At 39.7% G+C, this 144179-nt stretch overlaps 2 long non-coding RNA genes across 3 annotated transcripts; one reads left to right on the top strand and one right to left on the bottom strand.

The window, feature by feature from the left end:
- Positions 1–24667: 24667 nt before the first annotated feature.
- Positions 24668–44002, top strand: LOC138752800 (uncharacterized). The gene is made up of 5 exons (XR_011350946.1): positions 24668–24691; positions 26354–26415; positions 28504–28594; positions 43438–43596; positions 43744–44002. It is a non-coding gene; the product is annotated as an uncharacterized lncRNA (long non-coding RNA).
- Positions 42250–131144, bottom strand: LOC138752799 (uncharacterized). Of its 2 annotated transcripts, none has more exons than XR_011350944.1 (3): positions 131025–131144; positions 46493–46603; positions 42250–42720 (listed from the first exon to the last, which is right to left on the bottom strand). It is a non-coding gene; the product is annotated as an uncharacterized lncRNA (long non-coding RNA). The 2 variants fall into 2 exon arrangements; XR_011350945.1 differs by having other exon boundaries at positions 46493–46600.
- Positions 131145–144179: the final 13035 nt, after the last annotated feature.

The following is a 144179-nucleotide window of genomic DNA, read 5'->3' as shown; positions in this document are numbered from 1 at the left end:
GATTGCCCATATCCCTTGAAAACCAAGGTTTCATTTGCCTGTTGATTTTGCCTTTAATCCTAACAGGAACATGCAAACTCTGCACTTTCAACATTTAGCCTCTGAAGGCTGTCAACGAAATGAATATACCCTTGCCAGAATACAATATAACCTAATCCACTCTTCTTCGATCCTTTCTCACATTCAGAAAATTTGCCTTCCTCCAATTTAGACTCCCAACATGACTTATCCTTTTCCATAATTATCTTGAGGCTAATGACATTATGGTCACTGGACCCAAAATGTTCACCCATCCATATATCTGTCACCTGTCCTGTTTTATTCCCTAATAGTAGATCAAGAACTAAATCCTCTCTCATTGGCACCTCTATATATTGATTTAGAAAATTTTCCTGAAGACATTTCACAAACTCCACTGGGCATCTTTTACTTCCTATGAATGCTGCGTGATCTGCTGAGTTTCTCCAGCACATTTGTGTATTGCAGGCTGAGACACGAATTCAGGACAAAATGTTCAAAGGGAAGATAATCTTTACAAAGAGATGAGACTGAGATTGAGGTTGGTAGCTAGAACCATGTGAGGAGGGAGATAATTGTCAAAAGCAGTGAGATGGAGAGGGGAAGGTGTGGAATCAGGAGTGAGGCTGGTGGCTGCTATGTAAAGGAAGACAATGAAACAAAATCTACCTTTTTCCTCTTTCCTTATTTGTTTCTACCAAACACCCAGTCTCCTGATTTTCCTGCCTGGATCTATCTTCTCACCATTTTCTTCTGTACGTGGTTTCACTCTCATCTGCTTATTCCACCCCGCCCCCCCCCCCCATCTCACCTTTTGTCTATTGGCTATCTTACCTCTTCACTCTCAGCCCTAATGCTGGGTCTCAATACAAAATGACAATTATCCTTTTGCCTCCACAGGCACTGCTTAGAACAGCGCACAAACAGGCCCCTCAATCCATCTGGTCCATGCCAAACTAATTTTTCTTCCTAGTCACATCAACATGCACCCAGACCATAATTTTGAAATTGGACCCTCATTCATTGAATCATCAGAGTGATGACGACCTCTAATATTCCCCTTGAATACTTCACCTTTCACCCTTAATCTATGACCTCCCTCTCTTGTATCACCTGACCTCGGTGGAAAAATCTCACTTGCATTTACCCCACCTATACCCCTCATAACTTTCTGTACCTTTATCAAATCTCCTCTCATCCTCTGAATAAAGTCTCAGCCTATTTAACCTTCCCCTATAACTCTGTTCCTTGATTCTCAACAACATCCTTGTAAATTATCGCTTCACTCTTTCAATCTTATTGATGTCTTTCCTGGATAGACCAATACTTCATATTTGATGTCATCAATGACTTTCTTACATGGCATCAACATAACATCCCAACTTCTGTTCTCAAAACTTTAATTTATAAAAGCCAATGTGCCAAAAAGCTCTTTTTACAACCCTATTTACCTGCAGTGTCGTTTTCCAGGAATTATGCATGCGTATTCCCAAATCCCTCTACTCTATCACATTCTATAGTACACGATCTTTGGCTAATGAATTCTTCCAGTATTTCGTTCCTCCTATTTGTTCTCTCTTACCCTCCATCTTGTCTGTAACTTAAAGCAAATTTGATTTCAAGGTGGCATATGAATCTTCAAGCTTCTGATTCAGAGATCAAATGTGAAACAGTCCTTCCAAGTAAAACAACACTTTACTTGTGAATCTGCAGGGGTCATCTACTGCATTAGGTACTCCCATTTTGGTCTCCTCTACACTGGGGAGATGGGATGCTGACTGAGATATTGTTTCGTTGAGCACATCAGCTCTGTCTGCTGTTACAGGCCCAGACCCCAAAACCCAGCACCATTAGAAATTCACCAAGACAAATGGTTATTTAAACAAAAGTTACTTTTAATGTTCCTTAATCATAAAAAGAGGGTCAGACTTTAACTTATTACTATTAACTCAACCTAACTTAACCCCCTTCTAATTCTAAGCACACATGTATGTAATGTGTATAAGTTCAGAAAGGTTCTTTGATACACAGTTCAATCTCACTTCTCACTCCTCCAAGTTTGCCAGTATCAGGCAATTCTTATACTGCACACAGAATTTAACATTTATGAACTTTCACCAAGCTCTGGTGTTTAAAAGTAATTGATTACCACTTAAGAAAGTTCTTGCTGATTTCAGAGGGAGATTTTTTGCTCTTTGAACACACATAAACTGATTCCCTCCAATCAGCCACTTCAGTGTCTAGCCGAAAAAAAATGTCTCATCAGGTTTTTCCTCTTCTTCTGCAGATCACCACAGAGTTCCTTTTGGTTTCCCTTATTTCAGATGAAATAAGCCAGCCATTTCCTCTTGTATGGACTACAAGGATTTTGAACAGGCTGAACTCACAATGCACAATGCACAACCCATCTTCTCTCTCTCTCTCGCTCTGCTTGCAAAATCACACGATCTTCTTAGAACAGCAAACTGCATTCAGGCAGACTGCAACACCGGAACCAACCTCTGAGTCTGTTCATCTATTGCTTTCAAAACAATAATCCATTCCTCCACATCATGTCCAATTAACACCTACTTGTGAAGCCTCTATAGGCATTCTTCAAAGTTTTTGCAAAAGCACTCGGAACCTGAACTGTCTGGCTTGAGCAGAGCTCTGGCATTTAAAATGAGATCTGTTTTGTGATGTGTTTGTGTTTGTTTGTGACCGACACCATTCCCACAATTTATCTCCTTCAAAAACATATCTGTATATGATATAAAATATTATATAATCTGTCACACTGCCCCAAATAGCATGGATCTTCCAGTGGCCACCCATTTTTAATTTCCTGCCCTATCCCCTTGTTGATACATCTGTTCATGGACTTATGCGCTGCCAGACTAAGACTACAGGCATATTGGAGGAACAACACGTCATAACCTATCTGGGCACTCTCCAAACAGATGGCATTAACATCAACTACTCTGGTTACCATTGCAACACTCCCTCACCTCAATATTTCTCCATCTCTCCTTTCACAGAGCCAAAATCAATTCTCTCTCCTCTCAACTGTCCTCTTATAATATTCAATTATCCCATATTTCCTGTTTGTCAGTGCTCCTCCCCTCATATTCGTCCCCATTTTTCCCCAGCTTTTTAACTGTTCTTTTTAGCTCATATCCTGAGGAAGGCTCAGGCCCAAAACATCGGTACAGTAATATATCTTTACTCCTATGGAGCTATGAGACTTGCTGAGTTTCTCCAGCATCTCTGTGTTTTGTCTCTCACCTGATGCTCACTGACATTAAGAAGCACAACTCTTCTCTTATGCAAATAGTGCAGAGATCAACATCTGAATAGATCCCAAATAATTGATCAGTTTATTCCTGTGTAGAAGCAAACCACAATTAATAATGAGAACTTCAGTCACATTATTACCCTTTCAGCTCGCTTAGATATGCTTGAGTTGCTGCACTTTATCTGCATAAGACAGCCAGTAATGCTGTACAAATTCATTTATGTAATACTTTTTTACACATGAGATGTTTGTTAGGATAACCAATATTAGGACACAAAATTCCCAGTGGAGCCAGTTAGCATACTGCTGCATGAACAATGACTGCAGTTATTATCCTGTTATGGACACTTTGCCTTGCAGTTTTAAAGTCTTGAGCTGTCAAATGTAATTGTGTGGGATATGTGAAACGCATACAATTTCCCATCCCTGCATTTCAAGGGGTTTTATTGATTAAACTGCAACAATGCTTTAGATCATTTGCACTCAATTTTAAAACATTGATTTTGTTTAAGTTTTAACAAGGTTTGCGTCTATGGAATGTTTTACATCTTCCCTCAATTTTGCTCAGGTGATGCACATCAACAGCATACTGTCCTTTATTTTAGGTTCCTTTAGGCCCTTAACTACAGTTATTCAGTGCAGAATGTCTTCTCATTATTTCTCAATGCATGATATTACTTTGCTCATTGCTTCCTGAGGACACAGTGCAAGTACATTTGATATTGCTCACGAGGCCACAAAATGTCAACATAATTTTTCCAAATCAATCATGAGTTGATCAATAAGTCTGTTGTTTGACATTTTTTTTATCTCAAAAGAATGCCAATCCCAGATGGGTTTGCCCCAGAAAATTTTCTCCAAATTCATGGATTCTGTCAACCTTGAGAAAGCAGTTGCCTGAAATCTATCTCACCATTGCTGGAAAGGAATTAATACACAAGCAGGGAAATGTTAAATATTCAGATAAGGCCTGAGGATCAAATTCAAGTCCAAAATTGTTAGTTATATGTGCCTATCAGGCTGTCAAGTTCAAGAATTAATTTGTTCCTTGCCCAGCACCCTAATGATTCAGCACAGGATTCGATCAGATTCTGAGAGTCATAAATGAGGTAGACAGCCAGCACCTATTTCCGAGGGCAGGAGAACCAGACACCAGAGAACATTTGTACAAATTGAAGGAAGAAAAGTTTAGGGGAGGCATCGGGGGTACATTTTATTCACAGAGAGTTGTGGGTTCATGGAATGCTTTGCCAGGGATGGTGGTGGAGGCTAAAACATTTGGGGTGTTAAAGAGAGTCTTAAGCCCCTTTCAGACTTGCATCCCAGTAAATCGGCTGGGATAGGAATGGGATTTGGCCTTTCACACTAGACCACTCCTAACTGGGGAACTTTCACACTTGCAAGGGTTTATCCCTGGTGTTTGGTCTGTTCTTCCTTTAATTGGAAGTGCCTACATGACACATCACGCAAAAGAGAGATGTGATTGCCCATTCCACACTTGCCTGATCTCAACACCAGCATCTGCAGATGGCGAGGATTGTACTAGGGATCAAGGCCGGCAATCCCCAGTGTGAGATGACGTCATCTGATGCCGGCATTGAGCAGATTTTGCTTTCACACTTGTCACCTTAAAGGCCGATTCCCATTCGATTCCTGGGATCACTGGCAAGTGTGAAAGGGGCTTTAGACAGGCACGTGGATGAAAGAAAATTAGAGGGTTACAAGGGTTTCCTTTTTTTAAAATTTTGGTAGGAATATATATAGGTCAGTACAACAATGAGGGCCAGAGGGTCTGTACAGTGCTGTAGTGTTCTATGTTCTAATATGGTGAGAATGTGAAAATATGCCCCTGAAAAATATTTTAGCTACAGCAAGGCAGTGTTCATTTCCCAGTAGAGGTAATGGCTTAATGTCATGGAAGAAAATGTTGTTAAATGCTGTTAAGGGTTGATAGCCCTTAACAACACTTCACGTCCAGCACTTCCTTTTATCTTCCTTCTGTTTGTATTCCAATTACTTTGAAGTAGTAAGGAGACAAACAGGAAAATAAATCATTGTTATCAAGTTCAAGTTTATTCACAATTGATTGTACATATACAACCTGATGAAACAGCATATCTCTGGATCATAGTGTGTACACACAGACCCTACATACAAACAACATATATACAATTTGATCCAAAATAAATGTATATAAAAATAATGTAGAGGTTTCTAGGACTATTTAACAGTCTATACATAACAAATATGATTTGTTGGCTTTCATTAACTATGGGATTGAGTTCAAGAGCCATGAGGTACTGTTGTAGCTATAAAACCTTGATTAGACCCCACTTGAAAATTGTGTTCAGCTCTGATTATCTCACTACAGGATGGATGTGGATGCTATAGAGAGGAAGCTGAAGAGATGCACAAGGGTGTTGCCTGCAGTGGAGAACATGCCTTATGAAGATAGGTTGAGTGAACTTGTTTTTTTTTCTCCTTGGAGCAACAGAGGATGAGGAGTGACCTGATAGAGGGATACAAGATGATGAGGTGCATTGATCACGTGGATGGCCAAGGGCTTTTTCCCAGAGTTGAAATGGTTGCACAAGTTTTAAGGTGCCTGGGAGTAAGTACATGGGCGATTTAAGAGGTACATTTTTCACACAGAGAGTGGTGGATGAATGGAAAGCACTGACAGCAATGGTGGTGGAGGCAAGTACAATAGGATCTTTTAAGAGACTATTAGATAGGGACATGGAAGTGCAAAAAAATGGAGGTTTATGCAGTAGGAAAATTCTAGGCACCTGTTAGAGAAGATTATTAAGTTGGCACTAACTATGGGCGAAAGACCTGTATGGTTTTGTATATTCCTATGAAAATCAATGTAAAAAAAAAACTCTCATTCATAGCTAGAGGAATTGGATTTAATAGCAGGGTTGTGGTGTTAAGGCTTTATAAGGCACTAGTGAGGCCTCAGTTGGACTATTGGGTACAGTTTGGGGATCCTTATTTAAGAAAGGATGTGCTGGCATTGGAGAGATTTCAGAGAAAATTCACAAGAATGGTTCCTGGAATGAAGGGATTAGCATATGAGCAATATTTGACGGCTCCTGGACTGTGCTCCTTGAGTTCAGTAGAATGAAGGGGCACCTCATATTCGAATGTTGAAAGACCTGGAGAGAGCAGATGTGGTAAAAGTTGTTTCCTATGGTAGGGGACTCAAGGACAAGAGGCCACAGCAGGATTGAAGGGCAACCATTTAAAGCAGAGAGGCAGAGGAATTTCTTGAGCCTGAGAGTAGTGAACCTCTGGAGTTTGGCTTTGGAGGCCAGGTCATTGGGTGTATCTAAGGAAGAGATTGATAGGTATCTGAATAGTCAGGGCATCAAAGGTTATGGGGAGAAGGCAGGGAAGTGAGTTGAGTGGGAGAATGGAAATGCTATAACCTGTTACAAAAGCAAATCCAGTAAAGAAGCAGATGGCAAAGCTCTCCCAAGGAACTTAATGCCATCTACACCCTATTTGATGACACTAACAGCAAACAACTACCCCTCTCCACTCCCACGGTTCCCTGATGATCCCATCCTGTCTAAATCTGAGGATGATGTGCATGCTCCCTTAAGGAGAATGAATCCAAGGAAAGCAGCTGGTCCAGATGGAATACCTGGCCGAGTATTAAAAATCTGTGCTGACGGATATCTTCAGTATATCACTCCAGCAGGGTGTGGTACCCACCTGTTTCAAACAGGTGTAAATCATACTGGTGTCCAAGAAAAGTGTAGCAACCTGCCTTAATGATTATCGACCAGTAGCACTTACATCAATAGTGATGAAGTGTTTTGAAAGGTTAGTGATGAAGCAGATCAGCTCCTGTCTGAGCGGTGACATGAATCCATTCCAGTTCGCCTATCATAGCATAGGACTATGGCAGATGCCATCTCACTGGCCTTACGTAAAGCCCTGAAATTCCTGGACAGCAAAGATGCCTACATCAAGAAGCTCCTTACCAACTACATTTCAGCATTTAACACCATCATACCCTCAAAACTGATAAGCAAACTCCAAGACCTGGGAGTTAATGCCCCACTGTGTAATTGGATCATGGATTTCCTCACCTCCAGAACACAATCAGTGAAGATTGCTAAGAACATCTCCCCCACAATCTCCATCAGTACTGGAGCACCCCAGGAGTGTGTTCTTAGCCCCCTGCTCTACCCACTTTACACCTACGATTATGTAGCCTGGGACGGAAATAACACCATCTATTAAATTTGCCGATGATACCATGATAGTGGGTTGTATAAAGGAAGGGAATGAATCAGCATGCAGGATGGAGATTGAAAACTTTGCTAGATGGTGCACCAACAACAACCTCATACTCAATGTCACCAAGACTAAGGAGCTGATTGTTGACTTCAGGAAAAGAAAGCCAGAGGTATCTAATCCAGTGATCATTGGGGGATCAGAGGAGGAGAGGGTGAGCAAATTGAAGTTCTTTGGACTAAATATCTCAGAGGATCTTTCATGGATCCAATACACCATGAAAAAGCTTGTCAGCACCTCTACTTTCTCAGGAGTTTGCAGAGGTTTGGTATGACATCATAAACCCTGACAAATTGCTACAGAGGTATGGTGGAAGGTGTGCTGATCAGCTGCATCATGTTCTGGAATGGGGACCACAATATTCTTCAGCATAAAGCCCTCCAAAAGATAGTGGATACAGCCTGGCACATCACAGGCAAAACCCTTCCCACTATTGAGTACATCTACAGGAAACACTGCCATTGGAGTGCAGCATCAATTATCAAAGGCCCACACCACCCAGCACATGATATGTTCTCACTGCTGCCATCAGGAAAGAGGTATAGGTGCCATGAGACTCGCATTATCAGGTTCAGGAACAGTTATTCCACTATCAGACTTCTCAACAGCAAATTCAATCAGAGACTCATTTAAGGACTTATTTAATTACTCTTTATTGATTTTCTTTTTGTTCTCCCAATATTGCAATCAGTTTGTTTACATTTTTTGTCTGTTTACATGTTTCCTCTGTGTATTGTTTACTTTTTGCACTATTAATTAGTGGTAATTCTGCCACGAAAAGAGATCTCAAGCTTGTATGTGATGTCATGCATGTACTCAGACAATAAATCTGAAATCTGATCAGCTGGTGATAGAATGACGGAGTGGACTCGATAGGCCCAATGGCCAATCTCTTTGCCTATATCTTATGGTCTTATAAGAGAATGAAGAGGAACAAGCTTGACAAGACTAAAGACCTGAAATGTCAACCGACCATTTCTCTTCATGGATGCTACCTGATCTTCTGAGTCCTGTTAGGTCTGCTTTGTTCGAGAATGAGTGAGTCAGACACCAGACTGAGTCGAAATCAAGGTTCTTTATTACCGGATTGTAACACTTGCAACTAACAGTGTTAGTTGGAGAAGGCGCATTCTCCCGATATCAGCAAGTGTGTTTTTTTTATACCTCAGGACACGCACTTAGTAAATTATCATACCATTATATTGTCCAATGAATAAGCTGTTGCTACCTTTCTCTGTTAGTCTGCTGCACATCATCTTGTTATTGCCACACTTATCTTGAGCGTACAAGGGTACTCCTTAGTACTCCTTAGTACTGGGTGACTCCTTCTCCAGTCCCAACTCATGATGTTTTTACCTTACAGTCCCTGAAATCTTTCATTGGCTGAGAGGATTGAAAAGAGAGTTGATGTAGGATATGAGTTAGATGTTTGCAACGTTGCCAAGTTCATTGAATAAATGCTGTATTTTCATTCTCATCCAATTCCAACTCTTGCCAGTAACATGACACTTTTCTGTGAATTCATGATGCTCCCATAAGAGCCAATAATTTAAATAAATGTTGGATGGTGTTAACAGAATATTTCCTACAGCATTTGAGAACACCTGTAGTGAATGAACAGAGCAGTTATGCTGGCAGCTGCCTGTTCAGTATGAACATAAGGTGAGTTAATGGCCGAACAAGAAATAATAGATTACAGGGAAATAAATTATGGAATGGAGTTATGGGAGTGCTCTGAAAATTGGTATAGTTTTCTGATGAATGTCTACTGCATTGCAAAAAAATATGAGAAATATGGCATAGGCCAATTTCTCTATCTTTTGGTGACAATATATTGAGTTCATATTGTCCGTGCAATATTAAACCATTGCATAAATCAATCCCCATCCTTCCAGATTGTTTCATAGGAGAACCCTGAGGAGAGTATCATATCAAAGAATTTGTAATTTAATTTAGAGATACAGCACAGTAACAGGACCTACTGGGCCATGAGCTCAAGCTGCACAAATTTACCCATGTGACTAATTAACCTTCTAACCCCATATCCCTTTAGAAAGCAGGAGGAAATCCACGCAGACATGGGGAGAACCTACAAACTCCTTACAGATGGCGGAAGATTGGATCCCAATTCACTGGTGTTGTGATAGCATTGTGCTAACCACTGAGGAACTGGACCTGTCAACCTATTCCTATTCCAATACCATTTGGGACTGTCTCCTTTCCCAAGCAGACATACTTAACAGTATACACATTTTCTATCTTCAACTCTGTAAGTGTATCAGAAATTGTAAGTCACTGTTGTTAATTTCATTTTTAAGTTGGAACAGTAATTGTAGGAGCAGAAATTTCATTTTCATTGAAATTCTAGATAATCTCAGTTTATAATATTAGAGAACAGTGGGTATCTGGAATTTAAGCAGCCAGTAACCCAAGCGGATGGCAAAAAAAAAATCGAGGAAATAAATAAATAAACACATACATATTAATTAAGATAAATAACATTTTAAATAAAAGTTTAAAATTGTAAAAGTAAATGTTCTCCGCAGCACCACACAACCCCTTGGTGAAGATGGGGGCAAACTTACAACCAGCAGAGCGCCCCGGTCGTGCCCCATCCACACCAGCTGTTTGAATAAAATGGCAGCGCTCAGGTTGATACCGCTCACCGCTATGGCAACTCTCCCATAGTGTCTTCCTATCCCTGCCTAGTTGGAGGCTTGATCATTATTAATATATTGTTAAGTACATTAGTAAGGCCTTATCTTTAAACTTGGGGGAGAGGGTTCAATTATATGATGGTTAGTCTAGCGGGTTAGCGCAATGCTGTTACAGCATCACCAATATTTTAAGTCATAGGAATTACCTGATTAAAGTGAACTTTACACAATTCAGGACTGCAATACAGATTTTTTTTTAATTACATTTTTCACTATCTTTTAATAATTAGGCATTGTAAGAGTTTGTCTCAGGCAACCAGAAAATTAACAAATCTGGCATCCACGATCCCTGTAGGTGCCAGATACCAGAGATTTTACTATACTTTTCAAGGAGAACTATACAGCCAGATATATCATCTTTTGGTTACAAAACTGTACCACTAATGGATGTGAAAACTAAAAAAAACTTTTGGATTAGAATTTTAAGAGCAGCTTGGTCAAAATTTATTGCTTAGCCTAAAAACAACATAACTATGTAGATTGTAGCACCTGTGGCAAAACCAAGGCAAATTTTCTGACATAAGCACTTGAAATTTGATTGGCTTTTACATGCATACTGAGATTATGAAAGAAGATATTAAAGTCTATGAGTTTTACCCGAAGATCACGTAAGATCCTCACTAATCATCAATACAGGCCAACCCCAAGGAGGCGTGTTTAGCCCACTGCTCTACTCGTTATGACTGTGCGGCAAGGCACAATTCCAATGCTATCTCCAAGTTTGCCAATGACACCGTAGTTGTTGGCAGAATCACAAATAGCAATGAGGAAGCATTCGGGAGGGAGATAGATCAGATCATTGAATGGTGTAACAGCAACAACAACCTTGCGCTCAATCTCAGAAAAACCAAGGAGATAATTGTGGACTTCAGGAGGAAGTCAGGGATACTTGACTCAGTTCTCATCGACGGCTCAGTAGTGGAGAGGGACAAGAACTTGAAATTCCTGAGTGTCAACATTTCTGAGGATCTGTCCTGGAGCCTCCATGTTGATGCAAACTCAAAGAAGGCTCACCAGCAGCTATACTTTCTGAGGAGTCTGAGGGGAATTGGTATGTCACCTCGTAAACGTCTACAGGCGTACCGTGGAGAGCATTCTGAATAGTTACATCACTGCCTGGTATGGAGCCGCCAACTCTTAGGACAAGAATAAACTCCACCTCGGCCTGTGACATCTCAAGCACCAGACTTCACTTCATCAAGGATATCTACATGTGGTGGTGTTTTAAAAAAGCAGTCTCTATCCTTAAAGACCCCCACCACCCAGGCTCTGCGCTCCACTCTGTTACCATTGAGGAAAAGGTACAGGAGCCTAAAGACGAGCACTCAGCAGCATAAGGACAGCTTCTTCCCCGCTGCCATCAGATTCCTGAATAATCAGTGAACCAAGACACTGACTTTTTGTGGACTATTATTTTTATTTTTTAAGGTAATGTTGTAAGACGGTGTAAAGCTCATCAAAAGAATCAAAGACTTGTTGATCCAAACCAAGACTTTTATTAGCAAAAGACAGGAGCTCTTCACAGGTGGCCGACCAGTCTGGAATGATCTGACCTGGCTAGGGACACAACCCTTTAAGGCCCAGACAATAGGCGTGGCTTAGCTCTCAGCCAATCGCTGTAAGCACAGTCTAGATACTGTAACTATATACACTATATACATTGGTGATAGATCTGTACTATCTCAGATGGCCATAATATGAACGTTTACACTATGATCCTGCTCCAAAACACTGAATTTCATGACTTGTTCATGACAATAATATTCTGATTCTCTTCCTAATTCATGAATGGCATTTGATCTTTCATGTTTCATGGCAGAGAGAGTACAACTCAGCAAATGGTCCATGGACTGTTGAATGAATTTTTTATGGAGATTTCTAAGATATGACAGGATCAGGAGTGAGAATTGGTGCTAAATTTTGTCAAATCCATTGAGTGAGCTGATTTTCAATCTTTCTGTCAGGGCTTATTGGCTGTAAAGCATGGATTTGTTTACATTAGGCCATTTCAGATAGTCCAAAGGTTGAGATGTAAAGGCAGAGAAACTCCACCAAAGTGCATAATCACCTACCTTTCTGAATGTGCGGAGGTGGTCTCTGAACCGTATATTCCAACCCCTCCAGCCCTCCGCCGATCAATCTGAATGGACAGCCGTGCTAAGTGACTGTTTAGGGATGGGCTGATTATTCTGTCAGCCCGCAACCCATCTCCCCACTCACCGCTCTTCTTCCAAGTCAGGGGTGGTGGGAAGCCCTCAGGGCAGTCGAGGCAGCGGGGGCCATCAGCAGGAACCATCAGGGCAGCAGGGACCATCGGGGCAGCTGGAGCAGTCAGGGCAGTAGTGACTGGCGGGGCAACGGGAGCAGTCAGGGCAGTGGGGACTGGCGGGGCAGTGGGAGCCATCAGGGGGCAGCCGGTGTGGGCTGGGGCAGCCACACCGGTCTGCTTCAGCCTTCAAGGCTGCTCTCTGTGGCTCGAAACGGGGCAGAACTATGGCCAGCTTCCCTACTCATAATCCCCCATGCAGCTATTGCTCTGCCACGTATTGATGACGGGTGGCGCTACAACACCTTCGTTGGATCCGGAGGGCAATACGAGGCACCTTTGGATGTGAATGGGCTGCTGTCTGAAAGGTAAGTTGCCATTTTCTATTTACTCCGTAGCCAGTCTCAAGCCAGAGGCCCGACATGGCATGGCCTATTGAAAGCATGTGAAAGTGTTTGTCAAAGGAGACTTGGCAAAGAAATTGGTCTCAGAGCAGCATTACTTAGATGTTGTGTTGCATACTGAGTCCTTACTGTCCCTCAAACACCTATTTACACCATCTCAATACTAATCTCATTTTATTCTCCACCACATTGCCATCAACTCTATCTTCAGTCCTGGTCAGGATACAATTTACATAGCCAATTAATGCACAATTCTGCATGTCTCATAGAAATGGGAGGAAATGAGAGGACCAGAAATAAATCCATGCATCACATGGAATAAAACACAATGCTAGATAAACTCAATGGGTCAAACAGAGTACTTTATATAGCAAAGACCAATGTTTCGGGCTTGAGCTCTTCATCAATGTATGACAAAATGTAGGCAGTCGCTCAAACAAGATGGTGGGAGAATGGGCCAAAAAATGGCAGAAGGAGTTTAATGAGGACTAGGGTGAAGTGTTGCGTTTTGGAAGGGCAAACCAAGGTAGGACATACACAGTAAATGGTAGGGCACTGAGAAGTGTGGAAGAGCAAAGAGATCTGGGAGTACATATACATTGTTCCCTGAAGGTGGTGTTGCAGGTGGACAGGGTTGCAAAGAAAGCTTTTTGGCATCTCAGCCTTTATAAATCAAAGTATTGACTATAGGAGTTGGGATGATATGTTGAAGTTGCTTAAGACATTGGTGCAGCCAAATTTTGAATATTGTGTACTGTTCTGATCATCTAACTATGGGAAGGTTATTAACAAGATTGAACGAGTCAGAGAATATTTTACGAGGATGTTACCATCTAGAATATTAGCTATAGAATATCTAGTTATGGAAATTATGATGAAGAAACCATCACAGTAAGCTGGGAGAGAGAGAGAGAGTAACCAAGGACATTCCAGACAGGAATCAATTCTTAACTCTTCTACTGAGCCATATCCTAATGCCTGCCTGATCTCTTTAACACAATGGTGCTAACTGACTACTATCTGTTAGATGCGATCTAAAGGCTGCAATAAGCGTCCAGCACCACTCAGTCCCTGAATGACATTGCTTCAGTGATGAAATTTTGATTATCATTGTCCACTTCAAGAATTTAAGATGACTGAAACTAGCCATTTCCATGTATAGGAAACCAGAAATCAGGCAGGCAGAGAGTAGATACTGATGTGTACTGTGAGCAACCCTTCCAGATTTCTGTTGATTGTTTGATACCAGAAGGATGTTCTTAATTATAACTGGTGCGTGAGATTAAATGACCAACAAATCATCTCCCTGTCTTTAGGAAAGAGGATATGCAAAATGTAAAACATAAGCTGTAGCAATACCTTCAAAGTAATGTTATCCAATTTGTAGGCAGGAAAATACCTTAAGTATTGTACCCTGTAACGGTTTTCTTTGAATGAAACCAAACAGTCTTGTCTACCAGACCTTCTTTACCCAACACTACAGACTGCTCATTCCCGTTAGCGTTATTCGAATAAAGTCTGTTTGAATTGTACTGCATGGCTAGGTTGTACTTTTTGTATCGTGACAGGAGCTCAACTTTATCATTGGTATAGTCGGCAATCTCAAGCTCATATTTAACAGCCACGTCTTCAGGAGTCGAGTTACAGGGAGAGATTAAAGAGGTTAAGACTTTTTTTTCCTTGAAGAGAAGAAGAATGAGGGAAGATTTGATAGAGGTTTACAAGATAATGAAAGGAATAAACAGAATGGATGCGAGTAGGCTTTTTCTACTTAGATTGGGCAAGATAAATGCAAGAGGTCATAGTTTTAAGCTGAAAGTGGAAAGGTTGGCCTTTCTGCTGACGACCTGATGCTGTGAAGAGGTGTGGTTGTGAGCTCTCACTAATTTGTTTATATTTCCCACCTTTCTACTTGCTTTTAATTAACCAAAACTAGTTAGTTTATTTTTAAGGTCATCAATTACTACTAGAAAACCTCTCATGCCAAAGAGAAGAGCCAAAGTTCCTAAATTCAAAACCATGAAAGGAAGAGAGGAGGAGAAAGAAATGGAGGAAAGAACTGAGATGGAACAGGATTCTCCTCTGACTTTTGGAATTGCTACCAAAATGATTGGAAAACATTCAAAGGATATTAACAAAGCTTTAAAAATGTTGGCCAAGGAAATTGAAAAAATACTTGATACAGTTTTGGACTCACTACCACAAATAGAAGAACATCTGACTGCAATGGAAGCCAACGGCAACATGATGAAATATTAGGCTGGTAAACTTGAACAAAAAAATTAAGCTTTGATTGTTGATAACAAAAAGTTAAAAGCTCGAGTATTGACATTAGAAGGACAGAGTCATCAAAATAATCTTCATATTTTAGGTCTGAAGGAGAATATTGAAAAGCATAAATCACCGATAAAGTTTTTTTTATAGTGTTACTTACTGAATGGTTTGGAGTCAAAGTGGTTGGAAATTATTTAGAGCTGGAAAGAGCCCAACACTCCTTATCTTTAAAGAATGTTTCAGAGTATCCTAGAACAGTTATATTATGCTTTTATCATTATTTTAAAAATGAGCTAATTTGAGATATCTGCTCTAAAAAATATCTAATTTTTCAAGGCCTATGTATTAGACTTGTAGAGGATTACTGCCCAAATGTAGTTGCTCTGAGCAAGGTCTACAACAAGGTATATGCAGAGGTGTACAAAAACAATTTCAAACCCGTCTTATTCTACCCAGCGAGACTGAGGATTACCCAAGGAGATCACAAGATATTTCTACATTCACCCAAAGAGGCTTGGAAATTTGTGAAACGAGAGACTGCCATGGTACAGTCAACTTCACCGTCTGGATGAGTGTACTTTTGATACTTGGAACTGATCAATTTCAATTAAAAAAGGGAGGATATTTATTTTCTCTCTTTTTCTTTACCAAAGTAACATGAAGTAACATGTTTGTATAAGGGAAATTATGATATCTGGGAAATACTATTGATTTATATATTTAATCTTTCTTTGGCTTGGCTTCGCGGACGAAGATTTATGGAGGGGGTAAAAAGTCCACGTCAGCTGCAGGCTCGTTTGTGGCTGACAAGTCCGATGCGGGACAGGCAGACACGATTGCAGCGGTTGCAAGGGAAAATTGGTTGGTTGGGGTTGGGTGTTGGGTTTTTCCTCCTTTGCCTTTTGTCAGTGAGGTGGGCTCTGCGGTCTTCTTCAAAGGAGGTTGCTGCCCGCCAAACTGTGAGGCGCCAAGATGCACGGTTTGAGGCGATATCAGCCCACTGGCGGTGGTCAATGTGGCAGGCACCAAGAGATTTCTTTAGGCAGTCCTTGTACCTTTTCTTTGGGGCACCTCTGTCACGGTGGCCAGTGGAGAGCTCGCCATATAATACGATCTTGGGAAGGCGATGGTCCTCCATAATATATAATCAATTATATTTAATCAATTATATATTAATATATCAATTATATATAATTATATATATGACCCCCCCCGACCTTGTTGGTTTTCGTGCAGTTGGATAATCATGTTGAGGAACTTTGGGGGACATCCGATGCGCTCTAGTATTTGCCAAAGCCCTTTCCTGCTCACGGTGTCGAAGGCTTTGGTGAGGTCAACAAAGGTGATGTAGAGTCCTTTGTTTTGTTCTCTGCACTTTTCTTGGAGCTGTCTGAGGGCAAAGACCATGTCAGTGGTTCCTCTGTTTGCACGAAAGCCGCACTGTGGTTCTGGGAGAATATTCTCAGCGACACTAGGTATTATTCTATTTAGTAGAATCCTAGCGAAGATTTTGCCTGCAATGGAGAGCAACGTGATTCCCCTGTAGTTTGAGCAGTCTGATTTCTCGCCTTTGTTTTTGTACAGGGTCAGATACAGCAATGAGCTCTCTGAACCCTTCTCCATTAACAATGGCGTGAAGCAAGGCTGTGTTCTCGCACCAACCCTCTTTTCAATCTTCTTCAGCATGATGCTGAACCAAGCCATGAAAGACCCCAACAATGAAGACGCTGTTTACATCCGGTACCGCACGGATGGCAGTCTCTTCAATCTGAGGCGCCTGCAAGCTCACACCAAGACACAAGAGAAACTTGTCCGTGAACTACTCTTTGCAGATGATGCCGCTTTAGTTGCCCATTCAGAGCCAGCTCTTCAGCGCTTGACGTCCTGCTTTGCGGAAACTGCCAAAATGTTTGGCCTGGAAGTCAGCCTGAAGAAAACTGAGGTCCTCCATCAGCCAGCTCCCCACCATGACTACCAGCCCCCCCACATCTCCATCGGGCACACAAAACTCAAAACGGTCAACCAGTTTACCTATCTCGGCTGCACCATTTCATCAGATGCAAGGATCGACAATGAGATAGACAACAGACTCGCCAAGGCAAATAGCGCCTTTGGAAGACTACACAAAAGAGTCTGGAAAAACAACCAACTGAAAAACCTCACAAAGATAAGCGTATACAGAGCCGTTGTCATACCCACACTCCTGTTCGGCTCCGAATCATGGGTCCTCTACCGGCACCACCTACGGCTCCTAGAACGCTTCCACCAGCGTTGTCTCCGCTCCATCCTCAACATCCATTGGAGCGCTCACACCCCTAACGTCGAGGTACTCGAGATGGCAGAGGTCGACAGCATCGAGTCCACGCTGCTGAAGATCCAGCTGCGCTGGATGGGTCACGTCTCCAGAATGGAGGACCATCGCCTTCCCAAGATCGTATTATATGGCGAGCTCTCCACTGGCCACCGTGACAGAGGTGCACCAAAGAAAAGGTACAAGGACTGCCTAAAGAAATCTCTTGGTGCCTGCCACATTGACCACCGCCAGTGGGCTGATAACGCCTCAAACCGTGCATCTTGGCGCCTCACAGTTTGGCGGGCAGCAGCCTCCTTTGAAGAAGACCGCAGAGCCCACCTCACTGACAAAAGGCAAAGGAGGAAAAACCCAACACCCAACCCCAACCAACCAATTTTCCCTTGCAACCGCTGCAATCGTGCCTGCCTGTCCCGCATCGGACTGGTCAGCCACAAACGAGCCTGCAGCTGACGTGGACTTTTTTACCCCCTCCATAAATCTTCGTCCGCGAAGCCAAGCCAAAGAGAATTATATATATATATATCAATTATATATATATCAATTATATATAATCAATATAATCAATATATTTATTGATTCAATATATCAATATATCAATATATAATCAATATATTTAATCAATTATACATTAATAGCAGTAAAAAGATATCTTTTGGTGCTCTGAATGTTATTATTTCTGTGCTGGTTTCAACAATCATTGATTTCTCTGGTCACATGTGCTCAGTACTTCTTTGTTTTACTTTTGGGGATATATTGGCTTGTGTTTAAAAGTAATATGAAACCATTTGATATGGAGTGTTCACTCGCAATAGATGATTTGGTTGTTCAATTTTTGTTTTCTTTTGAAAATATTTATATATCTTAAGAATGAATGTTAAATGTTAAAGGTGATATTTTACGGACCAACTGTTGCTTAATGAGTGGACATATGCAAAGGAAAATTTGTAATTTTTTTTCAGACACGAGCAGGTTGTTATCAGTGTTTTGATATCTTTGGTCTTATTATAGGGAAGAAATAAAATTCACTACATTTAATTAAGTGCAGTAACAACAACAGATTTTGCATCAAATTTTTTTTGAGCTGGTCACATTTTTTTTTCAGTGACCTTCAAGGAGGGGAGGGCAGGAAGGGAGGGATTTGTTTGGTTTTTCAAGGTACAAGGTTGTTATTAACAACTTACTTTTTCATCTTCTGTTTTGCACCAATGATTCGCAGTTGCGGCCTCTGGAGTAAAGATGAAACATGTCCCAAATGCATCCATTCACTTCGTTCTAAGCTATAAATTATTTGAATGATGGCACCTATTAAAATTATATCATGGAATATGAATGGGCTTAATGGACAAATAAAAAGGAAAAGGGTACTTGCTCGCATTAAATATTTAAAGCCAGATATTACTTTATTTCAAGAAACACACATTAAAATGGCAGATAGACTAATGTTTAAATGGGAGGGCAATGTTATCATTCATCTTCAGAAGTTAAAATCAGTGGTGTCTCCATTTTAATTCAACAAAATGTCTCATTTCTACTCCATAATAACAACATAGATAAAATAAAGTGCTAGATCATCCTCATTGGGACAATACATACTAAATTCATTGTTTTAGCTAATATTTATGCTCTGAATGTTGATGAACTAGTTTCTTTTTTCAAACGTTTTTGCCCTATTACCATATTTATCTAAATATTCACTAATTTTAGGTGGGGATTTTAACTTTTGTCAAAACACAGTGTTAAGTTATTCTTCAAATAGAAAGGTTAATCCCTCCAAATCAGCTTTGGCAATACAATCTTTCTTTTCCAATATGGGAGTGTCTGATATTTGGAGATTTTTAAATCCCACATTAATTTTTTTTTATATATCAAGTGTGCCCCATGCTTATACCAGGATAAACAATTTTTTTTAATTGATAATCAATTGATTGATATGATTGAATCATGTAAATATCAAGGCATGGTTATATCAGACCATGCTGCAGTAATTTTAAATTTGGAGTTCCCAAGTATATCCAATACTAAAAAACAGTGGTGATTTAATATCATATTACTTAAGTGCAAAGAGTTTTTAACTTGTTTTAGAAAATCAGATTCAATTTTTTCTTGATATTAATTCAACCCCAGAGATTTCTGATTCAATAATCTGGGACAAAATGAAAGTCTACTTATGTTGTCAAATTATTTCATATACAGCTAGTACAAACAAAAAGACGAGAATAGAAAGAATGGATTTGATCAATCAGATTAAACAAATGACCTACAATTTGCCCAAAGCAGAAACCCGGAGTTATTTATGAAGAGAACTGAACTCAAATCCAAATTTGATCTACTTTCCACTAGTACCATTGAACAACAGATATTGAGAACTAAGAGTCAAGAGAGAAATCTTGCAAATTACTAACCAATCAATTGAAAGCTATTTCAATTGAAAACAAATTAATAGGATTTCTCTCCCTGATGGTACAATAACCATTGATCATTCTAAAATAAATGACGTCTTTAGAAATTTCTATTTTAAACTTTACACTTCTGAATTTAACAATGAATATGATCTGATGAACAATTTTTTAGATCATTTGGATATACTGATGATATTCCAGGAAAACTAACAAAGTATGGACATTCCAATTTCACAAGAAGAACTGGATAAAGCAATATCCTCTCGACAATCAGGCAAATCTCTGGGTCCGCAACTAAACCTAGTACTGAATGATTCATTTTGAGAAGAGAAATTATCTCTTTCTTTTAGCGAGGCTGTCATTTCTGTGATTTTAATAAAAGGGAAATATCCTCATAATTGTGTGTCCTACAGTCTGAATTCTTTATTCAATGTGGACATGAAGATTCTATCAAACATTTTCACACATAGATTAGAGAATATTTTACCAGGAATAATAAATTTTGACCTAACAGGATTTATTAAAAATAGATATTCATATCATAATATTCATAGATTAATGAATATTTTTATATATTCTCCTCCTATTCACCCTAATGATATGTGAGGGGGAAAGGAAGGTTGAGAATCACCACTCTAAACCCAATTGTTGCTGAAATATTTTGCTTGAGAAAAATTGTAATTGGCCCATTTCCTTTGGAGTTATGAAACCATGCACATAATGTGTCAATTAGGTACGATTAAAACAGTGGTTTTCAAACATTTTCTTTCCACCCACATAAAACCTTAAACAATCCTTTACTAATCACAGACCACCTATGGCATAGGGAATTCTTAAAGTGCTATGTGAGTGGAAAGAAAAAGGTTGAGAACCACTGGACTAAAACAATATTCTCTGGATGGTCAACACTTGGTCTGACAATGATTTGCTGTATTAATTCAATTAAAATAAATATTTCATCAAATTTTTACAGTTATTTCAATCATTACCCATTTTTCTTTCTAAGTCTTTATTTGGCACATTGAAATCATCTATTATGTCATATATAGAGCAAGGAAAGAAACCAAGAATAAAAAAAAGTTATTTTCAAAACATGAGGAATGATGGAGGACTGTCATCTAATTTTAACTTTGATTATTGGGCAATGAACATAAGGAATATGTTATTGTCCTTACGGTTTGCTAATGGAGATGACTGCCACAATTGGTTGAAAACAGAATTGAGATCCCTGAAGAATACTTACTTAAGAGTGATATTGGGTTCACCTTTACTTCTCTCTGTTCCAAAACTAACAAAGAATTTAATAATGACACATAGTTTGAAGATTTGGAGTTATTTTGGGAAATCTTTTTAGAATTATGGGATTTATATTTACTAGTCCTATTCTACCCAATCATTTATTCAAACTCACCATTCTAGAAGCAAACTATGAAGAATGGAATCGTCTAGGAATTAAAACTTTTAATGATCTTTGTATCTAACAAAATTTTACATCTTTACAACAATTGATGATGGCATTTGATTTATATTTACTAGTCCTATTCTACCCAATCATTTATTCAAACTCACCATTCTAGAAGCAAACTATGAAGAATGGAATCGTCTAGGAATTAAAACTTTTAATGATCTTTGTATCTAACAAAATTTTACATCTTTACAACAATTGATGATGGCATTTAATCTGCCAAACAGACATTTTTTAGATATTATCAAATTAAACATTTTGTTCATTCAAAACTTTCAGAATTTCCATATCTTCCTGATCCGAATTTTATAGACAAACTTTTTGAATTACAATTTTTACATAAAGGTATAACCTCTGCCTTATCTTATAAAGTAGGGAATTTTCAAAAAAAATATCTTTAATTAGGATCATAACTGAATGGGAGAATTACCTTAATATGTCTATTGAGCATGAGAACTCCACACAGACAGTAATTGGATCCCAAGATTTACAAATTCACATTGAAATATAAAACATATTTTCACCATGCTAAGTTCATCCCGGAAGTCCCCATGAAATGCGAATGCCCAAACTTATGCTGGAATAAAATGTATTCATCAACCCTTTAACATTACTGATAAGCTCAAAACTTTTCCCATCACCAAACCTTCAAGACATAATGGTCAAAGTACCAAAATATCAAACAGAATGACATTCCTGTTGGAGAACAAAAACTAATTTATTGATGCAGGAATGTGAAGGAGCCATTTTATAAATTTACAGGAATATGCATGAGTCAGATAGTAATAGTACAGAGTTTGACTGGTTATGTTGGATGTGTTAATCAAATTATCACGGAAGGAGAATTCACCACAAACTTTGGCAACTTGCAAGGCAACTGTGGGCACTGGAATGATCGCTTGAACAGATAGGAACAAACTTGCTGGGTGTGACTCAATGAGCTAATGGAAGAACTCAGCAAGTCACACAGGTAGTAGGAGACTTTAATTGAGTTTCAATACATGATCCTGACTCAAACCATGAAAATTGCTTTTCGTTGGTGCAAAAAGTGGCATGGTTAATGTAGCAGTTAGCAAAACACTTTACAGTGCCAACGATCAGGACCAGAGTTTGAATCCCACATTGTCTGCAAGAAGTTTGTTCCTTCTCCCCATGTCTGTATGGTTTTTTCCCAGGAGCTCCAGTTTTCCCCCACCATTCAAAATGTACTGGGGACTGTAGGTTAATTGGGTATAATTGGGCAGCACTGGCTCATTAGCCGATAGGGCCTGTTACTGCGCTGTATGTCTTAAAAAAAAATTTAAATAACTAAAAAGCTTCCAGCATCTGCAGTTTTTGTGCTTCACTGGAAGTAACTATTGTTTGGATTGAAGTAGAGCTTAAAGTTAAAGAAAACAGTATGTTAATGGTGATACCATTCAAGTGTTTGTACAATATGTTTTAGTACAATAAATTATTGAAGAAACATCAATCTTACACTGTGGAAAGAACATTGCTTTGTGGGTCTTACTTAGTTTTTCCTTATCTGGAATATGTCAGGTCAAATTCAAGATGAATGAATGGTAGTTACAGAGAGGAGTTTAGGATCACCCACCTCCAACCCTGATTGAAAAACAAATACTACCTGTAGCAAACCTTACCGTACCTAATAAAAAAGATAAAATTAAATCATGTAAAACGGTGTTGACTATAGTAAATAGAAATTCAATAATCAGATATTAATTGAAACAGTAAATAAAACTTCAAATCCTTTCATTGATTGTGGAAGATTGCATCTCTCCCGCACTGCCTCTGAATGCCAATGTGACAGGAGGATATGTTATTTCCACTGATTGCTCTGTTGTAAGCAATAAATCTGATAGATGAACCCACCAATATGAGTTTGAACCTCATATAGGTGATCAGATGTACTCCAAAAGAACTTGCAAGCGTTAAAATGAGTTGACGGTCAAGGTGCAAGCTGGGAGAAAATACATAATCCGTTCTTGGTCATTGGTGCTGAACAAGCAATATTGCAGCAGTCATACGTTCTTGCCTGATTCCAAAATACATTTCTTTTGAAGCCTGTGCAATTGATTTTCAATAGGGTAGTACAGAGTTATCTCAAGATGCAGTAATTAGGTGAAACTATGAAGAGAATTTTAAACATGTTAGCTATAAAAGGAATGGAAGAATGTGGAACTTCAACATTACCTAAAAAATAGCACATGAAGTATAAATAATCATACAAATGAAAGCACTCCATTTATCTCAATGCATTTTTCCTAATGAAGTACTACAGTTGTATAATTACATTTGTGATGTAAGGATGTAGAATGAGATCATACGTAGATAATACTGGGTCAGAAACTCATGGAAAATGCCATTGTACCTATATGAATAGTACCTTTTGATCTTTCAGATGCATCCAGAAGACAAAAGGGGGCCCAACATTTCATCTGGAAAGTGGTGTGCTTCACTGAAGAGACTGTCCAAATTATCTGCTGATCCACTCAGGTGATGATTGAGCCCATAAACTTGTCACTCACGGGGGAGTTGTGCCTTTATCTGCCAAGGTTGCAAGCTCCAGAGTTCTTTGCCCAAGCACTTTTTAAAAATACATTTTTAATAAAACTTGGCTTTTTGACCTCGGCTTCCAGATATGATTTAGTGCCTAATTTATTTTGATAATTTGAACAATCTAAATGTGCCAAAGATGCTTCATAGATCCAGATTGATACTCTTGTAATATGTCGGGTAAAAAGAGGCATATTTTGTGAAGAGAAACATGGGATGTGATCATGATGTGGAATCATTGGTAACCCCCGGAGAACAGACAAAGAATTACTGGAATGTATAGGACTTTTTGACTCTTCCAATTATTTTTAAAAATCTAAAAATAGGCCTCATAACTTCATAAATTGAAACTTTCTATCTTTAATATTATATCTGATTTTCTCCAAACTTAAATAGGACATGTTACAGAGTTTTGTGTTGTGTATTGACCTATGTGTTGTGTGGTTTTATGTTAAAAAGTGACAGTTTGCCTTAGAGAACCAAGGTGAAGATGGACTGCTGAGAGAGTGGGAGATGGACTGAGCATGTGCAGAAAATTATCTAAAAATTTCTGGACTTGGATGATAAACCACCACTGGGGGTGCTGTGGTGTGGAAGGAGGCCCAGAGCGTGAGTCATGGTCTGGAGGAGAGTTTAGAATGTTGGGATTTCAAAAAGGATGAACATTCCGAAGGCAGCCAGAAGGATCCAGTTCAAGTCAGTGGTTCCTCTCTCTGCAAGTAACACAAAACAACTTTGAATCTTTCTCTCTCTCTCTCTCTCTCTCTCTCTCTCTCTCTCTCTCTCTCTCTCTCTCTCTCTCTCTCTCTCTCTCTCTCTCTCTCTCTCTCTCAAAGATCTTTTGGCGTCCGTTTACCAAACAAACTGAATTTTGTTTATGATCTTTGCTCCGGTTGAGATCGAAGTTTTGTGAGTCTTTTGTGTGTTAGTGTGTGTTTTGTGTCTAAGTTTTTCTGTGGGCTGGTTGGAAATATAACTTAGACTTTAATTACATATGTTATATTTAGGCTGGAGAATTTATTAGTTTGACACTGTTATAGGAATTTGCATAGGAACCAGTGGGCATTGTTATAGAAGGGGGGATTTAAAATTAAAGTTTGAAGATGAATTTTTTTGTTAATAAAGTAATTGTTCATCTTTACCCCTGTGTGAGATGCCTTCTTTGTGGTTGCTGGTTTGATCTTGTAACAGACATTACATCATATAATTTCTCATCTAAACGAATGAACCAACCTCTCTGTGACCTGTTCCTAACCTTTGTCAGTTTTATAAAATTCAGGTTTGAATTATTTCAAGATTCAAGTTTCAATTTATTGTCATTGTAATAAAACAGTGTCATATTACAAAAATTGCTTTTGTCTGCTGTAAGGCAGACTGATTCGCCATCATCAGAAATTGCCTGAAGCGCCTCTTATAGTCGGAAAAAAAGAAGCAAAGGGGAGTCCCCCCAGATTCATTGAGTGTCCATAGATTTGCCTCCAGCACTTTCACAGCCTCCACAGTTACACAGCATCTAGTCCAAACTATTGGCATCCTGAGCTCCAGATTCAAACCTCCGAACCCCTCAGCACGCCCTCTCCAATAACTAGTACCGCTTCGGCCATTTCAAGCCAGTCTTCAGCAGTCCGCAGCCTGGCGCAAGTCTCCTGGCTGCATTCTCCAGCAGCCCCCAGCCTCTGTGGGTTCCTCGCCTCGAGTCGCCAGCAGCCCGCTGCATGCGTGGGTCTTTCAGGGGCAGGGCCCCCTCACTGGTCCGCCTTCGTGGTCACCATCCCATGGGCCATCTCCTCTACTTCTTCTCAGACGGGTGATGGTCTCACATTTTCTGGTGCCCTGTGCCAGTCCTCTGCTCCCCTGGAGTCTGCAACCCTTCATGGCTGCTGCCGATCATAGGCCCCGCCATCTTAGGTGCATACACAGCGTCACAGGATTTTAAATAAAACTACCGTTGGCTCCTTTAATGAGCCATTCAAAGCCTATGCAGAGCTGAGGGGAGTTGGCTGGTGGTTGAACCCACTGTATCTCCTCCATTCTTCTACCATCATTAAAGAAACCCACCACCCTGGTGTATTATGATGGGTTGTGGCTGCCATTTAGCAACACTGCCCCCTACCTAGTGGGATGATACACCAACTGCCAATCAAGGTTTGGTTCCACTCTACCCGTTAGTGCACACTTTGGTGTTGGTGCCAAGTAAATTACCTGGACTGGACCCTCCAGCCTGCCTGTATGTGGCCTTGGGCCATTGTCTATTGTAATTGGATTAACCCTCCAGGCTCTGAGCCATTGGCCCCTGCTAATGAGCTGGAAGCTCCAGGACTATAAGGTGTCATGTGTTCTTTGTTCTCTTTTTGCCAGCTTGGGACCATCCTGCTTCACTCCAGGGCTAGAAATGTGGAAAGGTGCTGGAGAAACTGTTGGTAAGATGTGCACTGTTAAAAGGGTTGGGAGTGTTTAATTAGTGTCCCTTGTAGCATAGAGCTGTGCCTGCACTGAATCAAAGAATGGTGGGGCATTGTATGTACCAGTTCATTGTATGTGTGTGTATTTTGTTCCCATGCTATTTTCCCAAGTTTGTTATTAATTGTCCACTATTTCTTTCCCATGTCTGCTATAAACTGTGTGTGTATGTTGCATCAGTTACCATTTCTGAAATCACAAAAGGATTGCCTGCACTCCTGCAAATCCACCCCACCCCATCAGCTCCCTATTAGCTAGTTCCTTTCTTATTTCCCACCTCTGTACCACCTATACATTCCTCTTATCCTATTCTGTCTCCCACTCTTCCTGTCTGTCATGATCTAATGGACCAATAGAGTTCCCTGAAGGGCTGAATATCCATTTAATATTTTAATTGTCCATTTTTCTTTGAAAAATACATTGTGTCGACCCATTTCACGCCAAAAATAAGTGAAACTAGATTCAATCTTTGGGAGCATAACTTACTCAAACCTTTATTTTTAGGTACAAACATTCCCAGTCATATATTGTGCCATTTTTTGATTATATATCAAGTAGTTCTGATGCATTGAATCACAGTTTTTACTTGGGAATTCTCTGGGAGATTTTTAATTTATGTGCATTGATGCAAAAGACATCCTACGGGAGATGGGAACTTTCCTCCTTAAGGGGGTATTTTTTTAAATGGAAATCAAGCAGTTTTTTGGACATCATTACAGATAACCAGCCGTTCTTCCAATTTTTAAAATTAATTTAAATTCCACAGTAGTCCTGATGGGTTTAGAAGACTAGTATCTTGACTGTCTGTCCCAGACCTCTGAAATACTAGACCAGCATCTTAACTGCTGAAACACCATAATATTTTATACAATTAGGTTTCGATGTATTAATTATTTCAAATATGTGAATGCATTTTTAACTTGAAATTTTTAAATAATTGTAACTTTTTAACTATATTTTTTAAATGTTTAAAAGTTCTGATAGAGTTGAATATTTGAGGATGTAGCCAGGTTTGAAGGCAGTGAGGTGGGGAGGGGTTGGGAAAGGGGATAACCACAGTGCCCCCCCATCATTGTTGAGACCTCTTTGGCACTACAACTGGTCACATGTGTCAGACGAACACCTGCATTGCCTTGTATTTAATAGATAAACTCCTCCCTTTCAGCACAGGACTGCAAACTGAACCATGCTTGAAGAATCAACATATTTTTGCTTGATTTTTGTCTCTTCTTAAGAACTGCCGGCTAAGACCTGGTGTATACTCCGGGGAGAGGAGGATCCGTGTCATTGTTTTGTGGAAAGAATTAGCAAACATCAGAGGCTTTGAGTCAGAGGTTGCCCGTAAACCCATAGGCAAGTGCAAAAGAGGAAAAGAGTGAGAGTGAGACTAATTAGCAGATTCAAAGTGCATCACAGGTCATCGTGACCTAAGTAACTGCATTTTCATTTGTATTATTCTGAACAAGCAATTTGGCACCTTCCTTAACATGCATCATTATTTTTTTCGCTCTGTTCCCAGGTCTTACTACTAATTTACACATGTTCATCCCGGGCAACCATCACCTATCATTCATGCTGGCCTGAGCAAACATCCGAGAGTAGAAACCCCTCTTCAGTCTGTCAGAGTTTACAACATGAATGCTGTTGCGGTTTATTAAGTGGAAGATAAATGATAAACTTAAATCAACAAGCATTACATGCATTTATCAAGCATTATGCACACATCTTGCAAAGATGCCAAACTAAAAGAGTTAAAAGTTTGGCTGACAAAAAATATAAAACACCCTTAGTTCTGTGAGGAAAAAGAGTGGTACAACTACTGCTTGGGTCACAGTTGTCACATCCTTAAGGCAGATTTACACTTAATAGTTGAATATTTTTGAAAAGCAAAGTTACTCTCAGCATTTTAAATATCTATGTAATTTTGTGCATAGATTGAAATACAATCGTTGGAAATCATTGAGGCTTTTAAATTGTTTCACAAAAATCTATGTTCTTCAAAATCTAAAACAAATTGAAAATTTGAGCAGCTTTGTTTTAATTTCCAGTCTCAGCAAAAGAAAAACATTAATCTGAAAATCCATGATCTCTTCTGGAACTGCAAACCTTAAGTGTAATGAAGGAAAGAAGGTGATCATGGTAAGGATTTTACAAATGCTTCTTTCATGAAGAGAAGCCAATTGTATGGAAACTAGTTTAAGTCATCAATTATCCAAATCTTTACATCTGACCAAAGAAATTCTCTCTTTGGCTGTTGAGTCTGTATCACAGTGGCCAATCCTTCTGACACTGAGAACTGGATGCAACATTTTCAGAAATTTAAGAATCTCAAAGCACATAACGTCTGTACATCTATTTTTTAATTATAATCTCCACCATACAAAAAGAGCAACATTGAATCCACCTTTGTTTCCTTAAATCAGCCCCCTTGCTTTCTCTGATCTTTCTGGCCCCATTCCTCTCTTTTGCCTTCTTTCCCCTCTCCTCCCCTCTCTACCTGCCTAACAACAATGCCTTCCTTTCTCGAGGTTCCAAACCCCTTCCCTTCAATGTCCTCCTATCAGAGTAGATCTTGTTTACTTGTTTGTACCTTTGCTTCTTCCTCCGATAACCTTGTTTCTTTTTTCCCACTTTTCCCCCGTCCCACCTGTATTTGTCTATTAACAGACAGCTAGTGGTTCTCTCCCCTTTCATCCAGGCCACTCTCTTGCTATTCCTGGTGAAGGATTACAGCCCAAAACATTGACAGTCTATCATCTTCCATGGATTCTGCCTGAACTGCTGCTTCTTTTAAATTTAGGGATACAGCACAACAGGCCCTTCCATCCACAAGCCTGTGAAGCTCAAATACACCCATGTAACCAATTGACCTACTAACTCCGAATATATCTTTGGAACTTGGGATGAAATTGGTGCAACCAGAGGAAATGAGGAGAATCTGCAAACTCCTCACAGGCAGTGACAAATTTGAACCCGGGTTGCTGGTACTGTCATGGCATTGAGCTAACCTCTGTGCAGCCCTTTGTGAATTGCTTCAGTTCACGAGAAACTCCAATCTTTCCTGTTTGCCTCTCAGTCTGTGTTGGCCATTCTCTTTAAAGATCTATTTGCTATGTATCCAAACAGAGGAGATTGTTCAGTTTGAAGGGGCTTCATAAAGCTTCAATTTTTTTTCTCTAACTTTATCAGACAAGAGCAGTAAAACTCACTAGATAGTTTTTTTTTAATGTTTGAATATCTTAAAGTTTTATTATGATAGACAACTTCAAGCTAAACAAATATAATTTCAGATTTTTTGTATCACGTAGGAAGTTCTTTCTTTGGCTTGGCTTCGCGGACGAAGATTTATGGAGGGGGTAAAAAGTCCACGTCAGCTGCAGGCTCGTTTGTGGCTGACAAGTCCGATGCGGGACAGGCAGACACGATTGCAGCGGTTGCAGGGGAAAATTGGTTGGTTGGGGTTGGGTGTTGGGTTTTTCCTCCTTTGCATTTTGTCAGTGAGGTGGGCTCTGCAGTCTTCTTCAAAGGAGGTTGCTGCCCGCCAAACTGTGAGGCGCCAAGATGCACGGTTTGAGGCGTTTTCAGCCCACTGGCGGTGGTCAATGTGGCAGGCACCAAGAGATTTCTTTAGGCAGTCCTTGTGTACCTTTTCTTTGGTGCACCTCTGTCACGGTGCCCAGTGGAGAGCTCGCCATATAACACGATCTTGGGAAGGCGATGGTCCTCCATTCTGGAGACGTGACCCATCCAGCGCAGCTGGATCTTCAGCAGCGTGGACCCGATGTCCACGAAGTTAGAGAAACATTAAACACTCTAAATTCACTAAAAGTTAATTTAAAGCTAATGCATTGGCTTAGTTCAACTGACCTAAAAATCTTTAGCCACTGATTTTCATTTGTACTCGGCATCTGATGTCTCTCATATCAGTGTTCAACAATAGTAAATCAAGTACTGATGAATTTGAGCTGCCCTGATACTGCTTTTCCATTCTCGCAATGTCCTGGTGAAACCTTTCACCATATTTATCACTGACTCCACTAAAGACCAGCAGGGAAGACGTCCAGTGCGAATGCAGGAAATTAATTTTAAATGACTTGTTCCACTTCATGGTTTTGAAGACTTGAAGCATATTAAAAATATGACAGGAAATCAAAAATAGGTTATATCTAAAAAAAAATGTGATAGGAAACTTAAGTTTTTTTTGGGTGATCAGCAACCCCAAATTCATAAAACACACCCACGGGTTCAGGATGCAAAATCTTTGTTGTCCAGTGCAATCCAAGTTAATAATTTGTGACAGTGCCTGAGAAGCAGATTTTCTGGACTAATGGACTTTATTCTTATTAATACTTGAACATAATTTTTAATTCATTTTTTACATGTTAAATGTTAATAATGAAGTTCTTAATATGCTTTGATGAATTTGAAAGCAGTGCGGGATGAAAGAACCATGATCAATTTAAATGGAGAATGGAAAAGGGGCTCTGGTGTGTCGTAAAAGAGCACAAGCATTGGGAACAATAGGCAAATGTAACCAGCTTGTGTGGGGATTTGCTTCATTCGTGTTTAAATTTAGCATTATTTCAATGAAAAGTTGCATATATCCTCAAAGACAAATTCACTATCAAACTATGAATCTTTGATGTGAAAGATATTCCATTAAATCATAAAGCCATCTTGTTTTGCTCTATTAACTTTCTTTCTGAATGCAACGCTAATTTTGGCTCTTTACAGAATACTTGTATTTATATTCTGATTTATTATTAGTGTACCAACACATGGTGAGGTTGCTTTCTTTATCCTGAATTCTGAGCCAGGAGGATAGTCAGATGCCACCTTTAACATCTTCCCATTGCAGTTCAAAATTTCTAGTTTCTTCATATCTACATTTCTTGCAATGAATGATGCAGACAAGTCATGACACAGTTGTATTATATTGGTCTTTATTGTGCAGAAATAGGCTGCAGGGTTATTGGGAATGTACCACATGTATTCTGCACTATGATTGGGGTGGGGCAGTTAGTGTAGCCGCTATTTCAATGCCAGCAACTTGGGTTCAAATCCCCCGCTGTCTGGAAGAGTTTGTACCTTCTCTCCATGACCTGCATGGGTTTTCCCAGATGTCCAGTTTCCTCCCACTCTCAAAAACAATCAACAGGATTGGTAGATTAATTGGGTGGCACTGGTTTCAATGTTCAGAATTGGCTTCTGTATTGTAAATAAATAGATCAATAAATAAATTAATAACTGGATAAAAGGTAGGTAGATTCACTCCAGCCATGTGACATGACCCATGACACCACAGGAAATGTGAGTTGAATGGCTATTCTGCCAAAGTATCCTACAGTGGATATCACAGCAGTCTCCCAATGGGAGACTGCCCCCCCCACCCCCGTGCCTCACCATCCCCAACAATTTGCAAAGATATATTCTGGATGTCTCAGCCATGATGACCCACTTCCTCAATATGTATACACATAGGTTAAAAGGCAATGTGCACTCACCTCTCCAATGCCTGTTTACCAAGATGAGCAAAGAGAACATCATCGTCCTCCCTGTGAAGATTAGAGAGTGCCGTGTAATATGTCTGTTGAGGTTATCAGTAACAATTGGGTCTAGAGCAGTGGTTTACAACCTTCCCTTCCCACTCACATACCATCTTAACCAGTCCCTTACTAATCACAGAGCACTTGTGGCATAGAGAGTGGTATGTGAGTGGGAACGAAAAGTTGAGAACTACTGCAATAGACAGTCAACTTTTAGGGGTTGAATCTTTTTTTTAAATGCAATACATGAGGTTTACACGTCCACGTTGGCTACTCACAATGTGAAATCTCCAACCCACTGCATACTGTCTACGATCTGGTAACACTCATCAAAATAAGAAAAACAATCTTGATGTTTAAATTAGCAGATCGGATCAGTAAGATTCAGTGGTTTTAACCTATTTAAGGAACACAGACTGCAGCGGAATGTGGAGCGGATTACAGAAGACACATGGGAGGCCATCAGAAGCATTGCTGGAGAAGTCAGACGTGTTGAAAACGGGCCAGCATTGGTGATAGGCTGCGATTTAACACCTTGGCGCCCATACTCTCAAATGTAAGAATGCTGGAGAAGAAAAGGGATTACCTGAGGCTTCATTATTAACCAGAGAGAATTGCAGGGCTGCTGTGCTCTGGTGAAACATGGTTCCAGGACATCATTTCAAACTCAGCGATCCAGCTGGATGGCCTTATTTCCTTCAGGGCAAACAGAGACACTGCTAATTCTGGCAAGACTTGAGAGGGACTGTATTTACATCAACAATAGCTGGTGCACATGTCTCTGTTCAGTAGAGATAGAGTACCTAATGGTGGAATGCAAACCTTTCTACTTGCCCAGGGAATTTTCAGCCATGCTGATTGCCCACAGACTACATCCCACCTTCAGCTAATAAAAGATGTTTGTGGTGACATCTGCAAACCCCAGATGTCCCATCCTCATTGTTGTTAGTGATTTCAAACATGCCAACCTGAAAACAGTCTTACCACGGTTTCAAAAGCATGTGAGCTTTGCTGCCAGAAGAGAGAGCAGATGTACACCAACATCTACAAGGCTGCATCTCGTCCCCATCTTGGATACTTGGATCACATATCCATCCTGCTAACCCTGGCATAGAAACTGCTGGCTGAACTAACTAGGTCAGTTTGTAGAAAGAACACAATGTTGTCAGGGATGAGAGAGGAGGGATTGTGGAAGGTCATGACTGTCATGTGACAACAATACCCATCACCTGGTCAGAAAACACCACTTGCCAATCAAGTTTTGGCTCTGCCTAACCCATCAAGACATGCCTAACCATTGGCCCCTCTAAGTATCTTTGTACTGGCTTTGGGCCATTAGCCTTTATAATCAAATAGACCCTGCTGGCACCAAGCCAAGGGAACCCTGTAAATTTCCTGGGCTGCTCTCCCCAGCCTTCCAGAAAAACAAATGCTTGCCTCTCTCTTTTTTCATCTCCAAGGGACTACTCTGCTTCACTCTGTTATGAGGACTCCAAAACCCTGCAGCAATAGATATTCACCAAGACAAATGGTTACTTAAACAAAAGTTGCTTTTATCTTTAAACATGAAAACAGAATCACACTTTAACTTATCACGATTGACTTAACTAACCTCACTTAACCCCCTTCTAATTCTAAGCACACGTGTATGTAATGTGTGTGTAAGTTCAGAAAATTTCTTTAATTTACAATCCAATCTCATTTCTCATTGCTCTAATTTCACTGATTTCAGGCAATTCTTATACTGTGCACGGAATTTAACATTTATGAAGTTCACCAGGCTTTGGTGTTTGAAAGATAAATGGTTATTGCTAAGGAAGGTTCTTGTCACTTTTCAGAGAGAGATTTGTTGTTTCTCAACACATACTGATCCCTTTTAATCAGCCACATCAGTGTCTTGCTGAAGAAACCTGCCCCCTCAGGGTTTTCCAGATGATGACCTCTTTCTTTCAGGTCACCACAAATTTCCTTTTTGTTTCTCTTATTCCAAGTGAAACATTAGACAGTCAGTCCTCTCCTCTTGCATGAACCACAAGGGTTTTGACCAGGCTGAACAAAGCACTTACAACCAGTCTTACAAATGGGTTTTTCCACAAGCTTGCCACCTTGTCCTGTTCCAGTCCCAGCTGCAGTTGCTAGCTGAAACACTGTAGAAGTGATCTCTCTCACCCTCTCACCCTCTCACCCTCTCACCCTCTCACCCTCTCACCCTCTCACTCTCTCACTCTCTCACCCTCTCACCCTCTCACCCTCTCACTCTCTCACTCTCTCACTCTCTCACTCTCTCACTCTCTCACTCTCTCACTCTCTCACTCTCAGAGAGAAAGCCTGTTTGACTCTCCCTGCTTGTAAAACCACATGACCCTCTTAGAACTGCTGGTTCCACTGAAGACTTTCTGCAGCTCTGACAAGCTCTTTCATCTGTTGCCTTTAAACAACAATTCATGTGAAATCTATTGGGAACTCTCCAAAGCTCTTGCAAAGGCTGTGGGGCCGATATGTCTAGCATGAGCAGAGCTCCAGTATTTCAAATAAGATCTGTTTTAAAATGTTTGTATGTGACCTACTCTAACAAACCTTTCCCAATTTATCTCCCAAAAACATATCTATATACTCCATGCCGACACTGGAAAAATTACTTGGTAAGGTGTACACTTGTAAAGGTTTGGGAGCATCTTAGTTAATGTCCCGGAGAGCATAAAGCTGTGGCTGCCCTGAGCCAAGGGGTGGCGGGTATCATATTGTTTCTTTTTAATTGTATGTAATAGCACTGTGTACTATCATTGGTGTGTGTATTATCCCTGTAATGATCTTCCCACACACATCTTCTGTAAATAAATATTTTCTCCAAGACTGTGTTCATTGTCCTTGCTTTTGAGACCTATAAAATCTGTTCCCTCACTCAACAATGGCCAAGCAGCACTACAAGACTGTTTTGAGACCATGGACTTGAACTGTTTCAAGGAGGCAACCATCTAAAATGGTCATGTAAACATCAAGAAATGCACAAGCTCAGTAATAGCAAATGCACTGAAGATGTCAGTGAGATCAAATGCTTCACAATCAGGGCTAACCAGAAACCATAGTTGGATGCAGAGGTTTGGGCACTTCTCTCGCTCATGATGCTGCCTTCAGGACAGGGGATATGATGGCACTAAGATCAGCCAGGTCTGAACGCTCCCATGAAATCTGGAGGCTAAACTGTGGGTACGGAGAGAAGATCTGTTGACAGTTGTGTGAAACCAGTGACCTGCAGCGTATGTGGCAAGGGATCAAGACTACAGTATAATGGATCACAAGTCAACCTTGCAAATTAAAAACAGCGACGCCTCCCTTCCAGACAGACTGAACGTCTTCTATGCATGGATTGATGAGAATAATATAATGATGCTAAAGAAAGCTCCATGTCCCCTTGATGAATGGGTACCCGCCATACCTGTGGTGAGGAGAATGCAATACAAGGTGAACATTTACAAGGCGGTGGTACTAAAGGACTGCACGGCCCAATTGACAGAGGTCTTCGTGGACATGTTCAATACCTTCGTGGACATGTTCAACACCTTACTGCAGCTGTCCATTGTTCAAGCAGTGTTGAATACAGGCACCATCATCCTGGTGCACAAGATCGTGATAATAACAGGCCTCAATGACTACCACCCTATGCCATTGACCTTGACCATAATGAAATGCTTCGAGAGCCTGTTGATGGAATGCATCAAAGCATACCTGAGACACTGGATCCATTTCAATTCACCTATAGAAGAAACCATTCCGTAGACAACGTGATAGCCTTGTCCCTTCTCCCTGACCTGGCCCACCTGGAGAATGATGCCTCATACGCCAAGCTGTTGTTCATCGACTTGAACAATCATTTACCCACAGGCTGCTGGAGAAGCTGTTCTCGTTAAGCTTTTACACCCCTTTTCGTAGCTGAATTCTGGACTTCAAAACAAAATGACCACAGTCTGTCTTCTTCGTTGGAAGATCGGCTAGCACCATCGTTGGTGCATCTCGGGGCTGTGTGCTCAGCACGCTCCTGTTCGTGCTACTGACCCATAGCTACATCACCAGATGCAGCTCCAACATTGTTATAAAGTTTGCAAATTATACAATGGAATTTGGCCTCGTGCTACAGAGGTGGAAAATCTCATGATATGGTCCGAGAGTAACAATTTTGACAAGTTGAAGGAGATGTTTGTGGACTTCAGGGGGACCAGGAATGACCATCCTCCATTACACGTCAAGAACTCTGTAGCGGAGAGCACTATTTCCCTTGGCATTCACTTAACTAATGACCTATCATGGGCACACATCTCCTAACTTGTCATGAAGGTGGAACAGCAATTGCACTTCCTGAGAAGATTGAAGTGGACTAGGCTACCAGCCAGCATTATATCAAGCTTCTACAGGATCTCTTTCAAGAGCGTCCTGGCCAACTGCATCACAGTGCAGTTCGATTGCTAGAGAGAAATGGATGGGAAGTCAATCCACAAGAGTGGCAGAGAGGATCATTGGATTTTTCCTCCTCCCCCACCCAATCTACTGGGATTGTTGCCTGAAGGTGGTGTGCAAAATCATCGAGGACCCCTTCCACTCCGCGCACAGCAGCTTTCAGCTGCTCCTGTTGGGAAAAAGAGAATCAGTAAACAGACTAAAATGCTGGAGGAACTCAGCTGGTCTTTTTAGCATTTATAGGAGACAAAGATGTATCCCTGATATTTCGGGTCTGAGCCCTTAAAGGAAATATCACTGCCAGAACCATCAGACTGATTCCCATGGGCAGTGAGAATGCAGAACAACTAAAGGAACTGCTCACACTAACCATCCGGAACTTACATATATACAAAATGATTATCTATTTATTTATTTCGTGTCATATATATGTGGGTGTATTTGTGTAATAGAAAGAGAGAGATATAAAAGAAGGGTTCAGGCCAGAAACATCAGCAGTATATTTTTGTCTCTTATAGACGCTGAAAAGACCGGCTGAGTTCCTCTAGCATTTTGGTGTGTTTTTTTTTACTACAATCACTACACCTGCAGACTTTTATGTTTCACTCCCTGCATAATTTTTTTTTGTCTGTATGTGTATTATGACTGTGTGTGTGCATGTGTCACACGAAGGACTGGAGAAGGTTATTTTGTCAGGCTTTACTTGCGCAATCAGATGACAATAAACTTGACTTCACAGAAGTCCTTCAGCTCAAGACGTGGACTGTCCATTGCCTTCAAGGGACAGTGTTTGATCTGCTGAGTTCCATCTGCAGTTTGTGCGTTGATAGAGCAGCGACACCAGTCGTTTGGGGTAAATGGTACTTGTTGTGAGCTAACAGAAGAGAATCAGAACCTAGATAAATTTAAGTTTCCAAACAGTGAAAGAATTGGAATCCAGTAGGAAGGTCACTTAGGGATGTGGAAATACCAGAATAGAGAGAGGAATTCAGTCATCAGTAATGTTCAGCTTTCATTTCTCAAACAAGACAACAGAAAAAATAAATTGTTCACCTCAGAGGACAAATGAGACCTCAGTTTACTGTTTCGGAAGATGATTCCTCCAACACCTGGGTATCAATTGGATGCCATTTTGCATGTTTGGGGTACTCCACCCATTAGACATTCAACAGAGAAACACAAAATCAAAAAAAAATTGCTCTCTTGGCAGTTCTCACTGCTAGCCCCCAACTTTAGTTCACATTTCATTTTTGAAAGAAATTGGATCCTGTAAAACACAAAAACTTCATGTTACTTGATCGGACTTTCTCATCATTATGCCATGGCTCAGAATATTATGGTTTTATGATTCTCTTTCCAGTAATTGTGTGAATAATTTTAAGGAGAACAGATCCCATAGTATGAATTATTTATTGATGGTGGCAGCTCAGAGGTGCCTTTTTTCCCTGAAAAAGTCAAAAGGTTAATTCTTTTTACATCATGTACAGAAAAAAAACCTGTTTAATTTTATTGCCCTTGTAATTTTTTTTTTAATTATTGATCTTTTATTTCTCAAATCAGAAGGGATTGGGCAGTAAATTGAATTTTGACAAGTTGTGAGCTTTTGGGTTTAAGCAATTACTTTGACATGTTGAACTGCAACACTTGCATTCAATGCCTCCATCTTATTGTCCATTTTTTAGAACTGCACATGATAGGCCCTGCTTTTAATATAGGTGGAGCATGAAAGTCATAGAAGAAAATGGCATGGAAAGAGCCCCTTTGGCTTACCCATTCTGTGCTGATCATTGAGCTACCGTTTGCACTTATCTCACACAAATCCAATATTCTTCTTCTTACAAGCCCATCACTGCCCCCAGATTCTAGCATTCATCTACATACCCATGGCAACTTCCTGTGTCCAATTAAGCTATCAACCTGCACACCTTTGGGATGTAGGAAGAAACTGACAAATCTGGAGGAACCTACATGATCACAGGCAGCAGAGCATGTGGAAAATTCCACTCAACCAGCTCAGGAAGATGGGGCTGAACCCAAATCATTGGAACTATGAGAGAGAAACTCTACCAGCTCCACCTCAGTGCTACCTGAAACATGATGATCTTCACTTTTCTTCCCAGCCTCCTCTTTGTAAATGTTTCATCTTTGCTTATCTATATAATCTGAATCATTATCCACAGACCTGAAATTCATAATTACTGAAATGAGGCTCAGATCTAACTTTTCACCACTCTTTGACTACTACAAATAGGTTGCAAATGTACCCAAAATGTAGGAAGGGCAAGCAACATAGTGAAGGATGCATCACACCCGGTCACATTCTCTTCTCCCTCCACCGATCAAGGAGAAGGCTTCAGAGTGCAAAAGCATGTGACAGCAAGCTTAAAGACGGTTTCTGCCCCATTGCCATCAGCTTCCTGAATGAACCACGTGACTATGCTGGTCTGGGTGCTAACCTTTCTTTTCATTGTGTTTCTATACTCTGTAAGCATGCACTTTACACGGCTGCATGAATGTTAGAGCTCATTTGTCATGCTACTCGCAGAAGGAAACTTCTCACAAAACAAGATATTTTTTGACAAATTTAAACTTAAATGTGTTCAAAGGTGGGAGATGTTGTAACCTTCTACAGAAAAGTTGTCGTTGGTTACAATAGGATATAGAGAGGATGTAGAGTTTGGTAGACAGCTGGCAGATGGTGTTCAAACTGGATAAAAGTGAAGTGATGCAATTTGGAAGGTTGAACTCGAGGCAGAGTATGTGATTAATGGCAGGATTTTTAATTGTGAAGACACAGGGTGACCTTGAGGACCAGATCCATAGATCCCTCAAGGCTGCCACACAAGTTGATAGGGTGGCAAAGAAGGCTTATGGTGTGCTGGGCTACATTGGTCAGGGGATTGAGTTCAAGAGCCATGAAGTAATGATGCAGTTCTATAAAACTGAGATAAGGTCACTCCTGGAGTATTACATTCGCCTCTGCTTACCTCATGACAGGAAGGCTGCCAATGCTACAGAGACAGGGCAGAGGAGATGTACCAGGATATTGCCTAGATTGGAGAACACATTTTATGAAGCATGGCTGATGGAGCTAGGGCTTTTCTGATTGGAGCAATGAAGGATGAGAAGTGACTTAGAGGTATATAAGACTAAGAAGGGTTTAAATAGCCAACACTTTTTTTCTGAGACGATAATAGAAAATACCAGAGCACATCTGTTTGAGGTGAGTGGGGGACAGTTTGAAGGAAATGTAAGAAGTGAGTTTATTTACACAGTGTGGTGGTTGCCTGGAATGCATTGCTGGGGTGGAGGCTGGTACAATGGGACATTCTAAAGACCCTTGTATAGGCTCATGGATATCAGAAAAATAGAGGGTTATGTGTGTGAGGAAGGGAAGGATTAGATTGCTGTGGAATAAATTTACATAGGTCAGCACAACATCATTGACTGAAGGGACTGTAATGTTTTGTTATCAACTTAAATGATGGATGCTGGGCATTTCATTGGTGATCTTAGTGCAACATGTTTTAAGTTTTTCTGTGGGTTAACAACAAAGTTCATAAGTTGCACCCGTAAATTCCAATTTATGTTTGTAAGGGAGGAAATTGAATTTTGGAATCTTTCTCTGGAGTGTACAATCCCTTGAGTCCAATTCTGAACATCAACTTAAAATAAATATGGTTCCATAACCCTAACTAACTACAACATATAGATACCTTTTTATTGAATTTAACAATGGTGGTCTTCAATGTGTTGACAATGGCAGGCTCAGTGATGATAATACCCCAGACTGTTGAGAAGAAGTGGATAGACTCTCTTTAGTTGGACACTACTGACATTTAAGTCACACAGATAACATTTGTCTCTTATTGTTGCAAGCTTGCATGTTGTCCATAGCTACACCAATGGCTCAAGTCTGAAATATTGGTTATATATCTTTATCTTTGCTCTATAAAGAACACTGTTTGTCCTGTTGAGTTTCTCCAGCATTGTATTTTTTTCTACTGCCAGTCCCACATGTCAAGAAATAGAGGCCAATGGTCCAAAGGTTTGAAGCCTTCATTCCTGCACCATCTCCTTTGTCACCTATTGTTGAATTATCCTATTTCTGCCCCACCAGCATGTGGTATGGGTAGTAATCTTGATATCATTTTCGGCGACACTAGGTATTATTCTATTTAGGAGAATCCTAGCGAAGATTTTGTCTGCAATGGAGAGCAGCGTGATTCCCCTGTAGTTTGACCAGTCTGATTTCTCGCCTTTGTTTTTGTACAGGGTGATGATGATGGCATCACCAAGGTCCTGAGGCAGCTTTCCTTGGTCCCAGCAGAGCTTGAAAAACTCATGCAGTTTGGCATGCAGAGTTTTGCCGCCAGTCTTCCAGACCTCTGGGGGGGATTCCATCCATACCTGCTACTTTGCCACTTTTCAGTTGTTCAATCGCCTTATATGTCTCTTCCTGGGTGAGGACTTCATCCAGCTCTAGCCTTAAGGGCTGTTGAGGGAGCTGGAGCAGGGCGGATTCTTGGACTGAGCGGTTGACACTGAAAAGAGATTGGAAGTGTTCTGACCATCGGTTGAGGATGGAGATCTTGTCGATGAGGGGGACTTTGCCATCTGAGCTGAGCAACGGGCTTTGGACTTGGGGTGAGGGGCCGTACACAGCCTTTAGAGCCTCGTAAAAACCCCTGAAATCGCCAATGTCCGCGCTGGGCTTGGTTTGTTTGGCGAGGCTAGTCCACCACTCATTTTGAAAGTGTGTAGAGCAGGAAGGTCTTCCAGACTGATATTGACCTCTTCCAACTGTAGTAATTCCAGGATATACTGAGCAACAGGTGGCACTACATTCAGTAAATAGTCCTCAAGTGATATCCAACAACAGGGACCAGTCATGCCGGGGACTCGCTTCTGGGGTGTTGTATCTAAGATCCAATCGATTTCAGAGAAAACTCTAAATCTGCAGATGAGGAGGCAAAGAGGAAGCTCAGCTACTTCATTTAGAGCCAGCACCACCAGGCTGAGGAACAGATTCTTCCCACAGGCAGTGAGAAAGGTGAAGAGCCAAATGAACTGCTCACATTAATCGTCCAAGACTCTCATATTCACAAAACAATATTTATTTGTATATATGCATATTTGTTTTACATATTGTTTGTCTGTGTGCTATGTCTGACTGTGTATCTGTGTGTTTTGCATCGAGGACTGGAGATCACAGTTTCATCAGGTTGAACTTGTACAATCAGATGACAAAAAACTGGACTAGACTTCACTTAATTATTTTGCCTTGATTTAAGATGGTAACACTGCTTAATTAATTACTTCAGCTTTGCCTTCTGTCAAAAACTGCAAGGGATAATCCACACATATAATTTCTGTCCTATGTCACCAAAGCCCTTGTTGCCCACCTCAAGCGAGAAAGAAGGTCAGCAAAATTGACCCTCCGCATCTGACCCATGTAAGTCAAGTGGAATTTATTGTCATCTGATTGTACAAGTACAACCTGATGAACCAGAGTTCTCTGGTCCTTGGTGCCAAAACAGGCAAACTCACAACCAGAGATATGATTAGAAACAAATAATACATATGCAGGACAAGTATTATATCTATGGAAAAAAAAGAAATAAATATAAATAACCAAGTTCAGGCATGCTACAGCAGCATACCTAGATCAAGCAAGATTCCAGCCACTGGAACTCACTTTGCCATGTATCACTCTTCCCTAACCGTGCATGGCGGAACATACTTTTGGCCCCTACTCTATTTGAGGCAGCAACAAACTATTTATAGATTGGTTGATATTGATTTATTTCAGCTACTGGTGCAGTTCAAAAAGAACTAAATGATTTACAGTTCTTTCGTGTTGTAAAGATCTACAGCGAGTGCTACAGTAGATTTATTTGCCCATTTCAAGGATTCTCCACAAAGCAGATCCTCCCAAGAATAGATGCATTTCTAGGCATTTCTCTTGTAACCTGGCATAACAGCGATTGCAAGGAGAGGATAGCAGTATGAGCAAACTATACAGATACTGTCAACAAACATTTCAGGAAAAGCAAAGACTCTTTTACTGCTCTCTCATTTCTGATTCCTGGACAACACGGTCCGAGCTTATTTGTGAGTGAACATGCATTGTTGCTCCAACATCCTCATATTTCTCCCAACAATGGCTTTTATTAGCCATGCTTTGATGCCAGCAAGTGTTGGATGAATTAAGGTAAATTCAACAGAGAAATTCTGGTTTCTTCTTCTCAATGAGCACGTTTTCACCTAGAGGCAATCAGTAACATAGTGTATCAGTTAAACATCGTGGAATTAAGGCCTTTATGCCCACTATGTTTTTGGTGCCCTTGAGCAATCACCTTGACTAATCCCATTTTTTTACACATCCCCATTCCACTCTCATTCCAACCCTTAACAACTCTTCCACCCCTGCCCCCCACAACCCACACCCATCCCGAATCCCTCTCTTTCTCCAGCTATCGATCTGTTCTTGGAGAAATTTACAGTCACCAATTAAGAGGTCTGGCACATCTTTGGCAAGTAAAAGAAAATTGGGGGAAGTCAATGGGGTCGCAGGGAGAATGTTCGCACTCTGCATAGACTGCACCCAAAATCCAAATTGAACCCAGGTTACTGGAGCTGTGAAGGAGCTGCATTAGCCATTGCACCACCATGGGACCTCTAAGGGCAACACTACTTCTATTTGCTGTTTAAATAATTTTAAAATTGCCTAAATGGGCCTGATTTTTATTTGCTATGTTCAGGAATCAAGCTTCCCAACTGAATCTCAGCAACAAATTGTGTGCGAGGGACATCGACTTTCATAGAATTATTGAAATTTGCAAAGTAGAAGTCGGCCATTTTAACCATTATGTCCATACCAGCCAAACAAGAACTTTGAGACTAATTGCACTTCCCAGAACTTAGTGCTTAGCCTATTAGGTTGCTGTGATTTAAATTGCTAATATGAGTACTTTGTAATAGGGTTCTTCATATCCAAGTTTCAACCAGTGAATTTCGGACACTACCATTTCTCGCATGAAAGCTATCCTCAAATCCCCTCTAATATTTGTGCCAAGTACCATAAATCTATGACCCCTTCATCATTGACCTCTGTTTGGAGAACTACATCCTTCATGCTTGGTATGTATCATTTTATATTCTTTAAAGATGGTCTCCCTGAAATAAGATACCTATCTGCCCTCATGATCGCAGTATCAGAGAAACAAGGTGATTGTATCTATCACATTGGTTTCAGCATTGAACTTTTCAAAAACTTTTATCTTCCAGGTTATTTTTTCATCATGCCTAAAATACAACTTGCAATTTGCTCTCAATTGTTCCCAGAGAACTAATTGCAATTCATCCAATGTAGACCACCAGCTTTGTGTCCTCCACACAGTGAAGTTCCTCATTGATGCCAGATAACTGGCTGCTTCCTGTATAACTTCACTATGATGAGAAGATCATCCTTTTCCACCAACATTTTGAGAAGAAGAAATACTAAGGGATGCATTAAGGTAAATAGTTGATTTTATGTGCAAAATGGGATGGGTACATTTGTAAATTTTTGTTTGAGCTATTTAACTTGCTATGATTTTGATTGTTGCACAGTGAAAAATTGAATGACATTTCAGTCTGTGACGAAGGAAAAATAAGGTTTGGGAACCCTTAGCTTAAGTTTGTTGTCACATCTATAGAAGTACAGTAAAACAGTATTATATTTTTTTTAATTTAAATTTAGACATAACAGCTAATTCCACCCATTTCACCTACAACCTCTGGTACATTTTGGACGGTGGAAGGAAACTAGACCCCCCTGGGGAAACAATCCAACTATCCAACAAGTATCACCTTGACTAATCCAATTTTTTTCACACATCCCCATTCCTCTCTCATTCCCACCTTTAACAACCCACACCCATCCCAAATCCCTCTCTTTCTATACAGGTATAGAAAGCAAAATACAGTGCAGACTACTATTACAGAGGGAGATCAATTAGAATGGTATTGGGAAATGGATTCGCTTTCACTGGTGTTACATATGCGAGTATCTCATGGGCAGCCCCTTCCCAAAAATTACTATTATGTACCTTTTCCAATTTCATTCTCTCCCTTATTACTTCTCTCTACAGAAAAGAAAATATTTTTCTCATGTTCTCCTGTATCTTTTAACATATTGGAGTTTGAGGATGTAGGTTAATGGGGTGTAAAATTGACTTGGAAGTTTGAACTGGAGGGCTTACAACTTCCCCATTTTAAGAATTATTGTAAAGCTGCTCAAGTGATATTTATTAATATGTTGTTTAGATCAGATAAAATTCCTACTTGGGTTAATATAGAACATAGTAAAATAGAAATAAAGTTACAGGATTTTATCTATAAATGGAATTGAAAATTGTTGGTACCAAGTAGGGAAACACCTATTTTGAAACATTTGATTGAAATATGGAATAATATTGATGGTGAAATAGGTAATGAAAGGTTTAGTTTCAGGAAAGATGCACCTTTGCATAACAGACATTCATTTTCTATGTATAATCAATTTTTGAGGACTTGGATGGGTTGAGAGGATAGAGGATTATTTTGAAGCTGGAAGATTTATAATATTTCAAAGAATGAAGAGTAAATGTAATATGCCAAATAATACTTTCTTTTACTATTATAAAGGCATTTTTGATGAATAAAATACGCCTGAGTTTGATACCTAGCTGGAGTGAACTGGAATTATTGAACTGTAATGTGTAATTTATTTCAAATGAAGGCCCTCAAAACAGGGGTGCAAAAATTGAGATTAAGATGGGAAGTGGATTTAAACAGGCAAATAAATGAGAAAGATTGGATGGAATTGTGCAAGAATAACATGATAAAAATTACAGATGTTAGATATAGGTTAGTTCAATATAATTTTTGCTTTAGTTATATTTGACTAAATATGCAAAGATTAAATAGATTGAATCCGACTATTTGAGATTTATGCTTTAGGTGTGGACATGAGATTGGATCTTTTTACATTCTACTTGGCTGTGCCCTAAAGATAAATATTTTTGGCTGGAAGTCGGTAACATTTTGGAATGGATTAAAAGTGTCAAGTTCCCACAGGATCTGATGTTATTTTTTTTGAGTAATATTAAGGTTATAAGGCCTAAATTAAAATTAACTATGAATCAAATTTAATTTGTACAAATTGCTTTAGTAGTTTCTTGGAAAGGTATAGTAATATCATGGAAGTCACTTACAGATTTGGGTATGGAAAGATGGCATGCAGAACTTTGCAGCTGTATAACCACTTGAGAAGATTACTTACAGTTTACAAAATAAATATCATGCATTTTGGGAAATATGGCACCCATATTTACAAAATCTGGGTTTGTATGCTTAATAGACTCTCTGAAGACCTCAGTAGCCTCCAATATTAGACTTTATGGTATAAATGCTCTATTTCCTTGGTATTCTCTGGTCCTTCTTTCTTTATGCTTTCCTTTCATTTTTTCTTTCTGGGGTTTTGGAAGGGAGGGTGGGAAGGGTTTATTTAAATACTGCGTGTATAACTATTGAAACACCCCCTTTGTTTTCTTGAGCTAACTGTAACTGTGAATAATTATTTATTTTTATTTTTATCTCTTTCCATAGTGGGGCAATTTAATGAATACTCTTAGAGGGTTTTTTTCTGAAGTACATGTGTGTTAATGCATATGTAAATGAGAATAAACTTATGAACATCATTATAACACTCCCTCCACCCCCAATCTGTTTCCACCAATCAGTAGATCTCTACCCACCTCTCTCTTTCTCTGCCAATCTTATCTCTACTCTCTCAGCCCTGACTCAGGGTTTCAACCTGAAATATCAACTTAGACCTACTGCCTCCACAGATAATGCTTGGTCAGTTGAGTTCTTCCAACGTTCTGGTTTTTTGTTCTAAATAAATTATTTTGTTACTCAGAAATTATTCATTTATCTTTAAAAGATAAGATTTACACTCGACTAGTTTTTCATTCTTGGTCTTCATTTAAAATGTAGTGTTCATTTCACATGCCTGACAATTGTTGTTTTTATAAATGAGAGCTAAGACTCTCAGGATTTCCAATTAAACAATGGTAAGTCTTCAGAGAAGCAAAGAAATACAGAGATCATTGTCGATATCCTGCTGGAAGATGAAACAGCGTGATAAATATATTCAAATAGGTAGTTATGTCTAATTATAGTTCTAAAAATGCTGTAACCACAATTAATATTTTAATATCAGTATTATAATTAATTACAATTAATATCAGTATTACAATTAATATCAGTATTACAATTAATTACAATTAATATCAGTATTACAATTAATATTGGTATTACAATTAATTACAATTAATATCAGTATTGCAATTAATTACAATTAATATCGGTATTACAATTAATATCAGTATTACAATTAATTACAATTAATATCAGTATTACAATTAATTAAATATCAATTAATATTTTAATATCAGTATTACAAGAGTCAGTGATTTATATTTTTTTATTTAATAGAAAATAGTGTTTGGAAGCCTTTAAAATAAATAATAGAATGAAATTTTAAAGTCAAAATAAGATAATTTTATTAAGTGCAATTTGTATTTACAGTATATATTGAAGTTGTGAATCTGGGACATAGCTGTCACAATTCAAAATTGATGACCTTGAAATATGGGTTCTTGGAGGGACAAATAATAATTAAAAATCTTGCCAGTTTTCTAAAGGGAAAGACCTACCTCAGCAGAAGAAGAAAAAAACCCAGAAATAAAAGAAATTTTCTGCAATGACCAATCCCAAAAGGTTCCCTGGTTGGTGGATTCAGGGTAGTGAAGAGTTCAGCTGCCAGATATAATCTGCAGCCTGTGATGTGGGATCAGAAGGAATCATAGTCCATGTCTAAGGTTGAGAGGGGTCCAGCTTGGAAGTTGGATGTGAGAAAGGTGGTCGATAACTAAGGAGATGGGGTCTTAAGGTGATGGAAAGGTAAGGTAACATTTCCATAATTGTCATGTAATACTACATTTAGAATATAACATACATTAAATTCTTTAATTGTCGACTGTAAGAAAGACAAAGAGTTACTAAAGATTTAGTCAAGCAACCCTCACAGAAATAAGGCCCCAGCGAAGAATCAACTCACGACCCCTGGTTTTCAAGGCCAGTGCTCTAAGCATGAGCTATCTGAATGGGTAGATCTTTTCATTTGGAAGAATGTTCCTGTAGACTGCACAACTGGTTAGGTTACTGCTTCTTGGGTGTCCATGAATCCATAAGTAATGGCTTTGGAATAATTTTCTTGGCAAATTATAGATCCATAGAGACATAGAAAAAGCTTTTTGGCTGATTTGTCCATGGCAACCATGATGTTCTTTTGAGCAAGTCCTATTTGCCTGCATTTGGTCCATATCCTTCAGAAACCTTTCATTCTGGGCATGTACTTTTTGACCATTGTGACAGTTTTTGTTATATTGTATATAGATATGTTTTAAAAGAAGACTGAGGTCCTCCATCAGCCAGCTCCCCACCATGACCACCAGCCCCCCCACATCTCCATCGGGCACACTGAACTCAAAACGGTCAACCAGTTTACCTACCTCGGCTGCACCATTTCATCTGATGCAAGGATCAACAAAGGGATAGACAACAGACTCGCCAAGGCAAATAGCGCTTTTGGAAGACTACACAAAAGAGTCTGGAAAAACAACCACCTGAAGAAACACACAAAGATCAGTGTGTACAGAGCCATTGTCATACCCACGCTCCTGTTCAGCTCTGAATCATGGGTCCTCTACCGGCATCACCTACGGCTCCTAGAACGCTTCCATCAGCGCTGTCTCCGCTCCATCCTCAACATTCATTGGAATGACTTCATCACCAACATCGAAGTACTTGAGCTGGCAGTGTCTGCAAGCATCGAATCCATGCTGCTGAAGACCCAACTGCGCTGGGTGGGTCACGTCTCCAGAATGGAGGACCATCGCCTTCCCAAGATCGTGTTCTATGGCGAGCTCTCCACTGGCCACCGAGACAGAGGTGCACCAAAGAAAAGGTACAAGGACTGCTTAAAGAAATCTCTTGGTGCCTGCCACATTGACCACCGCCAGTGGGCTGATATCGCCTCCAGCCGTGCAGTTCACAGTTAGGCGGGCAGCAACCTCCTTTGAAGAAGACCGCAGAGCCCACCTCACTGACAAAAGACAAAGGAGGAAAAACCCAACACCCAACCCCAACCCACCCATTTTCCCTTGCAACCGCTGCAACCGTGCCTGCCTGTCCCACATCGGACTTGTCAGTCACCAACGAGCCTGCAGCAGACGTGGACATACCCCTCCATAAATCTTCATCCACAAAGTCAAGCACTTCATTGTTAATGCTGTGAAAGAAATTGTCCCTCAGATTCTTTCTAAGTCTCTCCCCCTCACATTAAACCTACACCTCTAGATTCTAGAAGTATCTACCTTGGCAAAAGGATTGTAAGCATTGATTTTGTCCGCACCTTTTATACTTTTATACATATCTATAAAATCATCCATCTGTATCCTATGCTCTAGGAAATAAAGACCCAGTCTATCGAACCTCTTCCTGTAACTCAAATCTTTCAGTCCTGTCAATTTCTTGGTGAATCAACTCTGCACACTTTATAATTTATTGATATGCTATATGGATGACCAAAAATGCAAACAGTACCCCATATGTGCTCTCAACCAATGGCTTGTATAGCTGTATCATGAGTTCCTAACTTTTGAACTCACTGAAGCAAATGTTTCATCCCTGCATCCTCAGGAGTTGCCACTTTCAGGGAACTATGCACTGCAGTCACTCTGTTCTACAGCCCTCTCCAAGGCTTTGCCAGTCATTGTGTTCTTTCTATCCTGGTTTGACTTAACGAAGAGGAGTTCAGTTCTATTTGCCAGTGCCCACCTATTATAATTATCCACCCAATCCCTTACAGACATGTCTGTCCATAGTCTCATGCACTGTAAAATTGTGACTACCCGCAAATTGGAGGAACATCACCTCAATGTTGCATCTGGTCACCCTCCAACTGGGTGGCATTAAATTGACTTCTCCAATTTCTGTTAAGCCCCACCCCAATCTTCGTCCCCCTGTCTCCTTTCCTCTTGTTCTGTCTCTCTCTCTCTCTCTCTTCCCTTTTTTGTCATTTCCTCTCATTCTCTCTTTTCCCTTCTCTCTCTCCTTTGAGAGCCAAAATCAATTCTCGCCTTTCCCCTTACCATGGTCAATTAACACATTTTGTCTGTTAGTCTGTACACCTCCCCCTCCCATTAGTTTTTCATTTGGATATACAGTACTGCAACGGGCCCTTTTGGCCAATGAGCCCATGCTGTCCAATTGACCTACAACCCCATTACATTTTTAAGCGTGGGAGGAAACCAGAGTGCCTGGGTAAAACCCATGCAGATGTACAAACTCCTTATAGACAGCACGGGATTTGATCCCCAGTCCTGATCGCTGGGACTGCAACAGTGTTGTGCTATCAGCCAGGCTAATTGTACCACCCTAACATTCTTTCCACAGTCTTTAATTGAGACACTTGTCTCTTTTTTCACTCATACCTTGAGGAAGAGCTCAAGCCTGAAACGTCGGTAATATATATTTACCTTCTATGGATGTTGTTAGACCAGCTGACCTCCTACAACATTTGTGTTTTTATGACAATCCCAGCGTGTGCAGTCTTTAGTTATCTACGCTATCTTCCCAACGAATCTAGATCCAGTTTTAAACTTAAAAATCTAAGGTCAGTTCATAGAATCAATTGCATTGGAAAGTAAGAAGCAAATGTAGTAGACCATTCAGCACCTTCCACCTCTTCTTCCCTTCAGGTCATCGATGGTTTTTTTTTCCAGCAGCATCAATTTTTGCAACAGAGCACAATGTCCTCCCTAATTACCTACCCTTGTTCCACCAAAGGTCCATCCTCAATTCTTTTCCATCTCCAGTCTCTTCATTTTCCCTGCAATCTTCCCCTCCAAGCACTCCAAAGCAATCAATGGATGGATCTCTGATTTAATATGTATTCAAAATCAGGAAGCTTTGAAGTGAAAAGAAATCCTTTCCAGTGGGGGGAGGGGGGGTGGGTGGTGGGGGTGGCATTCGGTAACTAAAGGGCAGAGGGTCAAAATAAAGAGATGGCCATTCTTCATACATAATCTTATTATAATCTGGAAAGCATTGTTTTAAAAGCTGCTGCAAGCAAATTCAGTGGTGATTGAGGAAAAGGAAAATGGTTTGAAATGGAGGAAATTTATAGGCAATAGGGAAAGAGATAAAAACCTTGAATATTTGTACCTTCCCTTTCAAAGATCTATCACAGTTCAACTCCTTCCATACTGTAAGATAAGACTCCCCCAATAATGAATGAATTGGAGTTAGATGAGGTTAAAGTTATAAAATCTCAATCTTATCACCCAACTACCTCCAAACTGTCTGTGTTCAGATTTAGTAATGGCTGAGGCTCCAGGGTCAGGCAAAAGGCAGAAAAGCAATTTTGGTATTTGCTGAGGCTGGCAAACAATATTAATCTTGGTTTGCTCATGTTCAAGGGAAACAGGAAATCCTCCTCTCCTCATCAGATTCTGTTCCATTCTTTGAGGGCCTTTGGAGGATGAGAGATTGGACCTTCCCACCCTTGAGAAATATGGAGAAGTCATCACATTCTGAGTGTCTGAAATCAGAGACTCACCACACCCCACTTCTCATGCTTCTAATACCAGGTGCAGCCTCTGTGTTTGCAACAGTAGCCTGCTCCAGAATGCTTTACTAAAATGTCAATTGCCAGGAAAGCCCATCTCTGGGTAAGGGTCCAATCACAGTTCACATACACATGCAATGGACTTCCCATCTAATACTAAAACTACTGCATATCGTACCCTACCTAACAATCTACAAAACCAGATTTTTTTCATATTTGGATACATGGTTTGAATGTGGTAAATGGAATACTGGGAATTTTGACAATGGGGGTCAACAAAAGCCCTCAATTCAATCCCCCTGTGATTTCATGGGTAGTCACTGCTATGTGCCTCCACCTGCTTCGCTCTGCCGAGGCCGGGGCCACTGCCACCCCCGCGCTTCTGTCCGGACCGGGGCCTCCGCCTGCCTCACTCGACCGAGGCCAGGGCCACTGCCTCCCCCTCGCTTCTGCCCGGAGCGGGCCTCCGCCTGCCTCACTCGTCCGAGGCCGGGGCCGCCGCCTCCCCCTCGCTTTTTCCCGGATCGGGGCCTCCGCCTGCCTCACTCGACCGAGGCCGGGGGCGCCGCCTCCCCCTCGCTTCTGCCCGGACCGGGGCCTCCGCCTGCCTCACTCGACCGAGGCCAGAGGTGCACCAAAGAAGAGGTACAAGGACTGCCTAAAGAAATCTCTTGGTGCCTGCCCCATTGACCACCGCCAGTGGGCTGATATCGCCTCAAACCGTGCATCTTGGCACCTCACAGTTCGGCGGGCAGCAACCTCCTTTGAAGAAGACCGCAGAGCCCACCTCACTGACAAAAGACAAAGGAGGAAAAACCCAACACCCAACCTCAACCAACCAATTTTCCCCTGCAACCGCTGCAACCATGTCTGCCTGTCCTGCATCGGACTTGTCAGCCACAAACGACCCTGCAGCTGACGTGGACATCACCCCTCCATAAATCTTCGTCCGCGAAGCCAAGCCAAAGAAAAAAAAGAGAAAAATACTGCTATGTGAAGTTGGCTGAGCCATGGATTTCAGCAACATCTCTTGATTGATTTGTGATTTGTTCTGTCATCTGATCAGAGATGGGGGTGGGGGTGGTGGGCACCAGAGGAATGTGCTAGCAAACTGGGGAAGTACAATGGATGAGTAATCAAGAGAAGTGTTTACCTTTCACCAGAGAAAATTCAGATAATATATATTTGAAATTAAAAAGCTAGCATCATGAATAATGACCTCTAGAATAGCTGATTTAAGGAAATAATCTGGTTCCTCACCTATCCTAACCTATGCATGAGTCCAAGGACAGATGTCACTTAAATACCCACTGAAGTGGGCATTAACATCCTGGTAACCGTATCTTCTAAATTAAAAGCCAGAAGAGTCTTAATTTACTTTAGTGATTCTAGGCGCAATAGGGGAAAATGAATCTTGTTTCTCCATTATCTGATGCCCCATTCTTCAAAGTATGCACAGGGTTTGCAGTGAAGCCGACAATTATTGCCAAAGAATTCACAAATAGCATTGTAATTTAAGTGAACTAATGGAGGGCAATCAAGGATTATAACTCTACATGTGAAAATATACCTCAACTAATGGATCAAAGGAAATTAGATGGGGCAATAGTGACTTGAAATTATTTTCAGTCTTCTCACTGACAGCTGTCAATTATTCTATTTGAGTGAATAATTTATCTTGATAACAGATCAGGTCAAAAACGGAATGTGTCATTGAGTGAGGAGATAGAGATTATTTTCTTCTCACTTGATGAGGAATTGATAAACTAACTAAAAGCTTGTGAGGAAAGAGACCACAATTGACTGAAGTAAATGGTTATCATTCTGCAGCAATTTAATTAAAATTAACTGCTCTTCTCTCTCTTCATGCAGGAAGGCTAATGCCAAATGCATACTTTGTGGAGAAAACAATTTTTGGGGAGATATTTGAAGGGTAACAAGCAGATTACATTTCATAAAGTGACGCCATGGTTAATGTGCTTGTGGGAAATTACAACCACTGGTTAATTTCAACAACATTAAGGACATGAAATCAAATTCACATCTTTATTTTGCTCTTGTTTACAGTTTTTCATAAAGTTTATCCAATCAGAAATTTGCAGCACAATCCAAAGAAGGTTCTGGTTGATAATTAATTTGAGCTGAATTGGCTAATCTCTGGGTAAGAGGGGAATTGCAGATGGCTTTAAGCAATTTAAGAAGAGAAAGGTCAACCTGATATCGTACTTCCAATCATCTAGCCTTGTATTACACAGCACTGACTTCTGTTTAAAAAAAAATCGCTTAGCAAAAAAGGAATTGGGTGTAAAGCACATTTAGATAGTTTTTGATTGTGAAGATTCTTTAAAAACTCCAAACTGAAGTTGTTTTCATTTCTGCAAACTTTGTTGGAAATAAAACTGTGATGCATCTCCACATAAGCTCCTGCACACGGCTGTTCATCTTCCCTAAGGTTAAGGTACCAGAGAAGGCAAAGGAGCTCAAATTGGGTTCTGGCAGTGATAAGAAACTCAATCCTGAAACGTTGGTTATATATCTATCTTTGCTATATAAAGAACAGTGTTTTATCTGCTGAGTTTCTCTACCATTGTGTTTTTACTTCAAATGCGGTGCCTGCAGACTTCCATGTTTTACTTCTGACTGATAATTTGGCTTTCTTTGGTGGTTTCTTGTGTACCATCAAAACATCCACTATCTTTTGATTAGTGAGTGCCCTCTAAGCTCCTATAAATTTGAAAAAAAAACATAATTAACTGAACCAGAAATAATTTCTAGTCTGGGTAAATAGGTTTTCACCAGTTTTGCTCGAGGGCCAACCTGAGCTTATGAAAGAAAAATAAAATGCTGGAGATACTCAGCAGGTCCAGAGAGAAACAGATTCATCGTTTTAGTAAATGGTCCTCCACAGAGGCTGGAGGCCATTAAGTTATGATTAAGGTTATGGTGAACTGGCAGTCTAGAGGATTTGAAGCCAGCTCAAATCATCCAGGAATTAAAGGGCTGTGCATGGTGGGAAAAATTTTCTCAGGTGTGCCTATTTCAATGCAAGGAGTGTTGTTGGAAAGGCAGACAAGCTTAGGGCATGGATTGGCACATGCAATATTAATATGCAAGTTTATCAAAATTTGATGGAGGTGGGGAAGTAATGGCAGCTCAATGTTCCAGGATTCCTTTGATTCACGTGTGATAGAGAGGGTGAAATGAAAAGGAGAGGGTGTTCAGAGAAAATGTCACAGTGGTGACAGACTAGAGGCCATGTCTACTGAAGCTATATGGGTGCATCTGAAAAATGGGAAATGATTGATCACATTAATGGGATTTTATTATAAACCACCCTATAGTCCGCAAAAATCGGAGGAGCATTTCTGGAGAGAGAGAGCAGACACCAGCAGGAAGCTTATAATTTCCATACAATGACTGGGTTTCCCACACTGTAAAATGGATGGGTTAGTGTTTGTCAAATATTCAGGAATCATTTCTAAATCAATATGTAGAGGTACCAACTAGAGAGAGTGAAATACTGGATCTCCTATGAGGGGACAGGACAGATGATAGAGGTGTGTAGGAAACAATTGGGTCCAGTGATCATAATGCCATTCACTTCAAGATAATTATGGATAGGAGGAGTCACATGATGGAGTAGTAGTGATGGAAAATACCAGCCCTCTCCAGAAAAGAAGGAAAAAAGTGAAGAAAAAGCAAAGTCCCAGATACACAAAACACAACAAATAAAAAATAAAGGTGTGGAGAAAATGGCACCTAAGAAAGAAAAGCCAAAAACAATGGGAAGAAAAGGAGAACGAAGCCGTAAGAGAAAGGTGAAGGCCTTACCTGCACGAAAAAGCAGGGACCCACAGTGGAAAGAGGAGCCCACTCCCCGAGGTTAGTGGAGACCCCACAGGGTCACGATCCACTAACTGCAGGACTGCAAAAATGGCTCACGGAGCCAAACGGGTGTTCAACTGCGCATGCGCGATGCATATGACACAGCATGAACAGCTGAGAGAGACCTGACAGCAGAGCTCCAAGCTGGAAGATAAAGAAAATAACAGGAACGGGAGGGGTGAGAATGAAAAAAAGGAAACTAGAGACACAACAGATAACCAGTGCAGAAGAAGACACCATGGAAATAAAAAACCCAACAAACTAGACAAGCAGCTCAACAAGAAAGTCAGAAGAGATACAGATACAGGGAAGAGAAATAGAAGACAGAAACCCAAGAGCAGACACAGAAGAAGAAGAGGAACACCAAGCTCCGCACAGAGGAATAGGAGATAAAATGAATTGTCAATACATTGAAATTTTTTTTTCAAGAACAAATGAAAGCATTAAAAGAATGGTTGACACTAGAATTTAGTGAAATTAAAAGAAAAATGAAAAGTGCAGAAGAAAAAGTGAGTAGAATAAAGACAACAGATGTAGGGAAAAGATTAGAAAATGTCGAAGAACGTGTAATGGCAGTAGAAATGGAAGTGAACGACTTAAAAAGAAAATTGAAAGAAAGTGACAAAAATGTTAAAGAAACATAGGAGTTGTTAGATCAGAATATGGATATAATGGAAAACTATAATAGGCAAAACAATATAAAGATAGTGGGCCTTAAGGAAGATGAAGAAGGCAAAGATATGAAGGAATTTATAAAATAATGGATCCTGAAAGTCCTGGGAATGCCAGAAATGCAGAAAGGAATGGAAATAGAAAGGGCACACAGAACGTTAGCCCCGAAACCATAGTCACAACAAAAACCAAGATCCGTTTTAGTAAAATTCCTGAAATACACGACAAGAGAAAATATATTGGAAAAGGCAATGAAAAAAACTGAGAGAAGACAAAAAACCACTGGAATACAAAGGTCAAAAAAAAATTTCTACCCAGACATAAGTTTTGAGCCCCTGAAGAAGAGAAAGGAGTTTAACGCAGCAAAATCGATCCTATGGAAGAAAGGCTATAAATTTATGTTAAGATATCCAGCGGTGCTTAAAATAGTTATCTCGGGGTAGCAAAACAGACTGTTCTCGGATCGGGAGAAAGCACAAGAATTTGCAGAATGCCTGCAAGACAGAAAGAGAGATGAAGAGGTGTAACAAGGAAAAAGAATGATGTCAAACTACATATAAAGTAAAAATAATGTATAAGTATGAACTAAAGGACGGAAGAAAAGGCAAGTAAGGGAGAAAGGGGAAAAAGAAGAGGGGTTAAAAAAATTAATAATAAATAAATAAATAAATAGATAAAAGAAAAAGAGAAGAAACCAGGGGGAGCTTTGTTGTAATGTGAAGATAAGTCTTTTCTGGAGAGGGCTGGGTGAGAGAGGATAACAGTCATTGCGAAATCCGTTGAGACTTGCGAACGGGTTCGCAGTCCGAATGGAGAAGGGAGTTGTTGTTGCCGGACAAGGGGTGACTCAGAAAGGGGGGGGGGGACACTTGGGGTTAAGGGAATTTTAGATGTGGGAATGGTTGAAATATTTTATGTTTTAGAAGTGTTGCCATACAATGCGTTCAAAAAAAGAAAATTGAGAAATGGAAATGGGGAAAAGGGGAAAGGTGGTGGTGAGGAAGCGGAAATAAGATGTAAACAAAGTATGAAATGGCCATGTTGAACTATATGACTATAAATATTAATGGAATACATAACCAAATCCAAAGGAAGAGGCTATTAAATTTACTGAAAAAAGAAAAAAATAGATATAGCATTCGTGCAGCAAATGCATCTAACTGAAGTGGAACATAATAAATTAAAGAGAGACTGGGTAGGGCACGTAATGGCAGCATCGTATAACTCAAAAGCCAGAGGTGTAGCTATATTAATCAATAAAAATGTACCAATCAAAATAGAGGAGGAAATAATAGATCCAGCAGGGAGATATATAATGATAAAATGCCAGATATATTCAGAACCCTGGAATTTGGTCAATATAAGATAATACCTAATACCTAATGAAGAGGATCAAAAGTTTATGCAAGATATTTTTTTAAAGATTGTAACTATGCAGGGGAATATATTGATAGGAGGGGACTTTAACCTTAATTTGGATTCAATAAAGGATAAAAGTGGACAAAAGACTAGCAGAAAGAACAAAGTAGCCAAATTTATGGTTAAATCAATGCAGGAAATGCAACTTTTGGAGATATGGAGGAGACAACACCCAAAGGAGAAGGAATACTCATATTATTTGAGTAGACATAAAACATACTCAAGGATTGGCCTGTTCCTATTGTCAGCCCATATCCAAAGGAGAGTTAAGAAAATGGAATATAAAGCTAGATTGTTATTGGATCATTCACCCCTGTTATTAGCAATAGAGCTGGAAGATATCTCACCAAGAACGTATAGATGGAGATTAAATTCCATGCTACTTCAGACAGGATTTTAGAGAATTCAATGAGTGCCAAATTAAAATGTACTTTGAAATAAATATGGAATCAGTGAAAGTTAAATTTACATTATGGGATGCAATTAAAGCCTTGATCAGAGGGCAGATAATAAGTTATGTAACTAAGATGAAGAAGGACTAAAATCGGGAAATAGTAAGTACAGAAAAAGAACTAGCAAAAAGGGAAGATACAACAAAAAGAAGAGAATTGGCGGACAAAAATATAAAATACGAAACAATACAGAACTTTTAAGGTGGAGAAGAACATAATGAAGATAAAGCAGAAGTATTATGAGCTAGGAGAAAAAAATGCACAAAATACTAGCTTGGCAGCTTAAAAAAGAACACGCTAAAAAAATGGTATTGGCATCAAGGGAAAAGGACAAACAAATTACATATAACCCAACAGAGATTAATGAAAACTTCAAGGAATTCTACGAGCAATTATACCAAACTGAGAATGAAGGGAAAGAAGACAAAATAGATGAGTTTCTAGCTAAAATTGAACTACCGAAATTGCAAGAAGAGGAACAAAACAAATTGATAAAACCATTTGATAGAGGAAATACAGGATATATTAAAAAAAGCTACCAAAACAATAACACACCTGGAGAGGATGGACTCCCAACAGAATTCTATAAAATATTTAAAGACTTATTAATTCCTCCTCTCCTGGAAGTAATGAACCAGAATGAAGAAACACAAAACATCCTAAATTCATGTAAAACAGCAATGATTACAGTAATATCAAAGACGGGGAAAGATCCACCAACACCAGCATCGTATAGACCAATATCTCTACTTAAGTAAAATTATAAGATAATAGCAAAACTATTAGCAAACAGATTGGCCGACTGTGTACCAAAAATAGTAAAACTATATCAAACTAGATTTATTAAGAAAAGACGAACAACAGACAATATCTGAAAGTTCATTAACTTAATCCATGCAGTACAAGGAAATAAGACACCAACAGTGGTGGTTGCTTTAGACGCAGAGAAAGCCTTAGACAGGGTAGAATGGAATTATTTATTCAAAGTACTACAGAGGTTCAACCTACTAGAGAAATATATTAATTGGATTAAAGCATTATATAAGGGACCATTGGCGAAGGTGACAGTAAATGGATATATATCGAACCAATTTAAATTAAGCAGGTCAACTAGGCAGGGATGTCCACTATCTCCCTCACTGTTCGCTTTAACTATAGAACACTTGGCTGAACTGATAAGAACAGAAAATAAAATAAAAGGGATAAAAATAAAAGTGAAGGAATATAAAATGAGTCTATTTGCAGATGACATCATAGTATACTTAACAGAACCAGAATTATCAATAAAAGAATTACATAAGAAATTGAAAGAATATTGAGAAATATCAGGGTACAAGATCAATGCAAGTAAAAGTGAAGCGATGCCAATGAATAATGCGGATTTCACAAAGTTTAAGAAAGAATCACCATTTAGATGGCAAACACAAGCAATCCGATACCTAGGTATTAGACTAGATAATAATCTAGGGCATCTATACAAGTTAAATTATCAGCCATTAATGAAGAAATTACAAGATTACTAGAACATTGGAAAGATTTACCACTAACACTGATAGGAAGGGTAAATTGCATTAAAATGAATATCTTCCCAAGGATACAATACCTATTTCAAATGTTACCAATTCCCTTAACAGAGAAATTCTTCAATGAGCTAAAGATAATAATAAGGAAATTCTTATGGAAAGGGGGGAAACTGAGGATAGTGCTAGATAAATTAACAGAATGGTACAAACAAGGGGGCTTACAGATACCAAACTTTAAAAATTATTATAGAGTAGCACAATTAAGATATCTATCAGAATTTTATCTAATAAGGGAAAAATCAGATTGGACCAGGTTAGAGCTAGATAAAATAGGGGAGAAGGTACCAGAACATTTACTTTATAAGTGGGATGAAAAACTGGTGCAACATAGAAGTTCACCAGTACTGCACCATCTGCTCAACATTTGGAAGAAGATTCATGTAGAAAGGAAAAAAACAAATTACCAACTACCAAAATTATTATTGACGCAAAATCAACTAATCCCTTTCACAATAAATAACCTTTCCTTTAGAGATTGGGAGAGAAAAGGGATCAAAAGTAGAAAATTATTTTTTGTGAAATAATTTATTATTTTTTGAACAAATGAAGTACAAATATGGTATAATTCACGGTACGATGTTTGCGTACCACCAACTGAAAACCTACTTAAAGGACAAAATGGGAAGCAGGCTGAGGTTACCAGAAGGAAGCAGCTTTGAATATGTGATTACAGACACAATGATAATTAAAAGTTTTATAACAAACATGTACATCAAGCTGCAAGAGAAAGAGAATGATGAAATAAGCTGTAAACCCAAACAAAAGTGGGAACAAGATCCAAACATAAAGATAAAAAATAAAAAATGGGAAAAGCTTTGCTCCGGAACTATGAGAAATACAATAAACACGAGGTTACACATGATACAACATAATTGTTCACACAGGCTATATATCACACCCCAAAAGTTCAATAAATGGGACCCAACAGTACCAGATAGATGTTTTCACTGTAAGAAGGAAATGGGAACAACAGTACATGCAATCTAGGCATGTGAGAAAGTGGAAAAGTTTTGGGAAAATCTAAATCAGATATTAAATAAGATCACAAAATGCAACATACCAAAAAATCCAGAGATCTTTCTTCTAAGAAACGTAAGAAGTAAAGAATTAGGCCTCAAACTGGATGAAGCACAAAAAAGATTTATTATGATAGCCTTAGCAATAGCAAAAAAATGTATAATGCCAACTTCAAAATCAGAAGAGAGCCTGAGAATACAGCAATGGTACATAAAAATGAATAAATGTATTCCATTGGAAAAAATAACATATAATTAAAAAAATAAAGTCACAGTATTCGAACAAATTTGGGAACCATACATGGAACACAACAGAGAGGGCCTACCGCCCCTAAAATGATAGAATGAGAAGAAGATGAAATGAACTGACCCAGTGTGTAAAAGTAGATGACACAGTTTTCTTGTTTATTTTCATTGTGTGATGACATTGTTTAATAGGTTTATTGAATTGTATATGTAGGGAGCAGAGTGGGTAGGAGGGAGGAAAGGGAGGGGGAAAAGGGGAGAAAATGACACTGTGTGTATTCAAGAGGGAAATGTTTGTGTGTAATTTGGTTAATATGTTTCATAGTGTGAAAAATTTTAAAAGTTTAAAAAAAAGATAATTATGGATAATGATAGGTCTAGTCCTCAGGTTGAGATTATTAATTAGGGAAATGCCAATTTTGAGGAAACAAGAAATGTTTCAGAAAGTATGGATTGGAACGGGTTGTTTTCTGGCAAGGATGTGGTTGGTAAGTGGGAGGTCTGCAACAGTAACATTTTAAGAGTGCAGAATTTGTATATTCCTGACAGCATTAAAGGCAAAGTTAACAGGTATAGGAATGGATATTGGTGAACTGGTTTAGAACACGTCAACGGTATAGGAATGAGGAGCTAATGAGGTACTTGAGGAACATAAAAATGCAAAAAAATCAAGAAATTACGAAGGCGATAAAAAGACGTGAGATTTCTTTGGCAGTCAAAGTGAGGGAAAATATCATGGGCATGAGAAAGGTGCAGAGCTTGCAGAGGGATCTGAACCAGCTGGAAAATAGGGCTGCATCATTTTTAGATGGAATTTAATGCAGACAAGTGTGAGATGTTGAACTTTGGAACGATAGAAGATTACAGCACAAAACAGGCCTGTTAAGCCCTTCTAGACTGTGCCAAATCTTTTTTTTTTGCCTAGTCCCTCTAACCTGACATACACCTGGTTCATAGCCCTCCATACCTCTCCCATCCATGTACCTATCCAAATTCTTCTAAAATGTTAAAATTGAGTCTGCATTCACCACCTCAGCAGAACCTCATTCCACACCCCAACCACTTTCTGTGTGAAGAAACTCCCCCTAATTTTTTTCCCATTTCACTCTTAACCCATGTCCTCTGGTTTGTATTTCACCTATTCTCAGTGGAAAAACCTATCTACACTTATTCTTTCTGTCCCCCTCATAATTCTAAATACCTTTATCAAATCTCCCTCATTCTTCTACACTCCAGGGAATAAAGTTGAAACATACTTAAACTTTCCCTCGAGCTCAGTTCCTGAAGTCTGGGCAACTTCCGAGTTAATCTTCTCTGCACTCTTTCTATCTTATTGATATCTTTCCTGGTGACCAAAACTGCACAGAATACAGGTAAACCCAGCTTTATAAATACTTGAATTATGAAAATATGTTTATATAAAGAAACCCATGTTTGCTTTTATAAAAAAAAATTATAATGTGTTTTCACTTTTACTAAAATTCCCTCCAATAGTAGTCAATGGGTCTTCGCTTTATGAATTTTCCATTTACGAACAGTTTCTTAGGTATGTTCTATCTTCGTAAAGTGGGGTATTCCGGTCCTCCAATTTGGCCTCACCAATGTCTTGTATAACTTTACCATAACATCCTAACTCCTATATTCAATACATAGATTTATGAAGGCCAGTATACCGAAAGCTCTGTTTACAATCCTATCACCTGTGACTCCACTTTCAGGGAATTGTGTTTCTGGTTTCCCAGATCCCTCTGTTTTATTGCACATCTCAGTGCCATACCATTCAGGTTCTTTCTCGGTTTATCTTTCTTTAATTCAACACCTCACACTTGTCTGCATTAAATTACATCTGCCAGTTTTCCAGCTAGTCTAGATACCTCTGCAACCTTCTACACTGTCCACACTGCCTACAAACTTGGTGTCATCTGCAAACTTGTTAATCCAATTTACCTCATTATCATCCTGTCTAGCCATTGTTGAGTTCAGTTCACTACTTCACCATGAATACCTAGTGTCTGAACCTTCCTGATTAACCTGCTTTGCGGGACCTTGTCAAAGGCCTTACTAAAATCGATATAGACAACATCCATAACCTTTCCTTCATCAACTTTCCTGGTAACCTCCTCGAAAAACTTTACAAGATTAGTTAAGCTCCACCTATCATGCACAAAGCCATGTTGACTATCCCTAATTAGAACACCTTCCAATAATTTACCTACTACTGGCATCAAGCTCATCGGCTTATAATTTCCAGGGTTATTTTTGGAGCCTTCTTTAAACAATGGAACCAAATGAGCTACTCTCTAATCCTGTGGCACCTCACCTGTGGCTGAGGACATTTTAAGTATTTCTGCCAGAGCCCTGGTAATTTCTGCTCTATCCTCCTTCAAGGTCTGATGGGATATCTTGTCAAATCCTAGGGATTTATCCACCCTTATTTGCTTTAGGACAGCCTGCACTTCCTCCTCTTTAATCTGTATAGGTTCCATGACTCACTGCTTGTTTTACATGACTCTGTGCCCATTTCCTGAGTGAAAACTGATGAAGGAAAAAACATTTAAGACCTCTCATATCTCTTTTGGCTTCATACAAAGCCCAGCACTCTGATCTTCAAGGGGACCAATTTGGTCTGTTACTATGCTTTTGCTCTGAATATACTTGTAGAAACCCTTAAGATTTTCATCCATATTATCTGCCAAAGCAACCTCATGCCTTCTTTTAGCCTCTTGCTTTCTTTCTTGAGGTGCTTCTTGTATTTATATACTCCTCAAGTACCTCATTTGTACCATGTTGACTACACCTGCTATACACTCTCTTCTTCTGAACCAGGTCCCAAATATCCCTCGAAAACCAAGGTTCTCTATGTCTGCTAACCTTGTCTTTAATCCTTACACCTACATATAAACTCTGTACTCTCAAAATTTTGCCTCTGAATGTCCTCCACTTACCTTGTGCATCTTTGCTTGAAAACAACTTATCGCAATCCACGCATTCTAGATCCTTTCTCATTTCATCAAAATTGGCCTTTCTCCAATTTAGAATCTCAACCCGAGGCCCAGACCTATCCTTCTCCATGATTAAATTGAAACTAATGGCATTCTGATCACTGGACTCAAAATGTTTCCCTACATATATTTCTGTCTCCTGTCCTGTCTCGGTCCCTTATAGGAGATCAAATATTGCACTCTCTCTAGTTGGTACCTTTGTATTGATTTAGAAAACTTTTTTGAACACATTGTCAAACTCCAAGCCATTCAGCCCTTTTACATTATTGGAATCCCAGTCAATATGTGGGAAAATTAAAATCTCCTACTATCACAACCTTATGTTTCCCACAGCTGTCTCTCTACAGATTATCTCCTCCAATTCTTGTTGACTATTGATTGGTCTATAATACAATGCCATGAGTATAGTCATACCTTTCCTGTTCCTCAGCTCCACCCATATAGACTCAGTAGATGAGTCCTCTGGTCTGTCCTGCATGAGCACAGCTGTAATATTTTCCAGGTTTGGCACCAAGGGAAGGGGAACATGCACAGGCATTGCCCCACCAGATGAGGTGCTGTGCCCCCTGCATATGCCCCCTCCATCTCTGGAAGTCAGACCCGCAGCAAGTAGTGGAAGTGTGGAACGAGCTGCCAGCTGGATTGGTTCTTGTTTTCTGTTTTTCTAAATGTTCCAGCACCTGATTTTCGACCCAAGGCTGATGAGGGTGAAGTTTTTCCTTTGGTTGGTTTGTTTCTTGAGACTTGCCCTTGATCCCCAAGCTCCCCATTCATTCCTGCCAGTACAGTAGATACTTTTTTTTTTCTCATTCTATAATGGCAAACTTTTGCTCTCAGATACAATGAGAGAAAATTTTCTTGCCTCTTAAGATTTGATCACTTCAAATGCCTGGTCCATTGCTATTATGGAAGGCTGACTGAGAACAATTGCTGTATCTTTCCATCCTTTCTGATTTGCTGACTTCATTGCTACATTTCACCTTCTCTGTGGCTTTCTCTGTCTCTTACATCAATGGATGAACAATTGGAACATGTCACAGCATAATTATTCTTCTCAGGCTCAGCTGCCTTGGCCTGTCTCTCACATCCTTGAGCTATGCTCAGTTAAGTGTGCCAACTACATGTATATCTTTGCCTGAACAGCCCTGAATCTTTGTTGGGTGCCTGCTTGCGCACAAGCATTCTTTGTGGTAATCATGGTGTGGTACTGAGGAACATTAAAGCAATGATTTTCTGATTACTGATCACCCACATAATGGTAAAATGCCTCCAGTTTAAAGATCAAAGTGAGTAGCTTCTTCTCAATTTGTATATAATATAGCCCTACCTCTTTTTAAACTCTCGTATGAACTGTCAGCTAACTCTCCTGCAGGATCATTGCTCCAAGGCACTTTTCTGAGATGTTTTTCTTGTTGTTCCAGGTTCTTTTAAATTCTTACTTTTTAAAATGTAGATATACAGACCCATTCCACCCGTGTAAGCCTTATCCCCAAATAACCTACAACCCCCCAGTACATTCTTGAGTGGTGGGAGGAAACTAGAGCACCCAGAGGAAACCCACACAGACACTAGGAGAACTTGCAAGCTCCTTAAAATAGCATGGGATTCAAACCCCTGAAACATCGCTGTGCTAACCACTATATTAACAGTGCATTCCCCTCGTGCTACCCATGCCATCCACAAGGCTAACCATGCCATATCCTACGTTAACTATGCTAACCCTTGTCTTACTATAAATCTATCACAACACAGCTGCTACTGGGGTGTCTCCTTCACTTAGCAGCCAATGAGCTGCTAGAGGAGATCTATGGGTCGCACAACATTCGTGGCCTGAAATGGTCTGCCATTGTTTCAGGTCTGGCACTTTAACCAGACACAACCCGAAACAGTGACTGACTATTTCTGGCCAGGGATACTGCCTGACCCATTGAGTTCCACGGGCAGCTCATTGTTTGCTCAAGGTTCCAGCATCTCCAGTTTTTGGGTGTCTCCTTTATTTTCTTGAAGGTTCTGAAGATGCTGCAATCTGGACCAATAGCAAACTGCTGGAGGAATCAGGCAGAGAGATAGACGGTGTTGTGGGTCAACACCCTGCATCAGGACTCATTTGTTCCTTTCCTTGCTTATTCCGTCCTTCCTGCACCATTTTATTTCTTCCTTGGTCAGCTCTCGCATTTCATCGATTGCTCAAACAGGAAAGAACCATGCTGAGATCAGACCTTGGGTTAGGCATTTCCTTCATCGCCTTATCCTTAGCTGGATCTGACTTCAGACAATTTCTGATCAAATGTCCCATGAAAGAGTTTCTATTCATTTCCAACCTCAATTTTTACTCATTTGCTTCTCCCTTTTTCTCTCATTTTCCAGCCTCTCCCCTTTGCCGTCCACAAAGACAAATGTACTATTTGTTACAGTTTTTCCTTCATTAAGACTTTCAAATGCAGCATTCAACTTTTGCTAAAATTTCTTTAATGCTAGGCTGAATCCAATGTCTGTCTTCTCTAATTATATGTACTGATGGTATGAATTGAATCAAATCATTTATGAGCGAACCGCTTTTATCTGTGTGCTATCCATGCAAGTCAACCCATATTTAACTACAGAAGGTACTAAAATAATAAATGTTACAGCAAGTCAGAAGTGGAGAGTATACTGATACAAAGTATGGGGTTGAGAGAAAAATACAGTTAAAATAGTGCAAGAGTATCATCTTTTACAAATAAGCCAACCATTTAATCACCTGATAGCATCAGGAAAGAAGATATACTTCGTCTGAAGGTTTTCATTATCGAGCTCATGCATCTCCTTCCAGACACAAGTCGAGTGGAGAAGGGAGTGTGAATTGGGTGCTGAAGCACATTAGATATGAACTCTCCTTGTCAGGCTTGGCCTATCAGAATTTATACTTTCCATACATGCTGCTGAAAATTTTTGCTCTATTTCAAGTTCATTATCATCCTATTTTACATATACAACCCGACAAAATAGTATTTCCAGTCTTCCATGCTAAAACATGCAAACACACATCTAGACAATGATCCATGCACAGGACATATATACATATATGAATAAATATTGTTTAATATATAGTAAAGTCTCTGAGGGTTTTTATGAGCTGTTCATTCAGTCATTCAGCATTCTTTCTGATCATCAGAAGTTGTTCCTCAACTTGGTGGTGCTCGCGTTGATACTCCTATATCTCGTTCATGGCAGTGTAGCTGAAAAATGCTGCCTGTGGGCTGGCAGGAGTCAGCAAAACTTTTGTGCATCAAACAATGATCCCAGTAGATCATGTCAACAATGGGGAGCAAAACCCTGCAGATCCCCTTTGCCGCACTTATGGTCCTGTGGATTGACCTTCAATCCAATGCTTTACATCAACTGTATCACACTGTGATGCAGCCAGCCAGGATGCTCTTGATCAGGGCTCTCCAAAGTGGTCAATATTGACCCCCGGGAGTTGATAAATGGCAGGGAGTCAATAAACATCAGAGGAGGGATTGAAATTTGTGGTGGAAAGCAGGAGCGTGTCTACAGAAAATAGCGCCGATGGCAGGGGTGGACAACCTCTCACGAGAGTTGGCCTTAGTAGCCTCCATGTTGAATTTTGGTTTTGGCTTCTTAATAAGTAGAGAGCAAAGGACTGACCGAGTGGAGAAGAAGGGGGTACATGTCAAATGCCCCCGCCACCCCCCCATCCAGCACCACCACCCCAACCCATCCAGCGCTGCCACCAAACCCCACCACCACCCCCCACCACACCCCCAGTCGAGTGCCACCAAGGATTCCATGCCCTGGGGAGTCCATGAGGGATTAAGGATTCCATGAAGGGTCAATGGTCTTAACGGGTTTTGAGAAGCTCCTGTAGAAAGTTGACAGGATGGTGATCAGTAGCCTTGCCCACTTCAGTATTCTCAGGAAATGCATTCCTTACAAGTGACTAGATTGTGTGTCCAGGATAGGTCACTTGTTAAGTGGATTCGGAGGAACTTGGTGCTCTCTACTCTCTAAACTATTAATGGCACTTGTCCTCCCGAAGTCCAGGAACATCTCCTTTGTCTTGTCCACATTGAGACTCAGGTTGCTATTCTCGCACCATATCATGAGATTTTCCACCTTTTCTTTTCATTGTTGTTGATGAGGCCATTTATTCTCATGTCATCTGCAGACTTGAATCTGTATCTGGAGTTTCGGCCTGATGAAACACCTGTCATTATCTCATGGCTGATCTTCAAAGTTCTTTTCAAATCTCTTTTGTCTAAGCTATTGCAGATTGGCTCTCAGTTTCTCAATGCAGGATACCTAGGGTCAGGCATGTTGTATCTTGAGGACAAATTGAACCTACCTGATTGGTTCACTTGATAAAGACTCACTATCCAAAATATTGACTGACCATTTCTACCTATGGATGCTGCATAATCCATTTAGTCCCTCCAGCAATTCATTGTTCACTCAAGATTTCAGCATCTGCAGTTTTTGTGCTTTTGTTTTCTACAACCAACTAAATCAGGGACTCATTTAAAGACTCTTATACTTTTGCACTTTATCGATTTTTTTTCCTTCTCTCTGTATTGCACAGTTTGTTCATATTTCTTTATTTGTTTACATGTGGACATTGAGTACAGTTATTTGCACTGCCCCAATAAGGGTTGATTCTGCCTCGTAGTGAAAAATAATCTCAGGGTTGTATGTGATGCCGTGTGTGTACTCTATACTCCGAAAGTGATCACCCAATGTACTTCAGGATTCTCCAATCCACAGCACACCACATTGAATGATAAATACAAAGCATTGTATCGAAAGACTTGGGCTGCACAGAGATGCAGTTAGAGAGATGGGAGCTTCATAGCTCCGGACCTCTGGTCCAATCTGTGAGGATAGTCATTGCACCCGAGAATGGTTCCCCCTGTGATTGCTTGGCTTTCCTCCAAGTGCTCTGGTTTCCTCCCATGCAGGTTGGTAAGTTAACTGATTGTTCTTAATTGACCCAATTTTATAACTAGAAACATTAACAGTAATTCCTCTTTGAAATGGTGTTGGATTCTGAAGGTCAGACCTCTCCTAAAAAAAATGATGGCATATCCTTCTCTGAAAACCCGGATCCTTGCCAAAATGTTGTATACGGAGCTATTAATTCTCGTAACTTCTCCTGCACCTCTCATTCAAGAGTTTATTCCATGCCCCTTTGCAGAGTTCCCAGCTTCATTCATACCATATTCCTGATTGAGTATTTGAAATTTCTTCAATACAGAGAAATTTCTATTTTATTTTAATCCTTTGCATAAAGCAATTTATTTGTCGTAAGTCCTGAAAGGCTTTTTTTTCCCACATTAGTTGCCATGAATCAGTTACTCGTGATCCACTTCGCACAAGTGATATTCTTTATGTGTGAGCCTAGGCAATGAATACTGTGTATTATTTGGATCTCACAGTTACAGTTGATTTGGTGTTTACCTGACACCCACAAACTTTGTCATCTTAACAGTTGCCTTCTAAACACCAGAAACAACAAAATAAAACAAGAATGTTTATCCTTTCAGTCTCAAAGGCACTGTAGAGCTCGTCGAAAGAACCAAAGACTTGTTGATCCAACCAAGGCTTTTATTAACAAAAGACAGGAGCTCTTCACAGGTGGCTGACCAGTCCGGAATGATCCGACCTGGCTAGGGACACAACCCTTTAAGGTCCAGACAGTAGGCATGGCTAAGCTCTCAGCCAATCGCTGTAAGCACAGTCATTACACTCTAGATACTGTAACTATATACATTGGTGTACTATCACAGGCACCAAAATCAATTATTGTACCATTTCCATTCTGGGGAATGGAAAATATTTCCAGTCAGGGGGGACATCATCAAGGAATCAGTAGTGGAGAGGGTCAAGAACTTCAAATTCCTGGGTGTCAAAATCTCCAAGGATTTGTTCTGGAACTTCCATGTTGATGCAGTCACAAGCAACATACTTTGTGAGGTGTCTGAGGAGGTTTGGTATGTCACCAAAGACTCTCGTAAACTTCTACAGGAGAGCATTCTGGCTGGTTGCATCACTGCCTGGTATGGAGGCACCAACTCTCAGGACAAGATTAAACTCCAGAGGGTTATTAATTCACAGGGTTGGTGCCAAGAGGGGGGAGCATCCATGGGCATTGCTCCCCAAGTGAGGTGCTCTTACCCCCATATGGTTGCAGTTATCGCTCACCATCAGATACACCCCCACCCACATCACTAGCATGCATCAAGCGTCACTAGCATCTAGTATGGCACACGCTAGCAATGCTCCACCTGCCCCAGGCCGTGTCACTAGCGGTTATTGACGCTTGTTGCCATTCAAGCAGCGTTCTCGGCACCTACATCGGAGATGGGCAGATGATGATAACAGCACAGTGGCCACCCCCCATCAGCTGAGCGAGTTCATGAGCTTTACACCGTAACCCTCTCTGACACACTAATGCCCCCCCCCCTCTAACTTTCATTCTGGTGCCGACACCGTTAACTCATCCTGCGACATCACAGGCACCAGACTTCAGTCCATCGAGGACATCTACAAGAGGCAGTCTTAAAAAAGCAGCCTCTATCCTCAAATTATCCCACCCCCCCCCCCCCCCCCACCACACCTCACCCAGGCCCTCTTCTCTCTGCTACCATTGGGAAAAGGGTACAGGAGCCCAAAGATGAGCACTCAACAGCACAAGGAAAGCTTCTTCCCCATTACCATCAGATTCCTGATTAATCAATGAACCAAAGACACTGCCTTACTTTTCATGCAATATTATTTTTATTTTTTTTATAGTGATGTCGTAAGATGGTTCTAATATGAATGCACTATGATCTTGCTGCAAAACATTGAATTTCATGACTTGTTCTTGACAATAGATTCTGATTCTAAAATTAACTGAGTTTAAGAGACCAGAATCCTGTATAGAGGCAGTGTTGGATTTGCATTATAAACAATAGATATCATTATCCTGCAGTTAATGCAGTGGAGAGGAGAACTTCAAAGTGTTGGAAAGCCTTATCTTATGTTTCACTATATTCCTACAAAGCAGAAGACTTCAATCTCACCAATTTAATTGCATTTGGATCAAGATCCCAGAGGTAGAAGAGAATTCTAATATGTATTACCCACCCCTAAACCATCATTCTTTAACCTATCCTGTTCTGAGTCAATCTTGTGCGTATTGAAACATACTCTGGATACACCTGTACTATTTTTAAAATCGATCTCTTAAGCAGAAATGAAGGATTAGTCAAATCTTAGATCAGGAACTCTGAAAAAATTCTCCACACTTTGTCAGGCCCCAGCTCAAGCATCTTAATTGAATGATTGTGGTCAAACGAAAAATCAGGTAAACGAGAAAGACTGCAGATCCTGAAAAACGTCCAGCAATCTTCCAGCACACGATGAACAAAATGCTGGAGGAACTCAGCAGGTCACACAGCAACCAAGGAGAGAAATAGCCCTTCATATCAGTTATCTCCAAATTCTTCATTTACAAAACCCTTTTAAATCTGCTTTAGATGTGCAATAGGTTTTGATTTATGCAGAACACAATGATGATATGAAGATTAGGAAGGTTAATGGATAGTGGATAAAGTTATACAAAGGAAGGGAATGAGTCAGCATACAGATGGAGATTGAAAAGTTGGCTGAATGGTGCACCAACAACAACCTCGCACTCAATGTCACCAAAACCAGGGAGCTGATTGTTCAATTCAGGAAAGCCAGAGATAAACAATCCAGTGATCATTGGGAGATCAGCAGTGGAGAGGGTAAGCAAATTTAGGTTCTTGGGAATCACTATTTTAGAGGACCTACCCTGGGCCCAACACACCAAGGGCATCATTAAGAAACCAAGTCAGTGGTTTGGTATGACACCAGAAACCCTGGCAAATTTCTGCAGAGGTATGGAAAGTGTGCTGACGGGCTGCATTATGGTCTGGTATGGGACCTCTAAATGTAAAGCCGTCCAAAAGGTGGTAGACACAATCCAGGATATCAAAGGCAAAACTCTCCCCACTACTGAGTACATCTGCAGGGAACGCTACAGTCAGAGGGCAGCAGAGATGATCAAAGACCCACACCATCCAGCGCACGCTCTGTTCTGACTGCTGCCATCAGTAAAGAGGTATAGGTGCCACAAGACTCGCACCACCAGGTTCAAGAACAGCTGCTACCCCTCCTCCATCAGACTCCTCAACAACAAACTCAATCAGGGTCTCATTTAAGGACTCCTTCTTATGCACTTTATTGATTTTCTTCTGCAGTCACTTTGTTTACATTAATTATCTACTTACAATTCTTTTATTTGTTTACATGTGTACAGTTTACTTTTTGCACTACCAAGAGGTAATTCTGCTATGCCTGCTGGAAAAAGGAATCTCAGGGCTATATGTGATGATCATGTGTGTACTCAGACCATAAATCTAAAATCTAAAAATAATTCCAAAACGAGCTGGATCATTCAATTCCGCTTTCCCCGGCATGCCAATTTGACAAATTGTTCCGAGCCTGCTTGTGATGGAATTCATTCACCTCATAAATGGCAGTTGGATACTAGTAATGGACTGTAGCAGAAAATGGAACTACAGTTCACATGGAACTGCAATTCAAATGGAACTACAATTCACATTGAACACTCCATTGAACAACTCTTCGGTAATGCTTTTTATCCCCATGAGTGCAGGAGGATAAAGAGCAGCTGATAGATGATTAGAAACTCATGAGAGCCCTTCAGTATCAGACAATCAGAATCTTTTCTACAGTGCATAAATATCACACACACTAGAGAACATTCGCGTAAAGCAAGGAAGAGTAAGTTTGTGGGAGAAGTGTGGAGCGAATGTTTTACGCAAAAAGTTGTGGGTGCCTGGAATAGTCTGCCAGGGGCAGTGGTAGAAGGAGATGATATAACAGCATTTAAGAGCCTCTTGAGCAGTTCTATAGTATGGTACCTGTTTCCACCGCTAGAGACAAATGAATAGGAAAGAGATAGAGGGATATCTACAAGTGCAAGCAGCCGAGATAGGTAAACTGGTTGACCGTTTTGAGTTTTGTGTGCCCGATGGAGATGTGGGGGGGCTGGTAGTTATGGTGGGGAGCTGGCTGATGGAGGACCTCAGTTTTCTTCAGGCTGACTTCCAGGCCAAACATTTTGGCAGTTTCCGCAAAGCAGGACGTCAAGCGCTGAAGAGCTGGCTCTGAATGGGCAACTCAAAACGGTCAACCAGTTTACCTATCTCGGCTGCACCATTTCATCAGATGCAAGGATCGACAATGAGATAGACAACAGACTCGCCAAGGCAAATAGCGCCTTTGGAAGACTACACAAAAGAGTCTGGAAAAACAACCAACTGAAAAACCTCACAAAGATAAGCGTATACAGAGCCGTTGTCATACCCACACTCCTGTTCGGCTCCGAATCATGGGTCCTCTACCGGCACCACCTACGGCTCCTAGAACGCTTCCACCAGCGTTGTCTCCGCTCCATCCTCAACATCCATTGGAGCGCTCACACCCCTAACGTCGAGGTACTCGAGATGGCAGAGGTCGACAGCATCGAGTCCACGCTGCTGAAGATCCAGCTGCGCTGGATGGGTCACGTCTCCAGAATGGAGGACCATCGCCTTCCCAAGATCGTATTATATGGCGAGCTCTCCACTGGCCACCGTGACAGAGGTGCACCAAAGAAAAGGTACAAGGACTGCCTAAAGAAATCTCTTGGTGCCTGCCACATTGACCACCGCCAGTGGGCTGATAACGCCTCAAACCGTGCATCTTGGCGCCTCACAGTTTGGCGGGCAGCAGCCTCCTTTGAAGAAGACCGCAGAGCCCACCTCACTGACAAAAGGCAAAGGAGGAAAAACCCAACACCCAACCCCAACCAACCAATTTTCCCTTGCAACCGCTGCAATCGTGTCTGCCTGTCCCGCATCGGACTGGTCAGCCACAAACGAGCCTGCAGCTGACGTGGACTTTTTACCCCCTCCATAAATCTTCGTCCGCGAAGCCAAGCCAAAGAAAAAGAAGACAAGTGCAAGCAACAGAATTTTTGTTTGATTTGGACATTATGTTCAGCACAGACATACAAGTGGAAGGGCTTGCTCTTATACTAAGTTCGATGTAAAGGATAAGTTCTGCACTTTGGAATGTTTTTTTTGGAAATGTCCTTATCTCTCTCATTTTTATTCCTTTCCTCTTTGACCAAATTTTTAGTCACAGTAATTTTTTTTTGTCTGATAAATTCCAATAATTTTTTTTTGAGATCATTTCCAACATTGTAGCTGTTAGACATACCAAAGCAGTTGTTGGCTTCCATATTTTTAGACCTATAAATGCTTTAATGAGGTATCTGTGCATAAAAAGATATCCGAGGAAGGATATCAAATCTTGTCATGGTTAAGGGTGATACAAATTTGTATCTGCTTGACTAACAACATAATTCACTGAGCAAAAGAGATGAAATCCAGCAGTATAGATTAGTGTAATGCTTTATTAAAGAATGCACATCATAACATTGCTGTGTAATCAGAATTTAAAGGGGCAGTAAAATCTTTTACACAAAACCTAATAATGTCAAAATACCATACACTGACATCCTCAGCTGTCGTGAGAGATAAATGAACCTTTACGTTGAGCAAAGCTGTTTGGTACAGGATGATTCAATGTGTGATTAAATATAATAAAGCAGGCACTAAATTATACAAGAGTCACATTAGCAATGTGGATTTAATTGATACTACTGTTATTAAATACCACATATCCAGGACCATTAAAAGTTACAGCACTCTCCCAGCTTGGGGCATAATTGACGCACATTTCAAATAAAGGGAGAAGGTAAATTATGCTTTCTCCAATAAAATAATGCAAATAAACCCATCAATGTTCCCTCCTAATAATCAATTCAAATCTTTACCTCTAAAATGAGGAATAATTTGTACCTGTCCCCAAATCGTCTGAAACCATTGAAACCACACTAAGGTGATAAAACTCCATAAACAGATTCTGTATCTTATTAGAATATGGCTCCTCATTCGGCCAATTGTGAGTACTGATCCTCAGTAAAATTCTTGAATACAATGAGTCATTTTTATTTTCTCTAGTCCGAATGGTGAGTTAACACAGAAACCGCACAATCCAAAACGCCCTTTCATCTGTTCAATATCATCTGATATCCTGCCTTCCCTTTCTGTAATAATGAAGGACCAGCCTTTGGATGAAATTTTAAACCAGAGGCCTGTTAGACATTAAAAATCTTATGATTATATTCAAATAAAAATGTAAAGCTTTCTCACAGCATGGTTTGCTTAACAGTTAGCATAACACTATTACAGGTATTCCCTGACATATGTCCGTGCTCCGTTCTGTCAGACCGATCAGATCTCGAAATGGACTGAAGTCAGACGTATGTTAACCTCGGATCTCCCACAGTCGGGCGCATGCTATGGTGTCTGGCTGCTGTCATTTTATATATGTTTTCATTATTTTTTTGTTAATATGCACGGATGGCCGTAAGTTGCGTAGGTCGCAAGTCAGGGACTGCCTGTACAGTCCCAGCAACCTGGGCACAAATCTGGCGCTGCCTGAAAGGAATTTGTACATTCTCCCAGTGTCTGCATGTGTTTCCTCTGGGTGCATCAGTTTCCTCTCACCCTTCAAAAATGTACATGGATTTGGGGGGCACAGGTTCGTGGGCTGGAAGGGTCTGTTGCCATGCTTAAAAGTCTAAATTAAAAAGTTTCACTTTAATGTCATCACAGAATGTATCCAGGTCTGTTAAACTTCTGTACATTATAGTTCTGCAAATTATAGTTTATCATGACTTTGAAGAGAGCCATTCATCAACTCTATCCCATCCCCACATTTATTTTCCCTGCAAACTTTGGTCCCGATATTTTCATCAATTTCACCATAATACCTTAAATCAGAATCCGAATCAAAATATATTGTCATGAACAAGTCATGAAATTCATTGTTTTGTGGCAGCATCACGTGTAAACATTCATTTTCTAACCATCTTACAACATTACTATAAAAAATAAAAATAATATTGCATGAAAAGTAAGGCAGTGTCTTTGGTTCATTGGTTATTCAGGAATCTAATGGCAGTGGGGAAGAAGCTCTCCTTGTGCCGTTGAATGTTCATCTTTGGGCTCCTGTACCCTTTTCCCAGTGGTAGCAGAGTGAAGCCTGGATGGTGGGGGTATTTGAGGATAGAGGCTGCTTTTTTAAAGACACCACTTCATGTGGATATCCTTGACAGAGTGAAGTCTGGAGCCTGTGATGTCACAGGCTGAGTTAACAACCCTCTGGAGTTTCTTCTTGTCCTGACATTTGGTGCCTCCACACCAGGCAGTGATGCAACTATAGAATGCTCTCCACAGTAAACCTGTAGAAGTTTACAAGAGTCTTCAGTGACATATCAAATCTCCTCAGACACTTCAAAAAGTATAGCCGCTGGTGAGCCTTCTTCAAGATTGCATCAACATGGAGACTCCAGGACAGATCCTCAGAGATGTTGACATCCAGAAATTTGAAGTTCTTGACCCTTTCCACTCCTAACCTCTCAACAATGACTGGTTTGTATTCTCCTGAAGTTTATAATCATTTCCTTGGTTTTGCTAGTGTTCAGTGCAAGACTGTTGGTGTGACACCACTCAACGAGCTGATCTATCTCCCTCCTGTACACTTCCTCATTGCAGTTCGCAATTCTGCTGACAACTGTGGTGTCATTGGCAAATTTTCAGTTAGCATTTGAATTGTTCCTGGCCATACAGCTATGCTCCATTTCAATAAGTATTGTCTAATCTGCTGTGAATTGCCAAAATGTTCTTTTTACCTCAGGTACATCATCAGCTTCAGTTAACTAGCTTACTTGATCTTGGCTGTGTGTGACTTGTTTGGTTTTTTGTTCCTATTTAATTGATCTTAACCAAATATGACTGGTGGTTATGGAGTCACCTCAAAATTTCAGATTTATTGTCAGAGTACATACATGACATCACATACCACCCTTGCGGGCGAGGCAGAATTACCATTTATTGGCACTACAGGAACAGCCTTTTCTGAAGAACTTCATTTCATATTTATAGTTAGAACATGGACCATATTAGCACAAATAATGGGCTTTTGGCCCACAATGTTGTGCTGAGAGATGAAAACCTGCTCCACAACAATCTAATGTTTCCTGACTTCACACAATTACCCTCAATTTTTCTTACATTCCTGTGCTTGTCTACGAGTCAATGGAATGTCCCTAAAGTACCAGCCTCCACCACCACCCTGGTAATATATTCCCGGCACCATCCACTCTTTGAGTAAAAAGCTGCTGGGTATCCACCCATTATATCTTTTTAAATATTTTTATTGAGTTTAAGCTTTGAATCCTACCTACAAAGTCTAACTATAGCAAAAAAAGCATGTCATATCATATAGATGTCACAAATTAATATAAATGTAATTTAAATTAATACATACTTGTTAATTTAACATGATTTCTTTAAAATAATTCTGGATAGAAACCAATCGAGTAACAGTGCAACTCCAATTATCTGAAATCAGATTCTCCAAAATCCTCATTTATCCAAAAAAAAATTTAAATTTTGGATAAATGTGCATATCTGAAACTATTAGAAATCCTCACTTATCCAAATTTTTTCTGGAATACAACTGACCTCATGGGTCGAACAAAAATTCACTCAACATGAAATTAGAATGATGATTGTCCTCATTTCAGGTAACTCCTCCCTTCTCTCTTTCCATTTCTTCTTGACCTTCTCCTATTGACTTTTCTCTCCAACTCTCCCTTTCAATCTGTGTGCCACTGTCTCCCAGCCACAAGTGGTCAGAAGAATTCCTTGTCCTGGCGTCATCACAGAGAGTGGCCTCCCGGGCAGGAGCTGTACCTTGGGCGCAGTGGCGATCCCTCTCCTCCCTTTTCCTCCCCTTCCTCCTCAGCACAGCGGAGCTCCTGACACCTATTCTGAACCATCCCCTTGGCCTACCATCGCACACACACACACTGGACTCCCCGGGGTGCATGTTCAGTAGGCCTAGGGGAGGATTTGGAGTCGGGGCTCAGGTACCATTGAGTGTACCACCAGCCTGAGAAGCTATCCCGTGGATCGGCAGCAGCAATTGGGAGATTTCAGTGATGGGCGGTGGTGGTTGGGAGGTCTCAGTGATCAGCAGCAGCTCTGGGGACATGTCGGGGATCGGCTGCAGCAAGCAAGTTTTTGGTGAGGATTTTTAATTATTTTAATGCTTAAAAGGCCTTTCCTTGTTGTTTGTTGTTGTTGTTTAAATGTTGATAGAGGTGATTTTCTGTTGCTACTGTGCTGTTTTTAAAAATTGACCAGTTTGCCAAAAGAACGTTTATCTGACATAGGCCTGATCCCAACCAATTCAGATTATCAGAGTTGTACTGTACATTATACCAAGCCTTTGTCATAGTACAGAACAATATGTGATAATATGATCTTGGTCAACCATAATTAAACCTGTATATAATCAGTTAATCAAAAAAAGAAATATAAGAAAAATACTAAAATAAATCTAATCTACCCATCCTTCTAATCAAATATCCACTCATTCTAAGCCCTTCATAATTTTATATACCTCTTTTAAGTTATTATTCATCCTTCCTAGCTCCAAAGACAAAATCACTGGTTCTGTCAACTTTGCTTCATATGGTACATTCTCCAATCCAGGGAATATCCTGGTAAATCTCATCTGCACCCTCTCCAAAGCCACTGTCAAGATGGAAGGAGGCCATTCACACCATTGAGTAAAAGCTGACTTGGAGTGTTCCTGTCAGTTCCAATTCGCTTACTTATCACCCTATAACTTATTGTCAGAGTACATACACAACAGCACATACAACCCTGAGATTCTTTCTCCTGCAGGCATGGCAAAATTACCACTTATTGGTAGTGCAAAAAACAACTGTACACAACGTACACAAGTAAACAAATAAAGAACTGTAAACAGATAACAGATGTAAACAAACTGTGCAATGCAGAAAGAATAAAAATAATCAATAACGTGCACAACTAAATTAGTCCTTGATTGAGTTTGTTGCTGAGAAGTCTGATGGTTTCAGGGTAGCAGCTGTTCCTGAACTTGGTGGTACGAGTGTTGTGGCACCCATACCTCTTTCCTGATGGCAGCAGCAAGAACAGAGCCTGTGCTGGGTGGTGTGGATCCTTTTTTTTTATTTTTTTTTATTTTTAACACTATAAACCATACTGACCAAAATACATACAGACATTTTTCTCTTGAATATAGTGTCATTTTCTCCCCTTTTTCCCCCCTCACTTCCCTCCCTCCTTCACCTCCCTTCCCATTTATTCAAAGTTCAATCTATAAGATACATTAAACCCATTAAACAATGTCGTCACATAATAAAAATAAACAAAACATTTTACTTTTATAAACTGAGTCAGTTCATTTCGTTGTCTTCTCCTTCTGTCATTTTAGGTGGTGGAGGTCCATGGTAGGATTTCTCTATTGTGTTTCATGTATGGTTCCCATATTTGTTCAAATATTGTGATGTTATTTTTTCTAATGGAATACATTTATTTATTTCTATGTACCATTGTTGTATTCTCAAGTTGTCTTCTAATTTCCAGGTTGACATAATACATTTTTTTTGCTACAGCTAGGGCTATCATAATAAATCTTTTTTGTGCTCCATCCAAATCGAGTCCAAATTCTTTATTTCTTATATTACTTAGAAGGAAGATCTCTCGGTTTTTTGGTATATTGCTTTTTGTGATTTTATTTAATATCTGGTTTAGATCTTCCCAAATTTTTTACCCTTTCTCACATGCCCAAATTGCATGTACTGTTGTTCCCATTTCCTTTTTACAGCGAAAACATCTGTCTGATACTGTTGGGTCCCATTTATTTAACTTTTTGGGGTATGATGTATAGCCTGTGTAACCAATTATATTGTATCATGCGTAACCTCGTGTTTATTGCATTTCTCATAGTTCCGGAGCATAGTTTGTCCCATGTTTCATTTTTTATCTTTATGTTTATATCTTGTTCCCATTTTAGTTTAGGTTTACAGTTTGTTTCCTCGTTCTCCTTTTCTTTCAGTTTGATGTACATGTTTGTTATAAATTTGTGGATCCTTGATGATTGCTGCTACTCTCTTATAGCAGTGTTCCCTGTAGATGTTCTTGAATTTTGGAAGGGTTTTGCCTGTGATGTCCTGGGCTGTGTCCACTACCTTATGAAGGGCTTATTACTCAGGGGTAATGTTGACCCTATACCAGACTGTGATGCATCTGGTCAACACACTTTCTACCACACAACTTTGCCATGCCTGCAGGAGAAAGAATCTCAGGGTTGTATGTGCTGTTGTGTATGTACTCTGACACAGAAATTTGCCAGGGTTTCTGGTGTCGTACCAAACCTCCGGATACTCCTGAGGAAATAATGTCGCACATGTGCTTTTTTCATGATGCCATTAGTGTGTTAGGTCCGGAATAGATCTTCTAAAATAGTGATTCCCAAGAACTTAAATTTTCTCAACCTCTCCACCTCTGATTCCCCCAATGAATATATCTGTTCATTTTTTTTTCCTTCCTGAAGTCGACAATTAGGTCCTTGGCTTTGGTGATATTTAATGGAAGTTTGTTGTTGAAGCACCATTCAGCCAAGTTTTCAATCTCTCTCCTGTATACTGACTCATCCCCCTTATATATGCAACCCTCCACCCTGGTATCGTCAGCAAATTTGGAAATGGTGTTATTGTCATACCGAGTCACACAGTCATAGGTGTAAAGTGAGTAGGGCAGGAGGCTAAGAATGCAGTTCGATGGTACTGCTGAACTGATGGAGATTGTGGAGGAGTTGTTCTTACAAGTCTTCACTGATTGTGCTCTGAAGGTGAAAAATAATCCATGTTCTTATTACACCGTGGGATGTTGAGTCCCAGGGCTTGGACTTTGCTGATTAGTTTGGAGGGAAAAAATGGTGTTAAATGCCAAACAGTTATAGATAAACAGCATCCTGATGAATGCATTTTTTCTGTCTAGATATTCCAGGGTTTCGTGTAAAATGCAAAGGTGGTGTGCTTTGGATCTTGGATAGTTTCTTTATGCCACCATTCTTTGCTCTTACCATCACTCCGATACAGGTTAATCTTGGTCTCATTTGTCTACAAGACCTTTTTCCCAGAATTCTACAGGCTCTTTTAAATATTTCTTGGTAAACTATAATCTGCCCATCCTTTCTGTGGCCTTTGTGTTTCTGTTCATGAAGTCTTCTGTGGACAGTATTCATTGATGAATCCACACCTTCCTCCTGAAGAGTGTGACAGTATATAGTTATGTTTTAGGAGATAAATTGGAGCAGGATTTAGTGTAGGTCATATACAAACACTTTAAAACAGATCTTATTTAAAACGCTGGAGCTCTGCTCCATGCTGGACATGTCATGGCCAAGAGACTTTGCAGAAGCTTTGGAGAGTGCCCAAGAGACTTCACTAATAGATTGTTGTTTACAAAAAGGCAACAGATGAAAGCTTGTCGGAGATGCAGATTGTCAGCAGTGGAACCTGCTGTTCTAAGAGGGTCATGTGGTTTTGCAAGCAGAGAGAGTCAAACAGGCTTTCTCTCAGAGAGAGAGAGAGAGAGAGAGAGAGACACACACACACACACACACACACACACACACACACACACACAGATCACTTCTACAGTGTTACAGTCAGCAACAACAGCTGGGACTAGAACAGGACAAGCTAGCAAGCTTGTGGAAAACCCCATTTTGAAAATGGGTTGTGACGGCTTAGTTTAGCCTGGTCAAAGCCATTGTGGTACATGCAAGAGGAGAGGACTGGCTGTCTAATGTTTCACTTGGAATAAGAGAAACAAGAAGGAACTCTGTGGTGACCTGAAAGAAAGAGGTTATCACCTGGAGAACCCTAAGGGGGCATTTCTTTGGCAAGACACTAAAGTGGCTGGGTGTCCATCGTACAACATATCCCTCTCTGAAAACTGACAAAAACCTTCCTGAGCGGTAACCATTTACCTTTCAAGCACCAAAGCCTGGTGAACTTCATAAATGTTAAATTCTGTGCACAGTATATGAATTGCCTGCAACCATTGAACTTGGAGGAATGAGAAGTGAGATTGGATTGTGAACCAAAGAACTTTACTAAACTTACACACACATTACATACAGTGCTTAGAATTAGAAGGGGGTTAAGTTAGGTTAGTTAAGTTAATAGTGATACGTTAAAGTGTGATTCTGTTTTCATGTTTAAAGATAATTAAAAGCAACTTTTATTTAAGTAACCATTTTTCTTTATGAATATCTATTTCTGCTGGGTTTTGGGGTCCTCTGGACTCGTAACAATACGTCTGAAGCATATTATATTCTAATTTCTTGTTCGTGAGAGCTGTATAATGGTCCTCCAAGCCTGATTCATGAAAATCCTTCTCTAATTGGGTAATGTCCTTTTCCAATTCCTCTACTTCCCTCATAATTTTTCTTGACTGTCTTTGTATACCCAATTATCTGGCCCCTCAAGTATGCCTTAAGGTTGTCCCATGGAAGAAATTTATCTGGAGTAGAAGGGCAGTTGTCCTCACAGAACAGGGCTATTTGAGTTCTTACAAAACTCTGGCTTTTTCAACAGCAAAATGTTAAGATGCCACCTGTATGCTGTGTCTTGCTTATCTGGCATATCTATAGTCAAAACCAAGGGGGAATGATCTAAGAGAAGCCTTGGCCTATACTCAGCTTCCATGATCCTACCTTCCAAATGGGTTGAAGCCAGAAATAAAATCTATTCTAGAATAGGAGTCCCTCTCTCTTGGACGCTTTCTCTGCCACACATTTATCAAATTCATATCCCTCACGCAATCAATGGTGGCTTTCACCGCTCTGGTCCTAGTTATCCATTTTGTGGATTTATCCAGCACCGGATCCAGATATATTTTAAAGTTGCCCCAATTAGAATATTTTCATTCCCCTCTACCAATCATAGGGAAATATCCTGTATAAATTTTTTATCATCATATTTGGGGGTGTATTAAGGTCCAGGATTCTGAATATATCTGAGAGTGCGCCATAACGAATCTTCCCATTTTGTCTGTAGTCACCTTCTGCACCTGCACTGAAACACTCTTTCCCACTAGAATTGCCATTCCCCTTGCCTTTGAGCTAAATGAGGAGGATATAACATGTCCCACCCACCCCCTTTCAGCTTTTGATGTTCCTGCTTGGTTAAATGTGTCTCTTGAAGGTAGGCCAGATCTATCCTGTTACGAGCCCAGAGGACCCCAATACCCAGCAGCAATAGATATTCACCAAGACAAGTCATTACTTAAACAAAAGTTTCTTGTAATTATCTTTAAATATGAAAACAGAATCACACATTAACTTATATCAATTGACTTAACTAACCTCACTTAATCCCCTTCTAATTCTATGCACATGTGTATGTAATGTGTACAAATCAAGAAGCACTATCCCCTCCTCAGTACTCAAGATAGAGGACCGATTTATGAGGATTTCAGACACAGGTGCTTGCACATGAACCTGACCCCTCCCTTTCCTCCTCCTAATGGTAACTCACTGCCCCTCTTCCTGTGGCCCTTGTGCAACTACCTACCTGTAGCTCTTGTCTATGATAGTTTCATTCTCCTTAACCAGAGTGAGGTCATCGAGCTGCAGCTCAAGTTTCTTGACTCGGTCCTGTAGGCCATACTTCTTGTCCTTGATGGCCACACTCTCCCTAACAAGGGAGAGGTCATAGAGCTGCAGCTCAAGTTCCCTAACTCGGTCCCTTAGATGCTGCAGCGCAGTACACTTTGTGCACACGTGGATGTCTGGGAGACGTGAAGACTCCATGACTTCCAACATGTGACACTGAGAGCAGAAAACTGCCCTCACACTCATCCTGCCTCCTTCACCTCACATCTTATTAAATTAAATTTGAATGTCTTACCTTTAAACCAGTACACTCGTCCTGCACCAATGAAGCAAATAAGCATACCTGAGTATCACAAACACCTGTGAAGCCAAATGTTCCAAACATTATGCTGCCCTAAAATGGGGGAACTACGTAATTTCTACCTGGTCAAACCAAAATGTATACAAATAACCTTGAATAAAATTTGGAATATGCACTTTAATTACATGTAAATTGTTTGATTACAGATGTAATACTGGGGCAAATAAAGGAAAAAAGTGTCTTTATCCCAAACATTATGGAGGGTGCTATATTGCTGAAGTTTTGGGCCTGAGGCCTTCTTCAATGTATAAGGAAAAAGCAAGCAGGCATTTCGATAAAGACTGAGAGAGAAAGGCGTAAGAATGGTAGGGGGAAGGACTCCACTAACTGATGAAAGGTGTTAATTGGATATGATAAGAGTAAATGTGAGAATAGATTTTGGCTCTGTGGAAGGACACAGAGGGACAAAGATAGGGGAGCGAGTTCAAATGGAAACCAGAGAAATCGATGTTAATGCTATCAGATTGGAGGGTGTCCAGACAGAAGATGAGGTGTTGGTCCTTCAATTTGCAGGTGGTCTCAGTCTGGCAGTGCATGGGACCATGGACTGACATGTTAGCAAGGGAATGGAATGGGGTATTGAAATGAGTGGCCACTGGAAGGTAAGATTGAGCTTTGTTTGACATTCTGTACTCACACAGTTTCCTATTTACAGATCTTCAGTTGACTGGCTGAAATCATTTTAAGATAAACTTTAACATAATCTGTTGCTTGGTTCCACTCCCTTCCTCTACCCAGCTGTGACCACAGTTTATAACCCTGAACACCCAATATAAGTGTAAAACAAGCAGAACAAAACTCATCTGAGCTATCCATGTAAATGAACTGCATTTTTTATGCCATCCATTACCAGAGGACATGAAAGGAAACTTTTATATCTTGCACATTGACCTTAAAAATCTTTGCACAGAAGTCAGGGATTCAATTTATCAAATAGTTAAAGGGTGAGATTGGCTAATTAATTGGTTTCAGGCCAGTTCCTCTTCAAGAAGGCCTGCTTTTTATCTTGCTCATATTTGCATTCAATTGATGAGATAATGCGGTGATACATCAAGGGCTAGTCACATTCTTTCCTCTGCTCCTTGGATCCACAAGCAGAATTAGCACTAAACCAAAGATCCCAAAATTGTATGAGTAGTGTAATAGCCCTGATTTCCCACAGCTTAGAAACAAATAAAAAATACTCTCACTCGTTTCTATCAGCACACTATGAAGTCGACTTTATTTTTCATTCTTCACTAGACCCAACACTGCATTGCTCAACTCCCCAAGCAACACCCATCTAAGCTCCTCTGACCTTCTCATTGGCTCCCTGCCACATGGGCAATCCTGATGCTCCCACTCTCCTCCACCCGATGAAGGTAAGTACGCAACTATGACAGTGCCCTCCCCCACCAAACCACCCCCCCCTCACCAGCTTCCGAGCCATGCATGGAAGCAACTGATTGGAACTGTCCTGCTGCATAATTTTCCGGAAGACTAACAGTTCATCCCGAGCTCATATAATTATGCAAGACAGGTGATAGACAGTCCAACTGGCAAGTGTGCAACTGGTCCTTGGACTCTGGATTCAACACAGAACATGGACCATCGATATCCACCGGCTTCAATCTGTCGTTGGAAACTGTGTCAGCTTTTCCATTCCTTTTGATCACGAAAGTCTTCAGGTGGGGTCATAAAACCTGAAAAGGAGCATCGTAAACCGGTTTAAGTGGTTTGTGAACAGCATCATGTTAAGGGAACACACGAGTACAATATTATAAATCATTCAGCACGTACACTACAGGTGACGCCTGCCCCGTAGGAGTAGGTTGTAGTAATCTCATGTTTTCCCAAAGATGATCAATATAACTAGTGAAGTCATAGAGTGCTGTGCATGGACAAGGATTCACAATCTAACCTGGCAAGGTTAACCTGGCGCCGTATACTAATTTTGCCACTGAACATCCAAGATCTGCCTTAACAGCAGTATACATTCCAAGGAGATCCATGGCAAATGTTCACTCCACATAGATGGATTACCACTTGATGTTAATGCTTCCTTCAATTGTCAATGGAAGCGCTCAATAAGGCCTGTGGATGGTAAGCCACAGTGCGAATACAGATAGTGCCCAGAAGATCAGTGAGAGCTCGGAACAATGCAGACCCAAACTAAGACCCTCGATCCATTGTAATAGTGGGCAGAATACCGAAAAATGGAATACAACAATCCACGAAACCGTCTCTGCAGAGATGTCAGTGACAGGAATGGCTTCCTGCCACCTGGCCTTCACACATGAGCAGTTAAGTATATCCCCAAGATGACAGAAGTGGCCCTACCGAGTCTCAGTGCACGTGCTGGAAACGGGAATCCAGAACAACAAAATCCTCCAGCTTGGATTTTGTGTGTCTGGAGACTTTAGAATGTCAACACGACAAACAGGTCCTTGCCCATAAACCAACATCCCATTTAACATAAGGCAAGGTAAAATGATCTGTAACTCATTTGATTGATGCTTTTCTATCAGGATGTGATAGATTGTGAATGGACTCAAAAATTTCCCGCCTCATAGCCATCAGCACAAAAGGCCAAGGCCTTCCTGTGGAAAATTTGCATACTAACCTTTCAGGGTCACATCTTGAGGATGGAGACTAGAGATGATCCAATGTTACTGGATGCGATCAGGATCGGAAAAGCTTTGCATGAGCCATGGTGGTAAAATCGATGGAAGTAGTTGTATGTCAGGCGTCAATGTCAATCCTAGACAGGGAGTCGGCCATGGCATTCACTTTTCCTCGGCTGTGCTATATGTCCGATTAAAATTGTAGGATGAAGTCCAAGTGCTGAATCTCTCTGGGCAAGTAAAGATTTGAGCATGTTCTTGGATTATGCGCAAGAGGCTGGTGGTCTGTATAAATAGTGAAAGGATAATCTTCCAATAAAAAGCGGATAGGTTTCACTGCAAGATAGATGGCTGAAAGTTCTCGACCAAATATACTATACTTTGCCTGAGCCAGTGACAGCTTGGCTGAAGAAAACACCAAAGGTTCCAATTGCCCATGGACTCATTGTTCTAACACTGCTCCCACAACAGTGACAGATGGATCTGTGGTAAGAGAGAGCAAGGCGTTGGGCTTTTGCTGTGCGAGCATCGTGACATTCACAAACAGCATCATCTCCTAAAGTTAATGGTCTTTTGGACACGGACTTATTGAATCCTTTTAGTAGTTCAATAAGATGCTGCAGCATTTGGCAGGAATAATTATTCATCATCCCTAAAAAATGTTGCAACTTGTCAAACTTAACTGGTGTAGGAAATTCTCAAATCTCTCGCAAAATACCATGTTACATAACTCCATGTCCCAAAAATATAAGATCAGCAACATCAAAATGCATTTACTTGGGTTAAACACAAAGCCAAAATTATAAAGCTTCGGAAACAATGAGTTAAGGTGGCACTTCTGCTTCTCTTCATCCACACTTGCAACCAGATTAACACCGATGTAAACAAACACAAATCAAGGCCAGCAGGTACATGGTCCATAAACCACTGGCATGTCTGAGCTTCATTCCATAGACTGAAGGGCATAAGCAGAAACAGACTTAGCAAAAGGGGTAATTACTGCATCTTGGTGACATCAGAGGACTCCAGTAGAATCTGATAGTAAGCACGTACTAGATCTATTTTCACAAATATATGTTTGCCATGGAGGTTTGCTAAAACATCTTGTAAATTGGGGATGTTGTATTGGTCAGGCATGGTAGAATTGTTCAGGGCCCAATAATCACCACAAGGCCACCCAATCCTCAGGAGATATTTTTGGAATCATAGGCAATGGTGAAGCCCAGCAGAAGTCAGATCTGCAGACTATGCCCAACTCTTGCATATGGTCGAATTCTGATTTCACGACTTTAATACAGTCCCAGGGTAATCTACAAGCCTGCGCTAAAACCAGAGGATTCATATGGTGTGTTACTATATGTTTAATGTCTGTGTGATGATAAAATGGGGTTACTTGGCAAGGGAAACACTTGAGCAAGGCTCAGAAAGGGCAGGAGCCAGGTTGAAGGCTTGACCCTTAGTGTATCTCGGGTATGGCAGCCTGGGCACGTGCCCTGGATGCCACTTGAAGGGGGCTCCACTGTCCTCACCTCGCCTGCCGATTCTAGCTCCTGGCCTTCCATCACTCCCCTCATCAAAGGCATTAAATACACATGGATTGTCGAATGTGAAAGAAGATGCAAACTGTTTTGTATACTCATGACGTTTTTTTTGTATTTCAGTAGATCAGTAAAAAATCAAACCTACTGATAATATTTAAAAATGAGAGTTCTAATAAATTACAATGCAACGTGTGAAACGAACGAGGATAGGTTGGGCAAAACAGTTGGCGTAGTGGTTTGTGCCAGTGATCAGGACCAGAGTTTGAATTCCTTGCTGTCTGTAAGGAGTTGGTACATTCTCCCATCTAAATTAAATACACAGGAGTAGTGGCAAGGATTTTCGAGTGTACTTCACCAAATAAAGCATGTTTATTCATATAATTATGATCAAAGTCCAATAACCTGGGAAGGGGTGTTGGCTGTGAATTGAGCTTTTAACAATTGAGAAAAGAACTGTTCCTCACAGGAAATCACTGACATTCTTACTTGGTACAGGACTAATGATAGGATTTTTTTTTTTAATTGGGTTGAATCATGCAATGGGAATCTTAGTGGTGGAAATAGAAGATGACACAGCCAAGAACTACATAGTATACACCAGTACCATTCATTTAATATCACCACTGATATTTTTATTTGTAAGTCAGTACTTTATAGATACCCTTAACAAAGTCAGTTGAAGGATCATAATCAAGTTGATATTGAAAACACAAGTCAGGAAGAGAGAAAAATACCTGATGCAGAAAATAATTTCAGGTGATAACTGTTACGACCTAGCTGCAGAGTTCGTCAAGTGACAGGATTATTGTCACGATGCCATATGGAGCGGATAACTTTGCAATACGGTGTGTCCCTCCCTCCCACTGAGACATGGGGTCAGCAGAATGAGAGGACGAGTAGCATGTCGTGGAGAAAGGATGTGGCGAAGACAGGTAGGGAAGGTGAAGTGGATGGCCTGGTGGCAGTGAGGGATGATGGAGGGGTGAAGGGTTGAATGAATATATTTTAATGGGGTGGGGGTGCAATTTCAGTGCTTGTTATTGGTGCTATTTTCCCTAAGAACACCTCTAGGTCCATCAGGTGGTTGATGTCATTGGACTCATGACAGATGCAGCTCACTTGCATACAAGAGCTGTGTTCCACAATGCAGCGATTTCTCAAATCCACCAACAAAGAAAAATGTGATAAGAAATCCATTCCCAAAATGGCATTTGCCACATTTGCAACCATGAAAACTCACCAAAAAGTTTTCTTGAGACTGAAATCCAACGTGAGTGACCTCTGGCCATATGTTTGAATGATTCACAGCTGAAAGAACACGTGACATATTGGGTGTCTGTGTTCCTCCGTGCTTGCACCAGAATCAACAAGAAACTGAATGGCCGGGAGACGGTCTTTAAGGAAAAGAGAGTGGGTGATGTGCAGCAGTTGCTCTACTGCTGGGCCTGGTCATCGCCTGGCTCCCTTTTGTAGAAGTCTCAAGGTGGCTGACAGGGCCAGCCAGCAGCACCACATCTCCGATGTTTCCACAAATATGCCGTCCGTCCCTTCTACCACATCCTCAACCACCACGATTCCAACCAGGTTGATGGAAGGAATTCCTTTGCACACCCAAAGCCTGGACCTGCGTAGTCAGTGCTGCCATTTGCTGCTCCAACTCAATTACCTTCAAATGAGAAGGTGCTGGTTCTTCACAAGGCGCAATAAGCAATTGTTCTAGTTCCATTTACTCCTGTTGACCCGAGGAAGAAGCCAATACTTCTATCTTCAATGCAAAGGTTGTGGACAAGTTCGGCATGATCTGCCAACTGATCAAAGGTGGACATTCCAAAGACACTCACCAAATGTTCTTCAACATGACAAGGTAAACACTGAAGGAAACTCTGTTTCCAAACATCACCTTCGACAGGATCTGTTCCAGCTCGCCTGCACCAGCACCTCAACATCTGTGATAGTTGGCAATTGCCTGGGCTGACACCAGCTAGTAATTGGCCAATATGAGTCTCCATAGATAGCTGAGTACACCGCAGAACAGCCGCCTTAAGTGTGTCATATGGGAGGTTACCATCCGGATCCACGTAGACATCCTCCACTTCACAGGTAGTCTACTCTGGAAAACGCCCTATCTTCTGACTTGTCACACTGAGGGCAAAGAAATGCACTTCGAGGATCATAAACCTTGCTGGTACATTATTAATAAAAGAGGGGGGGATCTTTAGTTTGACTCCCCAACTGCTCCCATAAGGGACTTATCCTCAGCCCTCTCCATTTTAGATTAGAAGGTACTATGAACTCACGGGGTCGCCACTTGTAACAGCACTGATTTACCACATCATAAAAACAAATAAAAAATACATTTGCTTGCTTCTTTCAGCACACAATAAAATCGACTTTCTTTTCATTATTCACTAGACACAACATTCCTTTCTTCAACTCCCCATCACCACCCAGCTAAACTCCTCTGATCTTCTCATTGGCTCACTGCCACACGGGTGATCCTGACCCTGTTGCTCTCCTCCTCCCGACGAAAGTACGCAACCAAGACAGAAGCAAAATCCCAAAAGCACAGGAGTGAAAACAAAAACAATAAAAGCTGGAGAAACTCAAGCAGCATTGGGTGGGTGGGGGGGGGTAGTTATTTTTTTGGTTGAAATACACTTCCACAGAAATGGAGTAATGCGTTGTGAGCCCTGACAACAAAACTTTGGCTCTTGAAACATTAAAGAAACCACTTTAAAAAAATATATATATTTTTCACACTATGAACCATTCTGACCAAAATACACACAAAAATTTCCCTCTTGAATATACAGTGTCATTTTCTCCCCTTTTCCCCCTCCCTTCCCTCCCTCCTTCAACCCCCCCTCCCCACCCACTCAACGATCAACACATATGATACATTAAACCCATTAAACAATGTCATCACACAATGAAAATAAACAAGAAATTTGTGTCATCTACTTTTACATACTGGGTCAGTTCATTTAGTCTTCTTCTCCTTCTGTCATTTTAGGTGGTGGAGGTCCACGGTAGGACTTCTCTGTTGTGTTCCATGTATGGTTCCCAGATTTGTTCGAATACTGTGATGTTATTTCATAAATTATATTATTTTTTTCCAATGGAATACATTTATTCATTTCTATGTACCATTGCTGTATTCTCAGGCTATCTTCTAATTTCCAGGTTGACTTAGTACATTTTTTTGCTGCAGCTAAGGCTATCATAATAAATCTTTTTTATGCTCCATCCAAATTGAGTCCAAGTTCTTTACTTCTTATATTATTTAGAAGAAAGATCTCTGGATTTTTGGTATGTTGCTTTTTGTGATTTTATTTAATACCTGATTTCGATCTTCCCAAAACTTTTCCACTTTCTCACATGCCCAAATTGCATATACCGTTGTTTCCGTTTCCTTCTTACAGCGAAAATATCTGTCTGATACTGTTGGGTCCCATTTATTTAACTTTTGGGGCATGGTTTATAGCCTGTGTAACCAATTATATTGTATCATGCATAACCTCATGTTTATTGTATTTCTCATAGTCCCGGAGCATAGCTTTTCCCATGTTTCATTCTTTATCTTTATGTTTAGATCTTGTTCCCATTTTTGTTTGGGTTTACAGCTCGTTCTCTTTCTCTTGCAGTTTGATGTACATGTTTGTTATAAATCTTTTAATAATCATTGTGTCTGTAATCACATATTCAAAACTGCTTCCTTCTGGTAATCTCAGCCTGCTTCCCAATTTGTCCTTCAAGTAGGTTTTCAGTTGGTGGTATGCAAACATTGTACCGTGAGTTATACCATATTTGTACTTCATTTGTTCAAAAGATAATAATTTATTTCCCGAAAAACAATTTTCTATTCTTTTGATCCCTTTTCTCTCCCATTCTCTAAAGGAAAGATTATCTATTGTGAAAGGGATTAGTTGATTTTGCGTCAATATTAATTTTGGTAGAGGATAATTCGTTTTTTTCCTTTCTACGTGAATCTTCTTCCAAATGTTGAGCAGATGGTGCAGTACTGGTGAATTCCTATGTTGCACCAGCTTTTCATCCCACTTATATAGTATATGTTCAGGTGCCTTCTCCCCTATTTTATCTAGCTCTAACCTGGTCCAATCTGGTTTTTCCCTTGTTTGATAAAAATCTGATAGGATTCTTAATTGTGCTGCTCTATAATAATTCTTAAAATTTGGCAGCTGTAAGCCCCCTTGTTTGTACAATTCTGTTAATTTATCTAGCACTATCCTTGGTTCCCCCCCCCCCCTTTCCATGAGAATTTCCTTATTATTTTCTTTAGCTCCTTGAAGAATATCTCTGTTAGGTGAATTGGTAACGATTGGAATAGGTATTGTATCCTTGGGAAGATATTCATTTTAATGCAATTTACCCTTCATATCAGTGTTAGTGGTAAATCTTTCCAATGTTCTAAGTCGTCTTGTAATTTCTTCATTAATGGCTGATAATTTAACTTATATAGATGGCCTAGATTATTATCTAGTTGAATACCTAGGTATCGGATTGCTTGTGTATGCCATCTAAATGGTGATTCTTTCTTAAACTTTGTGAAATCCACATTATTCATTGGCATCGCTTCACTTTTATTTGCATTGATCTTGTACTCTGATACTTCTCCATATTCCTTCAATTTCTTATGTAATCTTTTATTGATATTTCTGGTTCTGTTAAGTATACAAATCTGCAAATAGACTGATTTTATATTCCTTCACTTTTATTTTTATCCCTCTTATTTTATTTTCTGTTCTGACAGTGGTTCTATAGCTAACGCGAACAGTGAGGGAGATAGTGGACATCCCTGCCTACTTGACCTGCTTAATTTAAATTGGTTTGATATATATCCATTTACTGTCACCTTTGCCAATAGTCCCTTATATAATGCTTTAATCCAATTAATATATTTCTCTGGTAGGTTGAACCTCTGTAGAATAAATAATTCCATTCTACTCTGTCAAAGGCTTTCTCTGCATCTAAGGCAACCGCCACTGTTGGTGTCTTGTTTCCTTGTACTGCATGGATTAAGTTCATGAACTTACAAATATTGTCCGTTGTTCGTCTTTTCTTAATAAATCCAGTTTGATCTAGTTTTACTATTTTTGGTACACAGTCGGCCAATCTGTTTGCTAATAGTTTAGCTATTGTCTTACAATCTGTGTTGAGTAGAAATATTGGTCTATACGATGCTGGTGTTAGTGGATCTTTCCCTGTCTTTGATATTACTGTAATTATTGCTGTTTTGCATGAATCTGGGATGTTTTGTGTTTCTTCAATCTGGTTCATTACTTCCAGGAGAGGAGGAATTAATAAGTCTTTAAATGTTTTATAGAATTCTATTGGGAGTCCGTCCTCTTCAGGTGTTTTATTGTTCGGTATTTTTTTTAATATATCCTGTATTTGCTCTATTTCAAATGATTTTATTAATTTATTTTGCTCCTCTTGCAATTTCGGTAGTTCAATTTTAGCTAGAAACTCATCTATTTTGTCTTCTTTCCATTCATTCTCAGTTTGATATAATTGCTCGTAGAATTCCTTGAAGTTTTCATTGATCTCCGTTGGATTATATGTAATTTGTTTGTCCTTTTTCCTTGATGCCAATACCGTTCTTTTAGTTTGTTCTGTCTTAAGCTGCCAAGCTAGTATTTTGTACATTTTTTCTCCTAGCTCATAATATTCTGTTTTGTCTTCATTATGTTCTTCTCCACCTTGTATGTTTGTAGTGTTTCATATTTTATTTTTTGTCCGCCAATTCTCTTCTTCTTGTTGTATCTTCCCTTGTTGCTAATTCTTTTTCTGTACTTATATTTCCCTTTCCAGCTGTTCTATTTCCCGATTGTAGTCCTTCTTTATCTTAGTTAAAAAACTTATTATCTGCCCTCTGATGAAGGCTTTCATTGCATCCCATAATATAAATTTATCTTTCACTGATTCCGTATTTATTTCAAAGTACATTTTAATTTGTTGCTCAATGAATTCTCTAAAATCCTGTTTTTTAAGTACCATGGAGTTTAATCTCCATCTATACGTTCTTGGTGGGATGTCCTCCAGCTCTATTGCTAGTAACATGGGTGAGTGATCCGATAACAATCTAGCTTTATATTCCATTTTTCTAACTCTCCCTTGGATGTGGGCTGACAACAGGAACAGGTGTATCCTTTTTTTTTAAATTTTTTATTTTTCACACCATAAATCATGTTAGCCATGATATACACTTTTTCTTTTTCACACATATACAGTATCCTTGAATATGTTTTGTGTCTACCAAAATAATATGAGTATTTCTTCTCCTTTGGGTGTTGTCTCCTCCATATATCCAAATGTTGCCTTTCCTGCATCGATTTAACCATTAATTTGGTTACTTTGTTCTTTCTGCTAGTCTTTTGTCCAGTTTTGTCCATCTTTGAGTCCAAATTAAGGTTAAAGTCCCATCCTATCAGTATATTCCCCTGCGTATCTGCGATCTTCAAAAGGATATCTTGCATAAATTTTTGATCCTCTTCATTAGGTGCATATACATTGAGTAAATTCCAAAATTCTGAATATATCTGACACTTTATCATTATATACCTCCCTGCTGGATCTATTATTTCCTCCTCTATTTTGATTAGTACATTTTTATTGATTAATATAGCTACTCCTCTGGCTTTTGAATTATTTGATGCTGCCATTACGTGCCCGACCCAGTCTCTCCTTAATTTATTGTGTTCCACTTCAGTTTGATGTGTTTCCTGCACAAATGCTATATCAATTTTTTCTTTCTTCAGTAAATTTAACAGCCTCTTCCTTTTGATTTGGTTATGTATTCCATTAATATTTATAGTCATATAGTTCAACATGGCCATTTCATACTTTGTTTACCTTTTCTTTCCACTTTCTCATCACCACCTTTCCTCCTTATCCATTTCTGTTTTCTTTTTTTGAACACACTTCAAAAACATAAATTATTTCCACTATTCCCACATCTAAAATTCCCTTAACCCCAAATGTCCCCCACCCTCTCTGAGTTTCCCCTTGTCCCTTGCCAGGCAACCACAACTCCCCTCTCCATTTGGATTGCGAACCCGCTCACAAGTGTCAACTGATTTCGCAGTGACTGTTATTCTCTCCCATCCAGCCCACTCCAAAAAAGACTTTTATCTTCACTTATAACAAAGCTCACCCTCTTACTTCCCCCCTTACTTCCTTTCTTCCCTTTTCTTCCCCTTCTTAGTTCTTACTTATACATTATTTTTACTTATTTATATGAAGTTTTTCATCATTCTTGTTCTTGTTACATCTCTTCATCTCTCTGTCTGTTTTGCAGATGTTCTGCAAATTCTCGTGCTTTCTCTAGATCCGAGAATAGTCTGCTTTGCTGCCCTGGGATAACTATTTTAAGCACCACTGGATATTTTAACAGAAATTTATAGCCTTTCTTCCATAGGATCAATTTTGTTGCATTAAACTCCTTCCTCTTCTTCAGGACCTCAAAACTTATGTCTGGGTAGAAAAAAAATTTTTGACCTTTGTATTCCAGTGGCTTTTTGTCTTCTCATTTTTTTCATTGCCTTCTCCAATATATTTTCTCTTGTCGCATATCTCAGGAATTTTACTAGAATGGATCTTGGTTTTTGTTGTGGCTGTGGTTTTGGGGCTAATGTTCCGTGTGCTCTTTCTATTTCCATTCCTTCCTGTATTTCTGGCATTCCTAGGACTCTGGGGATCCATTCTTTTATAAATTCTTTCATATTTTTGCCTTCTTCATCTTCCTTAAGGACCACTATCTTTATATTGTTTCTCCTATTTTAGTTTTCCATTATATCCATCTTCTGAGTTAACAACTCCTGTGTTTCTTTAACTTTATTATCAGTTTGTTCCAATTTTCTTTTTAAGTCGTCCACTTCCATTTCTACGGCTGTTTATCATTCTTCCACCTTGTCTACTCTTTCTGTCATGACCATCTCTAATCTACTCACTTTTCCTTCTGTACCTTTTATTCTTCTTTTTATTTCTTTAAATTCTCGTGTCTGCCATTCTTTTACTGCTTCCATATATCCTTCAATTTTTTTTTTACTATGTACAGTCCATTCCCTTTATTTTCTATTCCTCTGTGCAGAGCCTGATATTCTCCTTCTTCTTCTTCTTCTGTGTCTGCTCTTGGGTTTGTGTCTTCTTCTTCTCTTCCTTGTATCTGTGTCTCTTCTGACTTTCTTGTTGAGCTGTTTGTCTCAGTTGTTTTTTTTTTATGGTGTCTTGATGTTGCTCCTCTTCTTCTGGGCTGGTCATCTGCTGGGCCTCTGATTTCCTTTTTTCATTCTCCTCCCTCCCGTTCCCATTATTTTCTGTATCTTCCCACTGGGAGCCCTGCTGTCGGGTCTTTCACAGCTGTTCAAGCTGTGGAGTGGAACTCCACAGCTAGTCCCTCCTCCCGTCAATGTTGTCTTTGTGGTGCCAGTTGCGCACCTCTGTTTGGCTCCATGAGCCATCTTTGTAGTCCTGCGTTCAGTGAGTCTCAAACCTGTGGGGTTTCCACTGACCTCAGGAGGTGGGCTCCTCTTTCCATGGCGGGTCCCTGCTTCTTCGTACAGGTAAGACCTTCACCTTTCTCTTCCGGGGTCTTTCCTTCTTCTTTTCTTCCCGTTGTTTTTGGCTTTTCTTTCTTTGGTGCCATTTCCTCCGCACCTTTATTTTTTATTTGTTGTGGTTTATGTGTCTGGAGCTTTGCTTTTTCTATACTTTTTCTGGAGAGGGCTGGTATTCTCCTACCGGCCACTACTCCATCACGTGACTCCTCTCAAAGAAGCCACTTAATACACCTGAAAGCCACATGGCAGAAGAGGTTCAAGGTACACCCAGAAAAACTTGATAGATTGCTTGACTCTTGATGTAAAAGTCCTGGTCCAATGTTTTCTTTGCCCACTGCTCTTCCATAACCCAATGCCATCATCCCCATGGGCAGTGGCGTCTCTAGAGTTGGTGTTACCCAGTGCGGTAACTCATGGTGTCATTTATCAACCCCTCCCCATGGACCTCCTCCCTTACTAGATTATACAGAATCCATAGTAATGTTTCTTGTTCAGATGTACTCATAAATCATTATTCCTGTATATCACTGAATGTCATGGCAATAGTAATGAGATAAACAACTAGCAAAATTAAAATTACACCTTTAAATTACAATATCATACATCATTCTCAAAGACATTATTGATATAGTTTCACAAATACTAATTACCACAATATTGTAGCTAAAACACCAAAAAATTTGACAAAAGCAGTGACTATAAAAACACAAGGAGCAACAAAAACAACAGCGCGTGTTTGTGGCGGGTGCAGATGAAACCACGTGATTCGAAGCGTCATTGTAATTGGGTAATAATGATAGCTCTGGTCAGAGCACATTAGAAGGTTCAAAAAGTAGATTAGCATAGATTTTAGCCTTGTAGGTATATTGATACATGTAACCTAGCCTTACAAAAATTTTTTTGTTGTTATAACTTCAAGGATATTTATATTTAAAAAAATATTTCTGCTGAAATACTGCTCTAAATCTTTATAAACAGTCATTTTGGTGTCACACCCTCAGATGGTGTCACCCAGTACCATCCATCACCGCCCCCCCACCCCCCGTGATGCCAATGCCCATGTGACCAATGTACTGTGGCTCAAATTGGACCATATGCCTGTTGTCCTTTTGCATGCCTATTCAGATTTTAAGCTGTCACCTTGTAAGCCAAGAAAACATTCTGCTGTCCTCAAGGGATGCTCCCCTCCTTGATTCCACCTCGCTTTCCAGAGGTTCCAACATTTAATGGGCTCTTCCACAGGAACTCTTGGGTCCTGAAGGAAGTAGTGGCAGAGATCATGAAGGAAATGGTAATGATTTTTCATGAATCAACATATTCTGATATGAATCCAGAGGATTCAAGAAGGGATGGCAGCAGCAGAAAGGAAATTCTAAACCAGTTAGCCCGATGTCAGTGGTTGGGAAGATGTTAGAGTCGATTGTCAAGAATGAGGTAATGGAGTACATGACAAGATAGGTCAAAGTCATCATGGTTTCCTTCAGGGAAATCTTCCTTGACAAACCTATTGGAATTCTTTGAAGAAGTGACAAGCCGGCCTTATAAGGGAGATGCCGTGGAATGAGGGGGATCTCTGAAACATTTTCAAAGGTTGAAAGGCATGGACAGAGTAGATGGTTGTCAAGCGGGCACAACTTCAGGGTTGAAGGGTGGGCACTTAGAACAGAGATGCAGAGGAATTTCTTCAGCCCATGGATGGTAAAAATGTGGAATTTGTTCACACAGGTGGCTGTGGAGGCCAGACCATTGAGTGTATTTAAGGTAGATATTGATAGCTTCTTGATTAGCCATGGCATCAAAGGTTATGGGAGGAAGGGTGAGCAGTGGGGCAGAATGGGAAAATGGATCAGCTCATTATTAAATGGTGGGGCAGATTCATGGGTAAATATAGAGCTGCATAAAGTTAGAGAAAAGATAGCAGAAGACATGATATATAAATGGAATTCAAAAATGTTTGCAAGGAATAATAAGACATCATTAATAAAACAAATTATTAGTATTTGGGAATTAGTTAATGGATGCAAAGGAAAAGGTATACTACACGTGCAAGTAACTTGCATGCATGAATCAATCTTGGTGGCATGCGATGCTTAACATACAGGAAAAGGAAGGAAAGCTGAGAAAAATACTGCTGCCAACATCTGATAAAATGTTCTGCAAGGTATCATTGATTTACACTTTAAGCGACGTGATAATCAATGGAAACGTATGTCCTGGTGCCTTGTTAAGTTTATTTTTATATCCTCCAGTTGAAATATTTAATAGTGCATCTGCTTTGATGCAATGGCAAAGGAGTCCAAGTAAAATGTTACTCGTATTCAGGTGTGAACTTTGAATGTAAATGTCACCAGTCTCTTGGAGCAACGTCACTAAGTCTGATGTTATCTTTAACCAACGGCCAACTGTACAATTTTCTTACATCTTTACTAACAACAGAAAAGGAGGAAACTCCCCTCTATCTTGCTCAGAGGCCAATTGGAACAAACCAGTTTCTTTAGTTTTTCTCAGGTGCTCTGCTTTCCTCCAACCCTCCATAACATATGGGGTTTTAGGTTAATTTGGTATAATTGTGTGCCACAGGCTTCAATGGCTGGAATCAGCTTTTTCCATTATAAATAAAATGTATAAATTTTATAAAAATTTATAAACTGATCGATTGAGTAAGAATGAAGCCTTGAGATTGCCTCCGCAGTTTAGAAACTGGAGCCGAACATAATTGCTGGAGGAACTCAAATGATCAAGCAGCATCATTGGGAGAAAAAGAATGGAAACTTCTTCATCGTGATGACACGTTTACCATAGTGATTAGTGCAATGCCGTTACGGTGCCAGCGACCGGGACAGGGGTTCAAACCCCATGCTGTCTGTAAGGTGTTCGCATATTCTCCCCAGGTCTGCATACTCTCCCCATGTCCAGGTGTTTCGCTTTCCTCACGCCCTTCAAACTGTACCGGAAGTTGTAGGTGTAATTATTAGTATGGGCTCATGGGCAGAAAGAACCTGTTACCATGGTGTACATCTAAATTAAAAATTTAAATTAAAGTTAGCACAGAAGCAGTGCATTGAGGACAGGACGGGAGGGACGAGGCAGGGGTCCCAACCAAGCAGGGGTGAAATATGATAGACATGTCATGTTTTGTCAAAAATGCTTTTTCTCAGTTTCCCTTCTACTTTGGTCAATAGAGCCATCTCCTACATGTCCTCCATCTCTTAGAGTTTTTACATTTACTCCCCCACCTCTCGCAAAACAAAACAGGAATAGGTTACTTTGTCCTCACCTTTCACCCCACCAGCCTCCGTATTCAGGACATCATCTTCCATCATTTCTGCCAGCTGCAACTCAACCCCACCACCATACACATCTACCAACTCCCCACCCTTTCCATCTTCCACAGCGATCATTCTTCAATATTCCCTTGTCCACTCATCCCTCCCCATCCACTTTTCCATGACCCCTGCTATTTATTTGCAACCACAGGAAGTGTAACACTTGCTCTTGAACTTCCTCCTTCACCATCCTCTGTGGTCCTCATAGCTAGCATTCAGTAATACTGTTGTGGCCTCCTCTACTTCGGTGAGAACAAAGGCAGATTTGGAGACCGTTTCACAGAAAATATGTGCTCTGTCCAGAATGAGCCTCGTGCACTCCTGGTAGCATTCCATTTCTACTCCCCCTCCCATTCCCACACCAAACTACCTTCTCCACTACCATAGTGATTGATGCCCAACATAAACTCAGTAAACAACACCTCACATTCTGCCCAGACAGTTGACAGCACCATAGTAAGAAGAGAGAATTCACTAAATTGAGATGAGGGGATTTTTTTTTTTTTTTTTTTTTTTTTTAAAACACAGGGAATTGTGGGTGTGTGGAATTCATTGCCAGGAGTACCTTGAACAATAGGAGCACATCGTTGAAAGAAAAATAAAGAGTTATGAGGTAGGGATGTGATAGTACAGATTCTATCACCAATGTGTATATGTACAGATGGTAGTGTGTTCTCGCACCAACCCTCTTTTCAATCTTCTTCAGCATGATGCTGAACCAAGCCATGAAAGACCCCAACAATGAAGACGCTGTTTACATCCGGTACCGCACGGATGGCAGTCTCTTCAATCTGAGGCGCCTGCAAGCTCACACCAAGACACAAGAGAAACTTGTCCGTGAACCACTCTTTGCAGACGATGCCGCTTTAGTTGCCCATTCAGAGCCAGCTCTTCAGCGCTTGACGTCCTGCTTTGTGGAAACTGCCAAAATGTTTGGCCTGGAAGTCAGCCTGAAGAAAACTGAGGTCCTCCATCAGCCAGCTCCCCACCATGACTACCAGCCCCCCCACATCTCCATCGGGCACACAAAACTCAAAACGGTCAACCAGTTTACCTATCTCGGCTGCACCATTTCATCAGATGCAAGGATCGACAATGAGATAGACAACAGACTCGCCAAGGCAAATAGCCCCTTTGGAAGACTACACAAAAGAGTCTGGAAAAACAACCAACTGAAAAACCTCACAAAGATAAGCGTATACAGAGCCGTTGTCATACCCACACTCCTGTTCGGCTCCGAATCATGGGTCCTCTACTGGCATCACCTACGGCTCCTAGAACACTTCCACCAGCGTTGTCTCCGCTCCATCCTCAACATCCATTGGAACGCTTTCATCCCTAATGTCGAAGTATTCGAGATGGCAGAGGTCGACAGCATCGAGTCCACGCTGCTGAAGATCCAGCTGCGCTGGGTGGGTCACGTCTCCAGAATGGAGGACCATCGCCTTCCCAAGATCGTGTTATATGGCGAGCTCTCCACTGGCCACCGTGACAGAGGTGCACCAAAGAAAAGGTACAAGGACTGCCTAAAGAAATCTCTTGATGCCTGCCACATTGACCACCGCCAGTGGGCTGATATCGCCTCAAACCGTGCATCTTGGCGCCTCACAGTTTGGCGGGCAGCAACCTCCTTTGAAGAAGACCGCAGAGCCCACCTCACTGACAAAAGGCAAAGGAGGAAAAACCCAACATCCAACCCCAACCAACCAATTTTCCCCTGCAGCCGCTGCAACCGTGTCTGCCTGTCCCGCATCGGACTTGTCAGCCACAAACGAGCCTGCAGCTGACGTGGACTTTTACCCCCTCCATAAATCTTCGTCCGCGAAGCCAAGCCAAAGAAGTGTAGGATGACTGTGATTGGCTGAGAGTGTAGCCACACCTACTGGCGGGTCTTAAAGGATTGTTCCTAGCCAGACTAGGTCATTCTGGACTGGTCAACGTACTTGTGATATGCTCCAGTCTTTTAGTTAATAAAAGCCTTGGTTTGGATCAACAAGTCTTTGATTCTTTCGACGCGCACTACAAGGGAGAGTTTAATTTTTTAATTGGAGATATGCATAGAGCTTCACAGCATCATTTGCCAAAGGGCCTGTGCTGTAACGTTGTATGCTCTATGTTCTTTTCTGCACTACCTTTCCCATTATTTTATTCTCAAAAAACCACATATAGACCCCCACCCATCCATTCTCGCCACCCTTCTCATCTTTGGTTCCATCTACCTCCTCCATCTGCACATTGGATTATTTTGCTCTCTCCTTCACATTCCACCCCACCAACCTGACCACCCTTTATTTCCATCTGGTCTCTCATAATAACGCTATTCTCACCTTCTCTAATCAGATTCCAACACAGGCAGCCTTTGTCTTCTAATCACCATTCAACTTGGATGACTCACCTTCCACTACCCATTTGTTTTCTTGCCACTCTCACCCATTGTCATTCATAGTTCAGCTCTGCCTGGTCTCACCTCTCTCACTCAATCCTCTTTACACTGGTTCTGTAACTTTCCTCATTTATTTTTTTCTTGAAAACTTTATTTATGATTTTAAAATACATATATAAAATCAAACAAACAATAATAAACAAAACCACCCTCCCCACCCTCCCCACCCTCCCCACCCTCCCCACCCTCCCCACCCTCCCCACCCTCCCCACCCTCCCCACCCTCCCCACCCCCACCCACAACAGATCCCTCAAGGGGAGCAAAAAAAATCATATATCAGTTAATTATATTCGCTGTGTAATGTATCAAACTTACAATGAAAGAAAATTAAGATATTTTCAAATCCATACATTTCAAATAAGATGACCACATCTGTACAAAAAAAAAGGAATAATTATCATGCAAATTAAATGTTATTTTCTCCATATAAATGTGATCTCAAATCATTGTGCCAGTGGGCTAAATTTAATTCCACATTATCTTTCCATGTAATCGCAATACATTTCCGCAATACCGCTAATGCCAGTTGATCAAAAACCATATGAAACATGTCCAACCTTCAACCAGTAACTAAGGATACAGTATAACCCAACAAAAAAATTAATGGGTCCAATGGCAATTTAATCTTAAATAATTCTTCCAAATTTTAAAAAAAAATTTCCCAAAATGATTGTACGCTTTCCTCATTTCTGACGTAAGTTCCTCCACCATTATCAAAGGACTCTTACTTCTGCACTTCATTCATATTCTTTTCTCTCTGTGTTACCGTCAGTTTGTTTACATTTATATAAAGTGAATTATTTATCTTTACTTAAAAAGATTGCAACGGATTGTTTTTTTAATGGATGCATTTACTTATAACTTTAGTTGGAAGGGTAAACTGTATAAAGATGTTACCAGTATTACAACCTCAAAAAAGTTTTCAAGAATTAAATAAACAAATAAGGAAATCTCCTTGGAAAGGTAAAATGACCAGAGTTTCTGTCGAGAAGTTAATGTGGAAATATGAATTAGGAGGATAAGAGCTCCCTAATTTTATTAATTATTCTTGACCAGCACAGATGAGATTCCTTGCTTCTTGATTTGAAAATGTAAAACTGGCTGAGGTTAGTATAGAAATGAATAAAATTGGAGAAATCAGAAGAATTTATATATAAGTGGGGAATCAAAATTGTTCATTGCTGATAAAGACACACCATTATTGAACCATTTACTCAGCATTTGAAATGAAATAAAATATTGGTGGAGGGTCTTTATCACCCAAAATGTCATTGATTAATCCTCTTTTGGTCTTTCCAAGAGATAATCAATTCTTAAATATATGGTATTGTACAGAGATTGTTAATATGAAAGACTGTTATGAGAGAGGACAATTAATGTCATTTGAACAATTGAGGAACAAATATGATATACCATGTGCCACTCTTTTTTGTTATTTTCAATTAAGGGCATATTTGAGAGATAAATTAGGGCCAACAATGTTTTTGCCCAATTGTACTGAGGTAGAACATCTTATTAGGAGTGGGAAGATCAAAAAATGTATTTCTTTGATATATTTGTTATTGCAAGTAGGAACTCATAAATTAGTAGTGTATAGATCTAGACAGAGATGGGAAACAGATTTGAATATTACAATAGATCAACAAATTTGGGAAAATTTATGTAGAGATTCTATGACTAATATTATGAATGTAAGGAAATAAATTAGTTCAATACAATTTTTTCATCAATTATATCTTACACCATGGAAACTGAAGAGATTGAAATCAGATTTCTCAGATCAATGTTTTAGATGTGGTGAGAATGTAGGATCTTTCATACATTCATTGTGGTCTAGTCCAAATGTGAGGCCCTTTTGGATGTCGATAAGTATTTTTTTTATGTTACAGAAGCTGTTTTTTCCATTAAATCCTGATCCGTTTTTATTAGGAAATATTGAAAGTACAACTCCTAAATTGAAATTATCAATTTTTCTATTGAATTTTGTTAAATTAGCATAGCACTTGTGAGAAAATATATTACATTTTCTTGGAAATCAGATATATCTTTAACATTGCCAAAGTGGCATGCTGAAATTCAAAGCTATATCCCTTTGGAAAAAAATTACTTACAATCTAAGAAATAAATATTCTATGTTTTTACAAATTTGGCACCCATATATTCAGGTATTGAGATTAAATTTGTAGAGATATCCTTTCTATCCCTCTATGTATGCAGAATTCTCCTCTATATGTTTCTGTTAGAAATGATGAGTTGTACTGCACAACATCTCTCTCTGCAATCCAAGATTCTTTGTACATCTTTTTATACATTTTTTTTTTATTTTTCAATTTGTTTTTTTTTTCTTTTTAAGAGGAGGTTGGGTGGGAGGGAGAGGTTTTGGGGTGGATTGAAAATCATCATGTATGTAATCAATTTGTTCTTTTTTATATCTATATTATAATAATTGTAATTACTGCATGTATGGAGTATTAAATAAAATATTCAAAAAAAGTACATGCAGAGGATTTCTCAATATGCAAGTTATGCCAAATGTTATTTTTCATGAGACATCAGGATTTCTTGGTTTCTTTGTTCCAAATGCTTTGAAATCTTGCATGGAAAATTAATTTAACAAGCCTTTTAAGCAAGTTCACTTGAAACACATTGACAAGTTTCTTTTGAAAACTATATTCAACTGTTTATTTATTTTCTCCAAAGGACAGGCTAGCTTTTTGAATTTACCATGGGAATGGAATGAGGGAAATTGCAGAGAGTATAAAAACACTCCAGTGATACTAATGCCCCTACCCCATTCCACTATGACCACCATCCCTGATCTTCTTTGCAAGATAGCAGCTAAAAAAAAACCACAGAATTCAACAAAGTCCAATCTAAAGGCTTTTTTTGTGCAGAATTTGTCCCTCTTGGGTAAACATCATCTGGTCCAATTAAAATGATAAAACTTTTGGTTGTGATGTGGGTTGATGGGTTTTATGATTCATTCTGTCCATTCATTCATTCATTTAGTAACACATCAATGGATGCTCACTATTGTGTGTGGTATACATGGGACATGCAAGCGTCCAAACGATGGATCAGATTTTGAGTTTTCCTTGTGGCTATTTAACAATGTTTGTCACCTGCTGACATCTGCCATAAATTATGGTGAGAATGATAAGAACATAAGAAGGTTGATTATGAAAGAGAATGAGAACTACTCTGTTCCTTGTTTCTGTCCCTCTCCACTACTTCCTCTTGCTCTTTTGACCCACAACTGATAAACATGGGCAAGGCCTAACTGGTTCATAACTTTAAAGAACAGTATAGGCCCTTCGGCCTGGTGTTGTGTTGAACTAATAACTGACTCTAATGGTTGCCTAGAATTTCCCCACAGCTTCACCCTCATTTTTCTCAGTTCCATGTAACCAACTGTCTCTTAAAAGATCCTATTGTAGTTGCCGCCACTTATATTGCCAGCAGCACTTTCTATGCACCCATGTATGTGAAAACCTTGTCTCTTACATCCTCCTATGTACTTACTCCTATGCACCTTAAAATCTCCTGGTTAGCCATTTCACCCCTGGGAAAGTCCTCTGGCCATCCACATGGTCAATGCCTCTCATCATCTGGTACACCTCAATCAGGTCACACTTCATCCTGCAGAATATAAACCATCTACAACCATCTCTGGGGAAGCCAATTCAGTATTCACAAAGCAAGTCCTCTTTAGATTTTATGACTTCCAACTTTCTGAATGAGCCTTGCATGGGAAACTTTATCAAATGCCTGGCAGAAATCCACACCTCCACAGCCCTTCCTTCATCAATGTTCTTTGTAAGTCCTTAAAGGGTTTAATCAGGCTAGTGAGAAAGGACATTCCCTTGATGAAGCCATGCTTGTAAATCCTTTCTCACAGGAAATTTAATTCATTATTTTTCTAATGATCTATTTCCTAAATTAGCTTTAAAATAAATAAATTCCATGGGTTTTTTTTAACCCATTTATATGATGGCAGCTGGTGACAAACATTGTTAAATAGCCACAAGGAAAACTCAAAATCTGATCCATCGTTTGGACGCTTGCATGTCCCATGTATACCACACACAATAGTGAGCATTAAATGAATGAATGAATGGACAGAATGAATCATAAAACCAATGAGATGTTATTATCCCCCTTGTTATTTTATTTCCAAACATCTGCTACTTTTGCTAATATACATAGCACATCAGATTTGATGGTCAGACTGAATAGAATGAACAGTACTTGCACAGAATGATGTAATACGATAACTGCACAGATGAACAGATGGTAATATCAAAGACTGGTTTACTGACATCAGAAAATAAATATTTCAGGCCAGTTCTTGTATCCTGTTAAATAGGGTTATATTTTTACTCAAGCAGAGTTTAAAATATTCCATGCTAACTGCTAGAAATTCCTGTGTCTGTGTAAATGCCAATTATTTTTTTTACTGAAGGACAGGAGTGAAGATGCAGAGACCCAAGATGCAAAGTGCAGCCAAGCCTGAGTGAGGAAAACAGGGGAAATCATGGAGCTAATCATCGGCCCCTTCTGAAAATGGGCTGGAAGCAAGTAGCAAGACATCTGGACCACTTACAATTCAAGCTTCAGTTAGTTGCTGAGGATTAAAGACCCTGCCAGCTCTAACATTGAGTTGGCCCAGCAAGTTAGACTGGGGGCAAGAGTGGATAGATTTCAGTGGGTGAAAATTGTTTTGCAAGTCCAGTGGGAATAATCTTCACCTTGCCCAACCCAACTGATAGAGGTTAAATATTCCCTCAGCTATTCACAAAGAAGCCTTCTGCAGTCTTTTTTAATAACTTCTTGAACAGTTACTCAACAGATGGCACAAAAACCATTTTTCACTCTTGAAATTACAACCAGGCGATTACTGGTTTGTATATTTAATTCGGCTGGAAATCAGTGAGAGTTTTGTTTACTTTTTACAAGCCCACCATAAGGTTAAATCATGATGTTCTTGGGCATCAACGAGGCTGTCAAGATGAACCAAAGTCTTCTCATGCCCAAATTTCAATAACCAGTTTCTTACTTTTCAGGAAATAAAAATAATTTGAACATTACCCTATTTACCCATCTCCACTCCCTGTGAGTGGAAAGAAAAAGTTTGAAAACCACCATTTTAATCGTACCTAATTGACTCGTTATGTGCATGGTTTCATAACTCCAAAGGAAATAGGCCAATTGTCAGTAACAATTACATCTAGAGCAGTGGTTCTCGACCTTCCCTTCCCACTCACATACCACCTTAAGCGATCCCTTACTAATCACAGAGCACTGATGGCATAGGGATTACATAAGGTGGAATGTGAGTTTTATAAAAAAGGCTGCCCACCCCTGATCTAAACTTATCAATAGTATATTCGGTTGCCAAACAAGCACCTACAAATCTGATTTCAATTCATTTTGAACATACATCAAAAAGAGCAAGGACATTGTCATTCCCTTGACATAAGAAATTTGGATATTGAATTAAGACCATAAGATACAGAGACAGAGGTAAGTCATTCGACCTGTTGAGTCCCTCTTCCATTCCATCATGAGCAGATCTATTCTCCTACTCAGCCCCATGCTCCGGCTTCTCTCCATAACCTTTGATACCCTGATAGCCAAGTTGTACTAATCCTCAGCACCACTGAAAAATTGTATGCATTGATACAAGTGAAAACGCAATGCAGGAGAAACTCAGCAGGTCAACCAGTGTACTTTATAAAGCAAAGATAAAAATACATAACCAAGGGATCGATCTTGAGCCCTTTATCACAGTATAATAAAAGAGTAGGCAGGCACACAAATTTGGGCACCTACCTATATTTTGTAATACCTTGATGAAGGACTCAAACCCGAAATGTTGGTTATGCATCCAGCATTGTGCTAAGTTGCTCCAGCATTGTGTTTTTACTTCAACCACAGTGCCTGCAGACATTCATGTTTTACAACCTGTCCAAGACTTTACCAAGATTCAACAATACTTGTACATGAAATTCCTGACAATAACAAGGACAGAAAGTTTGGCATGTAGCATCTCGAAAATTAATTTTCTCAGAATATTTTGTGTAAGTTATCAAAAGTTCCCATTTCAGACAGAATTAAACAAGAAAATTTGCAGACATTGGGGTCAAGTCCAATACACGAATGTGCTGGAGAAATTCAGCAGGTCCCGCAGCATCCATACACACATTTGTGTATTTGTGTATTGACAGCCTTGGTTTGCTCTTACTTCGAACCTATGATTGGAAACCCAATTGGAAGTCTTCATTTGAACACTTGTCAAACAGGATCACCGTCTCAGATATGTACATGGATTGTATCAGAAGTCCATTGTCCTGAGTCCATCTAGCCAACTCAGAGGCTGTGGCAAGGAATTCCTCATCGATAGGAAGCAGTGCAAAAATTGTGCTTCCACCACATAAATCAGGCAATTAATGTCAAAACTCAAAATAGAACAGGAACAACGATAGTTTGCTTCTATGAATGTGTTACGAGCCTTAAGGACCCCAAAACCCAGCAGCAATAGACATTCACCAAGACAAGTTTTGCTTCAACAAAAGTTGTTTTTAATTATCTTTAAACATGAAAATAGAATCAATCTTTAACTTATCTCTATATTAATCTAACCCAAATTAACCCCCTTCTAATCCCCTTCTAATTCTAAGCACACGTGTATGATGTGTGTGTAAATTTAAGAAAAGTTATTTGGTTCACAATTCAATCTCACTTCTCCTTCTTCCAAATTCTCTAGTTGCAGACAATTCTTACACAGTGCACAGAATTTAACAGGTATAAAGTTCACCAGGCTTTGGTGCTTGAAAGGTAAATGTTTACCACTCAGGAAGGTTCTGTAGGGTTTGCAAAGAGAGATTTGTTGTTCCAGGATTTCCACAACTGAGGTACCACCATTAGTCACCTCAATGTTCTCTAGATGGTAACCTCTTTCTTTCAGGCTATCACAGATTTCCTTTCTGTTCCACATATTCCAAGAGAAACATCATACAGATAGCACTTCCAGCCATCCACTGCTCTCGAACTTTCTGTTTCAACAAGCTTCCTGGCTTGCATTGTTCAGCTGCTTTCAGTGTCACACACACTAGCTGAGAGAGCTTGTTGAACTTGACTTATCTCTCTCTCTCCAACTGAGTCTGCCGGAAAGCCCATGTGACTCTCTCACTTGCAAAAAAAACCCCTTCTTCAGCAAACAACAGGAGTTTTCCTCTCTTGGTCAAGGTGTTGTCTTAGGTAAACAAAACCTAGGAGTGACCTTACTGTGACACTTTGCAGAAAGGTCAGAAGCCTTGTAGTTATCCAACCATCAAGCCTGTCTCCATTCCAAACAATGGTCTATTCATTTCATGACATCATTTCAATTAGCACCTACTTGCAAAATGTGCATAAAAGTCTCCAAAGATCCTGCAATGTTACTGAATATGAATTCTTCAGTCTTTCAAATAAGATCTGTTTTAAAATGTGGAAATGTATGTAACCTACTCTAATTTTTCCAAATTCCTCCCAATATTTATCCATTACAAATAATACACAATTATATTCTAATATTGTGAGAGAAAAAATTGCATAATTTTGCATCCTGGAAGCTGCTTTAGGACCCCATTTTGTGAAATCTGTAATAAGAACAAAAGTACTTCCCAAAAGGAAGTAATGGAATTTCTTTCTACCAAGCTGTGAGGTTTTCCTTCCAATTCGTATGTAAATACATTTGCTTTTAAAGGTGCATCAGATAAAATTTTACATTTCAGACTGTAAACCAGCACATATTTGACTGTATTTTCAAACTGTGCTCTATGTTGAGTAGTAGGCTAAATTTGTCCCTTATTCTTTTCAGGAAGTTAGTGGAATGATGTCCCCACAATTGGAATCAAATGAAATCATTTCAGAAAGATGGTTACAGTTAGTGTAGCAGTTAGTGCAATTTTGTTACAGAACCAGCCACTGGGACCAGGGTTCAAATCCAGATCTGTCTGTAAGGAGTTTATACATTCTTCCCGAGTCTGCATGGTTTCCTCCGAGTGCTCCAATTTTCTCCTTCCATTTAAAATCTTCTGGGGGTATAGGTCAATTGGATGTAATTGGGCAGCATGAGCTCGTAGGCTGAAAGGACCTGTTACCATGCTGTATCTCTAAAAAAAAAATTTTAATTATTCAAAAAGATGAGAAGTCCTGCAACATTATTTGGTTTTCAAGATAGTGTCAGTTTTGACATTAATAGGTTTCAGCTTGTTGGCATTTACAATGGACTTGTGTGTCTTCTTCATAGTATTTTGATGATCTTCTGCTCTAGTTTAGTGATGAGAAGATTGTCTTGTCCATGCTCGACTGGACTGGAAGATCAGGATTCAACTTCAAATGGCAATTTGGTGTAGAAGTATAACCCTCCACACACATTTACAGTGAGGTACTTCTGATTCTAATTCACGATCAGTTGTATGCAAGCAAATTGCTTTTCCTATACAATGTTGTATCCCCTTCTCCAGAACAAACATGTCCCAAAAAACTGATCTTAGATACTGTTATTTCCATAGATGCTGTCTGGCCCTGCTGAGAGGTTTCAGCCTTTTTTAAAATTCAAATATATTACTCATTGTTGACTGCTGGATTTAAATATATATTCTATTTATCACTTAAACAAGAAAATCTGCAGATGTTCAGGTTGAGGTGCTGGAGAAACTCAGAAGATCACGCAGCATCTATAAGACATATAGGGTATGCAAAGTTTTGGTTATGGGCCCTTACTTTCTTTCATTCCCACATTGAAGTATTTAGTGTCTGTAGACTCCCAAAAATATGTTCCACTGGAGAATATGACTGGCCAGGAAAATCATTACCATCCTCATTATGTAACATGCAAACAATTTGTGAGCCTAAACACATCCTCAAGCTGCCAAATTAAACCTCATAGAACATCCAGCTTCTTTCTTTTCCAACATGGATGCAATATCTCAGTCACCTGTTTTCACTTTACACGCATTGTGTTTCATTTGGATTGAGATCAACACTCTCCTTTTGCATTAACTTTTAAAGCAGCGGAGCAGTTTTAAGAACCACAGCTGTGCTAAGAATGATTGCAGCTCCTGGCTCTTGCACCTCTCTCTCCCTGGGCTGAAACATCAATACCCATGCAAATAAGTTTGCTAATTTTGCAGTAAGGGACTTTCACATCAGAAGTTGGCTTCTCTTGCTTTGGATCATAATTTCAAATTTGATTCTGAGTCCCGCATTGAGCCAATCCTTTAAGGGACAACTATCAAGTTTTTTTTTCCACTTTTCTTATCCTGCTGGGACTGTAAACTGACCATGACCCCGGTTATAATGTATTTTAGAGTGGGCCTTAGTACATGCTGGAAGTGCTGGTAAATTCTAACCACAACAATACTTCAAGGATGACAAAAGTTTTCAAACAAGACTAACGTTAAGACTTCCCAATGCACTTAGAATATATTTTACCTTCTATATTCACAGGTCTTACTTAGATATTGCATGTGAGCATAAAATTAAATAAATGATTTCAAGGTGACGGCACCAGCAACGCAAGTCTAAATCGATCATAGTCCATCGGAGTTTGTACAACCTCCCCATGAGCTGAATGGGGAAGTTGTTCTCCAGCTGCTTTCCATGGTTTCATGCCATCCTTCAAAAACTTATAGGTTTGGTAGCTTAATTGGATCTCATTGGGCAGCATGGATTTCAATGATGGAATCAGCTTCTACCGCATTGTAAATAAATTTAAAGAAATAAATGTAAAGTGAAGGATATTATATCTGGATCTTGAGAGGACAACTTCGAAGAAAGTTCAAGGTAGGATAGATTTTAACATAGTCCACTGTAAGGTCCCTTAATACTCGGAAGCAATAACACTTAGACTTTTATTTCTTAGCTTGGATGGTTCCAAGTAATATTAGCTGATAATTATGGTTCAGGACTTTTGGTTCCTCGTGTTCTTCCCTGGCACAGAAATCACACCCAGTTAAACAAGTGGATATTTTTTTACCAGGGAAGTTAAGAATTGTGCCAACCAAGGGAATGTTGGTTCAGAAAAACATGGTAGCTTAGTAATCAGATCAAGTCCAGTGACATTTAGAAGATTCAAAATATATTGTCATGAACATGTCACAAAATTCATTGCTTTGTGGCAGCCTTACATGAGCAAATATTGCTATAAATTATACTTTAAAAATAAATTAAGGCAGAAGAAGAGAAAGAGAGGTCATGTCTGAGGTTCATTCAGAAATCTGATGGCAGAGGGGAAGAAGCTGTTTTTGTACCAATGCGTCTTCAGGCTCCTGTACTTCATTCCTGATGTTAGAAGTGTGAAGAGGACATGACCTGGATGTTGAGTGTCCTGCGGGATGGAAGTTATTTCTTAATACACTATGTCCTGTAGATGTCCTCGAAGACTGATGGTACTAGCTAAATTCACAACTCTGTATCTTTTCCTATGATGCAACCAGTCAGAATGCAGAAATTTGCAGGTCTTTGTTGACCAAAGCTCCTCAAATTCCTCAGATACTGGCGAGCCTTCTTCATGATTTTATCGACATGGAGTTCCCAGGACAGATCTTCAGAGTTGTTGACATCCAGGCATTTGAAGTTCTTAGCCCTTTCCGCCACTGACCCCTTAATGAGGACTGTTTTGTGTTCTTCTGATTTCCCTTACTGAAGTCCACAATCAGTTCATTAGTTTTGCTAACAAAGAGGGCAAGGTTGTTAAACCACTTCAACTAGTTGATCTGTCTCACCCTGTACACTTCCCCATTGCTGTCTGTGATTCTGCCAATAACCATGGTGTTATTGGCAAATTTATTTGAATTGTGCCTAACCACACAGTCATGTGGATTGAGGAGAGCAGTGGGCTACGCACACATTTTCGAGGTGCATTTGTGTTTATTCTCATTGAGGAGGAGACACTGTTTCTTATTTGTACTGACTGTGGTCTCCCAATGAGGAAGTCAAGGATTCAGTTGCAGAGGGGATGCAGAGGCCTAGGTTTTGGAGCTTATTGACCAGTACTGAGGGCATGATGGTGTTGAAAATTGAGCTGTAGTTGAAGAAGGGTAGCCTGATCTATGTGTTGATGTTGACTGTCTGATCCAGAGCTGAGTGGAAATTTATGGAGGGGGTAAATGTCCACGTCAGCTACAGGCTCGTTTGTGGCTCCATACAATACCAATAACTCCTCCTAGATCCTACCACTCTAAGGACAAATTTCTTACAAACAACCCACTAACTCACTTTTTCAGGATAAATAAAGTAAAACCGAGCACCAGATGGAAACCACATGGCTATAAGGAGCATTGAATAAAGTATGCATAGATAAAGTTGTATGTCAGATTGAACTGGGATTGTAGGGGCTGTGTGAGGCAGCATTTCTACTAGATATGTCACTTGACCCACTGTGCTGTCTCTATGTTCCAACTCCATCTTCAAATTTGCCAATGGCACCACAGCCATGGGTCATGCATCAAACAACCATGAGATAGAATGCAGGAAAGAAATTGAAAGTCTAGTGACATGGTGCCAAGATAACAACCTCATTCTCTATGTCAATAGGGAGATGATCACTGACTTCAGGAGAGGGAGCCTTGAGGGTAGTTGAGATTGGAACGAGGGGTCATAAGTTAAGGGTTATGAGGCAAATGTTTACAAGTAACATGAGAGGAAACTTCTTCACTCAGAGAGTGGTGGCTGAGTGGAATGACCTTCCGGAAGAGGTGGTTGCAGCACCTTCATTTAAGAGAAGGTTGGGTGAGTGCATGGGTGTGAGGGGCAGGGAGCAGGTAGGTGGGACTAATGGAGTTCACTTAAATCAGTGGGGACTAGAGGGGCTGGGATGTCCTGTTTCCGTACTGTAATTGTTATATGGTTTTATATATATGGCAGAGACTACCCTCATCTCCTCGTCAATTGCACAGAAGAGTAGATAGGTTCAAGTACTTATGAGTAGATGATTTCAAAGACCTGATCTCGACTAATTACATTGGTGAGACATTCAAGAAAGCACACCAACATCTAAACTTTTTCAGAAGACTAAGGAAAGCTTGGCATGCCCTATCTGTCACTCAACAACTTCTACAGGTGCACCGTTGAAAGCATACTTGCTGGATGCATCGCAACATGGCATGGGAGCTGTTTTGCTGAAAAAGGGAAGAGGGTTAATAACTTTTTCTCATGGTGGAGGTTGCAAACTAAAAAAAAATGGCATAGGTTAAAGGTGAGAGGAAGGAATTTTGAAGAGGATTTGAGGAGAAACAGTTACAGAGAGTGTGGTTGATATCGTGAACTCACTCCCAAAGAAGATGGTGGAATCTGGTAGAATCGTAACATATAAAAGACTTCCAGGCAGGCATTTAATTAGGCAAAGCAGAGAAGGATACAGACTTAATGCAGGCAAATAGGATCTATGTTAATTGACAAAAATAGTTGGCACCGATGGGCCTGTCTGTTTCTGTGCTGTACAATTTTATGACTCAATGTGAGCTAACGGAATTTTGTTTCAACCGAAGCATAGTTCCTGAAAGGGTAATGGAGGATTTAACCTTCATAATATTTAAAATGGATCTGGATGAGAACATAAATGACTTTAGCGTACAAAGTTACAGACTGAGAGCACAGGAAGTGGGAATAGCCAAAGGAGCTCCATTTTTCACCAGTGCAGTTCAAGTGTCCTCATTCTGCAGCAGAAATTTCTCAAATTCTTTGGTACAAAGATATGTTTCCCTTTTAATTACATTCCAATTTCCTTCAGGTTAATGAAAACCTGGTTCCTTCAAATACCAGACATTTTCAGACCCCACAATCAATATATGGGCCTGCAGTGCAATGGCTTGATAGTGAATCCCCTCTTGGATCTGTTATGCCATTTTTTGTTCACTGTTGATGGAAACTAGAGTCCAGACATTCTTTGGTTCCCTTCTTATTGTTTGTTACCTCATATGCAGCAGAATTAGACCAAAGTATTTAAATGCTCTCCATAGGACTTATTGCTCAATGGTAATATTTAACTTTTACACCATGCATTTCATGTTAATGTCAGAAATAAAAATTCATGATGACAAACTTCTTAAAACGTGTAAGTGAAGAGGGAAAATGCATGGATGGGGGTGGCTGCTTTATCTGTTTATATTCATGTAATTTCATCCTTTGTTTAAGAGAAACATGTCAGTAATGCAGTTACATTTAAAAACAAGCACAGAAATGAAAAGAAAACTCAGGGGTTCTTACACTGTTAGAACTGAGCTTCCACTGCCCACAAATTTACCAAATCTTATTTATAAAGCATTTGAGTTTTCATCACGCTGTCTTTATTTTTACCACATGAACTCAGTGAATTTGAGATTTAACTCTTGTAAATCAGCGAGGAAACCTGAAAGCTGAATAGATTTCTACTTTTTGAGCCTAAGATACAATTGTTTGGAAGCATTGACATAATTCAACCTGTCTCCGTATCTCAGCAACACCATTCCATTCAATTTTTTTTCCACAATATATTGTGTATTGGATCAAGATTTTGTTGTTGTCAGACAAGATTAGCAGAATTCATGAAGCTTTCTCCATTTGAATCAATCAGATGATCAATAAACAATCAAAAATGATATTTCTGAGAGCCAATGGCCTAGTCGATTGAGTAAACTGAAGCAATCTGCAGAAAAAAAAAACAATTAACCTGTATATATTTTACAACTTTTTCAATTTCTGGGTGTCCTAGGCAATTTAACAGACGATTGGGTGGAGCTCACTTGTTGAAAAGGAAATATGGTTGTCAAATTGTGCAGAATATGAATTTACAAACAGCAAAAATATAACTGAGCAGAGTTATAATGAATTTACTTCAGTCACGCATCAAGGTTCTATCGGTCAGGCCAAGTCATAACATTGAAGTACCTCATTCCTGATTCAAGTCTTTGACACAACTCCAAGCCTAAAACCTGCACCTCACAATCTGAATACTACCAAGTAGTCAACAATGCAGAAAACATTTGATTCGTAAAGAATAATATGGTCTGTAGCAGCAGAAGTAAAGTATTAAAAAAATCTGTGGTGAAATGGGTGAATATTAAAAGTTGCAATGTGATATATATCAATACAATCTTAAAGAGAGAACTTTAAGGAAGGTGAAAGGAGTGCACTATGGGGCTGTTTGTACATAAATTGTTGAAGGTTATAAATTAACAAAATGGTTCATGATTCAAGGGTACTGAGTTCAATAAATATAGCCACAAAGTAAAAAAGCAAGGAAGTTTCACTAAACCCATATAAAGAGATATCAGCCCCAGCTGGAGCATCGTGTATAATTCTGGGCACTGCTCTTTAGGAAATAAATAGTTTGTAAGGGCGCAGAAGAGATTTACTGCAATGTTTCAGGTTATGATGAACATGAAAAGACTGAAAAATTCATGGATGAAATTCTTACAGAAAATTTTAAAAACTGATAGCAATATTCAACATCATAAGGGCTTTAAATGGATTCAAGAGTTGTCTAAAAATTCAATCATTACACACTGTTTATTTCAGTGCAATGCAATTGAAAATGTAATAATCCTTACCCCCTACTCTTCAAGACACTCTCTCCCCACCCCCCCCCCCACCACCCACAAATCTTTGTCTTGATTTCTTAAATAACCTTGACTCAGATTCCTGATCACTTACCAGTCCAAACTTCCCAAACCCACCCCCAATCACCCTCATCAATCCCAAGTCAAAATAGCATCAAGTTCCTAAAAAATAAACATCTCTAATAACCTATCCTGGGATAAACATCCCAACACAATCATCAAGAAAACATACAAAACTTATTTTATATCTTAGACGATCAAGGAAAATTGGCATATCTCCCTTGTCCCTCGATACTTCCACAGGTGCACCATCAAAAGAATGCTTGCTGGATGGAATCATCACAGCTTAATATGAGAGCTGTTTTGATCAAGAACAGACACAACTACAGAAGATAATGAACTCTTCTTAGAACATCAAGCACATATCCCTCCCCTTCGTTTACAACTTCCGCTGCCTAGAAAAGGCAGTCAATATACTGACACATCCCAAACACATTCTCTTCTCCCTCCTCCCATTCGGGAGAAGACTTAAGAGAGGGAAAGCATATACCAACAGGTCTTAACAACAGTTTCTTTCCTGCAGCCATCAGAGTCCTGAATGAATCCTATGTCAGTGTTACCTTCGATTGAACAAATTGATCTTCCTTTTCATGGTTGCACCATACTTTCTAAATTGTGTCCTTTACACAGTTGTTGGAGAGAACCTATCACACTGCTCACAGAATAACTCATTTCACTCTACCAGGTATAATTTGACAACTCTTAGATGGAGTCCGAGAATTTACCAATTTCTCAACAAGCAGCACCATTTACTGCACCTCTCTTTACTCTGGCCTCAAGTGACTACCATGATGTTCTTCCAACACTACCCCTTGCCTCCATTACACTTGCAAATACAAACTGGTCTTAGATAGCCGAGGGCCACAACAAAGACTGTCATTACAATAACAAGAAAAATCAATCTGATGCATATTTAACAGTGCTACATACTTTGCACAGCTGGAAATTTTAAAAACAGAGATTGCAGTTGTAAACAAGTAGATATAAATACCAAGAATATCATAAGGAAAATTGCTTTTTTTTTTCTGATCAATAGGATATAATGTAATGTCCACTAGAACATAGAAAGAGGTACAGGAGTATCAAGGGTGGTACAGTTAGAATAGCGGTTAGCACAATGCTACAGTGCCAGTGTCCTAGGTTCAAATCATGTGCTGTCTATAAGGAGCTTGTATATTCTCTCCATGTGTGCATTGGTTTTCCTCGGGTGCTCCGGTTTCCTCCCTCCCTTTAAAATGAGTAGGGGTTGTTTGGTCCAGTCCTTCCGTAATATCTCATATGCCCTCCAAATCTTCAATAACTCGACCATTTCATTTTCATGGTCCAGACCCTCCCTATGTACATTGTGATACCTCACATGCACTCCATCCCTTCAACGATTTCCAATTCTCTGAACTTGACTGCCTCATTTTCATGGTCCAGTCCATTCTTTCCTACATCCACAATAGCTCAGATGCCCTCCAAATCTTCAATTCCCTGAACTTGACAACCTCATTTCAGCTGCTCTGTTCAAGGGGTGCTAGGTTGATATTTGGCTGGAATGTGCTTGTGGGCCAGAAGGCAAGACTAGGTTCAATGTGTTGAAAGAGAATCAAGGTTTGACATGTGCTATCAACGAACAGTGGTCTTTATTTCTTCTTCTTTGGCTTGGCTTCGCGGACGAAGATTTATGGAGGGGGTAAAAAGTCCACGTCAGCTGCAGGCTCGTTTGTGGCTGACAAGTCCGATGCGGGACAGGCAGACACGGTTGCAGCGGTTGCAGGGGAAAATTGGTTGGTTGGGGTTGGGTGTTGGGTTTTTCCTCCTTTGCCTTTTGTCAGTGAGGTGGGCTCTGCGGTCTTCTTCAAAGGAGGTTGCTGCCCGCCAAACTGTGAGGCGCCAAGATGCACGGTTTGAGGCGTTATCAGCCCACTGGCGGTGGTCAATGTGGCAGGCACCAAGAGATTTCTTTAGGCAGTCCTTGTACCTTTTCTTTGGTGCACTTCTGTCACGGTGACCAGTGGAGAGCTCGCCATATAACACGATCTTGGGAAGGCGATGGTCCTCCATTCTGGAGACGTGACCCATCCAGCGCAGCTGGATCTTCAGCAGCGTGGACTCGATGCTGTCGACCTCTGCCATCTCGAGTACTTCGACGTTAGGGATGAAAGTGCTCCAATGGATGTTGAGGATGGAGCGGAGACAACGCTGGTGGAAGCGTTCTAGGAGCCATAGGTGGTGCCGGTAGAGGACCCATGATTCAGAGCCAAACAGGAGTGTGGGTATGACAACGGCTCTGTATACGCTTATCTTTGTGAGGTTTTTCAGTTGGTTGTTTTTCCAGACTCTTTTGTGTAGTCTTCCAAAGGCGCTATTTGCCTTGGCGAGTCTGTTGTCTATCTCATTGTCGATCCTTGCATCTGATGAAATGGTGCAGCCGAGATAGGTAAACTGCTGGACCGTTTTGAGTTTTGTGTGCCCGATGGAGATGTGGGGGGGCTGGTAGTCATGGTGGGGAGCTGGCTGATGGAGGACCTCAGTTTTCTTCAGGCTGACTTCCAGGCCAAACATTTTGGCAGTTTCCGCAAAGCAGGACATCAAGCGCTGAAGAGCTGGCTCTGAATGGGCAACTAAAGCGGCATCGTCTGCAAAGAGTAGTTCACGGACAAGTTTCTCTTGTGTCTTGGTGTGAGGTTGCAGGCGCCTCAGAGGGAATTCACAAAAGGACACACATTCATATAGACTAAAGTAAACAGCACACAGGCACAGGTATATCCAGAAACAAGGTTTTAACTTCTTCAGCACCCACTACCCACAGGCACAGTAAACCCAGAAATGAGGGTTTAGCTCCTTCAGAACCCACCACCCACTGACACAGCATACTGCAGAACTAACAAGTATATATACATGAACTTAATCTCCAGTGTTACCACTGCTCAGGATCTGGGGCAAGCCCATTGAGTCGGTTCTCATGAGCTGCCCGTGGCTCGCAGCCTGGGGTTCAGGAATGGTAATAACTAATGAACATATACACAGTAATAATACACAAATAACTACATATCGGGAGGGAATAAATCATTGCTAAACCTTCTCAACTCCTGATTGGGAACACAAAGGTTAAACACACAGTACCATCAACTCTCTCTAGCAGGCACAGCACACTAACGAACAGTAAATTAATTACATCTAACAAAAATATCAAATGAACCTGCTCTCCAGCATTGGCAAATGCTTGGGATCTGAGATCTGAGTTGGGCCCATTGTATTCGACCCTTTGGATCTTCCCATGGCCTGCAGCCTGGAGTTCACTGATGTAACAACATTTCCAAGACCACCACACTGAGGACGGGGCCCCGCAGGGCTGCATACTTAGTCCAGTTCGCTGACAGGGGCGTGTCAAGATGGTGTAGGGAACAGACGTGGAGTTCCATCTCTCCCCAATTGAATATTTAAAACCTGAAATTTAAAAACTGTTTAAATATTAAAATTACTTGTTATAAGTTTTAGAAGTGTTTTAACATTTATAATGAGAGCCCTCAAAACTCAACCATCAAGAAAAACACATTTTAAAAGAGTTGGAAGTGCAGAAGAATTGAAGCCTACCTTGCAGAATGATCCCCAGAGGTCGATTTTGGAACACCTGAACTCTCCGAAGACTAGTCAGGCTAAGGTAATGCTGACTACAGTGCCCGCATCACAAGATGGCGCCACCGCTGCCCGTTCATCCGATGAACGGCGTGGTCGCGATACTGAGCGCACTCTGAGCAGTGAGGAGCCCCTTGCATGCGGGGGCCTGACATCCGATCGAGGTCTCAAGCACGTCGGAGCGACTGCCAATGTGCCGAGCCCGGCGGAGGAAATGTCGGGCCCTGGTCATGGGGACCAGTCTGAATTGAGCATGCGTGAAGAATCACGCATGTCCGAAGGGTCGCATATACGCACTGCATTGGAGTGGGCCCCGATGAAAGGATCAGGCCTCCCCAAGCGGCCTGAATGAGTTGGGCTTGTGGGGGGAGGCATACTGACCGAGGGTCGGGAGGCCGGGGTGGCGGCGGCAACGCATCCATGTATACTACAGAGGAAGAGGAGGAAGAATATCTTGTTGAAGGTTTCAATTTAATACTTAAGGCTGTTAGATTTATTATAGGTAGGCCTCAAATGCTTCAGAAACTTTCTAAAATTTCTAGAAGTAAGTCTCCAATATTACAGACATTTAAAACAGTGCAGGTGGAAGAAGACACTACAATTTCTGTTTCAGAAGGTTTTATGAGAAGAATGGATAATATGGCTCTTCAAGTTTCTCAAGGTTTTCAAGAAAATAAGTTCCAATTTGCAGAATTAACAGGAGAAGTGGCATCAATTAAGCAAGATGTGGTTAAATGTTTAAGAGAAGTGGATGTGGTTCAGACGGAATTTAAGGATATCAAACGAGCGTTTCGTGATTGTACTGATACTATTGATCGATATATGAAGCAGATGGACTATTTGGAACATTGTTTAACAGATTGGGAAGTGCAGAAGCATGAGTTTATGGAGAAGATTAATTCATTGGAAAATCAGAATAGACATAATAACATTAAAATAATAGGTTTACCGGAGGATATTGAAGGTTGGGATCCGGTGAAGTTTTTTTGGAGATGGATACCTGAAATGTTGGGAGAGGATGCTTTTCCTGAGGGGTTTGAATTAGATAGAGTGCATAGAGTGTTGCAAAGAAAACCCTTCCCTGATCAACCTCCACGGGTGGTTCTTGTTCGTTGTTTAAGATATCAAGACCGTGAATTAATTTTGTGATTGGCAATTCAGAAAGCTCAGCAGAATCAAGGTCCTATGCTGGTCCAGAGACACAGAGTTTTTTTTTAAATCCAGATTTAAGTCAATATGTGATGCGTCGTCAGAAAGAATCTAATTCGGCAAAAGCAGTGCTGTGGAAAAAGGGTTATCGGTTTGCTTTTAGATACCCTGCTGTGTTGAAGGTTTTATCTGGGGATTCACAAGTTGAATTCTTTGACGATGAAACAGATGCTTTGTCGTTTGCCTATTCTTTCCCTAATAAGTCTCAGAGTTTTGAATTACAGAAATCCAAGCCTAATGGATCTCCGAAGTGTAATGGTGCTGCAAATGGGAGTAGTTAAAAAATTGATCGAAATCAGCAATCGAATCGGAAAGTGAAGGAAGATGCGTCTGCCGCTGTTGTTAATGTTCAGGGAGCAGTTGGTGGAGTTGTGGGGGTGGTGGATTGAATTAGATTGATATTTAAATGAAATTTTGAGATGTATGAAATTCAGCTGGGGGGATGGATGACACTGTAACTTCTGAAATCATCTGCCACTAGTGGATTTTACTATACCCAGTTTAAAGAGGGTGGTGCCACTTTCGTGGTTTTTTTTCCTTTTTTTATTTTTGTTTTTTAGAGGGAAGGGGAGGGTTTTTTTAGTGGGATGTAAGGGGGAGGGGTGAGTTGGGATTTTTTTTTAATGGAGCCTAAGTTTGTTAGTGAGTTGGTTGGTAATTTTTTTTTTAAATATAAAATGAGTAACTTGAATTTTGCAACTTTTAATGTTAAAGGGGTGAATCGTCCAATAAAGAGGAAGTGAGTTTTGGATTGTATCAAGAAAATGAAAGCAGATATTGCTTTTCTGTAAGAAACGCATTTGATTGAAAAAGAACATTTGAAATTGAAGAGGGATTGGGTCGGACATGTATTGGCATCATCTTTTAATTCAAAAGTGAGAGGAGTGGCGATTTTGATACATAAGAGAGCACCTTTTATGTTGGACTCTTTTATGTTATGTTTTTGAAAGTGCCGGAAGAGTTTTGAAGATGATTGTAAATTGTTTTCTGAAACATGGACTTTATTGAATTTATACGCTCCGAAAGAGGATGTACAATTTGTAACTGATGCATTTTTGAATTTGAGTCAGTCAAATGAGAATATAATGATAGATGGGGATTTTAACTGTTGCCTGGATCCATTATTGAATAAATCTCCAAAAATTGTCAAAAAAACAAAAATAGCTAAAAGATTGGGAGAAGTAATGAGAGATTCGAATTTGGTGGACATTTGGCGACGTATTCATCCAACTGAGAAAGATTATTCATGTTATTCTCCCCGACATGATTCATTTTTTAGAATAGATTTTTTTTAGTGTCAGCTCATCTACAGAGAAGAGTAGATTTGACAGAATATAAAAGTAGAATATTGTCGGACCATTCATTATTGTTGATATCCTGTGAGATTGCTGTAAAGGCTGAGAGGAATTCCCATTGGAGGTTGTGGAGCTCGTCGAAAGAATCAAAGACTTGTTGATCCAAACCAAGGCTTTTATTAGCAAAAGACAGGAGTTCTTCACAGGTGGCCGACCAGTCCGGAATGATCCGACCTGGCGAGGGACACAACCCTTTAAGGCCCAGACAGTAGTCGTGGCTAAGCTCTCAGCCAATAGCTGTAAGCACAGACTAGATACTGTAACTATATACACTATATACATTGGTGATAGATCTGTACTATCACAGAGGTTTAATGAAATGTAACTTAGATGACCTGAATTTGTTATGTTTTTAAAGGACCAGATAAAACTTACAACTTTTTTTGGAAATAAATGAGAGATAAATGCAGAGAAAACTTACATTGTGGGAAGCTTTGAAAGCATATTTGAGAGGTCAGATCACTAGTTATATGGCTAAAGTGAAAAAGCAATATAACAGGGAACTTCTGGAGTTGGAGAAAGAGATTGAAGAGTTAGATAAAAAAATTCAACAGTGCAACGGAAGATAATAAGATACAGTTAGCTAATTTAAAACTTCATTATAACACAAAATGAACTTATAATTATGAAAAATTGATTTTGAGATCCAAACAGCAGTATTATGAGTTAGGGGAAAGAGCACATAAAGTACTAGCATGACAGTTGAAAACAGAACAAACTTCCAATATACTTAATGCAGTACATGGAAATTCGGGTATTACTTACAAAACCACCGAAGATAAATGAGGAGTTTCATACTTTTTATTGGGAATTTATTCAATCATTCTATCAACTATAATTTGTTCCAAATTTGAAAATTTAAAAAAAATAATTTCCAGTCCTAATTTCTCTTTCAAATAAGCCCTGAATTGAAAATAACAAAATAATGTATGGTAAGGTATACCATATTTAATCATTAGACATCAATCTATTATTCTCATAACAATCCCCCAAATTAGAGATTCCTTTATGATATCATATATTTAAAAAAAGATTATCTTTTGAAAAAAGAGTAAACAATTAATTACTGGTGTTTTTAAATTAAAGAATATATCCATCAATTTCTAATTTAACTTTATTCCAGATGTTCAACAAATGTTTTAGTATCGGAGCTTCCTTTTCTATTACATTGGATTTAAAATCCTATTTATAAATAAACACATCTGCTTTAACTTCTCCTATCTTATTTAGTTCGATATCCAGCCATGATGGTTTAATTTTAACAAACTTAAAAACTAAAAATCTTAATTGTGCTGCTCTGCAATAATTCTTAAAATTGGAAAGTTGTAATCCTCCTTGTTCATATTTCCATGTTGATTTTTCTAATGACTTTCTTGCCATATTTCCTTTCCAAAGAAAATTCCCAACTTGCTTATTTAAATCTTCAAAACATTTTTGAGGTAGAGATATGGTAAAGTTTGGAATAAATATTGAAGTCATGGAAAAATATCCATTTTAATACAATTAACTCTCCCAATTAATGTAATCAGTAAACTTACCCATTTCTTTAAATCTTCCTCTATCTTTTAAAGTAGTTGAATATAATTTAATTTATATAAATTGTTAAAATTAGTATCAATACGTATATCTAAATATTTAATCTTATCTCTCCATTTAAAACAAACCACTTGTCGACATTGTGAATAATCTCCTTTTACAAGTTACAACTCTTATCCCAATTTAACTCATATCCCAAATTTTCCCATAACCTATGTAAGGTAAAACATCATGAGATGGGAATGTGTAAGGAGTACCCTGTACAGGGCTGTAACAAGAAGAGGAGGTGTCCTTGTACTCCTGTTAGGTAAAACATCATGAGATGGGAATGTGCAGGGCTGTAACAAGATGTGAATGCATCCTTGTACTTACAAGATAAGAGAGACATTGATGGATTGGGAGGCAGGAAGCTAGCAGGGAAAGGATAGCAACAGTTTTAGTCATTGGACAAGTAATGATATGATGATGTTCTAAGCACATATCCAAGGGTATAAAAATCACCATTTTGCTGATAACGGCAGAATGCATTCTCCGACTAACATGGTTAGTCGCAGTGTTACAATCCGGTAATAAAGAACAAAGAACCCTGATTTCGACTCAGCCTGGTGTTTGTCTCACTCATTCATGAACAAAGCAGACCTAACACCTAATAAAAGACTATAAAGTCTCAGTAATGATATTTGTGGTTGGGTTAAATAAACTAATACATCATCTGCAAAGAAACTAATTTTATGTTGTACCTGATTTATCTCAAATCCATTTAATTGTTGATCATCTCTAATTTTTTGTGCAAGTGGTTCTAGAGCTAAAGCAAATTAAGCTGGTGATAAAGAACAATCCTGCCTACTTGATCTATTTAATTTAAAAGATTGAGATTTCTGTCCATTACTAATCACTTTAGCTTTGGGACTTCTCCATGCCTGAATGTACTTTATAAAATTAATACCAAAATCAAATTTACTTTATGCCTTAAATTTTAAAAAATCAAATATATCAAAAGTGTTTTTTGGCAGCTAAAGCTTCAATAAGACTTAAATCTTCTTTTTCTGAGCTCATTGAATTATATTTAATAACTTAGTATATTCTCCAAAGTTTGTCTATTTTTAACAAAACCCATCTGATCCATATTTATTAAATCAGCAAGATATTCATTAATCCTATTCACCAAACTTTTGCTACAATTTTATAATCTACATTTAACAAAGATATAGGTCTACAAGAATTAGTCTTTAATGGGTCCCTATCTTTTTTAGGAATAACTCTAAGTTTCTGGAAGACAATGTTGTTTAGAAACATGTTCTATTACTTTCATGAATAATGAAATCAATAAATCTTTGACCTCTTTATAAAATTCAACTAGAAACCCATCTTCACCTTTATTTAAACAATGAAGTGCGTCATAAATCTTCTGTTCAGTAAAAGGACTCTCTAATAGATCTAAATTTACTTGAGTCAAAGATGGTAATGTTAATTGTGACAAATAATTTTCTATAACTTCTTCATCTTGTAGTGAATCAGATGTATATAACCTCATAAAATTCCTTAAATACATCATTAGTTCTTTGTGGCTTATCATTATTATCTTGTTGTACAGCATTAATTGTTCTGCTTTTAATTGCCAAGCCAAAACTTTGTGATCTTTCCCTAGCTCATAATATTTCTGCTTAGATCGTAATATCATTTTCTCTGTTCTATATGTTAACATTGCATTATATTGTAATTTTTTATTTGCTAAAATTCTATATTTATCCTCAGAAAATTATTTTTGAATTTCTTTTCCAATAAAGTTATCCCCTTTTCCAATTTGTCTATATCTTTCATATATTCTTTTTTAGGTTTTGAAGGATAACTTATAATTTGACCTCATGAATAGGCTTTTAATGTAGCCCAAATAACAAACATGTTATCTACTGAATTTAAAGTAGTTTCATAAAACAGTTGAATATGTTGTCTTATAAATAAACAAAATTCCAGTCTCTTCAATAATAAAGAATTAAATCTCCATCTATAAGCTAAATGCTGTTTTTCTGCAAATTCCAACTCAATTAAAAGAGGAGAATGGTCAGGTTAATAATCTCGTCTCATAATCACTCTTGATTGATTTTGAGCAGAAAGTAAGAAAAATATCAATTCTAGACTACATATCAAATCTGCTAGAATAAAAGTAATAGGGACCCTTTTCTTTGGGTGCATTCTCACTGACAAAAGACAAAGGAGGAAAAACCCAACACCCAACCCCAACCAACCAATTTTCCCCTGCAACCGCTGCAACCGCGTCTGCCTGTCCCGCATCGGACTTGTCAGCCACAAACGAGCCTGCAGCTGACGTGGACTTTACCCCTCCATAAATCTTCGACTGCAAAGCCAAGCCAAGAAAAAAAAAGAAAAAAATTCTTCTCCATGTATCAATTCAATTAAAATCTTTCATTAAAGATAACAATGTTTTAGCTCCCTTTGATTTCACTATATTTCTTGAAGACTTATCCAATACAGGTTCTAAACAAAAATTAAAATCACCACCAACTAAACTATTTTGTATGCACTCATTAAATTTAAAGAAGTATCCTGTAAATTTCTGATCATCTAGATTTGGTGCATAAATATTCAATAAAGTCCATTCTTCAGAAAATATTTGACAATTTACTATAAGATATCTGATATTCTCAAGGATCGGTGCTAGATCCCCTGTTGTTCATAATTTATATTAATGATTTGGATGATGGGGTGGTTAACTAGGTAAGTAAATACACAGACGATACAAAAGTAGGGGGAGTGGTAGATAGCGAGAAAAGTTTTCAGAGATTAAAGAGGGATTTGGCTTGTCTGAAAAATTGGGCTGAAGGATGGCAGATGGAATTTAATGTAGAGAAGTGTGAGATGCTACATTTCAGAAAAAAAATAATCAAAATAGGACATATGTAGTGAAGGGGAGGACATTGGGGAATGCACAAGTACATAGAGATCTTGGAGTTATGGTGCAGCGTTCCTTGAAGATAGATTCCCATGTTGACAGGATGGTTAAGAAGGCATTTGGAATGTTAGCCTTCATAAATCATAGCATAGAGTATAGGGGCTGGGAAGTGATGCTGCGACTGTTTAAGGCGTTGGTGAGGCCAGAGTTGGAGTATTGTGTTCAGTTCTGGTCTCCAAATCATAGGAAGGAATCAGATAAAGTGGAGAGGTGCAGAGAAGATTTACCTGGATGTTGCCTGGCTTAAAATACCTAGAGTACAGAGAAAGATTGAAGGGGTTAGGAATTTATTCATTGGAATGTAGACAGTTGAGAGGGGATTTGATAGAGGTGTTTAAAATGATGTAGGGAATAGACTAGATGCAAGTAGAATCTTTCCCCTGAGAGCATGAGAGGTTGAAAAAAAAGGACACAAGTTGAGGGTAAGGGGGCAAAATTTTAGGAGAAACATTAGAGGATGATTCTTCACTCAGAGAGCGGTGGCTGAAAGGAATAATCTTCCGGAGGAAATAGTTGAGGCAGAGTCAATTCTTTCATTTAAGAGGAGGCTGGATATATACATGGATAGGAGGGGGTTGGAGGATTATAGACAGAGAATAGGTGGAGGGATCCAGCGGAGATGTTTGAGTGAACCGGCGTGGACTTGAAGGGCCAAGATGGCTTGTTTACATGCCATAAACTGTTATATAGTTATATGGTGCTATCTTCCCGCTGAATCAATAATTTTATCTTGGATTTTAATTGGTAATTTTTTTTAAATAAAATTTCCACTCCCATAGCTTAAAATTAAATGTAGAGAAAGCTATTTAACCTACCCAATCTCTTTTCAATTTTAAATGTTCACTTTCAGTTAAATGAGTCTCTTGTAAAAAAGCAAAATCTATTCCAAACTTCTTGATATCTGATAATATCATTTTTCTTTTTATGGGTAAGCTAATCCCATTAATATTAAAACTTAATATCTTAACTGTGTGAGCAACAGTTTGATTCATACATACAGCACATGGACTATACCCCTGGTGACAATAATTCACATGGAAGTTCATTCTTGCTTCTGTGTCCCGGCCATTGCTGGGTGCCAACTTCCTCAGAGCCCCGTCACTGGTGGTGGACTTAAAAGGGTGGCAGTTGGTGAACACCACAATGTTCCAGACTAATTGCATCATGAAGAAAGTACATCAGCTCCTTTACTTCCTTCGGAGATTCTGGAGGTTTGGTATGACATCAGAAACCCTGGCAAATTTCTACAGATGTGTGGTGGAAAGTGTGCTAACTGGCTGCATCACAGACTGGTATGGGGACCCTAACACTCTTGAGCGCAACACCCTGTAAAACATAGTGGACACAGCCCAGGGCAACATAGGCAAAACAGAATTAAGATCACCTACAGGGATCACTGCCATCGGAGAGCAGTAGTAATTATCAAGGATCCACAGAACCCAGGACATGGTCTGTTCTCACTTTTACCACCAGTGAAGAGATACGGGTGCCACAAGACTTGCACATCAGGTTCAGGAAGAGCTGCTTTTCTGGCACCATCAGTCTTCCTCAACAACAAACTCAATTTATTGATTTTTTTTTCTCACAGTATTGCACAGTCAGTTTGTTAACATTTCTTTATTTGTTTACATGTTTATGTTGTGTACAGTGTTTTTACACTACCACTAAGTGGTGATTGTGCCTCACCTGCAGGAAAATGTCCTATGTACTTTGATAATAAATCTGAAATCTGAAATTTAAAGGTTTCCTCTCTGATGATGCTGCAAAATAACAAATTTCATGACATGTTCAAGACAATGAATTCTGATTGCGAAAAATCCACTTCCCTCTCCTCGTCAATTATTAAAATCACAAAGAGCAGGGATCCCCGAATAGATCTCTGTGGAACATCGCGACTTACTACTTCAGCCAGAATATACTCCATCTAGTACCATCCTTTGGCTTCTATGGGCAAACTAATTATGAATCCACACAGCTAAGTTTCCATGGATCCCATACCTCGTGACATTCTGGTTGAACCTTCCATGGGGAACCTTGTCACATGTTTTACTAAAATCCATGTACTTTATAAATGTGTTTCATCACCTCCTTGAAAAAGTGAATTAAGCCTGTGAGGCACAACTTGTTGACTATCCATAATAAGCCCGTGCTTCTTCAAATGTTCACAAAACCTGCCTCAGAATCTTATCCAACAGTTTGCCCTCCCACCATTGACATAATACTCACTGTTCAATAATTCCTAGGATTCTTCCTGGAACATTTCTTGAACAAGAGATCAACATATACTTCTCTCCAATTCTCTGATAACACTCTTGATTATCATCAATACCCCAGCAATCTTATCCCTCTCTTCCTGTAGTAACCTAGTTATATCCCTTCCTGCCTATAGATTTATCTATCTGAATATTTTTCAGGCAATCCAACGCTACATCTTTCTCAACCTTGATATGCTTCAGCATATTTGCACTGACCTCACGTTCATCAAGGTTTTACTCTCTGGTGAACATTGAAGCAAAGTCTTCATTGAGGATCTCCGCTATCTCCTCTGCCACTGGACATATGTTCTCCATTTTTCCTATACAGTCCTATTCTCACTCCTGTCATCTGCCTGTACTTCGTGTGCATTTTGAATGACTTGGGGTTTTCCTTAATCCTACTTGCCAAAGCCTTCTTATGCCTCATTTTAACTTTCCTAAATTCTGTCCTAATTCTCAAAAGCCCTGCCAGGATTTTGCTTCTTAGGTTTCCTTTGTCCTCTTGATTAACTGTTGTACCTCTTTGTCTCAGTGGGGCAAACTTATCCGGAACCCTGTGCATGTGGTCCTTAAAGCATTTCTGCTGCACATTTTGCTGAGAACATCTGTTCCCATTTAACAGTCCCAAGTTCCCATCTAATATCATGGCAATTAGAGGTCCTAAATTAACCCCCATTTTGTCTGCTCCCATCCTTATCCATGGCTCTGCTAAAGCTCCTGGAGTTCTGGTCACTAACTCTGAAAAGCTTGCCTTCGAAGAGGTCTGTCACCTGACTAGATCCTCTGTATGGCTTTTCCTCTACATTTCATGCAGTTCCTATATCATAAAGCCTGGACAACCGAATTGCTGGAGCATCGTCATCAAAAGGACTACAATGGTTCACGAAGGCAACTGCTCTCCACCTTATCAAGGGAATTAGTAATGGCTTTGTCACTGACCCATACATTCCAAAAGAAATGTATTAGAAAGAATTTCAACCTCCTGAGAGAGAACACTGGGCAGATTGAAATTCATGACAGAAGTTTGAACTCAGTGGAAATGTATCAATGCCCTCATGTGATTGATTAAGCCTATTGTTAACTCTTTCCCAATGGGATTCTTGCGTTAAGAGTTATGAGATTCTGTTATCACCTTTGAGTTAAGATTAAATATTTGAAAAAGTGGCATGAAAACAGAAAATACTGTAAATATTCATCTGGTCATGAAGCATATGTAGAGAAAGAAATAGGGTTTTTTTTTCAAATCAAAGACCTTTCAAAAGAACAGCTGATTGTCACCATTTTCATTCTGGATTTTAAACATACAAAGGAGTTGCTGAATATATTCAGGACACAAAAGGAACAGAGGAATATGATTGGGAAATATCCGGTCAAAGCTAATTTGTGATTATTGTCAATAAAGTACATATGGGAAATTGCAGTTTCAAGCAGAATGATGGTGGAGTAGAAGCAACTTACCTTAAAGGCAATGTTTTCTATGGAAAAACCATTACTTGAAATTTCATCTACAGAAAGGCTACTCTGGGAAGGAGCCAGGGTGTTATTAAGTATTCGCATCTTCGATGGACTGAAGATAAACAAACACCATATGAGGCAGTTAATGAGGAAGGTTTTCTATTGTGACTATATTCAATGGGGGGGGAGGGGCTTAAACATCTTCCAAACTGATAAACAAAACCAGAGTCACAAAGGAAATATTTTCCCTATATTTGCCTGCAAGGGGGATCCAAAAATAAAGAGTATAAATAGTCTTATTGGGCCAACAGATATCCTGCAAGATCAGTTCCAGTTATTTTCATTCTGTAATTTTCAGAATATTGCTCGTGAAATGGAACCTTTCTATGTTTGTACAAATATATTGGAAACTCTGTGTTGTGTAAAATTGAATTTCAATAAAATCTTGTATTTTTTTTTTATAATTGTGCCCGAAGACTGGTGAAATGCCATTAGATTTTTGGTAAAGCCACAGCTCATTGACCAAAATCTGTCAGGAAAGGAAAGCTGTCACTCAAACCAGTTTGACCGATGTGACCTTTCTGATGTTGTACCTTGATTAACGATAGACAGCAATGATATTTTGCTGCAAGCTTCTGAGTCCTATATTTTTGTGTGAATGTTATTTGAAGACATTCTGAGAGACAGGATTTATTTGTATTTGCAAAGATAGGAACTGATGAGAGATAGTTGGGAAATCATGTTTCATACATTTGATTCGGTTTTTGATGAGATGAGCAAAAGGATTGACAAGGGAAGGGCAGTAGGCAATTAATTATAGCAAGACCTTTGAGAATGTAGGATCGTCAGAAAGGTGAGAGTGCATGGAATCCAGGGTAAGCTAGCTAATTTGATACAAAATTGGTTTGGTGATTGGAGACAAAAGGTGACAGTGGAGGGTTGTTTTTCCGATGTGTGACCAGTAGGGTATATCTGTTGTTTGTCATATTCTGTTATGAGCCCAGAGGACCCATAAACCCAGCAGCAATAGATATTCACCAAGACAAATGTTTACTTAAACAAAAGTTGCTTTCAATTATCTTTAAACATGAAAACAAAATCACGCTTTAACTTATCACTATTAATTTAACTAAGCTAACTTAACCCCCTTCTAATTCTCAGCGCAAGTGTATGTGATGTGCGTGTAAGTTTTGTAAAGTTCTTTGATTCACAATCCAATCTCACTTCACATTCCTCCAAGTTCACTGGTTGCAGGCAATTCTTATACTGTGGACAAAATTTAACATTCATGAAGTTCACTAGTCTTTGGTGCCTGAAAGTTAAATAGTTACCACTCAGGAAGGTTCTTGTCAGTTTTTCGAGAGAGATTTGTTGTTCCAGGACACCCAAAACTGATTCCTTGTAATCAGCCACTTCAGTGTCTTTCTGAAGAAACTGGTCCCATCAGGGTTTTCCAGGTGCTAACCTCTTTCTTTCAGGTCACCACAGAGTGCCTTTTAGTTTCTCTTATTTCAAGTGAAACATTAGGCAGCCAGTCCTCTCCTCTTGTATGAACCACAAGGGCTTTGACCAGGCAGAACTAAGTACTCACAACTCATCTTCCAAATGGGGTTTTCCACAAGCTGACTGACTGTAAAACTTCAGAATTGAATTCCCCCTCTCTCTCTCTCTCAAAGAGAAAACCTGCTTTTCTCGCTCTGCTTGTAAAACCACATGACCCTCTTAGAACAGAAAGTTCCATTCCAGATAGTCTGCAGCTCTGTTGCCTTTTTGTAAACAACAATCTATTAGTGAAGTCTCTTGGGCACTCTCCAAAGCTTCTGCAAAAGCTCCTAGTGGCAGCCTGTCTGACATTGCACTAAAAAACCTGCTCCAATTTATCTACCAAAAACATATTTATAATCAGTCACAATACTATATTTAATGATTTAGATGATAATATTGTGAAGATGTCATAATTAATGAGTTCCGCAGATGATTCTACATTGATGTATAGAAGAAAGTGAAGAAAATTGTCAAAAAAAAGTTTCCTCCCACCGTTCAGCAGGACCAAGGGTGTAGGTAAATTAGTTAGCACAGACTTGAGGGCTGAAATAGCCTGTTACCATGCTGCATGTCTAAATGAATAGATCAATAGGGAAGTGGCCGAGAGGATAGTTGATGGAATTTAACTCAGATAAATTACATTTGAGAAGATAAAAGAGAGCAAGACATGCACAGTGAATGGAGAACTTTGTTGAATAGAGAAAGCTTGGGGTACGAGTTCATAATTCCCTGAAAGTGGCAACACAGCTAGAAGACTGATAGCATGCTTAGTTTCTTCAGCCAAAGCAATGAGTACCAGAGCTGGAATGCTGTGGTATAGTGGTACAAAAAAAATTGTTTGATCGACATTTGGAGTAGGCGTGCAGTAAAGAAGATGAGAAAATATTGAGAGGCATAATGGACAGCTAAAGAGCTTAATTCTATGCTGCAAAACTCTATGATGATGACCAGACCCATGGTCTTAACTCTTAATTTCTCTAGGCCAGTAGTTCTCAGCCTTTTTATTTCCACTCACATATCACTTTAAGTATTCCCTATGCCGTATGTGGGTGGAAAGAAAATGTTCAAAAATCACTGTTTTAATCGTACCTAATTGACTCGTTATGTGCATGGTTTCATAACTCCAAAGGAAATGGGCCAATTAAGTTTTTTCTCAAGCAAAATATTTCAGTAACAATTGGGACAAGAGCAGTGATTCTCAAACTTCCCTTCCCGCTCACATACCACCTTAAAGCTCCGATGGCATAGATGTTGCTTGAGTGGAAAGAAAAAGGTTGAGAACCACTGCTCTAGGCTCATTAGTGACTGGCAATAAATAATGTAAAACATTTGAGTGCTGGATGAGCAAGAAGCAAGCAGGTGCCTGAATAAAAAAGAGGGGGGAGGGGATGGAAAGTGAGAGGGAGGGGCAGGGGAGGAATACAGGTTAACATGTAAGACATCATAGATGGGAAGCTAGAAGAGATAAAAGCTGAGAAGTGGTGGGAATGGGATAGTTCTCTGAATGGAAAGGGAAAGTAAGGCAGTGGGGAGCTGGAGGAAAGGAAATAGGGATAGAAAAAAAGAAAGATTTAGAGAAGGGGTTTAATGCAAACTGGAGGTCAATGTTAATGCTGTCTGGTTGGAGAGGGTCCAAACAAATATTAGGTGCTGTTCCTCTATTTCTTGGAAAGTCTCTGTTTGGATAGGCCTTGGATAGATATGTTCATGTGGTAATGGTGTGCTGAATATAGATGAGTGACCACTTGGAGGACCCCGTTAGCGCAGGAAACAAAGCGAAGATGTTCAATAAAACAATCTCCCAGTCGGCCTCCAATCTCTCCAATGTAGATGACGCCCACAACGGGAGCACTAGTTGCAATAGATGACCCCTGCAGATTTACAAGTGGTGTTGCTTCACTTGAAAGGACTGTTTTTTGCCCCAAATGGTGGTGAAAGAGGAGATGTGGGGCAAGTGTAGCAAATCTTACTGTCAAAAAGGTAGGTACCGAGGGGCCAATTAATGGGAAGGGATGAGTGGATGAGGGAGTTCCAAAGGGAACAACCCTTGTGGAATGTGGAGAGGAGAGGAGAGAGGAAGATGTATCTGGTGGTGGAATCACATTGTAGCTGGCAGAAATTGTGATGGATGTGGAGGGGTAGGTGAGGACAAGGAGAATGTATCCTTGCTGCATCTCAGGGCAGAGGGGGCCAGGGCAGATGTGCGGGAATTAGAGGGTACATGGGTAGGACTGAGGATGGCAGTAGAGGGGAAGCCACGTTTTTGGAAAAAGGAGGACATCTCAGATGACCTGGAATGGTATATTCTGTCCTGGGAGCAGACACAAAGGGGTCTGAGGAAATGAGAGAAAGGAATAGAATCCTTAAAGAGGACAGGGGGTGCAGCTGAGATAACAGTGGAAGCTGGTAGATTTGAAGATAATATCTGCAGAGGTTTCATCTCCCAACATGGGGGGACAAAGATGGAGAAGTGGAGATGATCCAAGTGAATCTGAGGTGGTGGTGAAAGATAGCAGCAAAATGGACAAAGTTGACAAGCTCTTCATGGGTGTGGGAGGCAGCACCAATGTAATCGATATAATGGAGAAAAAGTGTAGGCTTGAATGCTTCACATAGCTACATAGCCAACAAAAATGCAGACATAACTGGGATCCATGTGGGTACCCTTTGACTTAAAGAAAGTGGGATAAGCCAATGGAGAAGTTAATGGGGGTGAGTTCTGCCAGGTGGAGAGGGTGGTAGTGGAGGGAAGCTGGTTTGGTCTGTTCTAGAGAAAGAAACGAAGGTCAGTATGGGGGATGAAGATGCATAGAGATTAGACATCCGGAGCAAAAATGAGATGGTCGAATCCAGAGAACGGGAACTTACTGAAGTGATAAGCTTTGCTGGTATCATCTGTGCATCAAGAAACAATGATGTTTTTTTCACCCATCATGAATAGTCTATATAACAAGAAGCAAGTAATCCTAAATAGGATTGCAGATGGGTTTTTTTCTGAGCACAGTTTCTCTCATTTTTGGTTCTCGACAGTGGGGAGGGCTTTGCTTGCAATGTCTTGGGCTGTATCTACTATCTTTTGCAGGCCTTGTGCTCTGGGGTATTGGTGTCCTACAACCAGACCACGATGCAGCCAGTCTGCACACTTCCCACCACACACCTGCAGAAATTTCCTAGGGTTTCTGATGTCATACCAAACCTCCACTGAGATATTCCCCCCTCATTCTCCTAAATTCCAATGAATACAGGCCAAAGGCTGTCATAGCTCTTCGTATGAAAACCCTTTCATTCCTGGTATCATCCTGGTGAACTTCCTTTGAAACCTTTCCAATGCCAGCACATCCTTTCTCAAATAAGGAGCCTGAAACTGGTTATAATAATCCAAGTGAGGTCTCACCAGTACCTTATAAAGTCTTGACATCAGATTCCTATTCTGATACTCTACTCCTCTTGAAATGAATGCCAGCATCACATTTGTCTTCTTTTTTATATACTTTATTTTAGAGTTTTCATCTATAATGTAAACAACATTGAAAATAATTTCATAAATTGTTAACCCCCACCCTACCCCACTAATGCTTCCCCAAATAGTCTTCGTAACACAAAGTCATATATAGATATATCCCTCAAGGAGTATCCAACATAAAAAGTTACTTCATCAATGATTAAGCATTTATACATTGTATTATATTTATCCCCCTCCCTCCTCCCCACTAATAGAAAAAAAAAACAAAAGTTACTCCAAAAGCACTCATCAAAACTCAATACCCTACATACATATCTTCCTATAATTGGTCTTACTTTTAAATTACTCCCATCTATTCTTGAAATCCAAACACAAAAAAAATTACCCCCAAAATATTATTATTAGCAACACAATATCGTATATAACCATGTCTTTCAAAATAAATTAATTAACCTCTAATTAATATTTAATTACAAATATAACTCTCTACCTTGTAAGTAATTTCATATTAATGTTTGATCTCCAGATATTAAGTCCAAAAGAAATCCTCCAATAATTAAAAAAGAAATAGAAAAATTAAAATAAATATAGAAAAAAAGATCTCCTCAGAAATACTCTTCACACCTATATGGGAATGCACACACACACACACACACACACACACACACACACACACACACACACACACACACACACACACACACACACACACACACACACACACACACACACACACACACACACACACACACACACAATAAGGCACTGCAGACCTCATTTGCTGAATTAGAAGTTAGTGGAACTGGAACAGATGAATGTACATTGAAAAGCCCCACTCAATCAGTGTAATCTGAAAGTACATATGTGAGTTTTAAGGATAATATTTCCAAGGGCATGAGCATAGGAAGATCTTCAAAGTCTTCAAATGCATCTAGAGCAAATACAGTCTCACGTGCTTCCAGCATATCAGCTATGCACGCTAAGGTGCAAGCAGATTGGGCAACTATCTGTACACAACGTGAATGGTTTGGGAAAAGACATGCTCTAGAAGATGTGGAAGCTGAAATGAAGAATCAGCAACTATGGCAAGAAGCTGAAATGAAGATTCAGTAAGAAAAACAAAACAAAGGATTAGAGCTTGAGGAACAATGTGCTATGAAGATGGCCAGAATAAAAGTATTAGCTCAAGCTTCTGCAAGATCTATCACTCAAAGAGAAATACCCAAGGTGTTAGTATCTAACTTTCCAGTATGTCAATGGGGACCGCAACCACAAGAAATGAGTATTCTCGAGCAAGGGGCCCTGAGTGGCGCGGCTAATGCTCGAATGTCAATGACCAACCCTGTGGAAAGAGCTAGCAACATTCTATCTTTTCTGAGGACGCAGTTTATGAATCTTTCCAAAATAAGAGCATTTCAATCAGGTTCAACCATGTGTATTGATCATACTCAACATTTGATATCTCCTCGTGTCGCTGAAGAACCAATGTCAAGTCAAGGATCCTCACCAATGCCATCACTTACATATCAAGGTCCAACACCTATGGCACCAGTTCAACTTCCATATGCTCCATTCACCATAAGACAAGCAGTCACATTACAAGAGATTGGAAAGTGTCATAAACACTAATGTATGGGTAAAGCAAATCTTTGATCCATGATAGTCAAGTGTTTTTTTTTTCTTATTCTCTTCTCTCAGTTGCCAAAGCTAAGTTTTTTTGTTCCTTGATATTTTGAACATTTAACCACTATAGAGTGTGGTTTTTCATTGGTTGTGGTCATGGCCTAAGGGCTCGATGCACCCTTTCAATTTCAATAGGACTTTCAAATTTATTCAGCCCCGGACTTTAGGTATCCATCTTTGTAGGAATCAAATTACATCTTGTTGTTCCTCTCCTTTTAATCCAACAATTTTAATACTATTCCTTCTACTAAAGTTTCCCACATTATCAATTCTTTCAAAACTTTTCTTCCTTTCAACAGATCCAAGTATAACTCCATTCTCCAATTTCCCATTCTCTCCTGTACATTTTCAACCTTTGCTACCGCACTTTTAACCTTATGATTTATTTTACCCGTATCCTGCATCTCTTCCATATCAGCTGTCAACTTAATAAAATTTAGATTCATCTGCTTTACTTGCGACATCAAATATAACATTTCTTCCTTCATTTCCCTTATCTATTGCAGACTTTCTCTTACAACCCCCTCAAATGGATTCTCTTTAAATTTACTTTCCCCTTAACCCTTTGTATTCCCATATTTAATTACTAGTGTATAACCATATAACCATTTACAGAGTGGAAACAGACTATATCGGCCTTTCGACCCTCCCGCTCTTCGCCCATAACCTTCCAATCCCCTCACCTCCATGTGCACATCCAACCTTCTCTTAAATGACAGAAGATATCCTGCCATAACTATCTCATAAGCATGTAAGTAGCAGGGAATGTCATATCTGAATCATATGTATAGAGCATTATTACAGAAGTATGTATAATCTGTGTTAAATAGCAAATCCCACATATTGCAGACAGAAGTAAATATTCCCATAAACAACAGATCATTTCAAATTTCTGCACTTCTATTACATCCAGCCAGGAATGGTGGTAGATAACTAAATTAGCAGGAAAAGCCAAATACATTAGTACAAAAGACAATACTAAGAGACACATGGCAATCTTCTTCTTGTTTCTCTTCTTTTCCTTTTGCTTCTTCTGTATTCTCATCACTGTCACCATCTAATTTCATCACTTCTTTTATTTCTTGAGAATAATTCCGTACCATTAACTTTTTTATCCTAGCTAGCATATACTGAAACGCTGATGCGGGCATGCACAATGGCACACATCCTTCCTATCAGATGCCATTTTTCCCAGTCTTTAGGAGGGACGCATCCACAGGCATCCCCTCCGACTCAGCCCACCGTCAGAATCTCGTCACAACTCCAGGTCCAGGCTCCTTCTGCAACGGAGGACTCCTTTCAATCTCCCTGATGAATTTTTTTTTTATCTGAATACATCTCAAAAGGTAAGTATGTTCTTCTTCCTGTTTCTACTTCACTTAAATATTCTTTTTTGTTCTATTTTCCCGGAAGAGTTAAGATCCTTTGACTTATATTCTCTGAATTATGTGATTCCCCCTTGCATTTGCCTTCTTCACCACTATATCAACCTGCAAGTTTAACTTCAGGCTATCCTGCATGAGGACTCCCAAGTCCCTTTTCAACTGAGTATTTTCAATTTTCTCCCCATTTAAAAAATAGTCTGCTCATTTATTTTTTTCTCTACCCAAGTGCATGACTGTACAATTTCCAGCATTATATTTCATTTGCCATTTCTCTGCCCATTTCCTAATCTAAGTCCTTCTGCAGCCTCCCTGTTTCCTCAACACTACCTGCTCCTCCACCTCCCTTTGTATAAGATGCAAACACAAAGCCATTCATTCCATAATCCAAATCATTAATATACAACATAAAAGGAAGCAGGCCCAACCTTGAACCCTCTGGAGCAACTGGCAGCCAATCACAATATGATCCTTGTATTCCAACTGTCTGCTTCCTGCCAATCAGCCAATCTTCTACCCATGTTTCCTGTAATACCATGGTCTCTAATCTTGGTAATAGCCTTGTGTACAGCACCTTGTCAAATGCCTTTTGAAAATCCAAATGACCAATCCAAAGTGGGTCTTTGTCATTGGTAAAAACTCAATGGAAAAAGAAGAAAACATGTTTAGGAATCCTGCCTCTCTACTTGAACCCATGGAAGGCCACAAAGATATTCTTCCAGATTTAATGGGATTTCATTTAAGACTAATATATCCTAAAATTATTTCTGTTTCTTTCAACCAATTCAATTCAGTTTACTGTATGCTTTTCTGATACATTTTTTAAACCAATATTTGCACTACATTTAATTTGTTATTTATCTGCCAACTTGTTTAACTGTTCTCTATTGGTTTTCAAATCAACTTTCCATCCTGTGACTTCAGAACTACCCTCTTTCAACTCTTACTTCTTAATGTTTGTTGGGGGGGGCGACAGCATCTGGGGCTGGAGCTTCTACTTGGTCCTTTTTGAACAGGTGATTAGCTCAAATTTAACCAGATCTGTGTTGAATACAGAGGAAATGCCAGAGCACCCATTGATTAAAATCTACCCAGATGTGTTTCCTGAAATGGAAGGGAGTTCAAGACAACTGGCAATGTAGGTATAGTGCTGTGATTTTAAAGTGGGATGAAACTGAAGTAGGTTTGTTTATTGAAAATATAATAATTGGCAATCCTTTGCAGTAAAACAAGTTTTATCCTGTCTCTTCTGTTTTTAATCTAACACTTTCCTGGTTTGACAAGGAGCCCCAGTGGATCAACAACTTAACTAAAATTGTCAGATATCTCACTTAAAAGTGCTGTGTTGTGGCATGATGAAATGTAATAGAATTACTACCTTAGGGCTTGACATCAAGGCCACCTCGAAAACAAGCTCATAATATATCTTAGTGTGTATGCATGCTTGCATGTATCTGGGTGTGAGCTACATTATGCATTGGGAATCAGTGATGTAAGAGCCCATGAGGTGAGAATGTCTACAACAAAGCAGCTAATAACATGGCACAGCCCCACTGCACCTACCGTAAATATGCATGTAATAGTCGATACCATATAAAGGTCAATCCCCTAATTTTGGCCCCAGCTGCCCTCCCATCCAAGCTCCCAACATCCTGACTGTGGACTCTCACCTAAGCCCACCACCCGTCCATTGAGCTCCTGATGCCCTGACAGTGAACCCTTGCCTAGGCCCCAGCTGGTCACCTATCTGAGCTCCAGATCATCCAACCGCGGATGCTCACCTAGGCCTCAGCCACCCGCCTATCTGAGTTACCAAAACCCGACACTGCAAACTCTTACCGAGGGCCCAGCCGCCTGCCCATCCGTGCTCCTGATGCCCTGGCCATCTGCTCATCCAGGTTTCCAGCATCCCAACCATGGACTATCACCTAGGCCCTGGCCGCCCCCCTGCCCATTAGAGCTCCCATTGCCCTGAACACAGACTTGTTGCTCACCCACCCAGTCATGTTCCCAACACCCCAAACAACGCAGGTACTTACCGTGGTGTAATAGACAACCCCATAAATTTTACCCTAAAAATTGGTCCATAATATTCGACTATTACACACGTATATACGGTATTATGTTTTCCGTCACTACCTAAGCCTGCTGCATTGAATTGCAAGATGAACCAAAAACAATCACCTAAAGAAATTGTTTATATCAATCCAGCACAAGGAATATGATCTGTTTATGCTGACACCTTGTCCCACTGTGATTTAGACCTCCAAAGTATAATCTATATAAAGAAACCCATAAACAACTAATCTGCTTGCTAATTCAAGCTAAATACTGCAGGAAAGGTGATTAAATAATCACAGCATGAATCTATAATTAGACGTTTTCGTCAATTATAACCAAAATAGGTTCTTTTTATCCAGATCCTTTAACTAACTCACTGATTCAACAACAACAAAAAAACACCTTGGGGAATTTCTGTAAGTTATAACGCCTATGTATTGTATTGTTATTTTTATTTCAAAGCATATACATTTAAATGAGAAGTAGTTCCTGAGTACTTCCATAAATATGTCTTGTGAATAGTGAAGGAGTACAGAGAAATGAACAGAATAAACATCCTAAGGCACTTTACAGGGTAAAAGTAAAGCCATAAAACATCTAACCAGGGAAATGAGCTTGAAGGGAAAGTCATCCACATCTTCTCAGCTGTAGATTGGGGTGAAGTACAAACCACTGGATATACAGTAGCGAGACACTGCCTTAATCCTTCCAGTGGGGAATGTTACACATGATGTATCAATTTTCCCCTGGGAGCGTTATCACTCTTGTATCATTTAAAAAGCACTTTTCTTCAATAGATAATTAATTGTTCAGATCCATATTTGATTTTGAAGAGATCTGTATCATAACTCTCATTCATAAATATTTCTTTAGTGATAACGTTAGAACATTTACATTTGGGGTCATCGCTAACTTTATCACTAATGGAGATAGTTGGTCACCAAATGAACCATCAAAATTCATCATGATTTGTTTAGAAAATGACATTCATACAATTTTTCACTGCATTATCCATTCTAGGCTGATTTTTAATCCGGGCTGAGACCCTGGGTCAGATGTTAAAGGTAACTGAACGACAGACTCTGAAAAACTGTCAAAAGGAAATATTTTAAATCTTTTTTTAAATGAGGTTGGAAGGTTCTCAACATAACTACAGAAGACAAATAATCAAGGATTGTATTCCTTTTCAGAGTTGCCTCCCTTTCCCATTCATTGTGGTTACAGGAGAACCTCCTTCAGCGCCAGTAAAATGATTCAACTTACTTTTATGGAAGTTCACCAATTATATGGAGATATCAAGTTCAAGTTTATTGTCACCTCTATTGCAAATGCAGTTCTAGAGATTGTTTTCTGAGCTCATACGTAGTGCAACAAGTAAAACAGTACCGAAGTGCAGAGTTTCAGAGAAAGGTTCGTTGGTATGGAGTAATCATCAAAGTGTTACATTAGAGGGAGAGAAGAGTAGAGTGCTTGTGGAGAGTGAGAGGATGGTCTGCTGGGAGCAGTTCGCTATGTGTCACCATGCTGCTCCGCCAATTTTAATCCCAGCTTTATATCACTTGATTCTGAGCACATCTCCTCCACAATCTCTATTAGCATTAGAGCACACAAGGGTGCATACTTAGCCCCCTGCTCTACTCGCTTTACACCCATGTCTGCGTGGCTGGGTATGACCACAACACCATTTCCAAATTTGTTGATGAAACCACAGTAGTGGGCTTATATAAAAAGGGAGCGACAAGTCAGCGTGCAGGAGGGAGATTGAAAACTTGACTGAATTGTGTACTAACAGCAAGCTCGCATTCCATGTCGCCAAAACCAAGGAGATGTTTGTAGCCTTTAGGAAGGGAAGTGATCATTGTGGGATCAGAGGGTGAGCAAATTTAAATTCTTGAGAGTCACTAGCTTGGAAGACCTTTCCTGGACCCAGCATACGCATGTCATTGTGAAAAAAGCATATCAGCTCCTCTACTTACTCAGGAGTTTGTGGAGGATCAGTATGACATTGGGAATCTTTGACAGATGTGTAATACTGACCGGCTGTATCATGGCCTGTTAAGGGGACACTAATAATTCTGAGTCAAAAACCCTGCAAAACGTAGAGGACACAACCCAGTGCATCACTGTAAAACTCTCCCCATCATTGAGAAACTCTACATGGAACACTGCCATCAGAGAGCAGCAACAATCATCAAGGATCCAAGCTCATGTTCTGGTCTCACTAAAGAGGAATAGGTGCCACAAAATTCATACCATCAGGTTCAGAAGCAGTTGCAACTACTCCATAACCAGACTCATTCAAGGAGCCTTATTTTGCGAGTTATTTATTATTGAAATTTTTTTCTGCATTGCACAATCTATTTCCTTATGTTTCTTTGTTCTGCCTATGTATATTTTTCTCGAGTTCAGTTTACACTACCATTAAGTAGAAATTCTGTCTGGTCTGCAAGAAAAAGAATCTCAGGGTTGTATGTGGTGCTGTGTATGTACACTGACAGTAAATTTGAACTTGAACTTTACTAGGCTCAAAGTCACTGATGCAGTGTGAGCAAACCTGGCTAGAAAAAAATGTTAATATTTTCATGCAAAAGTGAGATGAAGTGGATGCTTCTAAATCTGAAATTAGATCAGAAAATAATGTAAATATTCATCAGATCAGGTGGGATGCATGGCCAGAAAAACAATGAACAAGAACTGGAGGAAATGGAGAAAAGGTCATAGAAATGAAAAATTCACATTGTCCCTCTCTCTGAGGCTGTCGCCTAACCTGTGGAGTATATCTAGTATGTTCTGTTTTTAATTCTGATTTCTGGCATCTGCAGTTTTAGATTTTCAGTTCCCTCTCTTTCTCTCTTTCCCCATGAGTACTTTCAGCACTTTCCAAGTGAAAATTATTGAGGGATAAGTATATGTCAAGACATCCCAAGGCTGTCAAAGGATTTTTACTTCTTTCAAAGATAAAAGGCAATAGTTGGCACTTCTAACTCCAATTAATCTTGGCAAGATACTCAGAATGCTGGCATG

Source organism: Narcine bancroftii, chromosome 2, assembly GCF_036971445.1.
Source record: "Narcine bancroftii isolate sNarBan1 chromosome 2, sNarBan1.hap1, whole genome shotgun sequence".
Classification (NCBI taxonomy): Eukaryota; Metazoa; Chordata; class Chondrichthyes; order Torpediniformes; family Narcinidae; genus Narcine; species Narcine bancroftii.
Note: the sequence above shows the minus strand (reverse complement) of the source record. Positions and strands in the feature narration are given on the sequence as shown.